The sequence below is a fragment of the Phasianus colchicus genome, chromosome Z, assembly GCF_987193195.1.
Source record: "Phasianus colchicus chromosome Z, bPhaCol1.hap1.1, whole genome shotgun sequence".
NCBI classification, from domain to species: domain Eukaryota; kingdom Metazoa; phylum Chordata; class Aves; order Galliformes; family Phasianidae; genus Phasianus; species Phasianus colchicus.
In genome coordinates this window covers 73,005,363-73,149,541 of record NC_143476.1, presented here as the reverse complement: position 1 = coordinate 73,149,541, position 144,179 = coordinate 73,005,363, and the positions used below count along the sequence as shown (strand labels likewise).

At 39.6% G+C, this 144,179-nt stretch overlaps 2 protein-coding genes across 10 annotated transcripts; both read right to left on the bottom strand.

Moving 5' to 3' along the window:
* Positions 1-64,601: 64,601 nt before the first annotated feature.
* On the bottom strand, positions 64,602-98,956 carry DEPDC1B (DEP domain containing 1B). Of its 4 annotated transcripts, XR_016461760.1 has the most exons (14): positions 98,840-98,956; positions 98,056-98,321; positions 90,558-90,693; positions 88,564-88,691; positions 87,706-87,836; positions 85,841-85,888; positions 85,307-85,447; positions 82,647-82,813; positions 80,995-81,171; positions 80,207-80,392; positions 79,586-79,898; positions 75,645-75,761; positions 66,994-67,119; positions 64,602-64,781 (listed from the first exon to the last, which is right to left on the bottom strand). XR_016461760.1 is itself a non-coding variant. In XM_031605458.2 (11 exons), the coding sequence occupies exons 1-11, from the start codon at positions 98,885-98,887 to the stop codon at positions 79,737-79,739; spliced, it is 1,590 nt and encodes a 529-aa protein (XP_031461318.2). In that variant the 5' UTR covers positions 98,888-98,956; the 3' UTR covers positions 77,381-79,736. The 4 variants fall into 4 exon arrangements, 1 of the variants encoding a protein (XP_031461318.2); XR_016461759.1 differs by lacking the exon at positions 66,994-67,119 and having other exon boundaries at positions 64,603-64,781; XR_016461761.1 differs by lacking the exon at positions 66,994-67,119 and having other exon boundaries at positions 64,604-64,781; positions 79,730-79,898.
* A 945-nt stretch (positions 98,957-99,901) lies between these two features.
* ELOVL7 (ELOVL fatty acid elongase 7) lies at positions 99,902-132,810 on the bottom strand. Of its 6 annotated transcripts, none has more exons than XM_031605456.2 (8): positions 132,722-132,810; positions 113,222-113,315; positions 110,566-110,756; positions 108,339-108,419; positions 107,889-107,945; positions 106,107-106,212; positions 103,377-103,513; positions 99,902-102,594 (listed from the first exon to the last, which is right to left on the bottom strand). In XM_031605456.2, exons 2-8 carry the CDS (start codon positions 113,283-113,285, stop codon positions 102,391-102,393), a joined length of 840 nt encoding a protein of 279 aa, XP_031461316.1. In that variant the 5' UTR covers positions 113,286-113,315; positions 132,722-132,810; the 3' UTR covers positions 99,902-102,390. The 6 variants fall into 6 exon arrangements, with proteins under 6 accessions (XP_031461316.1, XP_089987628.1, XP_089987629.1 ...); XM_090131502.1 differs by lacking the exon at positions 132,722-132,810 and adding an exon at positions 132,123-132,463; XM_090131503.1 differs by lacking the exon at positions 132,722-132,810 and adding an exon at positions 131,327-132,095.
* Between the last annotated feature and the right edge of the window lie 11,369 nt (positions 132,811-144,179).

Sequence of the window (144,179 nt, the reverse complement as noted above, 5' to 3'; positions counted from 1 at the left end):
TCTGCATAGGATTTCACATCCTTTTTCCCTGTCTTGTAGAAGCAGTTTGGTGGTCTCTTAGAAATGCGCAGCAGTAGCAGTTCCTTATCCTCATTTGTTGTTGTTGTTAACACAAGTAGCTACAATGCACAAATAACTATGGGTCTTCATTCAAGGGCAGTGAACAAAGGACTGAACTCCTATATAAAATACTAAGCCTTTTAATACCTGTTTCTTTGACAAAGACTTTAGAGTAGTAGATATCATTCCAAGAAGAAGCATAAAAAAGAGAACTTAGAAATTGGGTATTGAACCTGTCTTATGAGGTTAGCTATCCAAATTCTTTGTTAAAAGAATTCAAAGATCATTGAAAGACTGTGATTTAAAGTTCAGGCTTACAGAAAGAGCAAGCTTGCTTATCAGAAACTTTAGATACGCCATGCACCGTGTCTAGTAAAATCAAGTGAAAAGGATATAGGAAGGCATATGAGTAATAAGATGCACAGTTACTCTACATATATCGATTTTAAGACAGTTTTAAGTCAATTATTTAAAAAAAAAAATCATGAGGAGAAAACCAGATCTGTAGGTACTAATAACAAGGGCTCCTGACCTCAGTAGTTTTTTTTTATTATTATTTTTACAATAATGATATTGTGCAAACTATTTTAGGGCATGTGTTAAGACCATTACACTATATTCCACTGACAAGATGCCACAGGCACACTGCTATAACAGCACACATCAGCAACTGCTGATATTATACCTGTCTGGAACAGAAATTGTTTCATAAAGTGTAAAATCCAGGATCCATATTAGCCGTTTTCTTGCAAATCTTGTGAAGAAATGCATATAATAAAGCTCATAAATTTTCTCATTTAATTATATTCTAAATACTTTGGTGAAAAAGTATGAACTCATGAACTCATATGCTAGGTAATCAGCATGAGATTCAATATTTTAATAGGTGTAGCTTCACAAATGACTTTCTTTTTATTCAGGCAAAATAAAGGCCTCTTTGTTCATATTTCACACCAAACTGTAACCACATAAAGCACCTGGAAAGAGTTATTCTGCAGCCCAGGAAGAACTCCGTATAACTCGCATTTTGCTGTAGAAAGAAGAACAAAAAGATTTCTGTATACTGTTCATTTTTATTAGAAAACCCAGTGATCTCCTAAGGATAATTTCTTTCTGAAATATAATATAAAGTAAAAGTATATTCACAACATATGAAGGACTTCCTCAGAGTGCCTGCAAAGCAACAACACTTTTATCTGTAAAGGGGTGGAGATGGTTTGTTTTCACGTGTAGAAGAGGAAACATCTCCTCTTTGTTATTTTTGTTATTTGGGCATTTCTGTAATTAATCCAAAACAAAGCAGGTATTTTGAATTCAAATCAGAGGGTTAATTTGCAATGCATATTGCCATGCCTGAAGCTGGGAGGCTAAGTCAGAGAAAGCATTGTGCTTTCTTACACATTTTTGCAAGCACTGGCTTCAGACCATCATCAGATGGAGAGTACTGACTGCATTTAGTGTAGCTTTAGGCTTACAGAGACTTTTACAGTTAACAGGCAGCACCTTTGACATTGGAGAAAGGACAGAAAGCACAGATGGATAAAAAGTAATATGGGAAAAAACAATAGAAAAAAATGGTAATATTGATTATTTTTGTCCCTGGAGTTCCTAATGGATTCCATAGAAGCACCTTTTTGAATCAAATGGACTAACCCATTTTTTTGCACTGAGTCTGAAACTGAAGATATATGAGAAAGAGTGACCTATACACTTGCATCACTGAAAGTGGAGAGCAGATGTGATTTTTCCTTTCCCAGAAGCTGATAGAATCATTAACTAGATGAAACCTCATAAAACATTTCTTGTTTGTAGCAGGAGTTTTTCCACTTCAGTCATAAATTCTACACAAACTGAGGCTAAACACAGATAGCTTCAAAATACAATTTTGTTTTTCTTTAAGGAGATTAGCTTCCACTTCATTACATTCAACCAAGGATGAACAAAGTACCTTAAATGGAACCATGTTTGCTGTTTCTTTGTTCACTTATTTGTAAACCATAAAATTAAGCTATCAAATTTAACAGCACAATTAACACAGTTCTTCATTGAGCAACAGAAGGATGAAAGAGAAAGGGGGACAATGAATACTTAAGGCTGAATGTAGTTCTAGGAATGATTTGTTTCACTTTGCTAGTACTAGGCCTGCCTTATTTATTTCCAGACCAGCATATCTTGCAGCTCTCCTCTAAACCCCAGAACCCTCACAACCATTCATGTTAGACCAGAAGAGTTATATTTAAAATAATATTGATAATAATGATCACCTTTGGTGATCAACAAGCAACTAATATAGATAGTCATTTTCTCCTCACCCTTGACTTTCAGAACTAAGCTAGCAGGAGTGTGAACCATGAATGCTTTGACCCAAGGTAGAAAAGGAGAAGAAAAGCAATCACCTGGCAAGTAGTCCAGGAGCCATCCATAAGCATGTATTTCTCCTGCAAATGTCTAGAATTGTGAAAATGTAAGGTGGCTACCCCAGCTGATCTTGTGCTAAATGCCTTGATAACCAATGTTTTTTTTCCTTTAACTTGTACGTGCAAATTGCCTCAGCTTGATTATCAGCATTTTAGTTTGCTTTTCCTCTTCTTTTAAAAAGAGTTGTGCTGGGCTTTGTTATTTCCTGCTATTTTGCCCTGTTATCATCCTGACGTTCCAAAGCAAAATGGAAATATGTGCAGGAATAAGTTTTTTTCATAAAAAAGAGCGAGTACTTAAAAATTACCTCTAAATTCAGCACACACAAAAAAAGACCTTCCATGCTAATATAGTAATTTTGATAGCAATATTGTCTAGCTATTTACATGCACATAATGGAATAACAGACTCCACTGTCAGTAAATTCAGTGCAACATAGACATTATGGCTAAGAATCCAACGTCAAGAGGAAGAACCTGTTACATTAGGAAAGTTTACTTATTTGTTAAACTTCTTAATTCAGTTGCACTGAAGTTGCATCCATTAAGTTCCATTAAGTTGAGGAGCTAAAGATCATGTGTCTGGGCTCTCCCTAGACTGCCTTAGTGTCACGCTTTCAAAATCCAATAGACACCAGCATCATAGAAACTCAAATATTTAAAGAAATCTGAGCTGAGACTTTGGAGGATTAAAAAAGTTCATTTCCTCTGGCAGTTTATAAGCTTTTGTTTTCTGTTAAAGAAAATGCACATGCTTTCCATACACATGTGATTTGTTTTATGCATTCCTCATGCACATACCTTTCAGCATGAGCTGATAATGAAATCTATTGCTATGAAGTGTGTAATGAAAGTATAATTTTAAATCATCCATCCGATTAAATAATTTTAATAAAATATCCAGAGATTAATAAATCTTTCTCATCTAATGTGTTTAGAAGGATTTGCACCTAAAAGTGACAGACTGGCTTGTTCGCCTGAGGCCAATTGTATGAAGTACATCAAGACTGAGTGCTTGGTCCTGAACTTTGTCACAACCCCTGGCGATGCTACAGGCTTGGGCAGAGTGGCTGGAAAGATGCATGGAAGAAAAAGATAAAGGAGATAAAGGGGTGTTGGTCAATCTTCAGCTGAACATAAGCCACCAGTGTGCCCAGGAAGCCAAGAAGGTCAGCGGCAACCTGGCCTGTATCAGAAATAGTATTGCCAGCAGGAGCAGAGAGGTGATTGTTCCTCTGTACTCCTTACTGGTGAGACAACACCTCAACTATAGTGTTCAGTTTTGGGTCCCTTACAACAGGAAAAACATTGAGGCCTTGGAGCATGTCCAGAGAAGAGCAATGAAGCTGCGAGGGGACTGGAGCACAAGTCTTATGAGGATTGGCTAAGGGAGCTGGGATTGGTTAGTCTGTAGTTAGTCTGCAGAGGAGAAGTCTCATGGAGACCTTGCTGCACTCTACAACTACCTAAAGGGAGGTTGCAGTGAGGTGGGAGTCAGCCTTTTCTCCCAGATGATTAGCAATGGGATGAGAGGGAATGGCCTCAAGTTGCACCAGGGGAGATTCAGGTTGGATGTTAGGAAAAAATTTTCTCCGAGGTGCTGGAATGAACTGCCCAGGGAGTTGATTGAGTCATAGTCCCTGGAGATGTTCAAGAAATGTTTAGATGTTGTACATGGTTTAGAGGGAAAATATTGATAGTAGTTGGACTAGATGATCCTTCTCAGAGGTCTTTTCTACTTTTGGTGATTCTATGATTCTATGATTCTACATCTGTACCATGGAAGACGCCATACTAATTTACCATCAGAATTGCCTTGCAGAAGTCAAAACATAGTTATCACAAGCACTTTAGAAAAAACGCAGGGAAAACCAAGCTGTGAACTCTGTCCCAGGGAGTCTGTTCTAGTGCCTGATCACCCTTTAGTGAGGAAGCTTATCCTGATATCCAACCTGAAACTGCTCTTGCACAACTTCATGCCTTTCCCTCTGGTTCTGTCACTGGTCACCAGGGAGAGGATATCAGAACCTGCACATCTACTACCCTGTGTGAGGAAGCTATATTTTTAATGTTATATCTCATTCATATCAACATTTCTATATTAGTGAAATGCAATATTTTTACATGCAACTTACCTCAGAAAAGGTTGATGTAAGGAAGTTGGTGCAATACTGAATGCTAACAGTATGATATACATAATTTTGCTGCCTGTTACCAAAGCCTGCAAATTTCTACAAGATGTAGGGAACAGCTCCTAATGGCTACCATAAGGATGGATAAAATAGATTAAAAAAGAAAACCTGGAATACATGAAACCATTTTTGTTCTGAGTTGCCTGTAACAGGAGGTTGTAGAAGGAGGAGAGAATAAGATTTCCTTGAAAGGGTAAAAACAGGCTGACGTCTTCATATGCAGGAAATAGAAAAAGAACCAAGAAAAATGGAGAGTGAAAAGAGGAGATTTCATATACTGAAATTGTCAAAGAATTCTGTGATTTTTAGATATTCAGCACACCAAAGGAGAATTAAAAATTTGAAAGGATTCTGACTCAAAGTTCAAAGAACATATAAACATAGAAAACAATTATTTACAAGGAATAGCATGTATGTTACTGCTCAACCAGTCTAACACTAAAATCTAAAAAGTCAAAAATGAATCACTATTCTTTGGTGCTAAGTCTCAATCTGATTAACAGTCTTGAAAATCATTCACAAGCATACCCACAGCAGGACTACCTACTCTAATAAGAGTATCTTTTAGGAATAGCATTGGGCTCACCATCACTGAGAAAGCAACCACTGTTGATTCAATAGCCCTAGGGCCAGTCTGACAATCAAAGGGATTTTAAAAACTCAAGCATGCATCACCTGGTCCCAGTGAATGAACCACTGGGAGAGTTTGATCAGAGCAGCAAGAAAGCACATGCTGATTTGTACGTGGTGCAACTGACAGCACATGGACAAAACCACTGCAATTAAAATATGCCATTCATATGAAGATCATTCACCTCATCTGTAAGGAAGTGCTGATGTTCAGTAACATGTATTTCTCTACCAGCTGTACAATTATGACCAACGTACAAGTACCTCCTTTGTTAGAGCGGAGAGAGGCTGATCCAGGGTAGATCAAAGAGATATGAGGAGGGAGGTGGTTGCGTCACCATTCCTGAATGTGTTTAAAAACTGTTTGGATGTGGTGCACAGGGACATGATTTAGCAGAGGGTTGTTAGAGTTAGGGTAGTTTGGTTAGGTTGTTGGACTCAATGATCTTGAAGGTCTTTTCCAACCTAAGCAATTCTATGATTCTATGATCCCTTTTCATTGTGGCCTTTAAAGGTCTCTTCCAACTCAAACCATGATTCTATAATATTTAATTCAAAACATGGCAGGGGATTGGAACATGATGATCCTTGAGGTCCTTTCCAACCCCAGCCATTCTATGATTCTATGATTCCATGACTGCATGATTCTATGATTCTCCATATCATTGTTGCGGTGAATATGTAGAAACAGCAGAGTACAAAATCTGTGATCCTTTTGCTGCAACTCACTAACCCTGCACAAGGCACTGAAAGGATCAACTAATCTTTAAAACAAACTTTGGAAATAGAAGGAGTTTTTTTTGTTTCACTTTGTATTTTTCAAACAACTTAGGAAAAAAAAATGTCAACAGTGTCAATTCTACTCATTATCTTAGGAAAAAAATGATTCCATTTTTTAAAAAAGAACTTGTGGAGTGCAAGGAAATCATGCAAATTTTTCATTGACAAATTAGACTAATCTGATGGGAAGGTCTGAAAAATTCAATATCATTTGTCACGCTAATATTAGACTTGTACTGGAAACTGTGACATTTTTTCTGGGAAAAACAAACACAAACAAACAAACACCAACTGTTTTAAAGTTTTCCAAACTGATAAAAGACTTCCCTATACCTGAAATCTCCATGTAATGTCTAGGAAAGAATAGAATCTATTTGTCATACAGTCTGAGAACAAGCATTCACTAGGCTGTGATCTGCACTAGTTTTTGTGTCAGATGTAAAAGCAGATGACCTTCAGTCATAAAGAAATAGCTGTGAAGATCACACACATAAACATGAATCTGCTTAAATAACCCGGATCTCTGCTAATGCTGTTATAGGTTACCAAGGTCTTACCACGTGCTATTCCTTCACAAAAATTGTGTTAAACTTAGACCTTACTGCAATAAAGCCTCTATCTAGGGCAGAAAGTCTCAAAATAGGTAACTGAAAGCTTTCAAACTGCTTTATTATTACCCACCCACCATGTTAAATTACTAAAAAGGAAAAAAGAAAGATATAATACTCAGCAACATCCTAGACAGTCTCCATACTTTTACATAACACAAGATGAATCTTGCTTTGTGAATAACTGTTGTCATGGCAGCATTGTCATGGTCCAAAAGGGAAATAAATCCTCCTAACAATTTCTGACAAACCAGCCTCGCAAAGAACAAAATGACTTCAATCCTGCTCAAGGATTATTGATTTATTATTTGGAACTCAGCATTGGTTATTCAAAAATCACTACCATTTTTTTTTTTTTTTTTTTTTTCCACGTGTATTTCCAAGAGCCAGATGGGGTATAGCTAAGGATTTTCCTTAGAGGTGGCTTTGTTTCAGAACATGCAATTTCTGCAAAACTGGACTTTCTATCCTCACTCAGGATAAAAATTAACTTTTTTTAAAAAATCTGAAAATGTGTAAATGTGTGATTCTGGTTGATTTTAATGGAACCAGCCCATGCCCTGGTCACATCTGTAGTCTTGAAAAAGATGGGCCTGACAAAGAGTAGAGCCAGAACCCTGAACCTCAGGTGAGTGAAATTCACGGAGTTTAAGGAACCATTGGATTAAATCTCCTGGGAAACTGTCCTTAGGGACAGAGGAACTGAACAGAGATGGCAGCTCTTTAAGGGCACCTTTCTAAGAGCCCAAGAGCTCTCCATCCCCCATAATAAGAAATCAAGCAGAAGCGTCAGGAAAGCTGAGCAAGGACTTGCATTTCAAACTGAAGAAGGAAGTGTACAGGCAGTGGAAGTAAGGATGAATGTTCTGGGAAGAATATAGCGATGCAGAGATGGGATCAGGAAAGTCAAAGCACAGATGGAACTAAACTTGGTGAGGGATGTAAAAAATAACAAAAAGAGATTCTATAGATACACTGATGAGAAAAAAAAATATGCGAAAAAAAGTGTATTCCCTCTGAGAAATTAGAAAGGAACTGTAGGAACTGTATCCAGCAGATATGGAGAAGGATGAGGCACTCAGTAAATTCTTTATTTTAGCCTTAATTGGAAGTTAGGCTTCCCATGACTCCCATTTCCTCCTCTAGGTGGGGACTGGGAGAACAAAGTCTCTCCACTGTAAGAGCATAGCAAGTCAGACCACCTCAGGAGGCTGAATATGTACAAGTCTATGGAGTCAGAAAGCATTCCATGGTCCTGAGGGAACTGGCTGATGTAGTTGCCAAGCCAGTCTCCATCATATTTCAAAAGTCAAGTGAATGACTCAATGACTTGGAAAAAGGGGAAACATCACTCCTATTTTCAAGAAAGGGAGAAAGGAAACTACAGGCCGGTGAGCCTCACACCTGTTCATGGGAAGATCATGGAGCAGATCCTTCTAGAAGCTATGCTAACACACATGTATGATGAGGAGGTGATCCAACACAGCCAGGATGGCTTCACCAAGGGTAGACTGTATCTGACCAATCTGGTGGCCTTCTACAATGGAGTGATGGCTCTGGTGGGCAGAGGAAGCTTAAGTGATGTCATCTACCTGAATACGTGCAAGGCCTTTGATGTGGTTCCACACCACATCCTTATCTCTAAATTGGAAAGATACGGATTTGAAGGCTGGACTATTTGGTGGATAAAGAGTGATTGGATAGTTGCAGACAAAGAGTGAAGGTCAAAAGACTCATGTCCAGGTGGACGCAGGCAACAAGTAATGTTCCCCAGGGGTCTGTACTGGGACTGGTGTTCTTTAACATCTTTATCTATGACATACACAGTGGGATGAGTGTATCCTCAGCAGGTTTGCTGGTGATGCCAAGTTGAGTAGTGCAGCTGACACCATAGAAGGGAAGGATGTGATCCAAATGGACTTGGACAAGCTTGGAAAGTGGGCTTATGAGAAACTAATGAGTTTAAAAAGGCAAAGTGCAGGTGTTGCACTTGGGTCAGGACAATCCCAGATATGTACAGACTGGGAGAAGAACTCACTCAGAGCAGCCCTATGGGGAATACACAAGGGTCCTATGGACAAAAAGCTGGATATGAGTCAGCAGCAAATACTTGCAGCCCAGAAGGCCAGCAGTATGGACTGGATCAAATGATGGATGGCCAGCAGGGTGAGGGAGGTAATTTTCTCCCTCTACTCTGCCCTCTGGAATCTCCACCTATTGTATTGTACCCAGGCATGGGGCCCCTGTCACAAGAAAGCTGTTGGAACAGGGTCAGAATGAGTGCCATGAAGATCATCAAGGGCTAGAACATCTATCCTATGAAGACAGGCTGAGAAAGCTGGACTTATTCAGCTTGGAGAAGAGAAGGCTCAGGGGAGACCTCATTGCAGCCTTTCAGTACTTATAAACAAGAGCTTATAAGGAGGAAGGAGACCGACTTTTTACATGGTCTTATAGTAACAGGACAAGGGGGAATGGCTTTAAACTAAAATTGAGGATATCTGGGTAAAATTTAGGAAAAAATTCTTTACTCAGAGAGTGGTGAGGCACTGACACAGTCTGCCCAGAGAAGCTGTGGATGTCCCATCCCTGGAGGAGTTCAAGGCAAGGTTGGATGGGGCACTGGGCAGTCTGAGCCGGTGGGTGGCAGCCCTGGCCAGAGCAAAGGTTTGGAAATAGATGAACTTTGAGATCCCTTGCAACTTAAGACATTGTATGTTTCTCTGATTTTGAACAAATGGAAAAACAGTTGTCTTTAAAACTGTTCAATATTAAATTAAATATCTTATTCACTGTCTGCAGAAGATGTGCTTGCAGTGAAAGAAGTGGATAAGACAAAACTCAAATCAAGCTATTTTTCACATGAATATGTGACCTGCATAATTCCTAATCACATGGAAACCACATCTCTTTCAGGAAATCCCATGCCTGTCATTGCTACACAGGCATATCCTGGCCTGCACTTGCAGCTAGGAGAAGGAAGCACAATCTATACATGCTCTATGACTACATTCTTCTCAAACTCAACCAAAGCTGAGACGGGATGCAGAGAAAGATCGGCCTTTGACCTTTGCTGCTACAGGTATTTCAATGAGATCTGGTATCTGAACTGCTTACCGAAGTAGCACTTAATCTTGCTGGAGAAGCCTATTTGTCATGATGAGAGCTTCTCTGATAAATGGTATCTTCTGTGATGGAACAAAATATTATTTGATAGTAACATGCTGTGTTGAGGGATGCTCATCTTAAGACAGAGGTCAAGTAAAGATGCAATTTAATAACTAGAAACCAGACAATAACTCAAACAACCAGGAAAATTTGGTTTGACACAGAATTGCCCCAATATCTGAATTGTTCTATGCTGAAAAAAGTATTGCCAAATAATAAACATGTTGAATATTGAAATCTCTGTAAAGAGAAAAGCCTTCATTTTCCCTGATGCCTTTTCAATTTAAATTACTGTGATGATGTTTCATTCATATTAAAAACCACAGACTATCCAAAATTATATATTTCTTTTTCTACAAGTACAAAAAGTCTCACTGCTACAGAGGTTGATTAAAACTTCTAAAAAGTTATATTCTGATTACACTAAACTTAAAACTGAATTAAGTAGCAGCAACCAAATATCAATTTATGCTTGAAAACAAATCCAACTGTTTTTTTTTCTACCCAATCCATTGCTTAACTAAAACATAGGCAACTTTTATTCACTGTAGTGTTAATAATGTTTGTAACATTCAAATAATGTTTAATAGCTTCATGCAAATTGTTTGGCTGGTATTCTGGTTAAGACTAAAGAAACTATTTCATACCTTCAGATACAGATTCCTGTGGCCTTCTGTTTCTATGTTAGTTCAAGACACGGTCTGCCACATCTCCTCCTCCGTTAGACTTGATCACTCTTAGGCTCTGGGCACTGCTAGTCCAAAGCTGAAATTTAGCCTCAGCAACTGTTTGATATGCTCAATTCAGTTAACAGAACAGCTGATCTGCAAGAGTAACTCAGAAATAAAAACTTAAGTGATATTTTAGGCTTCTGTTCATTAACACTGGAAAGGGCAGTTTCTCACAGTTTAGCTAGAAGACTCTTAGCTCTTTGCAGAGCATGTGCCCTGCTGATGTCAGATATGACTCAGCCATATCCCTGTTTTAAACAATTCCCTGTTGTGTTCAGACAGAGTTGCAAATGGAGGAGGTAACTTCCTTCTTCCTTGCCCAACCCAAGCACAGCAACCAAACATCCTCCTCCTGAAGCCTTATAGTCTAGAAAAGAACACATCCAAACACTTTTGCCTTCTGACTTTGTCATCAGCTCTCTAGAGCATACAAACACCCATGTCAGACTCTTCAAAACCTTAGAAACACTTGTTCCACCCTTCAGATATAGATCTGGTAGGTATGGTAAAGAAGACAATTTAAAGAGAAATTCTTTTGAGGGACTTCACAGCTTTCTCATCAGTCATCCATGGTGGATTTTTGTCACAGAATTACAGAATGGTTAGGATTGGGATGCTCCATCCTCTTTGCACCCTCCTTTCAGGTATTTATGGACATGAGTGAGATTTCCCCAAGCCTCCTCTTCTCATAGGCCTCAAAGACTCACCACTCTCAGCCACTCCTCATAGAAGAGATGTTCCAGTATTTACCATCTTAGTGGCCCTGCACTGCACTCTCTCCAGGTTTCTTTTGAGATGGGAGGCCCAGAACTGCCCATAGTATTCCAGGTGTGGCTTTACAAATGTGGAGTAGAACATTTTCTATTTTTTTATCAATAATCTGAGTCAGAGAATCACATGGGCAAAGGAGAAAGCAAATAGCTGTTAAATATGTTTGACATTTGGTGCAGGGAAAGGATAGCAGAGACAGGAGCCATCTTTGATGCAGAATAAGCAAAAAAAAAAAAAGAATTTCCTACAGCAGAGTGAGCGTCATGGGAAAAAGAGTCAGATGCCTAGTGAGCAAGCAAAAGCTCACTAGGAGATGAGATTAAGCAAACAGGAAAGGGTCTGTTATGGGTAAGAGGAGTTGGACATGAAAATCATCTGCTAATATTTTCCAGAAGTTTCTAGTCTACTTTCCTGTATGGAAGTTTATTTTCCAAAAGTTTAATGTACGGATGATCATGGAAATTCACTCTAACAGAATTTTGTATAAACTTCATCCCTCAGAAGACCTGAAGCTAGCTTGTGAGCTACAACTTCCATTATTTTCCAAGTACTTTCTGAGCTGTAATACATTGAAATGCATCATTTTATACTGAGGTAGACATCTTCAGTCCCATGCAACAGACTCCACATCTCCCAAGGAGTTTCTGAAAAGGCTAGCAGCAGTGATGTGGCACAAGTTATTGGAAACTAAGGAAGACTGGGCAGAGATTAGCAAGGTATCTGAAGGATTTCACTGCAGCAGAGTAATCCCAGGAGAGAAAAAGAGAGCACAGAAAACAGCACAGTAAAAAAAAAACAAAACAAAACAAAACAAAACAAAAAACACCTGACCTTGATAAAAGACTAAATGCATAAATGTATTCAAAAAATGGGAAAGAATCAGCAGGAAGAGGAAGAATACTAAGCTGATCAATCTGCACAAGCACAACTAAAGGGGCAGTTCTTTCAATTGGTTTCCAGTCTCTGTAACAAAGTTTAACTCTCAGCACATTAAAATATGATACCCTTAGCAGCCTAGACAATGCATCAGCCTGACACAAAACATCCCTGTGTTTGTTTTTATCTGTGTCATATTTTGGTAATTCAGACTCTGGGGTACTGCTCCTGATTGCCACCAAATTGTCGTCTGAAAAGGTTACTGAACTGTACCCTGAATATAACAGTAGCAGCATCTATACTTCACTGCATATTGTGAAGCTTAATGAGTGTTCTTAATGAGCTTTCAAAGATCATCAAAACAAAGTAAGTACCTCATCAGCCCATAGGAAAAGTGAAATTAAAATGAGGAATCAGTATGTGTGGGGGTGACTGTTCATATGCATTAATTTCATCTGCCATTTCTCTGCATGTTTCTTTCAATTCTGTAATGAAGTAATTTCAAAGTAGACATTTAAGGTTACATTTGCAGCTACATTCTAAAACTACCAATTTAAAGTTCTAAAGAGCCACATCCTTGATTTCCAAATTAAATTAAATATGAGAAATATTTATAGATACATTTATTACTTCTACCATTACCCTATGGCAAATTGAATCATATACTAGAGATATCCAGCTGATCAAAAGAATAAGAATTAATCATTCAGAAACAGAGAGACCTGCATGCCTCACATTCCAGCCAGCAACACAATAGTGAGATCATTATACTTCTAGATTTCTGTGACCTCTTAACATCATGACAGGCCTACCAAAAAACATCCGGTCTGAAACACCTTCCCATTCCTCCTTTTTTTTCTCCCTGAATCTTTAAATATCTACTACCAGTTCCATTTTTACAATTTTTTCCCCACATTTCTTGCTGCATATTGCCATGAAGAGCCTTCAAAATCAAGAAGCACAGTAATTCTCCAGTCTGGTTGCTGTCATACCTGTTTCTTTGTTACTGTAGAATGTGCTTTAAATCCTCAGCTCAGACAGTGAATTTCAGTACAAACTTCACTTCTGGGCAATTCATTTATGAATTAACTCCACCCTTTTGTCTTCTGCTTGGAGCTAAGCCTTTTTTCTTGCTTTGACACCAGGCTGTACAGACATTTCTGGGTTGTATTCTGCACTTTGTCAAAATGTCATAAAATCCCTGACAATCTTGTTTCTCAACATCTGGTTTTATCAGCAGCAGTACAGAAAATTAGTTGATTATTCACTGGGCCTGTGGTTATCTTCATCTTTCCTTGACAGATGCTCGGCTGCTTTGTGCAGAGGACACCCCACCCAGGGTCACTGTAGGTCAGCCCTGACTGGATGAAACTGTTGAAAGTACATTATACAGTTTCATCAAAATCTGAACCTGAAGAAAAAAAAAAAAAGTTTTATTCTCAGCACTGAAAAACAGGCATCCAAACCTGAATTCAAGGACAGCTGAAAACATCTGTCATCTAGAGGTATAAGAAGTATGAACTGCAAGTGGGCATTTCTCCAAGTGGTAGCTAAAGACAGTTAAATAAATCTCAATGGGATATTTCATCAAGGAAAAATGGCTCCATGGAAACATTAATTTCAAATTAAGTTTGCTTCAAAAAGGCACTTGTGGAAATAGAAAACATTTTGATGTAGCTGAAGAATTTTTTTCATCATTTTAAAACAAGGAACCATTCAATCTACCAAAATAATGTTTCAGTTTTAGAGAAGACAGAATTAGCATCAAAACAAAAACAAAACATCTCATGCCAACTGAAATGAGTTTCCAAAGTTTGTATGACTGAGAACACTGAAATGTATTGTTTTCAATAGATTCTGGAATTAATAATGATATTTTTTGAACTGTAGGATTGCAAATATAAGGCAACATCCGATCCAGCTGAAGTTCTTATTGTACCAAGGTGCTCTGCTTATGGAAGCTGCAAGTATTATGCCCTTACCTGTGAACATCCTTTACACCAAGCATTAGGGATCTCCCCTTGCTCTCTACAGAATGCAAAAGAAGCAAGCATCTAATGTTGAATTCACAGACAATAGCAGAAATGAGAAAGAAGGTTTCTAAATACCATTACTTACCCACAATCATTCCCAAAGAAACTCTGACATCACCATAGGTCTGAATGAAAAAGGCAACATGATCCTTTCCTAGAACACCAAATCAACCATCTATGACTAGTAATGACTTCATATAATTATTTTCATAAATTTCTCCATTTTCTTAAGATTGCATTTGTCCAGAAACTTTCTAGAACTTTGGAGACAAGGATGAAAGGTTATGCACAGCTACACAAAATAAGGAAACGAGTGAAGACTCAGCACACAAATGGTTCTGGCCTTAAGTATAACATAGGTCTAATCTCAATGAAACCAGTTCTGCCCTATTTTGATATTACGAAGAAGGTTTGCAGATGACACTAAAATGAGAGGTGCTTTTGGCTCTCTGAAGGGATCTAGATAGACTGGAGAACTGGGCAATCAGCAGCAGCAAGAAGCTCTTTCTGGGTACACAAACATAGATGGGAGCTGAGCAGGACCTGGAATTGCTGGTGCCAGCTGCTCAGCATGAGCCAGCAGTGTGCCCTGGCAATCAAGGTGCAAACTGCATCTTGGGGTGCACTAACAGAGCACAGCCAGACAAGTAAAAGAGGGGATTCTTATGCTGCACTAAGCATTAGTGTACCCTCACCTTCTGGGCTCCACAATACAAAAAGAAAGTTGATGTCCTTGACCAGAGCAGGCAGTGCAGCTGGTATCAGGGCTGGAAGGCATGTCCTGTGAGGAGAGGCTGAGGGAACACAGGTGGCCCAGTCTGGAGGAGTGGAGATTGAGAGGCAACCTCACTGCTCCCTGCAGCTCCCTGAGGAGGGGAAGAAGAGGGAGGTGCCAGGCTCTGCTGCTCAGAGCCAAGGGCAGTACAGGAACAGCACAGAGCTGACAAGGGAGGGTCAGGGCACTGAAGAATATTTCTTCACTGTGAGAGTAGTCAAAAACAGGACCAGGCTTCCTAATGAAGTGATTGATGCCCCATGCCTGTCAGTGTTCAAAAGGCATTTGGACAGTGCCCTCGTAACATGCTGTTGGTTTTGGTTGGTCCTGAAGTGGTCAGGCAGTTGGACTGGGTGATCTTTGAAGGCCCTTCCAAATGAACTGTTCTATTCTATGCTACCCTGTTGTACTCTATGCTATGCTATCCTATGCTATGCTATGCTATGCTATAATATAGTGCAGAGATACTATTAGTAGTAACTAGGAGCTTTGACTACCAACAGAGGTGAAAGAGGCGGCACACAGGAAGGATTCAAAGGAGCAGTGAGGACAAGACTTAGGAGAAGTAATTTGCAAAAAAGTATGGAGCCAAATCCCCAGGGACACTCAAGTATACAGAGGAGGGAGACCAGAAATAAATTATTCAATGTGCTGCCTAGATCTTGTAGTGGAACTGAGCTTATGTACACTGTGTTCCACAGCAATATTTCAAACATGCTTTGTACGAATTACAGCAGCTCAAAGTAAAGCCATGTTGTACTTCTACACCAATAGCTATGTATCCCCCATATTTTATAAAAAAAAAGCAAACTTACTTTATATCAGGATAAACTACATGCCACTTGCTTCCTATAGCTTGTCCTTTAAGGGATAAAGAGAATATCCACTGAGAGGCAGGGAAAGAATGGATGTGCTCAAATCACTGACAATTTGGAAGATGCTCCATGTTTAAGGCCAAGCACATCACAGACTCTTATGTATCCCATAGAATCACAGAATGGCTTTTGAAGGATACTCAAAGACCATCTAGTTCCAATCCTCCTACTGTGGGCAGGGCTGCCACCTACCAGATCAGACAACCCAAGTTGGCCTTGAATGCCTGCAGGGATATGGAGCACTCACAGCTTCTCTGGGCAGCCTGTGTCAGTGCCTCACCACTCTCCAACATCTAATCTAAATCTCCCCTCTCTCTGTTTAAAGCCATTCCCCCTTGCCCTATCACTATCAGACCATGTAAAAAGTTGATTTCCATTCTCTTTATAAGCTCCTGTTTATAAATACTGGTAGGCCACAGTAAGGTTCCCCCAAGCCTTTTCTCCTAGCTGAACAAGCCCTGTTTCCTCAATCTTTCTTCATAGGAGAGATGATGCTCCAGCCCTCTGATCATCTCTGTGGCTCTTCTGAACCTGCTAAAACAGCTCCATGTCTCTCTTGTGTTGCGGGGCCCAGAATTCCCTATGAAGCCCTGTGGCACATTCAGAGCTTCCGAGCCCTTTTCTCTGAATGCTACTTCACAACCAGAGCAGGTAGACAGTTACTTCTTTTCTAAGTCAGACTGCAGGAATGCAGGGCATGTGGATACAAATCAGTCTGTGCTAACTTGTCTTGAGCCAGTAGCTCTGAAAACATGTAAAAGCACTTGTTTGGAGGACAGTGTCTATGCTAGTAAAGTCCAGTTGATATATGCAGACACATGCATACTGGTGTGCTACAGTGAGTCACAGGAACTGGATGTATGATAAGCTTATGTATGGCTGGCCTAGAATATGTTAACCCTATGACAATGCTTTGAGGAACTACAACTTGTTTTCCATGTCCATCTGCCTGCTCTCATTGAAAATGAAGATGATGGCCCTTCTTGTCTGCTCTGAAGTAGGATATGAGCTGATATTTTTCCACAGAAAAGAAACAGACACTAGAAAATTAGCTCATAGAATAGAGGGCTGCAGGTCAGGGTACTGAAAACTGAAATGTGGGAATACAGCAGTGCGAATGCCACACTCCCAGAGCTGCACGCTGAGGCAGGAGGAAGGAGATGAACAGCTGCTTTGCTTTAAGATATGTATTTTTATCATTTGTCAAACTTCACAGCTTCTTGCTACTCAGTGGATGCTGTGGGGGTGGATGGAAGAACATCGTGACCATCTTCATGAATCTCATAACCTTTCAGACAGATGGGTAACGATGTTCTGAGAAAGGGGCTGCAGCTCTGCCTGAACTCTGCCTAACACGGCAAGAACTAATCAGCTCTTGAAGAGGGGTCAGACAATACAGACCCAGCCCAAATTCACCCAGGGATTGTTTTATTACTTTGGTGCAAAGCTTTGGAAACTAATTTAAATAGAAACTGCAGTTCTGCATGGAGAAAGACAGGAAAAAGTAGCCTTTTCTTCAAGCTCTGTGGAAAGACAAATACAGTGTGTGCACAGCTTCCACTGCCGGCAGTTCTTTACTATGGCTATCTTAGAGTAAGAGAATACAGGATTTAAAAACCAGAAATGTCCCCAAAACACCACCAAACTGAAGCAGAAGCTTTCATGATTTCATTTGTACACACGTTCATGAGCCATGCCACTTCCCATTAATCAGTTCAAATAAAAAAGAAAAAGCCTGTTTTCACCAATCACCATTGGGTGATGCTGTATTGATATCAAAGCTATTTACAACTGTATTTGTAAATGTGACTACTGAATACATTATCTTCTGAAAAGATTCTGTTTAAAGCAAAAACTGAATTTGTCCAGTTTCTTCTATAGAGATTGTGAGAAAGTTTTTATTGAAAATATTGTTTCTATGCAGTGTGTGCATGTGCATACTATCAGTTTTCATGGGGATTTTTGGTTGTTTTTTTTTTAATGAGTGAACAAGTTTCCTTTTTCAAATCTTGCTCCAACTAAACAAGTTTCTCAGGGCATTTCCTTTTATGTACAGCTTCTAAATAAAGCAGTCTTCTATCCCGTATCTCCCTTGATTCTTATCAGATTCCTGTAAATGCCACATACAATCTGCACTCCAGACAGAAAATTAGAAAATCCCTGCCTGTGTTGTATTTTAAGTTTTAAACCTTAAAACTGTTCTTTGGAGAATTGGTAGAGCAACATAATATCAGAGTGACAAAGTATCTGAAATCTTTTTATAATCCATTTTACAGTGAAGAAAGGACTTTGTTGATCCAAACAGTGATGACAGACATGAGAGAAAAATTGGCTAGCATCTAAGGTTAGAAATGCAGATTTCTACTCTACATTTCTACTTTGCATTTTATTTTTTATGATTTTCTGTGCATATCTAGTTTGTATCACATACTTACCCCTTTATCACCATATTTCAATAAAACTAATTTCCTTTACCCCGCATTAACCTTTGGGTGTTGACATATTACATTTCCACTAGAGTAGAAGAGAACTTTTTAGCTGCTCTACCAGTTGCAGGCCCAAATATATTTGGGAATAAAGGGAAGACCAATACTAGTTGGAGGTCAGTAGCAGTCTTGGGCAGAGCAACCATGAAAGGGTAGAGTTCTCAATTCTTGGTGAAGAAAAGAAGAAGTCAGCAAAACTGCTACCTTGGACTTTTTGAGGGCAGACTTTGAGCTATTCAAGGCACTGGTAGGGAAAATCCCTTGGGAGTCTGTCCTGAAGGGTAAAGTGGTCCAGGAAGACTGAATTGTCCTCAAGAAAGAAGCATAGGAACAGGTTGTCCCCGTATATATGTCCCCCTGTATGACCTGGAAGGGAGGAAGTCTGGCATGGATGAACTGGGAACTTTTGCTCAGACTCCAGGAGAAAAAGTGTCCACCTCCTGTGGAAGAAGGGATAAGCATTTTGAGGAGAGTACAAACAAGTTGCTAGGACATGCAGTGAAAAATATTAGAAAGATAAAAGCTCAGCTTGAACTCAACCTGGCCACTGTAGGAAAGGACAACAAAAAAAAATTTTATACTAATATATTAACAGTAAGAGAAGGGCTAAGAAGGTACTCTCCTTTGCTAGAGGTCACTTTCCACAATCTATTGGTGGTCATGGTCAATTGGAGAGGTCCCAGAGGATTGGAGGCTTGCCAGTATTACTCCCATCTACAAGAAGGGTCAGAAAAAAGAGAACTGTAAGTCTGTCAGCCTGACCTTGGTGTCAGGGAAGGTTATGGAGCAGATCATCTTGAGGGAGATCACACAGCATGTGCAGGACAGCCAAGGGACCAGGCCTAGCCAGCACGGGTTCATGAAAGGCAGGTCCTGCTCAACCAATCTGTTCTCCTTCTGTGATTGAGTGACCCACCTGCTGGATGAGGGAAAGGCTGTTGACATAGTCTACCTAGTCTTTAGCAAAGTCTTTGCCACTGTTTCATACAGTATTCTCCTGGAGAAGCTGGCAGCCTGCAGCTTGGAGATACACACTCTTTGCTGGGTAAAGAATTGGCTGGAAGGCTGGGCCCAGGGAGTAGTGGTGAGTGGAACTAAATCCAGCTGGCAGTTGGTCATGAGTGGTGTTCCCCAAGTTTTGGTACTGGGGCCTGTCCTGCTCAATATCTTTATTGATGATCTGGATGAAGGCATTAAGTGCCCCTCAGTAAGTTTGCAGATAACACCAAGTTGGCAGGAGGTGTTGATCTGCCTGGGGGTAGAAAGGGATCTGGAGGGTCTGAACAGGCTGGATAGCTGGGCTGAGGCCAATGGGATGAAGTTCAAGAAGACCATGTGCTAGATCCTGCACTTTGGCCACACTAAAGGCTTGGAGCAGAGTGACTGGAAGACTGTGTAGGAAAACAGACCTGAGGATATTGGTCAATGCTTATGGCTGAACATAAGCCACCAGTGTGCCCAGGAAGCCATGAAAGTCAGTGGCAACTGGCTTGTATCAGAAATAGTATTGCCAGCAGAAGCAGAGAGGTAGTTGTCCCTCTGTACTCAGAACTGATGAGACCAAGTATTGTGTTCAGTTTCGGGTCCATTACAACAAAAAAGACATTGAGGCTCTGGAGCATGTCCACAGAAGGGCAGTGAAACTCCAAGGGGACTGGAGTGCAATTCTTATGAGGATTGGTTAAGGAAGCTGAAATTGTTTAGTCTGCAGAAGAGGCTCAGGAAGAGGTTGTGGTGAGGTGGGAGTTGGCCTCCTCTCCCAGATAACTAGCAATAGGAAGAGAGGGAATGGCCTCAAGTTGCACCAGGGGAGATTCAGGTTGGATGTTAGGAAAAAATTTTCTCCGAAAGGGGAAAATTCAGGCACTGGAATAAGTTGCCCAGGGAGGTTATGAGTCACCATCCCTGAGGGGTTTTCAAGGTAGCTGTGCTGTTAAGGAACACGATTTAGATTGATTGTAGGTGGGCAGTTGGACTGGCTGATCTTAGAGGTCTTTTCCAAACTTAATGATTCTGTGATTCTGTATTCCTAGTGTGGAAGAAGAGAGAGAAACCAGGCTGAAGTCATGGAGTGCAACTGCTTTTCACAAGAACTCATCTCAGATGTCTGGGTTGCTTTAGGAGAGATTTAGATTGGATACCAGGAAGAATTTCTTCACAGGAAGGCTGGTTAGGTATTGTAGCATGCTGCCCAGGGGAGTGGAGGAATTGGAGAACCATGAATATGGGACTTTGGAAGACAGTGGTCTTGGTAGAGTCTGGCAGTGGTTGGACTTGATGGTCTTAAAAACCTTTTCTATTCCTTGATTTACGACCTTATGAATACAGGCTGTGCAGAGAGTGTTATGAGAGTAGCCCTGACAAGAAGATTTTGGGGTTCTGCACCTCCCCTTCTAAGACAAAGAGAGCTGGGTTGTTCTGTTTGGAGAAGTGTCCAGGGAGACACTGTAGCAATCTTCCAGTACCTAAAAGAGGCCTACAGGAAAGATGGGCACAGACTCTTTATCAGGGAGTGTAGAGTGAGATTGAGGGGTTAAACAAAAAGAGGGTAGTTTTCAATTAGGTATTACAAAGAAATTACTCACTAAGAGGGTGTTGAAGTACAGGAACAAACTGCTCAGAGAAGCTACAGAGGCCCCATCCCTGGAGATGTTAAAAGCCAGGTTGGATGAGTGTAGCAAAGATGTCTACCCTTGGCAGAAGAGTTGGCTCCAGATGATCTTTATGCCCATTCCAACCCAAACTATTCTTTTATTCTATGATAAGTTATGAAGTGAATGAAATGTTTTGCTAGACAACCTCAAGAAGCTTAAAATATACAATAAGTTATTAGTCCTCTTCAGAGTAATCTTGTTAAACCAGGAAAATAATTTAACCGTTATGCACTTCAGTTTGGCTGGTTAACCTAGGACTAAAATGCCTGTATAGACAGGACATTCAGGATTAGTTGCCTGCAAGTTACAAGGCAATGTTAAATGAAAATAATCTTATGAATAAAGAGTCTGCTGATCATATAATAAATTTAGATCTGTTCCACTTCAAGAGATCTCATTTTTTTTTTCTTTAATTTTTTTTTTAAATATTATTTTTCCTCATGATTTTGTTTTTAGTTTTCTACTGACAACAGAAGGTTGTGCTTTGAAGACCTGTTCTATCCATTTATGAGATTGGTCATTCTTGGTTACAAACAGAATGAAAATATTCTTTGAGAAATAGCAATTTTAAGTTACTGTGATGCAAGGCATAAGATTAAAAATGATTTTGCCACCTATATGTTAGAAATTGTTTTGTTATTAATCTTAGTACCCAATTTACATAGAGTAAATGAATGTGAAAGCACACAAAACAAAATAAATATTTTTAATAATTCCTCTATAAATTTTCAGGTTTCTCTGAACCATTTTTATTCATCCTGTTATAACAAGATGTCAGTGAGCAATATCATTTAAGGCAGACACACTTGAATATGCATTATTAATAAATTTCTGACTTTTTTTCCTGTGAAAGACACAAAAAAACCTTGAATTGTTAGGAAGAGGAAGAAGATAAATATCTTCAATTTAAGTGTATCTTTCCTGTCTACCTTCTTGTGTATCCTTTCATAACACACAGACATTATGTCTGTTCTGGTAAAAAATCATTTAAAATGTAGCTATATACCTAATTTTGTAAATAGGTAAGTAATGGGATTTTCAGAAAAAATATTAAGATAAATTCAAAACAGAATTTTTAATTTTCAGAATATCTCAAAGTATCTCAAAAATAGCCTAAGATTTTCTTATGCTGCTGCCCGTGCTTAGGTCTTTGTGATCTTTCAGTACTTAGCTAAAGCCAAGTTTAGAAAATGTCCCCAGTTGCAAAAATAAACCAACACAAAACACTAGTGAGTACAAACCCTTCTCCCTGAACTGTTTAATATACCAGGCTCTCTTGTTTAACCCTACATGGCTACATCTTGGCAGACGTCCTTACACATAATAAAATTTCCTGGATGAAGTGAAGTTAAACTCAGAAATGTTAACTCAGAGAAGACAGACCGTACACAGAAACACACATTCCTACTGCTCAAAGCTCTTCATCCTCATTTTTGGTCAACAAAATCCACAGCTATGTTTCAGTGCAAACAACATCCCTTTTTTTGAAGTGTTGAAACTGGCAGCTGAATAGCTTCCATTAGCTTATGAGTCATCTTTGATTTCTAGCTTGCAATTAGTTTGAGACTATTTTTGTTTTCACTCGCTGCTTCCTCTAATTTTCTCATACTGATTTGGTCAAAGAAGGGGAAAAAAAAAAAAGACACCTAAGCAAACAAATAAAAGCTGTTTTACATAATGAGTATATTTAAAGGAGTCATTACTTCTCAGCCTCATAATGCCCCACCTCTTTAAAGGAGCACACCCAGCCATGCTCCTTAAAGTCTGAATTGTATTTGCAGCACCTTTTCTGTATTCCCGAAAGTCACTTTCTTGCACACAGATTGTTTTCTGAAATTTTCCCCCATGTTGTTAAGTTCTCCTTACAAGCTAGAATCCCTAAGAATTTGTGCCTAACAATTTTTTTTACTTTCTACTATGAGGTTACAGCATTGGTTGATAAGAGAAAAGCAACTGATGTCAACTGCATAGGCTTGTGCAGAGCATTTGATGCTGTCCCACGCTACATCCTTGTCTCTAGATGGGAGAGACATGGATAGGGCAGATGGAACTCTTGGTGGATGAGAAATAGGCCAGATTTACATTAAAGAGGCTTAATATCCAGATCAATGGGTCAGTGTCTAGGTGGAGACCAGCGATGAGTGCCTTTTCCAGACGTCAGTTCTAGGACCAGTGTTATTTAACATTTTTGTCAGCTACATGAACAATGGGATCGAGCGCACCCTGAACAAATTTGCTAATGACATCAAACTGTCTGGTGTGGTCAGTATGTTGAAGGGAAGGGATGCCATCCACAGGGACCCTGACAGATTTAAGAGTTGTGCTTGTGCTAATCTCACACAGATCAACAAGTGAAAAGTGGAAGGTCCTACACAGGTATCAGGGCAATCCCAGAGACAAATTCAGTGTAGGTGTAGAATGGTAGGAGAGCAGTCCTGAGGAGAAGGACTTGGAGATCTTAGTTGATGAGAAGCACAACAAAGTGAGTAATATCCACTTGCAGTCCAGAAACCCAACTATATCCTGGGCTGCATCAAAAGAAGTCAGACCAATACGGCCAGGGAGGTGATTGATCCCCCTCTGCTCTCATGCCACCTGGAGTACTGCTTTCAGCTCTAGACACTCAGCATAAGGACATGAAGCTGCTAGAAAGAGTCCAGAGGAGGACCAGAAGGATGATCAGAGGGCTGGAGCACCTCCGTATGAGGACAGACTGAGGGAGTTGGAGTTGTGCAGCTTGGGGAAGTGAAGGTAAACCTTATAGCAGCCTTTCAGTACTTAAAAGGGGCCTACAGGAATGCTGGAAAGGGATTCTGTCAGGAAGTGTAATGAGTAAACAAGCAACAATAGTTTTAAACTAAAGGGGGATAGATTAAAATTAGATATTAGTTAGAAATTCTTTACTATAAGGATTGTGAGACAGGCTGAGAGATTGTTAATTCCCCAGTCTTGAAAGTGATCAAGGCCAGGTTGGATGGGGCTTTGGGCAACTTGATCTAGTGGAAAGAGTTCCTGCTCATGGCAAAAGGTTGGAAATAGATGCTCTTTAAGGTTCCTTCCAACCCAAACCAATCTATGAGTCATCCTATGATTTTTATGATTCTTGAAGATTTCAACTTCACAGATGCTCTCATCTCTAATCAGCTTTAATGTACTGTACTGGATATTCTACACCACTCAATTTACACTCAGCTCTAACTGACATGTCTCTGTAGAACTATCCTGTAGTTCTCACCTCTGACTATTTACCACAAATATTACTGTGCAGTCTTTAGAGAGAGCATTAAAAGAAGCACAAATGCACATGCCTATACCATTTACAATGTACACAAAACACAGTCGCTCTGAATGTACTTGCAGCAATCCCATTCTCTTCACAGAGTAAGAGTATTCCTCTCCTTCCTGGACTTACTGTTATATGAGTTCCACTTTACAGAAGCCTGAAAACCACATTCAGTTCTCAGTGAAAAGAATAGTCATCTCTTTATAATCACATTTCCATCGGACACTGCCAATTGCTTTTTATCCTTTCAGTACAGAATTTCCAAACGCTGCCTAGCACATGGCCATCACTAAAAGGCTGTTCTTCATTTTAATGAGCTGTCCTCACCACAGAATGTATTTATTTCATTTTCCATCTTACAACACTTCACCCTCTGGTATCATATTTTACACTTCACGTAGCTTTCACCCCACTTTTCAGCCTGTGGTATAAGAGCTGCCTGCAAGGCTAAGTCACAGAATCACACAGAATCACAGGGTGTTAAGGCTGGAAGGAGCTTCAAGAAGTCATCTCTGCAACCCCCTGCTCAAGCAGTTACACCAAGAGCAAGTTGCCCAGGACCACGTTCAGGTGGCTTTTGAAGATTTCCAAGGAAGAAGACTCCACAAAAGCATTGGGTAACGTATTCTAATGCTCTGTCACTTCACAGTAAAGTGCTTCCCAATGTTTAGGGACAGTCTTCTCTGCTCCAGTTTGTTCCTGTTATCTCTTTCCTAGCACTGGCCACCACTGAAAATAACATTGTTCCATCCTGTTTGCACTCTCCTTTCAGATATCTATAGACATTGATAAGATTCCCCTGGCACCCTCTTGTCCAGGCTGAACAGTTCCAGCTCTCTTGGGCTGTCATAGGAAAGGTGCTCCTGTCCCTTCATCACCTTGGTGTCCCTCCATTGGACTCCTTCCAGTATGTCATCTCTCCTGTTCTGGATGGCCCAATATTGGATATTGCTTCAGGTATTGCCCCAGAATTGCTGAGCAGAGGCGAAGGATCACATCTCTTGACCTGCTGGTGATACTTCGCCTAATGCAGTCAAGAATACCATTAGCGTTCTTAGCAGTTACGACATATTGCTGACTGCTGTTCATTTTAGTGTCTACCAGGATTCCAACATCCTTTTCTGCAGAGCTGCTTTCCATCTGAGTGGCCCTCAACATGTATTGATGCCTCCCTGGGTACAGTACTCTGAGCTTCTTGTTTAACTTCATACAGTTCTAGTCATTCCACCTCTCCAGCCTGTCAAGTTCTCACTGGAAGGCCATGCAATCTGTTGGTATGGTGGCCATTCCCTGCAATTTCTTGTTATCTGTGAATTTACTGAGGGTGCACTCAATCCTATTATTCAGATTATCAGTGAAGATGTTAAATAAGACAATACCAGTTCCTGGAATACTCTGCTCATTACTGACCTCCAACTACCTAGACTTTGCACAATATCCTCTAGGTTCAGCCATTTGGCTAATTTTTGTTTCACCCTACTGTCTGCTCATCCATCCCATATATGGATCTTATGTAAGATAGTGTCAAGGGCCTTCCTGAAGTCAAAGAAGACAATATTCATTGGTTCCTCTCATCCTTCAGGCTGGTCACTACATGATAGAAGCTCATCTGGTTGGTCAGACATTATTTTCCTTTGATGAATCCATGCCAACCACTACTTCCTTCTCCTTTATGTGTCTATTTGAAAATGCAGGCATTTCCTTGCAAGTCTGCCCAAGCTGGAGGTGACCCTGCACAAGCCTCATATTGTTGATTTTGTAATATTTCCCTGTCACGCCACTCCACGCCCCTTGTTCAGCAGCCTTCTGGATCACTCCTTCACAGGGAATCTGGTGCTGCTGAATTTCTTGCAAAAAATCAGGAAATTCACCAAGGAATTCCGGGCATGTTGCATGAAAGAAGGAGTTAGGGGAACAGCAACAATCAAAACACAAGTCTAAATATTTAGACAGTCCTTGTAAGGATGAAGAAATTAGGGATAATTGTGGGAAGCAAATTCTTTGAGTGCTTTTTCTTCTCCTTAGTGCATTTTAAGTAGAAGGCGGCAGTAGAAAAAAAAAGTAATTAGTCCTGAGAACACTTGAGTGACTTCAGAATTTTCTTCATACTAAGTGAAGAATTCATGCATAGATGATGAAATGCTCAGAGTTCGAAGACTGCTATAGCACTTTGATTAGCATAATTACATCAGTCACTGTGTTCACCAGGCCCCTGCAGTGGGCCGTGGGGTTAGGAAGTGAGCCCACGGCTCAGTGGTTGGTTCCTTACTCCTACAGAATGAGTTTTAGGAAGTAACCACGTCTGATCTTGCCAACCCCATCCCTTTGGATTTCCCTTGCAGGATGGAGGGAGTGGGCACAACAGCCCCAGTAGGTCCCTGCCCTGCTTCTACCCTGGGCAGCCTTAATAGAGTAGTTGGCAACCCTGTCCATGGCAGGGTTTTGGCACTGGATGATCGTTAAGATCCCCTCCAACGTAAGCTGTCCTATGTGTGATCTTTGAGGTCCCTTCTGACCCAACCATTCTGTGACCTGCATGACCTACAGCCCTATACCTGACACCAAAATCTACTGTTGGACAATTTTAAGGTCAAGTTCTCTAGAGTAGCTACTATTCTTAATGAGACATTCATTAAATACTATGAGCTTTCTTCAGAATTATCTCACTTTTGCTGCATTTCATTAACAACAAGCGACCTCAGAAACCGGAATGTCCTGCTCAAGTAGGTTTCTCCCAAACCATAGACTCCTATAATTTTCAGAACTATCTCTCTAACTGAAAAGGTTGATTTTTTTCTACTTCTCTCTTTTACCCAAATCATCATAGTGACAGAGCATCTCAGATGAACACTGGACAAAAACTCTGCTTGATTTTAAGCAGATAAGAATAAAATGGAGGTGGGAATATGGGAAAAAAAAAAAAAAAGATGGTGAACATTGTGAGCTATAGCTAAAAATCTAAATGATGTACTTATATTTACACAATGAAATATGGTGAAGTATTTAAAGGAAGATCCTGTAAACAAACTTTATATGAATTTCTCCATGAGGCCTGTTATAGTAAGGAAAATGCTCCAATAATTTTCAGTTCTGTTTGACGCTAACTTCATTTCTACAAGTGCTTCCACTGCTAAATAAATACCAGCTGAGAAAGTTTCACACTTCAAGAAAACTCACAATATGTTCTCAAAGCTGCATAGGAGCACAATATTACATTCTTCTTTACTACATTCAGTAGGTTATGACACTATACAAGACTTGAATAAAAACAGCTGGTAGTCTATTTCTGGCTTCCAAAGATGGATACTTTCCTGAAAATTAGATTGTGAAGAATGGAAGGGATGATGAAAGAAGAATAGTAATTTATATTTCCAATTACAATTACAGACAAAAAACAAAAAACAAACAAAAAAAAAATCAATACTATAACCTTAGTCACATTCTTCAGACCATTTATTTAATTATTAGAATTCATTCATTTTCAAAATCTTATTAGTTGATGAGGGCAAATTTGGATTTATCTTCTTGTACTAACTGTTTGCAGTTTCAAAAAATCCAAATATGTATTTAAGAAAAAAGAGGTTTAAGAAAACCTTTGTTATATAACTTCAGAAAAACCTAACGGAGCTCTTGGGGAGAGTTCAGCAAAGGAAAAACAGATGATGGAGTGTATCTCTTCATCATAGCAGAAAGTCTAACAGCCACCAAAAAAGGTTAATTGTAGTGATTCTGAGAGAAGAGTAAGTGGGCACAATGAAACACTAGAGACAAAGGTTCTCTCTGAACACTGGGAACTAATTATTGTATAGATGATCAAGCAGTGGAACAACTGAGTGCTCCTCAGTAAATCTGCAGACATCAATTTGGGAAGAAGTGTTGATCTGCAGGGGGATCTGAATAGGCTGCACTGATGGGCTGCACCCGGCTGTACGGCATTCAACAAGCTAAAAGCCAGACACTGCTCCTTAGTTGTAACAGCCTCATGCAATGGTGCAAGCTTGGGGAAGATCAGTTTGAAAGTTGCTGAGCAGAAAAAGACCTACTGGTGCTGGTCAAAATCCATCTGAACACAAGCCAGCCATGTGCCAAGTGGACCAAGAAGGCCAGTGGTCTCCTGGCCCGCATTAGTAATCATGTGGCCAGCAGGGCTTGGGAAGTGGTTGTATTACTGCCCAGTGATACAAAACACACTTCAAGTGCTGTAGCCAGTTTCAGGACCCTTGCTTCAAGTAGAGTATGGAGGTTCTGGAACTCCTTCAGAAAAGAGCAACAAAACTGTTGAAGGGACTGAAAAACAAGAACTACGAATGACAGCTGAGGGAACTGGAGTTGTCTGGTCTGGTGAAAAGGAGGGGAGGCCTCAGAGCTCTCTACAACTTCTTTAAAGGAAGCTGCAAAGAGGTAAGCATCAATCTCTTTTCTCTGTTAATGAGTGATAGGATGTGAGGAAATGGCCTCAGTTAACTCTAGGGGAGATTTAGATTGGGTATGGAGAATAATTTCTTCACAGAAAGGCTTTTCAGGCATTGCAACAGGCTGCACAGGGAAGGGGTGGGTTTGCCAACTCTGGTGGCATTGGAGACATAGATGTGATGTTTAGGCACTCATTTTAGAGGTCGACTTGGTAGTGTTATGTGGAAAGCTGGATTTGATCTAAAGGGAATTCTCCATCCTCATGAAGGCAACAAATGGAGTGTCTCTCCTATGAGGGAAGGCTGAGAGCTGGGACTCTTCAGGAGGAAGGAGGCTTGGGGGATCTCATCAAGGTGTACAAATATGAAGGGAGGGTGCAAAGCAGATGGAGCCAGGCTTTTCAGTGGTGACCAGTGACAGAAGAAGCAATGGGCACAACGGAACATAGCAGAGAGAGGTTCATGCTAACACCAGAAAACACTTCTTCACTATGCAGGAGTCTAAAGAACAAAACAACTTGCCAACGAATGCATTCTCACAAGCAACAAGGGGTAAGTCCTTCCCTGGCAGTCCTCAGTGTTCTGGACACTCTTTTACCGACATCACCAGTATTCTCCACTTGCACTGCAGGATTACAGTGCTCAGGACCAACGTGAGTCCTGACAAGTCTGAGGCCAAGCAACAAGGCCATTACAAGATAGAAAAAGTCCTGCAAAGCAGCAGCCTTCTCCCTTCAGACCCGCTGTACTTGCTGTGTGGAATTTGGGAGCACCCCTGTGACATCACAGAGAAGCACCAATACCTGTTCTACAGCAGTTGTATTTGGTGCAGGGCTCCCTCCTTTGAGCTTAGATGTGTGGCTGTCCAGGCTCCAACTGCTTTCTGGGCTTCCCTTGGCATTCTCCTCTTGACCTGCACAGAGTCAGAGCAGATGCCAGCTACCAGAACCATGTGTTTGGCTCACATCCTCACAGCCTCACCCCCTCACTGCAGGGAGGGTGCAGAACAGATATCCTCACTGCCACTACACCCTGTATCCATGGCCTAGCAACAATTTCTCTGCACAGTGGACAAGCGGAGCGTGGAGCATCAACTGAGAGGTGAGGGCTGATGCAACTCCAGGGCTGAGCAACACCGTCTCTCAGCAGGCTGCAGGGCAGTGCCCTGACAACCCTGAATGGAGACCCATCATAAAATTGTAGAGTGGTTTTGGTAGGAAAGAACCTTTAACATCACATACTTCCAACCCCCCTCTATAGGCAGGGACACCTCTCTCTAGACCAGGTTGCTCAAAGCCCCATTCAGCCTTGCTTTCAGTGCTTCCAGGGAGGGAGCATTCACAATCTCACTGTGCAACCTGTTCCAGTGTTTCAGCATCCTCACAGTAAAAAATTTCTTCCTGACATCCAGTCTAAATCTACCCTCTTCTAGTCTAAAACCATTTCCCCTCATCCTATCACTACATGTTTTTATAAAAAATCTCTCCCCAGCTTTCCTGTTAGCCCCCTTCAGGTACTGGAAGACTGCAGTGAGGTGTCCTCAGAGCCTTCTCCCAGGCTGAAAAGCCTCAGCTCTCTCAGCCTGTCCTCATAGGGGAGGTGCTCCAGCCCTCTGATCATCTTTGTGGCCCTCCTCTGGACCTTATCCAACAACTCTATGTTCTTCTTGTGTTGGAGGCCCCAGAACTGGACGCAGAACTCCAGGTGGGGTCTTACAAGAGCAGAGTTGAATTGCGGAATCACCTCCCTTGGCCTGCTGGTCACACTTTGCTTGATGCAATCCAGGCCTTCTGGGCTGAAAGTACACATTGTTGGCTCACGTTGAATCTTTCATCAGCTGACACTCCCAAATCCTTCTCCTCAGGGCTACTCTCAAGCCATTCTCCACCCATTCTGTATCTATGCTCCAGCCCAGGTGCAGGATCATGCACTTGGCCTTGCTGAACTTTATGCCTACTGGATAGCATCCCTTCCCTTTAGCGTGTCAGCTGCATCACTCAGCTTGGTGTCATGTGCAAACTTGCTGAGGGTGCACTAGTTCCCACTGTCCATGTCGCCTACAAAGATGTTAAATAACACTAGTCCCTGAGGAGCACCACTCGTCACTGGTGTCCACTTGGACATTGAGCCATTGACCACAACACTCTGAGTGTGACCATCCAGCCAATTCCTTATCCAGTGAGTGGTCCATCTATCAAATCCAACCTGGCAACCAGAATATCTTGTGGGACACTGTCAAATGCTTTGAGCAAGTCCAGGTAGGTGACATTAGTTGCTGTTCCTTCAGCCACTGACACTGTAACTCCATCATAAAAGGACACCAGGTTTGTGACTTGCCTTTGGTGAAGCCATGTTGGTTACCACCAATCACCTTGTCTTTATTTTCCATTTCCTTCAGTAGGGACTTCAAGAGGATCTGCTCCACGATCTTGCCAGGTACAGAGGTGAGAATGACTGGCCTATGGACTTTCAGTTTCATGGATTTTTTTTTTTCCCTCTTCTTGAAAAATGGGGGGGGTTGTGTTTTCCCTTTTCCAAACAGGGAACTTCACCAGATGGATAATGACTTGGTAACTTCATCTGTGAATTCTCTCAGAACCCATGGATGGATCTGGTCTGGTCCCATGGACTTGTCCCCCTTCAAGTTCTTTAGGTGGTCTCAAACCTCATCTTCACTTACAGTAGGCAGATCTACCTTCTCCAAGTTCTTTCCATTGCTTTCTACAACTTGGGCGGTATGGGTCGAGCCCTTACCAGTGAAGACTGAGGCAAAGAAGTCATTGATCACCTCAGGTTTCTCTGTATCCCTCGTGACCGGGTCTCCAGTTTCCTTCTGGAGAGGGCCCACTGACTTCTTTTTATCACTGATATATCTGTAGAATTTCTTCATGTTCTTCATAATGTCCCTACCTAGATTTAATTCTGCTGGAGTTTTAGCTTTTGTAACTGTCAACGATTTAAGGAATGTTGTGGAATACCAAAAACCACAAAAATCGCAAAACCATGACAGTAACTTTGATCCCTGTCTGCCTTGACAGCTTCTTTGTAGTCCTCTCAGATAATCTGTTCCTGATTCCACTCCCTATAGACTTTCTTTTCAAGCTTAAGTCCAGGAGCTCCTAGTTGATCCATGGAGGTCTCCTGGTATTCTTGCCTGCCTTCCTTCTTCTCAGGATGCACTGCTTCTGGGCTTGGAGGAGATGGTCCTTGAATACTGACCAGCTTTTTTGGGCCCCTCTCCCCTCCAGGGCTTTTTCCCACATCACCTTGCCAAGCATTTCCCTAGAGAGTTCAAAGTCTGTTCTCTTGAAGTCCAGAGTAGCAAGCTTGCTGTATATCCTCTTCGACACACTAAAGATTTTGAACTCCACCATTTTGTGGTAAGTACAGCCAAGGCTGCCCTTTAGCTTCACATTAGTCACCAGCTCCTCCTCAGTGAGGACAAGATCAAGCTTAGCACCTTTTCTTGTGGGTTCCTATACTACTTGGAAGAGGAAGCTATCATCAACGCATTCCAGGAACCTCTTTGATTTCTGGTGCAGTTCAGTGTTGTCCCTCCAATGGATATATGGATGAAGTTTCCATGAGAGTCATGTTTTGTGAATGTGAAGCTGTCTCTTTATATGCCTTTAGAGGCATCATTCACATGGTCTTCCTGTACAGGTGGCCTGTGGCATACCGTCACTACAATGTCTCCTTCCCCCCCCTTCCCTTTCACCCTAACTCATAAGCTCTTTATCAGTTCCTTGTCTATCCTCAGGTGGTGCTCCATGGACTCTAGGTGGTCACTGATGTAGAGGACAGTACCCCCCTCCCCTGAACATGAGCCAGCAGTGTGCCCGGGTGGCCAAGAAGGCCAATGGCATCCCAGCTTGCGTCAGAAACAGTGCTACCAGCAGGAAGAGGGAAGTGATTGTCCCCCTGTACTCAGCTCTGGTGAGGTCACACCTCGAGTACTGTGTCCAGTTTTGGGCCCCTCACTACAAGAAAGACATTGAGGCCCTGGAGCATGTTCATAGAAGGGCAACAAAGCTGGTGAGGGGTCTGGAGCACAGGCCTTATGAGGAGCGACTGAAGGAGCTGGGATTGTTCAGTCTGGAGAAGAGGAGGTTCAGGGGAGACTTTATTGCTCTCTACAACTACCTGAAGAGAGGTTGTAGTGAGCAGGGGTCGGCCTCTTCTTTCATGTAACTGGTGATAGGAATAGAGGGAATGGCTTCAAGCTGCGCCAGGGGAGATGCTAGATGTTAGGAAATACTACTTTTCTGAAAGAGTGGTCAGGCAGTGCAATGGGCTGCACAGGGGAGTGATGGAGTCACTGACCTGGAGATGTTCAAGGAATGTTTGGACGTTGTGTTGAGGGACATGGTTTAGTGAGAACTGTTGGTGATGGGTGGATGGTTGGACTGAATGATCTTGAGTCTTTTCCAGCTTTGGTGATTCTGTGATTCTATGATTCTCCCCTGCCTGTCTTTCCTAAAGACTTTATACCATGTGGGAGTCATCCCACCACATTTCATGATGCCAATGACATCATAGCCCCATAGGCATGCACATGCCTGCAGTTCCTCCTGCTTGTTTCCCAGCTCCGCACACTGGCATACAGGCACTTGAGTAGAGCTCCCATTGAAGCTGATTTACCAATTAGAGTTCCCTTACCCTGTACCTTAGGTGCCGTCTTACTGGCCTGTGATCCAGCTCCAGGCCCAGGGCATCCATTACCACTGTCAGCAAAGTGCAATGATTTGAGGATCCCCACCCCAGCAATTCTAGTTTAAAGCCATCCTGATAAAATTTGGAAAGCTTGCTGCCAAAGATGGTCTTGCCTTGTCTGACAGATTAACCCTGTCATACCCCAGAAAACCAGATTTCTCAGAATTAATTTCATGATGTAAATTAGCCAAAGCCCTGTTCACAACAACACTACTCCCTTAACCATTTACTGGTTTTCTTAATTCTGCCAGTCCTTTCCTTCCCTATTACCCTAACCTGGAGGATTGATAAGAAGACTACCCGTGCTCCCAAGTTCTTCACTGCTGCTCCCAGCTCCTTGTAGTCCCTCTTGATATTCTTCAGATTGCTAACAGTTGTGTCACTGGTGCTTATGGGAAACAGCAGCAGAGTGCAGTAGTCTGTGAGATGTACAAGGTCTGGCAGCCTCTCTGTCAGGTCCTTGATGTGGGCCCCCAGAAAGCAGACCTAGCAGACCTCTCTAGATTGCAGGTAAGGGCAACAAATGGATGCTTATGTACCCCTCAGAAGATAATCACCCACTGCTATCACCCATCGCTTTTTCTTAGGTTCACTAGTTGTTATGCAGCGGGGAGAAGGTTTGGCTGCCTTATCCAGTTCAGATAACATACCTGTTATTGTTTCTTTTTCCTTCTCAGCCGTGAGAGAAGAGAGAGCTGTGAAGTAATTCTGCAAAGGCACCTCAGTCTTTGAGGCTTTTTCCTCTTGTTAGTCTTTCTTGTGGCAATTTGCCATTTCTCATCACTGTTCCTCTCCAAATGGATAAGCCAGTGGGGCAGTTTGGGGCTGTTTGGCCCCAGTGCAGGCTGTACATGTATGTGTCTGACTCCTCTGCCTCCCTGATAGCACACAGACTTTTGACTGTCTCCTGCACATCAGTGAACTATTGCAGCAGGTCCTCCAGCTAGGCACATCTTACACAGGAAAGAAGTTTGCCACTCTACTCTTTTCCAAGAGCTTGCCACTCTACTCTACTCTTTTCTACAACTTCCCATAGACCATGGTCTGCACAGATGCTTCTTCCATTAGAAATTATGTCTGAGTGGAGGCAGTTGTCATGACCAGGATAGGTGGTGCGTACCCCCTGCCAGGGCTGTAGCCTAGGTCATCTAGTCTAGCTATTGATGCATCACCTCCATGCCCACATACCACATGCCATGTGTCCGCATTTCTTGAACACCTCCAGAGATGGTGACTCCACCACTTCTCTGGGCAGCCTCTTCCAATACCTCACCATTTTTGTCTCCTTCTGAGACAAAATTTTTCCTAATATCAAACCTAACTGGATGTTCTTCTCTTGGAAACCCAGCATTATGTAGCCACATCCACATTTTAGACTTGGAAATGCTCAGCAGGTTAAGGACTATGATAAATGACAAATAAGTCTTAAAGAATCAGCCTGAGCCTGTGGGCAGCATCTGCATGGGCCCTGTTGTCCCACTGCTCTGGCTGCTTGATGGAGCATTTGATCTAGCTTACCCCAAGAACTAGTATCTTTTCTAACAACCAAATACACCCTTATACTTGCTTCAGCCAATCTTGACCACCAGTCATTACGACTGTTTTATCAAGGTGGACATCAGCCATTTTAGCACAAAGGAGATCCTTTTATCATGGTGGCACTCCATGGAGCTCTCTGAGATTCTCTGACAGAGAGAAAAGGGAGCTGTCTGAGCCCCCTGCTTTCTTCCTCATCCAGCTTCACCCACTTTCAGATGTTCCCCAAGAAAGCCTATGGGGAATCTCACACATTTCCATGAACAGTGTTTCCTCATAACATTTGCCCATCACCAAATGCTCTTGCCTTGTAGTCCACAAGGACTCACCCACCTCTGGAGACAGTGACCTGTGCAGCCTGCAAGGCTCTCTCCACTTTCTTTCTGCACCTGATCCTCTTAGGTCTGCAGAAAAAGCCCCTGTGGTCCTGGGAGACAGCAAGTGGAACATGAACTAGCAATGTGAGCCTGTGGCAAAGAAGGCTGCATTAGGATGCTGAGACAGGGGATTCTTCTCTTCTGCTCAATGCTGGGGATGCCAGGTCTGGAGGAGTACTGTGTCCAGTAAAAGGTCTTGCTCTGTGCTGAAGAGATGGAGGTATTACACAAAGCCTGGACAAAAACAGAGGCTAGCACAATGAAGCCCTCTTAATTCAAGGGGGAATGTACATGCATTGATCATACAGAGTCAGATGGGATCCGAAAAAGGGTACTGGGGTAGCTGCCAGAAGTGCTTACCTTGGCACTTTAAATCATTTACCAACAATCTTGGCCTAGAAAGGAAGACTCAGTAGACTGGAGATTAGCAAATATGATGCTTGTATATAAGGGCAGAAAGCAGGATCTGGGGATCTGTCATCTGTCAGTCTGACCCTGCTGCCAGGGAAGGTCACAGAGCAGGTCATCTTCAGTGTCATCACATGATCAGTGCAGGAGATCGAGGTCACCATACTTGGTCAGGTCTTTTCCATCTTATATGATTCTGTAGCACAGGAAATATCTGCAGAGGGATCTGGGTAGACTGCATCCACTGCAGCTGTTTTATTAATTGGGATGTCAACCCACTAAGCACAAAATACATCCTGTGTTTTATCATGATGGCACTCCACAGAGCCAACACATACTTTGTAGGTAGAGTTGTGAGCTCATGTTTAAGAAACATGTCAAAATCTTCTGACAAAACTCAGCTCAGACACAGTCAATGCCAAGTATTTACAGATTTATCTTAGCCTTTAAAAGAGAGTACCTGATGATGTGAAATATTCCTGCAGGATAGTAACTTGTCACTGTCACTTGAGTTCTTCTCATGTCCAAGACACTGAAGAAGACTATTTCGCTCAGCAAAATCTGTCACTTGACTTCCTATTTCAGCAGTTTTTAAAAACTTGCAACTTTTAATGAAATCACATAAACAATATTCTAATATATGTACTTTATCTACTGTATTTAAAAAGATTTGTTTTACACATTCCTTCCTTTAGTGCAGTAATATCTAGACAAAGGGCATATAGAGATTAATTTGAAAGTTACAAATGCCAGCAGCTGTGCAATATACAAACATTCAATAAAGGAAGAACAACAAAAGTAAAGAACAAAGCAGGGTAGGCAGTACTCCACCATAGGTAAATATCCAAGTATTTACCACTACATTCTTCTCAATATGGCAATGTGTATTTTTACTATAGAAATACATACAAAGATCTGCAGAGCTTTTATCTTTCAGTCAACAAAGAGTGAGCCTGTTCATTCTAGAGATGCATACGAATGAAAATAACCTTTATTCTGCAAACTGTTTGGGGATAAACTCAGATACATGTTGTTTTTCTTTCCTGTTTGCCCCAGCTTTTGCTGGCTAGAGTCAAGACATCCTTGTTATTTATTGTAAATTATTATATTTTGTAGACATAGTGCTGTCTCAGGTCTCTGTGTTTGTTATAACTGAGTAAGTCCAGAGGCAATCCTTTTTTCTTTTTTTTTCTTTTTTTCCCCCCAAACTTATTTATAAAAGAATTTTCAAACTTTATCATAACTCACAGCCATAAAATTTTTGTCCCTATTTCGTCTAAGGAACTCAAGTTGTTTTTAGGGAAAAATCATCCTAAAAGTATCTTCCCATCAAGAAGATACTTTCCCTACCAAATACATGACAATAGGTACTTTCCTAAAAGCTTATGTTGGAAAGATATTCTTTTAATAGAAAAATATAGAAATAAACTTAAAATAAGCATTCAGAAACATTATTGGAGATATCCAACAGGGCATGGGCCTGAGCCATCTGCTCGCCTGACCCTGCTTGATGTGGCTGTTGATCTCCAAAGGTCCTTTTCAAACTCAACCTGCAATTTAATATACTATAATTAAAATGAAATAGAAGATTGTTAATAAAATTTTTTTTTTCCTGATTTTATGTTGCATGTACAACTATATAGTGTCACAAGTATTTGTCAGATGCTCAACAAAATAGGTATTCTCTTAAGCAATTGAAAGAACTCTGTGCACTTTAAAATACTTTTAGACAGCTCTGACACACATTTCAATATAAAGATTCATTCCTGACTTCACCCTGGAGAGGAGAGACTGGATCTAGGGAGATACTTTTGTAAATCTGTCTTATTTAAACCAAACTATTCTATTATCTCTCACCATTCACATGGTATGGTGAAGCAGGAAATAGGAAGTATTACCTAGGAGTTCTCTTTCTGTTTATTTTTTAACAAATACAAAATTAATGGCACTTAGAACATTTACGCAACTGCCTTAAGAAATTTGGTGTGAGAAATTAATGCCCTAATCCTGAATTTAAAACTTCCATTTCCACTTAAAAGCTTTTGGAAAGCTTTGAAAAATGCTTTCCAATGCACACTGGAATTGGGAGAACCATGTTTTTATTTGAACTAGATTAAAAGGAAAAAAAAAAAAAAGAGTGCTCTAAAATAGCTTTATATTAAGGGCAAAATATTGCTCTTTGTACAGAATCTGCCCTGTACATATCAGCAACATATTTCCCAAGAAACGGAATTAAAACCAGATGACTACGTAGCAGAGGGGAATGCTAAGCCCGATTTGGAAAGAATCCTTTAGAAATTCAGGGTCCAGATGGTCAGCTGTAGCTCAAGCCAAGCTAATGCTTGTACTCAGCTGTGATTTGTCAGACTACAGCAAACACCTGTGCTTGCTTAGGGGCAACTGTGTAAACCAACTCCCATCTACAAGAGAAAGTAAAGCAACAAATACTGCCAAAGAGGCCATCATTTAATCATCGTGAAACTGGCTGCCATAAAGCCTAGTCCCATCACACCTTTGACGCCATGAGCTTCCCTTCCCAAAGCTTTCTGAAATGTACCATACGTGTCTTATCACCCTTAATGAAACATAGGAAAGGCTCACAGAATAAGGGCTGATAACAACCCTCAGGCTACACAACCCTTAGATAAAATTCCTCTACTGCTCTTCTCATATGAATCCATTTTCAGTTGCTGATAAATTTTGCCAAACTTAATTTGTTTGCAGTGTCATTTTTCTAAACACAGGCATGTCCAGCCTGTGGGCCACATGCGGCCCAGCCCATCCTGTGGCCGCCGCCCACACCGTGCTATCATGGCAGTGACTCTACTTCGCTGAGTGGCTGGCCTCAGCCTGTGGTGTGCACGTATCTCCCACGGAACCTAATATCAGTGTGTGATCAGCACAGTCCGAGCTGAAATCAGGGCGTGCCAGCTCAAGTTAAGGGGAAAGTGTAGATCTGCTGGAAGGCAGAAAGGCACTACAGAGGGACATGGATAGACTGGATTGACTGGCCAAGGTAAACTATGAGTTTCATAGGGCCAAGTGTTGGATCCTGTATTTTGGTCACAACAACCCTGGGCAACCCTACAGACTTGGGGAGGAATTGCTGGCAAGCTGCCTGACGAAAAGGGACCTTGGTGTACTAATGGACAGTCAGCTGAATATGAGCCAGCAGTGTGCCCAGGTGGCCAAGAAGGCCAATGGCATCCTGGCTTGCTTGTATCAGGAATGGTGTGATGAGCAGGACTAGGGAAGTAATCCTGCCCTTGGCACTGGTGAAGCCCCACCTCAAGTAGCATGTTTGGTTTTGGGCACCTCAGTACAGAAAGGACATTGAGGTGCTGGAGTAGGTCCAAAGAAGGGCAACAAGGCTTGTGAAGGTCTGGGAGAATATGCCTACAAGGAGAGACTGGAGTTGTTTAGTTTAGGGAAGGAACTGGGGCTGTTTAGTATAGGGAATAGGAGGCTGAGGGGAGACCTTATTGCTTTCTTCCAGTGCCTGAAAGGGATTGTAGTGAGAGCGATGACAGGTGATAGGATGAAGGGAAACGGCCTCAAGTTGTGCCAGGGGAGGTTTAGGTTAGATATCAGGAAGAAATTCTTTACAGAAAGGGTTGTTAAGCACTGGAATAGGCTCCTCAGGGAGGTGGTTGAGTCACCATCCCTGGATGTGTTTAAAAACTGTTTGGATGTGGTGCTCAGGGACATGATTTAGTAGAGGGTTGTTAGGGTAGTATGGTTAGGTTGTGATTAGACTTGATGATCTTTAAGGTCCTTTCCAATCTGAGCAATTCTATGGTTTCTATGATTTCTCTTTCTATGTTATGGCAGATTATTTCGTGCATTTTGATACAGTGGCTAAACACAGTTGTGTGAACAGTGAAAAATATGCAGCTGTGCTTTCTGTTTTGATTAGGGAATTTGAGAACAAGTTTCAAGATTGCTGAAAAAATCACCAATTTTTTTGTATATTTGCAGCTCCATTTTCAATACATTACATGCGAATTTTCAAAAGGAATGTGTAAAGTTGGAATCAGATATTCAACTCAAATGTCTGATTACATCTCTTTACCAGACTTCTATAAGCTTGTCTTACCAGAGAGAAATAACGCTTACTTCACAGTCATGCCTCACTCATGTTATCACATTTTGGCAGTACATACATTTGTGGACAAGTAGTTTCAAGGACAAAGCTAAATGTAAAATTTCATCAAAAATCTCTGACAGACATCTTGAGAGCTCACTGAGAACTGCAACTACTGCCATCAAAGTAGGATGATGCATTAGTTTCACAAAAACAAAGTCAAATATCCTACTACTTTTAAGTTTTTGTTGCTCTCTTTTTTTATGTCTTAATAAATATATATTAAAAAAAAAAAAAGCTTTCTTTCCTATATACATAAATTAAGTTATATATTTTATATGTGGCCCAAGACGATTTCTCTTCACTCAGTATGGCCGTGACATGCCAAGAGGTTGGACACCCATGCCTTAACAGACTGTTACTTCAAAATGAGTTTTTGGGGCACAGATTAGCTACAGAGTTCAGCGAATCTGCAGAATGCAATGAAAGGAAAAGTTGGATAAATTAAAAAGACCAGATACGTACTTTCAGTTAGCCCTGTAAATATTTGCAAATAATAGAACATCTGGGCGAAAGGAAAAAAACAATGCATTATTTGACATGTGCACAAGAGGTGCCAGGTCTGGCAGCTAAGTTTTCAGACTTAGACTAACTGATCAATCTTCTATCTTATTTCAGCCTGTGCAGACATGACATCTATGCTGTGCAGGAGCATGCCAAGACTGAGAAGGATATGCAGTATATCTACAACCAGAAAATTATAGTGGACTGACATCCCAAATACAGAGCAGGTGTGGGTATTTTTAACCAGTAAGACTCTCCTTTTCAAGACTGATCATGATTTTGAGTCATGGCAAGTACTGAAACACAGGAAGCTATGTCAATACATCAGGGAGTCAAAGTGCCTGGAAAGAAGAGATAAAGACTGACGTGGAGAAGTGACGGGAAGGATGGGATAACAGAGAAAAGTAGAAATTGAAATCAATATGGCTAATGAGAAGAGAGAAAAGTCCATGATAGACTGACAAAAGGAAATACGGGAGAAATTGTCAAAGGTGAGGATTAGGTTGAAGTACAGGAAGAGGAGAGACGTGGACACGCAGAGGCAGATGTAATCAGTAGATTAAAATCCTCTAAAAAAAAAAGAAATTAAACCCATGATGTTGCAGAGCAGGCAGAAAATGTATCTGAAACTGCTGCCCAAGACTGTTCCTTTTCCTTTATAGAGTGATCTACAGTGTAGTAACTGGCAGCAGTAGCCCTAAAGTCTTCCTGCAGCTGTATGTTTTCTGTGATCTGCATTTTGGTTTCAGAGATCCAAACTGAAATCAGGTACTAGGTGCACAGCATATAAAACATCATTGTTTCTTGACTTTTGGAATTGAATATGGTGTCAAGCCTACCCATGGCTTTGTTTAAATCTAGGGCTTTTAGAATAATTACGTTTAAAATGCTGTTTCACTGAGAGATTCATATTATAAATGCTTTTACCATTGTGCTTTTAAAATAGGTTATTTGCAACCTATGGTCTTATATAAGCTATTTCACTGACTTTTGTAAATAAAAAAGTAACTGAATTCCAAAATTACTATTTGACAGCTGATGATTTACGTATTTGAATGATAAGAAAATTAATTTAAGTAGCAACTAGGGGGAAAAAAAGGAATAATAATAAAGCCAATATATTATGATAAGTTGTCATTCTATCACAATGGTATGATTTGCTTCTCAATTCAACTGTCTTAATTCAGCCATTAGTGAATAACTAACGATCACAGAGTATAACACACTAAAATATTTGGTGTATGTGTCAGTAAAACTGCACTCAAAGCAGCGCTTCTAAGTTTTGATTGTAGTTCCAGAGCCAGAATTATTCCACCTAGTCACATGTATATATACTGTACATGCAATGTATATAATATACTTGTATTGTACATTTTGTTAGCCAGAAACAATTTTCTGTTCACAGAATGTCTGTTCATGGATTAACTCCCTGAAGCAACATCAGTATGTTACTTCAGATTTCCTAAGGAACTATTGATCCAAATTTTGGACTTTTGACTTTATATGAGTATCAGCTGCTTCCCTGAAGCAACACGATAAGATATTTCCTCCCAGAAAGGTTGAAACTCGATTCAGATTAAAGTATGTGTGTATTGGATAGACTGATGTCAGACACTGTGGGGTGTGAAGAAAATCAATAAAAACATAAGCAAATAGTGTGCTTAAAAAAATTGTTGCCTGTTAAGCTGCCAATTAATTAACCTGATGAACAGTAAAACTAGCAAGCTTTAATATAAAAATAATGAAAGCAACAAAATAGGGGAAAAGTTACATTTTTCAAACCTTGCACTCACTTTAAAATGCATTTTTAACAGAACACTGCAAGGTGTTTTATTATTGCCTAATTTCAAGCACATACTTCCACTGAAATTAATTAATTTCTTGTGCACTTCAAAATATTCTGTGCCTTTTCTTTGAGCTGTCTTTATATACCATAAACATAAACACCTCAGTGTGCCTAGATAAAGGTTCCCATGGAAAAGCCTCCGTTGAGGTTTTTTTAAGCAGTTCTCAAGTCTTTTGGTACAAAACTCCCAGATAGCAATACAACTGAAGCAGGAAAGGGAAGATAGTCCATGTACGCTAAGGGTCACTTAGTGATGGACCACATCCAAAACTATAGATACAAAGCCCACAGCAGGTGCTGCAGGCAGTACACATCCCATGAGAAGTAAAGCACAGTCCCTATGCCAGAAGGAAGAATTCCTCATACCCAAAAGGTGTTCTGTGGGGAACTGCCCTTCATTAGGCAAACAGCGCGCAGTAGGTTGGAGAGAACCTGCCTCCCTGAGCAAGCAGAGAGTCGATCAGAAAGCTGGTCTGTGGGAGAAGGCTAAGAAGTTGCCCCCCAAAAATACTGCTCTATAAGGTGAAAAGCAGATGTGGTGGACAGATTTGTACTTCTGAAAGCTAAACAAAACTTGGCTGTGATGCAAGCTTGAACTGTGGACCCCTGATCTTCCACAGAAACTGCAAATACATTTGCAGGAACAGTATTGTCAGCAAGCATGATGGCCAGGGACAACAGAAATGGAGGCACTCCTCAGGGGTCATTCCCAGCAGGAAGATCCAACAAGGGTTCACCAGGTTTGTCTCCCTTCACTCTGGCTTCATACCCTCAAATACCGCTGCTGTAGCTCCTGCCAGACTCCAGAGCACAATGGACACAACATATTTCATACTATGGAAATTTCACCTTCAGAAGATTTTCTGCAAGAAAACGTAATTTCAACATCATCTCACGTGCTCTCTTCAAGATATGCAGAGGGAAAAGTATGTATGTGTATATATGAATAAATAATAATATATATGAATAACATATGTATACATTTTCCCCCTACTAAAAGCCTGAATAATAAGGCCATAGCTGGGTAAGATGGGTGCCTCAAGTCCAGAGTGCACTTCATTCCTGCTTTGTTAAGAATTCTGACGCAGCAGCCTTGCAAACAGCTACCATTTCAGATAATACATAAATAAATAGATACATAAATCAATCCCAGTAACACCACCAACTTTGCTTGCTATCAGAAAAACACATTTATAACTGCTAGCAGCCACCTTGCAGTGAATTTTGATACAAAAAGTCTTGAAGAACGAGATATTAGGGAGAATAAACTTCAAAGGATATAAGGGTGTTTTTTTTCCAGAACAGACCATCTTAATGCTTACACAACACACATGGTAAATTGCTTAATATCTCTGAAGGTGACAACTGTGATGAGCCATGAAAACCTTCTGAGGATGAAAAGCTTCAAATGAAGAGAGGAATTTTAAAGTAATGCTCCACATAGCTGAGACAGATCAAGACTATCTGAGACCAGAGATTATATTAAAAACCTTAGTATCTTAGCCAGCACTGGAAAGTATTTGTAATGATTTTATCACACGTTAATAACAGGGTTGGAAGGTGATATTTTGCTCTTAAGCTGCAATAAAACTTATTAAGAGATAAAGTTGGTAGCTGAAGCTAGAGGAAAATAATATCCAAAATAAGCAGTTTTTTTCCATTAAAAAGCATCATGTACGTGTAGCATTTCAGAAAGAAGGTATTGCAACATCTCCAGAAAAACCAAGACTTAAAGCCATAAAGCACTGCCTTCAAGTCTCAGTACAACTGCTAAATGCATTATTAAGTGAGGAAGACATTTCCCAGCTTTTCAATTAATGGATTCTGAAAGGATTGTTGCAATTGTTGCATACATTTTTCCAGGCTCTTATCCTCACACCAGCAACTACACCAAAAACTGTTGCTAAAAGTCCTACAGAAAAATGCCTTTCCCCTCCATTTCTGATATTGCTATTTTTTCCCCATTACACTGCAACCTGGAATAGAAGGCCCTATAGACCCATTACAGTGATAAAGCTATTTTCTAGTGCTACCTTTATGTGGATTTTAAATGTTCTCTGCCATTATTCTTCTTGCACAGAAATATTACTAGAAGACTGCCATTTGATCAGTCTGTATTGCACTTTTTGGGAAATGCCAATGTTATCACTCTCTTCCTGTGGGTTATCCTACATAACAGTATTCCCACCACTCAGCACAAGATCAGGCAATTGAATGTGAATGTTTTCATAAAAACCTTTCGTGTTAGTTCTGTGAGAAGGCTTCAGGAAATGGCTGTAATGACTGAGGTTTATGTTCTTGAACTCTGTTTTGCAATCAGGAGACTGTTCAGAGCAACACGTTTTGTAAAGAGAGAATTGCATTTAGAATCCACAGTGTTGATTAGCAGAACATCAGGTTGATGATCCAATACCTTTTCATTTTAATTAAATGCACAGCTTATCAATAGCTGATCTTTTCACATCTCACTTAATTGTTTTACTGTATACACACATGCTGTTCTATATCTATTATATGGGAATCTATCATAAAACAGCTCAGTAATTAACAAATACCCCTCTCTTCATAATTAAATGTCTTCATAGAAAACATCAATATGGTGATAACAGAGCCAAATAAAAGATTTTATGTCCCTCAAGTTCAAACATAACATGCAGATAGAAATTTCATATACCAAAAGTCTGGAAGAAGGCCAGGCTTTTTAATGGTCAAAGATAGGTGGATGTAAAAACACATTTGTGCCAGACGCTGCAAATGCCTGGGACATCACAGACCTTGCCATCTGTTTAAGTGGATGAGCCACAGATGTTCAGGCCTTCATGTGAGTTGAGTCCAGAAACTGTATAGAGCGTTCAGACTCTGAAAAGTGGAAGATTAAAAATCCAGCCTTTGATTTAATTTAAGAGTGGTTACACATCTAATTTGGATTTTATAGCTTTTCTCTGCGTGATGATTATTTATACACATAAGAGTCTCCTTGCCAGAGCAGTTTTATGTCCACGTATGTATCATAGACAAAAGAAAATAGAAAAAGCATTTTCATACAAATTTATTTTCTCTTCTGTATTACTTTACTCATGAGACAGGTAAGAAGAGGCAGAAGGATAGAAATTAACACAGACTCATTGCCTGTAAATTAATGAATCTTCAACCCTTCCCACTGATATCCAAACCTCAAACAGCTTAAGGATCAAATCACTTGATAGTAAGACAAAAAATAGAAAAACTACATTTAAACTTCGCTAAGTATTTATTTCAGACACCAATACTAAAAACATTATGGTGCAGATTGAATGAAATCTTACATCTAAAATTTAAAAACAGCACATAAAATTAGCAAAAAAATAAGAATGTAAGCTGTGCATGTGTATTTTTATGTACATACACCATACACCAACTTTGTTTTGAGGGTATATCATTATAAATAATGCACGCAAAAATCCATTTATTTTTATGCTATAGAAATAATGATGCTAGGGAGATTGATATTAAGTGAAGGCCTATATTTTCAAAATTCTAAGACAGAATAAGCAAATGGGAAGTACAACTATCATGATAAACTTCTTGAGTCACAGACTGAAAGTCTTGAATAGTAAGAGCTACTGCTTTCCTATCTCCTCTTGTCTAACATACCTACATACAGTGGATAATTGCAATTAAAAAACAAACAAACAAACAAACAAACAAAACAGTAGAAGAGTACAAAGCTTCAGGCAAAGGTAAAAGCTTCTTTCAGGCTCTGCCAGCTCAGTTTACACAGCAAAATGTTTAGCAACTCTGCAGGTCCTACAGCATCTCCATCTGGAGCCTTTTCTGTCAGAGGCCATGAAGTCATCTTACTTTTTATCTTCCACTTCAGATTTTAACTTTCCCTCTGGCAACTTCCAAACACACATCAAGCAGAAAGAATACAGATAATACTAATACACACATTGCTATTTCTCTCCTTTTATCATCTTTCCAAACCTATTACTGAACTGGAATGATTTTAGATTTGACTCTGGCAGGGTCCATACTGTATACTTGCAGCCTTCACTGAGAATCTCTCATCATGAAAATTCAAGAACATTTTTGGTCTGCATTAGCTTAGCAGCATTGGAGATGACATTATACGTAGGATATGATGCATCAAGAAAGCTAACGGAGTGTGTGTGTGCTTTAACTCAAATCCCAGGCTAATACAGACCTGAGCTTTGCTGGCTCCCTGAGTCACTGAGGCAGGTAAAGCCTCTCAGCAGACTTTTTAATACAGGAGACAGTATCGTTTCTAATACAGAGAACAGCAGGTTCCAGTGAGACCCTGAAGGAACAGTGAGTTCTCTGCACAGCAGCCAGCAGCTCTGCTAGTTGAGGAGAGAATGTGTTGCTGCCTGAAAAGCAAAACACATCTGTATTCTCCTTTGTGCAGCATCATTTACTTTCACTCAGGTACATACAAACAGATTATAACTCCTTCACATGTACAAAAGGAAACCAAGGCAATCCTATCCTTGAGACTGTGAATACGTTCAAACAACCTGCACTGTTTTTGCTGGAGCCTTTTCCTTAATATATACAAACATAAATGCTCACCTGATATGAATGACAACACGTACAACTTTGAAGTGAGTATCAGTACACTCACTCTACTATATTTTTCAGAAAGTCAGTGTAGCAACAACATTACACAAGGATGCCAAAGCTGCCTCATTAATAATGCTACCTGAAGATTTTTCTTCTCCCCTCAGGGCTAAGCTGTGTCACACACTTTGTTTAAAAGTATAAAACAGTATTTTCAAGATGCTTTGAAGATACTCATTTGAACAGATAATTTTAGCTTCAACATTCCCACTTCTTTACTTTTGTTTCCTCCTAATGCCAAATAAGATTGGAACTTCGTTTTTTTTTCCCCTGTAGACTTTCTTGTCCTCTCCTCTCTCTATAAACTCAACAGCTTTGAATGTGATGAGTGCTCTGCCAGAACACATATATCACAGATATATCTATGTTGTCTTAAGAGGATATAATGTGTTATTGTTCTGATGTGGTTACATTCTTTTTCCAAGGCTGTTTTAACTCCTAACGATCAGCAAGGAAGAAAGGAGCACTTTGCCCATTTAAAAGAAAAAAAATACATTTTATTTCTCTTCAGCTATTTGTTTTCAAACTCTGGAAAAATTTTACATTGCACAGAGTTAACTTAGGAATGTAAATTGATCACTGATTAAAAAAAAAAAAAAAGAGAAGTAAAAATTCAGTTCGCTTTAGGCAAAGTTCACATATTCTGTGTGTGTAAACTCTGAATTTCTTGTTATTAGCTCTTTATGCTTTGTATGAAAGATTGTAACATAAAAGCAGAGCAAGCCAACCATATTGGTACATTCTTCCATGAAGCCAAAGCATTCTGAATTTGTAAAACCAAGGAGCACAAGAAAAAAATCCAGGATAAGCAGTGATGTTCTGTAAGTTACTTGCTGTTATAATTCAAGTAATTACATTGTGAGAGTAGTGGAAGACTCTTGCAGTTCCTTTATGTATGTTGACCTGTGCTTAATCCCCAGCGCTGCCATGAGTTAGTGGAAGAAGCAAGGGCCCGTGCTAACTGCCCTGCTAAGCAGTTCTCACACTGCTATGTGATTTTGTAGGATCACTTTTCTCAGTTGTCTGCATAAAGAGCAGTGCCAAAGATGGGCACGTTTCTTCCGAAAAAAAAAAATGTCTGTTTTCAATTTTGGGATGAAGGCTTCTTCCCAGGGCTGACATCTGGCACACTGAAGCGCAAATGGAAAAAAAAATGCTTTACTGGCTCCAAATGGTTTACAATTAACTGCCATCAGGAGGCCGTAACACAGACACAAAGCAGGATTCTAGTGCTGGACTGAGCAGACAGTTCTGAAAATTCATAAGCTAAATGTTTACAGAAGACTTTTCTAAAGCACATTGGAGTTTTTACATAAATTGTCTTTCTGGAATGGACACCTCAATAGCACAGCACCACAGCTGTAAACTTCAGTTTAAAGGGGATTTTAGTTCTTCTCATAAGCTCTTCCAAATTACATATGAAAGCGTTTCTTCATCTTTACCTTGCATTCAGTCAGGAGGGCTTGGGGTAGTGATTATATACAAGCTATAACATGAGCTTTTTTTCCTTGACTTTATACAGAAAAGTATCTGTCATGTTCTAAACAAGAATGCAAATGTGAAACTCTATTAAGCAACTGGGAAAAACTTTGAAGAGTTCTGAAAAACACAGCTGTCTGGACTTCCTAGAGTGGACATAAAACACTGGAATGCTTAGTTAACAAAGCAGGGGACTAAGTTTCCGTTGAGAATAGCATGTGTAGTCTAGCAGGCACTGAATTCAGAATTAGGAAAACATATATACATGAAGCAGTACAACACTCAGTGTATGCAAATTCTCCCCTGGTCCTGAAAAAAGACTTGATTACCCTTCTCACAACATATCCATGCTGCCTCTATGATCGAGCCCTAAACTCCAGTGCCCCACTTCTTTTTCTTTTTCTTTGTATGTCAAATACAATGGCATGGATCAGATATATCCCAGGATTTCATTCCTCCTTGAGCTGCTGACCTGCCATGACTTGCCCAAGGTTATGTTTAAACTGTGTGTACTTCCATCCTGTGCCTACCATCCTGTTTGGTTTATAATCTCGTAAGGGCAGGGACTGCCTTTTACTACTTGTTTGAACAGCATCCAGCACAAAAGGGCTTTGATCCAGCCTGTAGGCACTGCTTGCAGTACGTTAGATTCCAAATCTTACCTAGAGAATTCTGTATCAGTAAAGGTCTGGTACTGAAACAGTGCATGTACTCTGCTTCATGTACTCAATTTTCCACACCACTCGTCTTGACATCGCAGCATGCATGTTGCTTTAAAAAACTCTCTTAAAAAATTAATGTTTTTTTTCCATAAGTTAGTGTATCTCATTTTTGTTGACCTCGTATAACATAGCCATATTCAGACTTAAATAACATGGCTAGGTTAAATAAATAACATTCATTTAAGGAAGTGGCAAGTCTCTTGACAGTTCAGCCCACAGCACCACCTTGTCCAAGTTTTGCATATGTCATAGAAAAACAACGCTAAAACAAACTTTTCACGTCTTATGATGTCTTATTTCAGAATTATTCATAGAAAGAGCAGATTTTCCTATCATCCATCAGCTCACTAATTGCATACCTTCCCTGTTAAATGAATTTCACTGTAGTTGAGGTTTTGTAGTACGTATGTAAGTAGTGTAGCTATTTACTATACCTGACCATTAAGGTAAAGCTGACAGAAGTTATCACAAATATTACCTGCATGAGCAAAACACTTTTTGTTCAACTTCATAAAATGATTCAGAGGAATTGGTTTATTTTGTTGAGCCAATCCAATGCAAGTACTTTCAGTGGTATCACTACAGAATTGACTTTCATTCTGTGGTCTGATGGATTCTAAGCATTGCTATGCAAGATGTGCAAACAGCAAAACTGCATTTGCTGCAGGACAGTGTAACTGACCTTTTGAAGAAATACACACATGCATCTTCCTTACAAACAGCTCAATAAGTATAACGATACTAATACAAAAGAAATTGTTTTGCCATACACATAAACTCAAGAGTTAACTCTTCTATTTGTTTTAGAATTTGAAAATGTAACCAAACACTATGTGAAATTAGAATTTTACAGTAGGGGATTGCCAATACTGCATTCTTATTTTTCTGTTAGAGAATAGCAAGGTTTGCTTACAAAAAAGACTTTACAGAAGTTTTGTAAAAGCATCTTACACCCCTGGAAGCTATCATATTCACTGAGTAGAGCAAGTCAGCTCTCTGAAGAACTTTTGCTGTTTTAAAGTTATTTACTCACATAAATCCATCTGAAAAGTTACTGAAAATCTTCAAGAAGGAAAGCTAATAGAAAATAGTGAAGGCTGCAGTCCTGCTAGCAGAAAGTATGCAGTTCTTAGCAGAACCCAAGCTATTTACCCACAAATGCTAGCTTTATTGCACCACACAATGAAATGATGTTTCCAGTGGAAAAAACAAGCAGCATGGAAAGTCCTTTAGGTGAACTAATGCATTTATAGCAATGGGTATGACCTTGCAGCATTTACGAGAGAGGTGTAGAGCTCTAGATTGGTAGCTTTCTAATTTCTGATTTCAATCTACCGCTCTATTGTTTTAAACCCCAGTCGCACAGGAAACCAACCAGGGAGTCACTGTGATAACTCCATCAGATTAAACTGCAGATCCTGAACAGCATTTCCCACTGGTTTCTAATTCACTGTGAGGAGATTTTGTTTTTAAATGTGTAAACTCTAATATGCTGGCATTCAGCTTGCTACAAAAACAGCCCGTACAGCTTAAGAAAAGCACAACAGCACTGCATGAAAAAAGGGGGTTAATTAGGCGATACAGTTGTTTAAAATACCAGATGTTAACACCACTGTTTTACTGTTTGTTTTGTTTCTGTTTCGCTGTTTTGTTTTTTATCTCTGCTCTTATGTAGAGAAGATGGGGGGATGGGGGCTTAGGAGGGAAGTGTTTGTTCTTTATAATAGAGTACACCGCGAATTTTGTGCATTCCTTCAATAGCTCAACCACAATTGCTAGTATACAATGTACAAACAGTACAAAAGCATAAAACACACCATATGCCTTGATTAGGCATGAGTAAGCTGTAATGCAGCATCACTATATTTTACTATAGAAGCACAAATACTATGAGGAACAAACACAGCCCGTTTCAGAAATGAATGAACCCCAACTCCAGTGACCACATGCAACATGATGTTAACCCTAGCAAGAGAAAAGCTACAAAGATAACTGTACATGAGCTGATACAGCACAGAAGTGCAAATGTTAGTTGCTAATGAACTACATTCTAAACACAAGCATTCTTGTTTACAGTATATAATTAACAAAGTTGAAAAAGTCAAAATTACTCACAGAGTCCTGAAGATGCAATAGCAAACTATCTAAGACAGGAAATTCCAGGGCAATATTATAAAACAAGTAGGAATAAACATGCATGAAGTCAGGAACTGACAGGCCTCTGGATTACTGCAACTGTAGGAATCATGCTCATGCATGCTGGCTATAATTTATGAAACGGAGCCCAGGAAACAACCAATCGGTTAGCTCCTCCTAACAAGTCCAACTGGCTACGAAAAGCTGGAAGTGCGGCACAGAACAATGAAGAGGAGCTATCCCACATATTAATCTGCTTATCTGGGATTGCTTTCTGTGTGGAGAAGGAAACATGAAACAAGGAGGAAAAAGGAATGTCACAGCTCCGCAGTTGAAATAAACAGGATAAATTTCAGTCCACAGGCAAATCTTCCGTTGTATTCAGACGCCTAGTATTATATTCAAATATTCTGCTATCAGATAAACATTTCAGAAGAGAATTGTCCTCCTTAGGAGGTGATTTTTTCAGTCCTTTTTTTTTTTTTTTTACAGACTATTGGCAGAAACATACGTAAGCTGGATTTATATTTCCCATACAGTTGTTCGGGTGCTCTCCTGCTCTTAATTTAAACGTAATGTTACTGCTAAATGTGAAAAGCCTTTCCGTAAAATCTGATTAGAGTAAGATTATTTTTTTTCTCTGACCACAGGTGGGTGTTCAGTGCATTAATGAGCAGCCCTTACCAAAAAGCCATCTGTATGGTCCTATTTCAAAGTAATGCAGGGTTTCAGATTTAAAGTACCATCATTTTCCAATAAGATAAAGAAAGGAACAAGAACGTGTCTTCAAAAATAATTAAATAAAGAAACACTTTAATGAGTGTTTCTAGGACAGAACAGGATTTACATATTGAAGCATATGAAACCAAATTTGGCCTTCTTGGGAAATTCCATGGTTTTGAAATGTAGGTTTGACCAGTTTGAAGCAAACACACACATGACGTTTTCTACTAAATAACTTCTTTCAAGTGTTTGAAATTGAAATAAAAATTTTTATTCTTAATTCCAATTCTATAGAAGTTATAAAATAAAATTTGTAGTTTTACTTAAGAAAAAATACATAAGGATCTGACAAGATGAGAATCAGATTTTGACTTTGCAGAATAATCTTCCTCTACATGAGTCCACTGTATTCTCCAAGTTGATGAATTTCTATTTACTCTTAATGAAGCATGAGACATTTTTTAACACAAGGAAAACCTACAGTTACTGAAAAGAGCGGTCAGACTGTTTATGCAGAAATCTTAGTAACACTGAATGAAAACAAAAGCATGCTGGGGTGAGTTAGCATGAATTCTGAAAGAATAGAAGTCACGTATGTTTGTTGGTTTTGTTGTTTGTTTGTTTGTTTTTTTTTTTTTGCACAGTTATTCTTATAATTTCTTCCTTTTTCTCCTTCCTCTTGAAATCCATGCCTTACAACAATCTCAGAAATTTGGAAAAGCATCTTTTATAAAATTCACTCTACTCTTTGCAGCCATGACACCCACATTTGACAGCTTCTACTGGTATTTTGCTGCTTTAGGTATTTACTCAGAAAACAGTTAGTAGCCGAGATGACCATCTGGACCACCTTGTCCTGCTGGGCGTCATTACTCGAATTAGAGAAACTGAAGCCTTTAATCTCAAGAATAAGGTCTTTTTGCATAACTAAGCAGTCTCCACCCCAGGTCTCCCGTCTATCACTACATATAATAATCATGAGCCATTACAGCATTATATCCCTTTAAACTGCTCTTGATGAAAAATTACTGTACCAAATTCTTGATGAAAAATTACTGTACCAAATTCCAACAAGGTGAAATTTAGCAATTAACTAATGAAGCAAACATTCAAAGTGATATTCTGTTATCTAGTTTCAATTAATGAGAACAAATTTCACAGATTTCTGAGTAATAGTTGAAAAGAAAAGCCTTCTGCAAAGATTCAATTCCAGAGAGACTCTGGAGCACCCGCCTCCAAAGAAGAGCATATGGAGCAAGTGGAAAAGGTAGTTTACATAAAAATACATTTTAAAGCAGGGGTAATATTAATCAACTGAACTAAGAAAATTGACAATATTACTCTGACAGGATAGGTAGAAAATCATCAGTTGTTCATACCCACTAGTAAACTTGTCTCCAGCCTGAATTTGCAATGGCTTCTCAGACTTTCAACTTGAGATAACCACTTTTGCAAGTCACATCTCCAATTTAAAACAAAAACCAATGGCAACAACAAAACACACAAAAAAGAAACCAACCAACCAAACGAACAAAAAACAGCTATAAATTTCAATTTCACCTTTCTGGTGCGACAACAAGAGCAAAATAAAGCAATTACAGGCTGGTTTCTTTCCACAGCTACTGAGGAACAGCTTCCACCAAAGAACAACATATCTTAATCAAAGGGATAGGTGAATATATTTATATGCATATATGCATGCTAAACATTTGCATACTAATTCAAACGGAGTCTACTTTTCCAGTACATACCCTACGTATAGGTTTTGCAGTTCTCCTACAGCAGCCTCTGAGTTTGTGGTAGGATCTGAAGGTAGAAAGAGCAATGCTTTCCCCACCTCCCTGCCAAAAGCATCCCTCTTAAACCTTTTGATTCTTCTTATGGCTCTCGAAAATTCAAAATCAAAGGCACTATCTCTAATTCTCTCAGTGAAGAAATCAAAAGCACATTCTCACGTATACCTCCAGAGAGTGACATCTTTGGCTTCCCTTCTCAAGGTCAAAAAAGACATTAATTCCATCCGTTTCCACCAGTGCAGGAGACGTACAGCCTGACATCCGCACTTGATGTTTTGAAAAGAAAATCTACTGCAGTACTAAAATAAATTGGCACTGATCCCTTATTTACTGTAAACTCTGAATAGTATCCCATTGCTAGTTTATTGGAGTTACATTTGTAACCAAATAATTTACTGAAATGAAATCCACGTTAAAGAAAAACTTCTTCTGAATAACTGGAATGTCAGAGCTAAGGCAGTAAAGTTAATCCTTCAGTATACTTAAGATATCATATCCATGGCATTTCATTTTTTCCTATCTTGTTAAATTATTCACCTCCATAATGGGAGCTTTCTGTGCGTAATTCTTTCTCTCTGTCAGAACTCCCTGATTAATTGGGCTTCTGGGCCTGCTATACAGACATCAGTGTCACATCTGCTCAGAAAGTCAGCAGCCTTAACAGTAATGCATGCCTCTGCCAGCTTTTGTGAGGTTTTCTATGTTGCTTTTTGGGGGGGATTGGGAGCGGGGGAAGACAGTTAATGGTTCACCCACAAACCGTTTATTTTTATCAACACTCAAAATTCTTCTGTTAGTTGAAAACCTTATAGGTGCTACTGCTTACAGCTTAGAAGGAAAGCATATCAAACAGAAGCTTCCACACTTATCTGCCTGGAGGTTATTCTTTCTGGCAGACTGAAGGTAATCTTATTTCCATACGTGGAGTTGTCTAGGCACAGTAGACTTCGAACATTAAACTGACTGGAAAAGTCAGGCACACCTAGGTATGAGTGAGGCAGCTTGGCACTGGCAGCTGGCTCTATAGGGAAGTGCTAACGGAGTCAGCATCTCTCCTCCGCTAAGTCAGAACCTGTGAAAAAAAGGCTACTCATGTCAGTGGCAATTGGGTTGTCCAGAATGCATTCCAAAATATTTCAATTTTCTGAGCATGCTTTCAACCCCAGTGTGGATCGTGCTGCTTATCTCTTAGGTTTCACGTTTCTTTACTCCTGCAGTTGCAAGTGTGTTTTAGATGACCAGATATACACAAAGTGAAACATTCACAGTATTTACTTGGTCCTGCAGAAACTATTTGTGCTTAGCTTTACTAGGATTACTTGCAATCCATGAAGTTCATACAGAAGTAATGGTTATTATTTCTCTGTATGGACTAGCTATATAAACATGAAGTATACATAAAGAGTAAATATAAAATCATCCCTTGCCATTCAAACTTATAAAATACATTGAAAGAAATACATATTGCTATTTCACCCAGTTCTAATAATGGCAAGGAAACACACTAGGACAGAATTGGAAATTGAAATTCTGAACAATGAAGGCAGAGAATTACAGCCAGTTTACAAAACAAATTCTGTTTATGCATCTGATTAATCAGCAGGTATAATCCACTAGAGAATGTTTCATAAAGAATAATGTTTCTCTGATAATATCAGGGAAAGAGGAGCTTCAGTGACTTGCGATATAAACAAACATACAATAGTTTAATAAACAAGAGTTGTTCACGTCTCCAGATGCTCATTTTACTTCATACAGTAGCAATGCCAACAAATACTAGACCATAAAAGATAATTGTACTCTATATGGTAGTTTTGTGAGGAAATCTTTTGAACAGCACACAATAAACATGGAAAATATGCAAAGAATGGAACATATGATCCGTGAATACACTTCCTACGTCAGAAGCAGAAGGACTTCATCCAACATGTAATGGTGATGATTTAGTAAAACATTATGTAAAAGAATTTGAATCTCATGCTTACGGTAAACAAAAGTAACCTCTAGTTGAGGTTACACTGTGTAGCTACAAAAACAAGCAGAAGAAACAGAATACACAGAGCAGATATTTTTGAAAAAATTCCTGTGTACACATGATCACTTAGTATCCCAAGGAATCATTTGTATTAGCAGTTCAGACAAACGTGGACAAACTTGATCAGTACTGAATTCACTATTAAATGCACAGTGAACTGGCAGCTTCAGTACAGAAGTAATACAAGCAGTTTTCTTAGTTTATCAGCTATCCCTAGGGGCAGAATAGTGCTGAATATCTGTATTGCTTGCAGACCTTAGTACAAGGGCTGCTCCAAAACTACTGCCTCCTATTTTGTTACATTGGCCCACAGTGTCAGAGGGGGATGTTGGTTGCATGGCCACAGAAGCTGAACATTGCTGCAAGTTTTCCATTACTTTTTGTTGCCATGTAAGAGGTGGCAGTAGAAGGGCAGTCTGACAGAACAGCATGTGGAAGCGTGTATGAAGTAAAGCTGTGTCACTAAACTTCTCCATGAGGAGAAAATTGCAGCACTTCAACAGTGGCAACAGTGATGTGAATGGCTGTGGATGGCTGTGCACAGCTGCCACACCACAAAATGAAGAATGTGACCCTCCATTAATTGGCAGATTACGACCAGAGAATTGTAAATGGAGCTGAATATCAGTTTCAGTGCACTGGAAAAAATGATGCAACTTTGGAATATCACACAATTTGCATTAGGTGGGTCACACCAGTGTTCACACAGCAACAGAGAGAACACTCTAGGCAAGTTGGTCAGAACCTGTTGAACCAATACTAGGCTGAAGGTGACAGTTTCCTGGATGATATCATTACTGTAGTTGAGATGTGTTGTCATCACTATTAGCCGGAGTCAAAACAGGAATGGTAACATGTGGATTTCTTATTGAAGAAAAAGCTCAAGATGCAGCCTTCAGTGGGTAAAGTGGTGTGCACATTCTAATAGGATGGGAAAGAGGTGATCCTTCTGGATTTCCTGGAATCTGAACAAACCATCAACCTTGACCACTACATTGTGACACTGGCTGAGCTGAAGGCTGCAACTTGCAGAGTCAGGCCAGAGGAGATGACAACCTTTCTCTTGCAAAGTGATAACACCTGACCCTGTACCAGCTGAAAACCACAGAGCACATTCCAAGTCTTGTCTGCACTGATCTACCTTACCCACTGCACAGTCCAGATTTAGTGCCTTCTGACCTCTATCTGTCAGGCTGTTGAAAGATAAACTGCGTGGGCAACACTTTTCTAGCAACGATGCCATCATAGTAGCTGTGAAACAGTATGTCACCTTCACTGGTGCAGATTATTAGAAGTGTGGGCTATTGTTCATCTCTGGCAAAAATGTGTAGCTAGTGGTGGTGACTATGTTGAAAAATAGTGTTTTGTAGCTGAGACTTTGCTTTATCAAGTGGTGTTATTGTGCTCTTTGTATTTATTGTATTTTCCATGGAAATAAATAGGAGACATTACTTTCAGAGCAACCTTTGTATGTAAGCTTGCACCATTATGCTGTATAACATGGAATTGCTTGTATTGTGCTGATGATGGAGATGCTTCAAGACACCAACAAACTTCTAAAGCAATTTGATGTTTAGTTAATATTATTTTTTTCAACAGTTAGCGTATCTTTTTTTTTTTTCTTAATAGAACTCTTGCATCTGATCAGACTAAAAATTAATTCAGCCTAGTATCCCAAATTTGAGATATTTGATGCTCAGTGGAAAACACACCCACAACCACCACAAAAACAAAGGGGATAAAAAGATGAAAGGGTGAGGCTTTCTTATTACCTTTTCTCTACTTATAATGTCCAAACTTTGTCATAGATCTGAGATTCCTTTTGTATACGAAGAAAGGAAATCTCACTCATTAATAAATGTGGAAGTATAGAATTGCTCTTTCTTTCCCACATGCCAAGGGATACACAATATTGAGCAGCTTTCCCAAGATCACTGACAATGGAATGGAATCCATTTCTTCTATGTCTCACTCCAGTTAAAGCCACAAGACATCCATTTCCACCATTATTACTGCAGTGAGTTGCAGCTTACAAACTACCTGTGAGGCCGTGAAGTTATTTAAACTGCTGCAGTATGACTGAGCATCCTACATCTGTACTATCAACTTAACGCTAAGTTGCATTGCTTAGTTCCCAGACTAGTAATGAGGAAGAACTGTTAAATCTCACTGGTCCTCTAGAAAGAAGAGTCACGTTCAGACTAAGGAATGGCTGAAGCCAGGGGAAATCAGTCCACCCACACTGGCTGGTCCATGAAAAGAGAAATGCACTATAATTATTCCAGAAACAATGCAAGATAGTAGCAGTTTCAATAGAAAAAGATATATACACAGGAAGCTTGATCCAAGGGAGAGGACCATAGGTGACAAACTTATCAAAAATGGTTTTACTTGTACATCTTCTCTCTCCCAGAGGAGTAAGACACACAGGCGAATAGTGGAAAGAGAGACTCCTTGATCTGGACAAGAGGTTTTCATAAGGGCTCCTTTTCTCCATAGGAACTACCGGCGTCTGGTCAGGAATAATGAGATCTTAAGAAATCAAATCTTTAAAACATTGACAAGCCTGATGCTTAAACACATGCCAGGTAAACTAAAAAGAAGCCCAGAAGTTTGGCAGCTAGCAAACTCAATGCATTCAAAACCCAATCAATAAATCTTTCCCTAAAGCTGGGTAAGTGTTATAAAGGTTTCAGTTTTCTTCCTAGAAAAACCTGATAGTATTAATAAAAACAAACAAACAAAACAAAACAAAAACCCTCAAGCATTAGAGACTTTTAAATTGCTAGCTCTATAGTTGCACACAGAATTGATGCATTCAGTCACAGCAGTAAGGATATTTAGAGTTCTTTGAGAATAGATAGCAAATGTGTTAGAAACTAGCTAAAAACCAGGCATTTCCAACTTAAAGAGTACTAGATTTCAGAAAAACTGTAATATTTTGCAGAGGATATGTGGAGCAGGCTTCCCCAGAGGGAGGAGATGGTGATACAGGTGTATATTGAGGGGGAAAAAAAAAAAAAAAGAAAGAAAAAAAGGAAAAAAAAAGAATACGAATTATATCTTCCACTCTAGACTTTAGGTGTCATGGGGGGAAACTGATACTCGTTGGCCTACAGAACAGACTAACCACAACATAATGGTTACCATTTAAATACATTACTGACAAACCCACGATCTTGATGTGGATCACTGTAGCCAAGCACTGGTCCACAGTGAGTGAGAATGAGTGTTGAAGACTTGGATCCTCCCATTACCTCTCCATCCTGATTTGGGAACATCAGGCCCTTCTTTCATTGCTCTCATTTAGGAAAAATAGAAACGTTCTAAGTATTTATTGGAACTTGGTTTCCTATAAATAGAATCAGGTACAAAACAGAGTGAGAAAGAATAAACAAACATGTTTCCTACCTAGTGCAATTCCCAGAGGTTCTGTGAGTCAAGAGATCCAAGCAGAGTGATATTAACAGCAGAAAAAATAAAAGCACTTTGTGAGACCCCTTCCAAGTCACTGGGAAAGGGAGAAACACAAGGCTGCTGGAAGAAAATAAAAGTTAAAACAGAGGAAAAGGAGAAAGGGGGGGGGGAGTGGGAACCAGAGCCTACACTTTACCTTTTTTGGGGAGCCCTATATGTTTAATGGTAGTGATGGATCTGTGTGGGGCTGGACTCCTGCCACGATCCTTCCTCTCACCCCCTCTGGCAGTCTCAGATGTTCTTAGCAAAGCAGCAGCTGTCACTCTGGCAGCAGCAGTGTGAGCCCAGCTGAGTTCATATGTGCAGCTATTTTAGCACATTGCCATTTTCTTTCTTCTCAGAAAAAAAAATTTTGCAATTTAATACTTTGGATAGCTCAGCTAGACCTCGGAAGGATTTCACCCAGTAAAGAGAAAAAAAAAAAAAGAAAGAAAGAAAGAAAGAAAGAAAAACCAGCCCTGAACAAGACAGTTCTTTCAGCTCTGTTATTCTTTTTCTCAGACAACTTTTGCGAACAAAGGCACAAGAGATTTTAAGAGGAAGACTCTTCTTTCTGGTGGAAATGTTAAGCAACCAAGTTAGAACAGAGCTGGTCACATTTCTGATTGCAAAATGCCAACTGAAATAGTTTTATGAACACGAAATAGTTTTTCAAGAACTATCAGTACCGTTCAGTGTCATCTGTAGACCATAATCAACTTCTATAAAGCTGAAACAGCGAAAACTGTGCTGGATCTTCCTCTCACCCTCTATTCCCTTTTTCTTTGCTCATACCAGCAATAGCCTGGAAGATGAACTATTGTCTGAGTTACATTTCTGTCCAATTCTCCCTTTTTTAATGTCATGGTCTATTGCAACTAATAGTACAGTAGGCACTGCACCTTCTAGACATGGGTTGTTCACAGCTTTTCCTGTTCAAAGGTTTTCAAATCTTGATGGAATACAAGCTTGAACATTTAATGTATTCTTTCCTCTGCTCCAAACAGGGATCGTACCTTTCTGTCTTCATGAGTCAGAAAAAAGTCAAAAACATCCTTATGATGCACTGTAAAATCACCAGCAATGGGCAATCACATGGTTAAGAATGGCCACACAAATCTAAGCATCACAAAATCTAGGACCCTCTCTCACACTGACAAGCAGAGGATGAAAATCAAAGAGCAAATGCATAAAAAATGCCTCTCCAGAATGCACTTGCAAATTTCAGTGAGCTGCATATTGGCAACAAACTCTGACAAATTTGGCACCTTTTTTTATAGCAACACCCAGCTAATTATTTTCTTCTGTTAATTTCTCCAGTCACTTTTTCAAACTATATAAGCCTTCAGTACTGATAGGAACCTGCTAGAAAGAAATCCACAGCTCAGCTATATAGCCTGTAAAAAAAACACATCCTTATTTCCAAACTTGAAACCACCCCGAGGTTCATTTGAAATTTTTTTTTAACCAGAAAATACAACAGATAATTGTTCCCCATTCTTTTCTCTCACTGCAATCAAGACATTAATTTTACCATTCATCACCTTTTCTCCAGGCTTTAGATTCCTGATCTATTTAATCATTGCTCATGTGGAAGCCCTTCCAGTATTCTCCATATGGATACAGCACCATTCTCTACACTGGCATAAAAATGTTATCTTGATAATAAGTTGCTATATATCCTATAGTGTCAGCAAGCGTCCAACCTCTCAGATAACTGTGACTTCTTATACTTGGACTTACTCTGTGCAGAACTGGAAGTGTTCCTTGCCCTGGCCAGTCTCTTTTTCCATCTCACTGCAGAGGCAGGCATCCTCATGTTCCTTCTAAAGTACTGTAATAATGGGAAAACCTCTTGTTGCATTTTATAACTAAAATTTTTTTATCTGCAGTAGAAGACCAAAAATACGAAACATGGATGCAGGGGCTTTTCCAATTCAACTGATAATCACTTCCAGTAATTTCTTTCATTCTGTTTGTTTGGGGTTTTTTTTGAAGCTTACATTTGTTAAGTCATTTAAAAACTACATCATGTTGTCAATATTATTGCTGAATCTGATCTTTTAATAGTTACTGGTTTCCAGTATTTTTATTATTTTTTCCTATTAGCTGAAGTTGTTCTTGCAGGCAAGGCAATGGGCATAATAGTTATCTTCCTTGTGCTATCTGTTTCTCAACAAATCATGTGCACAGTTTTGTTTGTAAATGTTATTGAAGTTATCAAAGGTTATTAGCTCCTGGCTCCAGTATTCTTCATTTTGAGAGATATTGCACTTGCTAAATTCCTGAAAAACTGTTATATTCTCTGAGATTTACTTACCTCATCATTGGAAATGGAATTTGGTCATGCAATTTGAGACACAGAATAATGACTAGTTTTGTTTTACTGTCACATGCAAGGAGAACTTGACCTTTGCTTTGAAGCACATGTTGAGTGGGAGAAATCATTCTTCAGGGCACCTGTATAATCAGGCCCTTAATTAAACCTAAAGCTTTAGCAGGAAGGGAATCTATTGTCCAAATCTAGTGCTAAACATTTAACCCCATTTTGCATCCATGTGCATGATAAGCTCTTCAGCAGCAGGCATTAAATGAAGTGGTTTGACTTTTACAGGGTGGGATGAATGAAAAAATGACTAGTTTAGACTCTGGAATGTAAAGAGTAAACAGGTTCAGATGATGGAAACTAAGATAACTTATGAAAACACCAAAAATTCACACATATTCATTTAAAAAAGTGGTGATTTTTAAGGTGATTTTTAAGGTGATTTTTAAGAACAAGTTGTTGTTTAAATAATTTTTTGCTCTTTAAGAAGGCATAACCAGCTGACATTTTTTAGATGGCATCTGTCCATTGCAAGTTCTCTCTTGCGGGTAACATGCTTAAATTGTTTTTGTTCCTCAAGAAAATTACGACACACTTGCAATTGGTACTATTTCCTCATGCACATCTTTTAGCTTCCTGCAATAGAAGTGCTTGAGAAATTCCTTTGAGATTGCTTTTCATTAAGCTGTGCCAGGTCTGTGAAGCAGATCAAAGTGATCAAAAATACTGGAACACTAGTACAAGACAAAAGTAGACATTTTAATTTAATCATGTCATGTTTGCCTGCTGTATTGTTACAGCTGGAGAAAATTAAAAATATAAATATATTCATATATAATGATACCAATATATGTATTTTTTAACTCATTTCATAATGGGACAGTCCTCTCAACATGATTCATATCTAAAGAACTGCAGACGATGAAACCAAAAAATACTGTACTGGAAAAGTATAATGGCCTGATTTCTAGGCAGAAAATACATTTCGGAGTCAAATCAAGCATCTAAGATTTAAAAACAGCTCCACAGAGCCCTGCATATGTCATTTACATATAATTATTTAGTCAGTGAATGTGGAGAAGCGATCAACTAAAATCAGACCTAGTGTGAAGCTGCAAAGTAAGTTAAAGTGGTCTTTAAGTGATGTAAAGTTTCTGGAGAACTATATAAAGCAACAAAGGGTGAAGATTATGCACATGAGCTGAAAAACAGCCCTAGGGTCTTGCTACAAAAGACTGGTTCCTATTCTTTCTTCCTAAGAGAGACACCACTGTGCTACAACCACACAGACATAGAAATATTAAAAGTCATTGTAATTTCTATCTTAATATGAGCAGAAATATTCATACTGTTTTACTAATGTTATCATGTTCTACTAAAACATCAATTTCAGTAATCACCAAAGTGATAAAACATCTTTCTGTGGCTTGTTTACATCATAACAAGAGAAAACAGAAGAGCATTACAATAGTTTTCTTAAAAATAAATGAGTACAGTATGTAGAATGGCACCCAACTACCCCTAGGCAGTACCTCAAGCATTTCAGCTACAATATCTACAGTATCTCTGTGACTACATAAAAAAGTAAGAGTTCTTCCTAGCCTGACTACTCAAAATAAATACTTAAATTAAATGCAGAATTCATAATATTTTTCACTCAGTATCTACAATGATTAAAGCTACCGAAATTCAGAGCATGAGTTCAAAAGCCCAAGCAGTATTTTCTTCCTGTTTTCAGGCATTCATATTTTTGGATCTACAAATCAAACAAGTTCAAATCACTCCTGAGGAATGCTTTGGATTTTTGTCATCTGGTAATCATTTATTCATCTATCTTTCTTTCTTTCCATTAACCTGCATACATTAGTACAGATATAGCACACCGCTTGCAAACAGCTAGATGATCATTTAGGTTGACTAGAAGCATTGGGTTGCATAGAGTCTGTAGTCTTTTAGTTACACCACTAACAAACAGTTTTTAGATTCTGGGGAGGGCTGGAGTGGAAAAATGTAAGAGAAGAATTAGATTATGGAAGTTCAGTATCACTAAGAAAAATTGCAGGTTCTAGAATTTTAAGCAGATTGACATGTCACGTAGATTTGTTTGAATAGCCAAAAAGTGACAAATAGATAGCCTTAACAACCAGTTTCTATCCTCTGAGCTAACAGGAACAAAGCCATATGTTTAACATAAAAAATATTACGGGTGGTTAAGAAACAGTATCCCATGAAAGAAAATTAATTCCTTGGTCTGTGTTTCTAAGAAAGCTGCATTTCCACAGCGCCAAAGTGTATAAATGCTACTGAAACATTGCAAGCCAGATTAAGTTTTGCTTGTTTGTTTTAAATAAACTGTCACACACACACACACACACACAAAAAGAGGATTCAAGTAACATGATGAATTTCATGTTAGAGTTAAAATGGTTCACAGTTCACTCAGGCTCACGCTGTCCATGCAGTACGTTACAAGCCAGAGGTGAGGACCTGCAAAACAGCCACAGAGATGTCCCAGCTTATTTTCCCTGCAAGGAAAGTTAGCAAAATCACCTCATCCCAGTGGAGAACAGTATGTTACTATGCCAGCTGCATTCACATGTTCAAACTGTCATGAACCAAAAAAATCTCATGGTCACACCTGTATATAGTAAAAAGCTAACATTGTGAGAACTTAATGAAGTAATTGGCAAGAACTGTGTAAGCTGTCAAGTGTCAGAAAGAATGTTTAGTTGCTTTTGGAAAAGAACAGATAAGAACTGAAAACACTGGTGACATTATGTTTACTCATCTCCTCGATTCTGTTCACCGCATATCCAAAAGGATACAGCATAGATAGGAAATGGGAAAGGACGACTAAAGTGTTCAAAAGTATTGAAAAACATGTCTATAAAAAGTGATATAAAGAAATAATAACAGCTCTTCTTAGAAAATGAAAGGCATAGTTTCTGTCTCAAAAAAAAAAAAAAAAAAAAAAAAAAAACCAAAAAAACACAACCAAACACAAACCCAGGCTCTGTGGACATGCATTGAAACTATGCAGCAATAGTATGCCAGAAATTGTTTTGATATTTATTATTAGGTATCTGAATATATTTAAGTACTTACAGTCAAATAAATGTCAATGAAAATATCTTCTGTCCAATGGAAAAATTTACACTGCTCCCCATTCCTCATATTGAGTAAGAAGGCCCATCGATTCAGTTGATTATCTAGGTGAGAAAAAAGATCCGTTTTAATATATACACTTCAATATAGCGAAACAGACGGATAGTCTATTTGAAAATACTTTTCATATTTGGTACTTAGCATTGGATTTCTCATTGGCGTAACCTATTCTCTTTAAAAAAAAACAAAAAACAAAAAAACAAATGCACACAAGAACAGCAGTATTTAATCTGCTTCTGGGCATTTACTTGAAATGAATACTGTAACCTTTTTAGGTGTTGCAATGGAACAGCAGTAATTCTTTTCCTCTTAAGAAAAAAAAACATTGTTCAAGTTACTTGACAAAAAAGAAAAAAAAAAAAAAAAGGCTGGACAGTCTGTATTTTAGCAAACTGACCTTTAAAATGTATTTGTTTGACTATCATGCAGTTTTTAAGAAGTATGGATCTGGCACTAGTCACGTTCTTGCATAATTCCTGTTTTCATAATACAAATGATGGAGTTCAAAGAGCTATTAAGGAGGAAAAAAACAATAAAGAATATAAAAAAAAAAAAAGAAAGAAAGAAAGAAAGAAACCCTTACAAAGTAGCTTTTGTCAATAGCTGAACCATATCCTTCCAGTTACAGAGTTTCCTGCATCTCACCTTAATGCCAGCAAACATCAGCACAAAGGAGTCCTTCATTCTCCCAGGCTAACAATGAGCTAGCACCACTGCTCTGGTCCTGCTATGTTTTTGCCCTCAAATGGATTTAATAGCTCAAACTTGTCTTGCCTTACAAATCCACTGTGAGAGTATGCATTGGATAGAGATTCTGGGAAATTAGTGATAAATGATTAATCCTGTAGGTGGTCGAATTAAAGAGCTTCTTACTCCTTTTCATAACTAAAAACACATTCTCTGAAAATGATTATCCATATACTTTGTAAACTTCTAAACGCTTACATCAAGTATACTTATCTATGTATTGATTACTGCAGAGTCTAATGAGTCTAATATGAAATATCTCTCATACTGGATCTTTGAACACTAATGATCCATGCAAAATGCTACAGGATAGTTCTGTATAGAAATCATTACATAAAGTAAAACGAAACATTTCTTACTTTAAATAAAGAGACTTGTCAACCACCTCCTGAGTAAGATGAGTTTCAGGATTGAAGACTGTAAGTTTGCAGACTTTACAAATACTATTCTATGCTGATTTTAAGATTCTGACTGAAAATGTAAGGCCTCTGCAAATTATTCTTATATTCTACTAGTATAATAAATAAGTGGCTCCTAATTTCTACTTCAGCTTTATGTGAATTCATTTTCTAATTGCTTTTGTTAGCTGTGTTTTATCGAATGAGGTTTCTACTAATAACATTTCTCTCTTCATACTGACAGAGCAAGCTCTTAAATCCATCTTAATGTTATGCAGATCTTTTGTTAGGGAAACCAGTTCTAACTGTAGCAGTAAATTAAAAGATGCTTCCAATAGGAAGTTATGACAATTAAGTGTAAGAAATTGAAATTTCACATAATACCAGAAAAAAAAACTAGTTTTGATTTTTCTGTTCAAAGAACTCTTAGAGATTTTGGACAAGGTACTGAGGTTGAAGTCATAGAATCTGAAACTCCCTAAATATGTGAGATCTTTACAATGACAATTTGTTGGGCTTTGTAAGGCTGCTTGCCAAAAAAAGAGTTAAACAAGGCAACAGTTAGGAAACAGCTATCATGAAATACATTTGCTGTCTTTACAGGAAAACAGGAAGGATGAAATAATTCAGAAGTTGCAGTCAGAAGAGTAAAGATGTTCTTGGCTTTTAAGATTGGGGAGGCAAAGTATTCATGGCTGGCAAATGAATGGTAGACTTGTGAGGCAAGTCATGTGGCATACAAAGGTTGAAACTGAATAGCTGCAGTGGATATAGGCTGTGATGCCTAAATATTCGGCTTCAATAAGTTTAGACCTTACTGAATTTGAGGTTCTGGTACAACTCAAAGAGATGTTTTGGAAAATAGAAACTGGAAATATGTCCTTGTGCTTTTCAAGAGGTGTGGTTAATTGGCAATCTCGTCACATACTGGAGTGTTGGCAGCCCTGAAAAGGTGATTGCAGCATGTAGCACTGTGCCAATCTCGTAAGATTCATGGCAACTGCTCCAAGCAAAGGAAAACTAATTTCTCAGTGGAAATCCGAAGGATGATTAACATGAGGCTTTTCAAGCCTTACTAGTAATATGCATAAGATAAAAACATTGTTCTTACTTTCTGGAGTAATACCTCTAAAGAACTTCCTGCAGCATAACAACAGCTTGCAGTGCAGCAAAACAGTAGTTGTCTTAGCCCTATCTCCAGGATCTCTAGATGCAGCATAGAACAGCATCTTCAAAGCTATTGTAATAGAAAAAGACATAATAAAAGGGAATTCCAAACATATTCCAGCTGCATCAAAGAGACTAGAACTGAACTAGATATTACAAGCCCTATGATTCTCCTTCAGAGCTCAGATGGTGAAATTGACTCACTGATAGAAGAAGTATCATGGTCTGAGAGGGAAAGAGTAGGTACAGAAGGGCATGCTTAAGAAAAAAAAAGAAAGTACAGCACTAACAGATTACACTAGCATTAAAGTAGCATGCTTTAGAAAAATGACAAGTGCTGAAGTATATGTACAGAAAATGTGCAATTTATTATACATTTGCAGATTGTTCTAGCGATACTTTTTCCATAAAATAAGAATAATAATAATAAACCTGTTACAATTTAGTTCAAAATCCTATCTGTAATATAACATCATCCTCATGTTCTCTGCAAAGGAATGCCAGTTAAAGATGGGATTCATTTATATATATATATATATATATATAAAAGTTAATTAATTAACTTTTTCCATTTGTAATCATCAGTTACAATTAGAGGTCTCAACACCTTAAAGGTTTTTGAATTACAATGCACTTGATTGGATATCAGGAAAGTGCTTTGTGCTATCTGCATTGCTGGAGTATCTGGTCTGCATATTTTTGAACCTCTATGCAAAAACAACAAAATAAGCCAATCAGCATTCTCCCCGTAGACATCAATAGGCAAATATGAGCAGATATATAAATGATGAAGAAGATTCTAATTTAACATGCTTGTTGGTACTAACCACAGATATAAACAAAAAGTAAATTCACTAAACACTAAGATTCACTAAATAAATAAGATCACATTAACATCTGTTAAGTTTTTGAGGCAAACTAAAGAGAGATCAGTACTACTAGAGAGTTTATCTACTAGAGAGTTTATCAGGGACTGAGATAAGAGTATCTTTGCCCACGGAGGCAAAGATTACAGGTGTAGAATTTCACCGACTTGTCTCTGTCTTGAAACCCATAGCAGGTTAACCACAACATAAACTACAGCACATTACTGTGAAGCATGCATCTATGTGGAAAAAATGTTGTCTGGAACACACAGCAAAGGAAAAACTAACACATTCTTGATGTGCCATTCTTGTGCCACTGGTGAGATCAAAACAAGTCTGCAATAGTAGATATACACCTCTCATTCTAAGAGAGGATACACATTCAGCTTTGTCTTTGCTCCTAAAGCTGCTTAGCGGTATTTCTATTTCTTGCTTCCAGTGAACCTGAAAGGAGTTTTCTGAATGCAAAAACACCATGGTTTTGTTACTGCTCATTGCAAATTAACAGTCTTCTAAAAAGCTGTCTGAAAGATCCTCTCCTGACTCCTGAGCACACACAAGCTTTCAACATTTCTTCTTAGAGAGCTGTTGAACATTTTTCCTCCCATGGGTTTATATTTCATTTTAATGAAGACAGAAACTTGTTCTCAATGGAAAACAACTCAGACAACTAGAAGTCTTCAACCTGGTCTATGGAAAGTACAAAAGAGGAGTTTTTTCTTTTCCCTGGTAAAGCTCTGTCTACCAAAAGGCAACCATTTCAAGTCTCTAAGTCTTCTCTTAATTTAATTTTCCAAAGAGAGTATCAGATTAAGCATAGACTCATTACTGAATTCTTTTGGTTAACCTTTTCTGCATTACTTTAATTTCTGTTGTTCATTTTTTTTATGTATAAATCTGAATGGCACCATATTAATGCATGCATTCATGGATACAGTAGGCATCTTGACAGACAGAGAAGGTTCCACCTCATTCCAATAACATCACTGCACGGATTTTGTCCCTTTGCCTCATCCTGTATTTGTTCTACACTCTACAGTTCAACTTTTCTTGTTTTGCCAGACTCGCATACTGCTCCTGTGTAGTGTTTCAGGCTAACAGTAATAAAGTCATGCTATTTTTGTACATAATTACACATACAGTCATGACTGTTATTGGAGAACAGGTTTCCCAAGAGCTAGACTCATAGGGTTCAGATGGAAAATCTGGTCCTTATTTTGATAACGGAGCACATCTAAATGATATTTGATAGATCATTATCAGAAAAAAATGCTCAAAAAGATGATACTGTGAGCATGCTAGGACAAAGATGAAAGATACAGGAGTCTGAAGGCTGTGACATTATCTTGCTTAATGTTTTCATTGCCATAGAAAATTAACTGAATCTTGTATTAATAGTGGCTGATCTTCCCTGAATAAAGGTAGTTATATATATTGAAAAGCCTTTGCCACTGAAAGCAAAAACTTTGGAGGACAAGTATATAAATAAAACCACCTTTCATAAAATGGGATTATTCACAGCATATAATTTCTTCTCCATCTGAAGCATGTGGATGGCACTGATTCTCAAGTTTGTTCAATACATATCTGAAGACAGACTCTACTTTGTGCTAAGTTTTTAGAATGGTGTTAATGGGGTAGCTTAAACACGCTTCTACCTAGCCATCAAGACAACTTTCCTGTGCAGACAGAGGTTTGGCCATTGTCTCTTGATAAGCCCATGACATGCTGCAGTATCATTATCAAAATAACATACCCCACAAGCATTAGGCTATTCATTTATTCAGCCTGGATGGCAGTGCACTTTACTTTCTAAATAAAAATGAAGTATGACAAAAATTCGTCAGTAATACACCAGAGTAAATGCTAACGAGATACACATGTCATTTCCTTATCAATTTAATGTCTATAAAGGGCAAGAAAATTCAAGTTCTTACCATGTCAATGTCTTCTTGGAGTTATTTATCCTTATGCTCTCAGGGTAATTTGTCTCTGTCTTTGACCTGCAGTTTGATTTATCATTCAAAAACTTTTCAGACCAATGTCTCTTCTGTCTTTTTGACTATTTAATGCCTCCCATTTGAACAGTGAGAGAATATATTTTTTCTCTCTTTTTTTTTTTTAATTACTTTCTAAACCTCCCTTGATTGTTATTTCTTGGCTGCGTTCTTCTCTTGTTATTCTGCATCAAGTTGTTTCCCCATACTTATCCTGGAGAAAATATGTGTTTGTCAAAACCCCTTTTTCACAGATAAATTTTGATAATCAGAAAAGAAAAACTAGCTTATGTGACTGCAGTTCAAGCTTATCATTTTCCGTGGGCATATTTTTTAAGGTTATCACCCAGCACAGTACTATTTGATAGAAGCTTTTCTTCATTATTTATCTTCTATTCTTTAAACACGTTTACAGCTTTACTAACTTTGACATAATTTAAGTATGCAAGTAAATGCATCAAAATGACGCACTACCCAATACTCTGTAGAACTGTATTCAGCTTTATGTGTTCCTCAAAAACTTCTGATCAGGTGTTCCTTAAAACCTCATTTCCCCCCTAATATAAGACTGTTCCAAAAGTAATGCTTCCTATTCTATTATGGTCTACAGTATCAGAGATGGTGGTTGAATCTTTCCGCCAATATTCTGTTACATTTTATTCTGTGTGATAGACAGTAGCATAAGGGCAGTCTGACAAAATGAGATCTGACATGGAAGTGTGAATGAAGCAAAGGTGAATTCCTCCACGTGGAAAAAATTGCACCAGCTGGCATTCACTGATGTTTGCTGAACACTGATGGATGTGAGCACAGTGAGGCAGTGGACAATGCGTTTCAGCACTGGTGACAGCAACACGAAAGACAAAACAAATTCCAAGCAGACAGTTAGATTTTTTACAAGTGGAGCATGCAGACTGCTGTTCATTGCAAGTGAAAATGCTTAGCTAATAGTGGTATCTATGTTGAAAAATAGGAAAAATCCTCTGCTACAAAACGCTATCAAACAGTGTTATTGTCCTCTTTGTATCTGTTGTAATTTCCACGGAAGTAAAAAAGAGGCATTTCTTTCAGTGATCTATGTATATTCCAAACATCTAGGATGAGAACAGTCACAGCTTTGAGCTATGCTGGCACTAATAAAACTTCTAAGATAGAGCACAAGAGCAAAGACTTCTGAGTAGGTCAGAAATCAGTACACAATGGCTCCTGGTAGGCTTTTAAGATACACTGCAAGCTCCTTCTTCATTGTTATCATTCATGTTTCCACACTGAATTAAATTTAGCATGTCAAAGAATGTCGTAGTCTTGCCTATATTCAACTTCATAAGCTTCAGAAAGAAATACCTGGCTGTTTTGTTTTTTTTTATTATGAAGTTCACCTACACTTTTGTTACAACAATGGAGCAAGGCAGGTATCTGCTGAAAATAATTTATTCCAGCTCAAATGGCAGGAGATAGCTAGTTCCCTGAAAGTAGTAATAAAAGCGATCAAGTTGGTATTTATCCTTTATTTGGCTGAAGTTACATATAACAACTTCTATCTTACAGAATAATAAGCCTACAAAACTGTCTTAATGACTCCATTTTTGAATTCAAATTTCAGATCTGAAGCAACAATTGCTTTCACCAACAGGAATCTGAGAAATTATTGAGAAAACCTGGTTAATAATACAAAAAAAGATTGCTATATTTGGTATTGAATCTGGTCTGATACTGAAAGGTTGACTTCCAACCAAATCTTGAGGTAGAAAAAAAAAATGTAATACTTTGTGACAATATTACAGAATTGATGTTATGACTAAAAATGTTTTATTCCAATCAGGATATAAATGTCCAAACATGTTTTCCTAATGGAAGACAGGTAATAAGAGTGTTTCAGTCCTGCAGTGTTTTTCAAAACAAAATTTTTAGAAGTTGAATGAAATAAAGCTTTCTAGATAGGAAAAGAGAACCTCTTCAGAAGTTATAAACCACATTTATTCTTGTCTTTTCTTGCAAATTTAGCTCTGAAGGCTACAGAACTTTCTCATCTTCTTGTCTCTATTTCCTGTCTACAGGAAGCTACTACAACAATCAGAACTTATTAAAAAGAAAAAAAATATATATATATGGTTTTAGATGCCTTGTGGGATGAACAAATATCTTCTTTAGAATAGACAACTAGTTATTTCATATCACTTAATATTTTGCAAAAAATTTGTGTTCAAAGACAAGACCAATGATATATTCAGAATAGCTCAGGAAATCAGACAGTAAAACAGGGTGCCCAGCTCAAATCTTGACTCCCTTCTTTGAAAGGAAGTCGAGCTATGATAATTTGAGGCTTTTTGACTCTTAAGCATAAAAAACCTTCTTACTTGTCTGTTCTGCAGGCCTTAATTAAAGTAAATCACATGGCTGTTTCCCAAATGAGCCTATTCAAAGATTCCAGAGGAATTTAACCCTTCATCTAGTTCATTCTATATACCTAGTTGTTTTTGGTTTTTTTGTAGATAAAAAATAAAAACTCAGAGCTTTTATAATATTTCAAATGCACATTAGTTCTATATCAGTATTCATCCAGTCAGAGCAGTCTGAATATTTACTGTCTCTCACTTAAGTGCACATAGTATAGCTTTTTCCATAAAGATTTATACAATTCTGCATTTCCCAAAGCTACATAAGCCTCTCTTCACCCTTATTTGGGAAAAAGAGAAAATAAATCTTTACAGAATTGGTTGCACTGTTTTTTGGTTTTTGTATCTGTATTTTCTATCTGCTTCATAATCCACCATCCTTAGATTGAAACGACCAAAATGGCTTGTTTATTCCTGTTTAACCCGATGTTTAGAATTTCAAGGGTAGTACATACTGGGTAAAAAAAAAATTAGATCAATTGAAGACATATGAAAAGCTTTGTATACATCCCAGAAAAAACCAAGCAGAGCTGTATACTTATATTTGACCAAATTACTATTCTGAAATAAGTTTATGCATGAGATAAGCTGACAGATGCAGATGTCTAATATTTGAAGAGGGTAACTGAGTACCTGTGTGAGATCTTGAAAAGCAAGCTTCTCTGTCAAAATCAGATCAGGCCTTTCTGTGCTGTCCTTCCAAATGCAGGAGTGGTGCAGTGCACAGTGCAAACATCCCAGTGATTTCTCACTTAAGATAGTCTACATTCTGTTTATTAATTTCAGCGCACACTGACCCAAGCTGATTCAATTCAGAGCACATGTTTTTGCACCTACTTTTTTTTTCAGTGCTTAAGAAAGACTTAATAAATTGAGTAGAAGAGTTGTTTACAAATCTGGATTTTCTGCCTAACAAAGTGTCTGGCAAAAGCTGATGCACTGGGGTCAAAATTGGTTTTCAAATGAAAGATTCTTAAGACAGTAGAGTCAAGAAGTACTCGAGAGCTGGAAAGCACCATATAATGGTAGTTACTCATGCACATTAACTATATATTTCCATTAGGTTAGAGCCTAATTACATAAGCATATACTACCCAAGGCATCCAATACTGTTTTCATTTCCATGGAACGAGTGGACAGGAACAACAACAGCATCACACATCGTTGCTCATAAACAATAAATAGGGTTCTTCACATTAAGATCTTGGCTTTTCTATTCTCGAGCAAATACTAAACATTAGGTTGTCCTCAGTGACATGTTCAAAAAGGGCTGCAACATTTCCGTAAGAGCGTACTAATAAAATGTTTTGATTTCAGGTAAACTTCCATTTTAACAAGTTCTTGTTTTATCTGTCTAACTGCATATTTTTATAAGATTATGCTCTCTGGCTGCCAGTTTTTTTGGATGGTTTGTAATCATCTTTTGCAAAAGGTAAACTTAATAGCTGCTGTTGCTCCAAGCTGATTTTGCCTCCCTGAAGGCAAATATAAATAAATAAATAAATAAAAAATCTCAGAATATTGTTCTCATCTCAGTGTTTTTGATGTTTAAAAAAAAACCTTCACAGTATCTGTAGTCTCCTGTTTCACAGATGAAAAAAAAAACAAAGTAACAGTAAGGGAGTGCAACGACTGTGAAGTTTAGAATCACAAAAGCACAGAATCACAGAAACACTAAGGCTGGAAAAGACCTACAGGATCACTCAGTCCAACCATCCACCCATCACCAACAGTTCTCTCTAAACCATGTCCCTCAACACAACGTCCAAACATTCCTTGAACACCTCCAGGGTCGGTGACTCCACCACCCCCCTGGGCAGCCCATTGCACTGCCTGACCACTCTTTCAGAAAAGTAGTATTTCCTAGCATCCAGCCTGAATCTCCCCTGGTGCAGCTTGAAACCATTCCCTCTAGTCCTGTCACAAGTTACATGAGAGAAGAGGCTGACCCCCATCTCATTATAACTCCCTTCAGTCATTATAGAGAGCAATAAGGTCTCCCTGAGCCTCCTCTTCTCCAGACTGAACAATCCCAGCTCTTTCACCTGCTCCTTATAAGAACTGTGCTCCAGAAAACTGGCTGAATGAAAAAGGCAGTATCTTTATCTCAGTTTCAGGTGTCATGCTTCAGTCATTAACACAATTGCAGAAGACTCAGCAGAAGCTTTGACAGTGTTATTACTGCATATTTACATCTACTGTCTAAGTGGATAGAACTACTAGGGAGCCGGTTCATTTTACTCAGAAAATTGTGTTCAAACAAGGCAAAAATTTTACAATACAATAAATGATCCTTGTACATAGAGAGGTATTTAGGAAGTCACACCTAACTACGACACGATATTATCCAACTCTAACTAGCAGAAATACATTTATAAAATAAAATTTCAAGGGCTTTGAAAAGAAGAACTTTACTCCTTTTCTTTGATCATGTGCCTTGAAAAATGTCACAAGGCTGACCTCTGCTGGGTCATAAATTACCAAGCATCTAAAGGGCAGTAACTCTACATAGTAGTTACCAAACACGAGAAAAGGAAAAAAAAAATCAGAGGATTCCAAAATACTTTGCATATATGCCAGCATCAAAAGGCCATTTACTTCACACAGTTTCTCAGAACAATAAAGCTAATATTCTGAATGTCATTGTAGTAGATAAGAAACTGATAAACTCATCATCTCACCACTGTATGAATGCAAAATTAGTTTCAGAATAGAACAACTGCTTTTGGTGAGATCAAATTTATAAACTATGCACATCAGATTTGAAATCACATAGCATATCTTAGTTATGCATAAGGCCAGACCCTCATGCAAATAAGCACTTAAGGCACTTAAGTTAGACAAGAAAACAAAGGATAAATTTGCAAGCATGTAAATATATTACATTATGCCTTTTATTCACCTTCAGAGTCTGTCTAGAAGTGCCAAGGTCAGTCCACCCTCTCTTCAGCAGGCGAGCTCAGGAAACACTGCTTCTCTCACAGTCATTGTTAAAGTTTTAGAGAACCTTGCAGTGATTTCAAACCATAATCATAGAAAAAAACATTTACAAGAACTAGCTATAGACAACTTTATGCTAGTGCTAAGACAAGAGAAATTTTCAGTTGTTTTGGATGTTTTGAGCTGTTTTTCATAGGTGTGACCTTGATCAATTCAGCACCACATAATTCCAGGCTGAAAAATACAAGACTAAGACATATGTTTTAGAATACTTTCGTAGATAATAAAGCAACTACTCTATTACTAGAATTCATACCAGCCATCAGATCATATTTCTATGGATCCTATCCTCTCTCTAATTTCCAGGCAGAAAACCTGCAGAACGTAGAGACATACCTCACCCACCCTGACCAGTGTTAGGTAGAACATAGCTGATTTTCATTATCCCCAGATGCAGCTGTGCCATCACAACATTGGAGGTGATCCCACTTTGCCTATATTCATCAGTTTTGTCTGGAAAAAAAAAATAAAGTTAAAGATACTGTTTTCTTCAGTTGCATTAAATAAAATTTAAAAACCCACAGAGAAATGACAAGCAACTCACATCACCTACTGGATATCAAATCACTTAGTGAAGCCAATAAGTATGAACAGATAGGCAACTTTTGTTAAAATCCAGAGCGTGCAGACTGAGGGGATTTTGTCCAGTCTCCTATATGTTAAGTCATCATGCTGCTTCTTTGCTCACTCTGCTCTGAGCTCAATGACCTTGGTTTCAGCAAATATCCAAATATCCACCAGAAAAAGACACTTCCGAAGACATCAAGAAAAGATAAAATTCACTACATTCCCATCATTCAGTACCCTCAATGACATTAAAAAACCCCTCTATATTTAAACTTATCCAGCTCAACTTTCCAAACTACAGCGTAATACATCCATCTCAGCTCACGTCATTATTGCTTACCAAAATGTGTACTTCTTTATGTAAATGTACTTCCACGAGCTAATCAAGTGACTTCCTGTTCTTGTTTCTCATAAATGAAAAGACTGAAGTAATGCAAACTCTGAGTTTAAGGAAAGTAATTTTGAATTCTCATTTTCTATCATCTATAGTTTTATAAAAATCTGCAAATCCTGCAATGTTTCAGTATCAGTAACTCAGTACTGAGCAGAGGTCACACAAGAGATGAGTCAGCTGATTTTACGTAATCACCTCCAATTTAGACCTTAAAGAATCACATTAGCCCTCTGCCTCAGCATATTGGGAAGCCTTGCTCACTGTAGGAGGAAACTCATAGAACTGTAGTTTTTCAGAGCACAATCTTTCCTCCTCTCTTTTCTTTTTCAAATGACCTACATTCCCTGCTCTTTGATGCAAGTTTAGATGTGACCATGTATGAATTCATTTTTAATCTGCACTTCCTTTTTGATGTCTTTTTTTTTTTTTTTTAACATTCCTTTTCACATTCTCAGTGAAAATGTTGACAGGAAAATGCAGTACGGATTTTCTGAAAAAAATCCATAAAGTGCATCTCCATCAGTTACAATGCCCTTGTACTTAAATTTATGCATAACCATTACTGGCTAACGTCTGTATTCTGCCAGAAGCCACTAAAAGTAATGCCATAAAAAGCCTAATATAGCCACAATTTTCAACCATATATGTGACTCTATCAGTACTTCCAAGGAATCCATAATAAAACAAATATAAGCTAAGTATATTATCAGTTTACCTAAACACACCATACAGCTATCTCACCCCCACAGCAAAACTTTCAGGATTAAAAACTAAAACACACTTGAAATACAATTGTAATCTTCAACACTAACAAAACTATATTCACCATACAACAAGTGTACTTTCAATGAGAAATTAAAAACAACATACTGAATAATAATTAGCTATATTATTCTGCATCAAATTTTTCCCACTAAAATTTTGCTTCAAGTTTTCCACTCTTCTGCAAGGGTTTGCTATTAGTCATATGTTATTACCTATTTGGTCTTAGCATACACATACACAGAAAACAAAATTGCAGAAACTTCTACTGAAAGTTTCTGATTCTTTTCCAAAAATCCAAAAGCTACAAATAATGGCATTGCAATAGAAACTTTAGTACTAAGGAGTTAAATTTAGAGTATGATGTTGAGAGATAGCTCCTATTTACATATGAGCTTGAAGGTAGATACTTAAGATACTGCTCATCTACCTCTATTGAATTTTCCACCTGCTGTGTTTAAAAAGAATGTCAGCTAAGTCTTAATTTAGCTAACCTCTTCAGTAACAACTACTTGCATAAGCAGAAGAATCCCACAGTTCACAGGAAAGCCCAATTGATACAAGGTTGTTCAGTCCTGGCAATATCAAGACATTACATGGCTTTCATAGAAAAGTTAAATTCCTAAGAAACTTAATAAGAAAACTGAGGTTTCTATTGATTATATGTTAGGAATACCGAAACATTTTTATTCTTTACCAAGACCACAGACTTCTTTGTAATATTATTCTAGCAATCTTCTTTTTCCAGCCTCCATTCAGAAAGGTTACCATATTTGCTTTGTTAGTTAGTTCAGTTATGAGACAAGGAAAAGCTGTAATAGCAACTATAGTTAAATATTCTCTATTTCCAAGATAATTTTTGTCAGTCTTCAAGATTAGACAACAGTTAAAATTCAGTCTTGCAAAACTATGATTTCTGCTGCAGTTCTCTTTTTAAGTCCCCCTGAGGTTTTAGAGAATTTTTTGTGACAACATTTTTTGGCAGGCGTGGGAATTGTCAACAAATGGATTTGCTTGGTTTGTTTTTATTGCAGACAAAAAAGAATTATTTGAAACACGACTGTAATTGACCCACAGAAACACTATGTCTTCAATTGCTACTACTAGAAACTAATGAGCAAACACAAAGTGCTGTTTAAAATTGGCTATATGAACAGTAGAAACAGATCAGTGAGGAAACAATTCCATGTGACACTAGAAGGCTCATATATAAGTAGTGATATTATTTTCAGTGCCTAATAGATAGAATTCTACCTCTCCCGTGCAGTTAAGAACTGATGCCAGAGATGAATTCGGGTGGGTTTCCTCATTCCTATGAAAAACACTAGCCTTATTAGCTCTTACACTTTATGGATTACTGCTATAACCAAATGTTTATATTATGATTAGTCAGTCTGAATGTACATAAGAATATGCAGAATACTATGACAAACATGAGAAGATACATCATTGCCAGAGACCCAGTAAAAAAGTTAAGTGGCCTCTGACTACTTCTAATATTAATTTTAATGTGTTCTTAATATTTGAAAAGTGTACCTTTAGCACCACATTTACTTAAGCAATGATTACTGATAAGAAGTGCAAGGGTGAAGACAGACCATGAAAACATGTACTGTTCTTAAAAAGCACAATACCCGAGAAACATTCCATTCTATTAAACCAACAGTCTCACATCTTCAAGCTTATTGACATGTTAGGGGGTTAGAAAGTAAATGCTGCAGATTAGTCAGCATGTTGTTCATTAGAATTTCAGACAAACTGGTTGAGATACCTGCTGCCTTCCCTTCCTGCATAGACTTCGACATTCAGTGACATATGAAAAACTGTTCTTTAAAACTCTGATGGATAACCTAAAACTACCACCAGAACCATACCAGTAAATGTCTGCAAACAGTGTTTTAATAGATCAAAATTGTTGCCAGAATCAGGTTATACTCCCAGTCAAGTTACATGTACAATAGTTTTCATAATGGAAAACAAACAAAATCATTAAAGGTACTCAATACTTCAAAATCAAGTAAATATTTGCATTTCCAGAAGAAATACAAAGATCTAAATTTTCCTGATAAAATGAGTTCTAGAGAACAGCCATCCAAATTTGTACAGCACTATTTCATAACAGCTTTTGGAAAAGGCTTTTAAAGTTTATACTAAAAAAAGAAATGGCTCTTCAACAACAGTTGACTCTAGATGTAATGCATCGTAAGAATCAAAATTAAGAATGAGTTTTTACAGTTTTATGAAATAAATTTTATATAAGAACAACAGAGCAAACAACAGAAAAACAAAATCCAGTGTTACATACTTATTTGTTTACTTACAGATTAAGAATTTCTCAAGCTACGCATGAACAAATGGCCTAGTTTATACAACAAGAAAAAAATTCTCTTGATTAACTAACAATACATTGCACACAAGTTTTGACCTTGAAATGATGGTCAAACTACAGCAAGCGTGCCTTATCCCCAATGCAAGTTAATCATCTTGTTTTTAAGAACTACAAAATAGACATCAAAAAAAATCATGATTTACAAAAATACTGATACTGGCTCACATTTCTATGTCCTCAACACTTCTCTATTGATGTTCTCTACAGTCTCCAGTATTTTTTCTGAGCAAATTACATGCTGCTCAGACTCCTTTTGTGTAAGATCCATTGAAAATTTGCTTTGACTCAGTTTGCTGATGTATTACATACAAACTCTTTACATCCGAAAGCTTCTGGTTCTCTGAAATGGTTGAAATGGCTTTCTTAAAGCCCACATCAGAAGTGGTGGCTTCTGTTTTGATTTTTCTGGAAATAGCACTGCTTCAGTTTCAGGAGTAGGAAATCGTACTCTATACACTTCAGGGTAAGATTTCTGAAACTAGAAAAATAAATCAATTTAAATAAAAAATTCACTCATATTTGGCATTTTAAAATATGAATTGTCATATCCACAAATGGAGAAAGAAAATTCCTCCAAAACACTCTCTATATCTCTGTATAGAAAATTAATTGATGTTTTCCAGTATGGTTTATTCACTACAGCACCTCTGTTCTAAATGATTAAAAGTTATAAATGCCCAAAATTATCTACTGTTTTAAGAATCATTATTATCTTAGAGGACCATAAATGTAAAAATCCATAAAGCTTTTCAAAATTAAATGAATACCAGAGAAATTTTTACTTACTTGTTTGAGCTTCTTCTTCTTGTCTTTCACAGATATTTCTTTATTCGTTGCAATTTCTTCTAGTAAAGCTGCCAGCGGTTCCTGAGAGCCAGTTGCCCTTTGGTATTCAAATTCATCTGTGCTGATTTGATGGCAAAACGATGGAGCAGGAAAAGTCGCATCGGTGTCAGCTCCAGCATATTTTATCTGGAGAAAGAATGTAAAAAAAGTTGTTCTCTGCAACAAGTTTGGGAAAAAAAAACCAAAAACCTCACCAAGCTGACTACTGTATCATTACAGTCATTAAATTTTACTCAAAGTCATTCAACAGAAAAAGAGAAGACCACAAATTCTACCTCCTACCTCTTGCACAAATAGAGTGAGTTCCAGTAAGTCAAGAAGCATGAAACAAAGAAGCCTGTGTAATTCTTGGAAAAAGAAATGGCTAAGTACTTCAGTGGAAATCAATAAATGTTGAACTAAACATGAAAAATATGATATTGGAAAAAGGAAAAAAAGTTATGATAAAGTTGAGTACATATGGATGCCTTCAAAATATTGTGATCCCATTCCTCGAGAAGACGGTGTGACCAAGATGGAAAAATGTTTGTACCTAAGACGTCCAAGATCTGTTTAGTTTCATTTAACTATATAGTTATGATAGAGTATCAGTAGCCAAAATAAATTAGCTCTTAATATGCTAGCAGAGACAGACCAAAGTCTAAGATACATCAAACTCAAGAGCAAAAAGCATGATTTTGCTATTGAGGCAGAGTGACACAAGGTATTTTTTCCCACTAGACACCTACTTGAACTCTTTGGACATGCACAACATGTTCCTCTATAGAAGATTTTAAGGAGGATGGAACACTTAATATCTCCTGATGATTGTCCATGAGAAAAGATACTAGCTTAGCAGCAAGCAGTTCATCCAAGTCCATTTCATCCTTCGAGCAGAGAATACAACGGGAAAATGCTTGAACCATCTGAGGAAAAAAAAAGTTTATTTTTCTATTTATAGAGAAAAAATAGTCTGTATTAAAATCTTTCCTAAAAGATCTCTTAACAACAAAATACTCACCATACTTCCAACGCATCATTTAAAAAAAAAAAAAAGGAAGAGCATTGTGTACTGCACTGACACTGAAAGGACCAAAGGTGGCTCTTGCCTCAAACAATCTAATGCTGACCTAAGGCATAGAATGGCTGCACTTCATTTTACTCTCAGTACCTCCACAAATAAGCATTTCACTTGGCCTTTCCAGTCAAATAGGGCATAAATATTTCAGAGTTTTTAAAAACAACACAGCAATTGAATAGAAGTGAAGTGGCAGAAGGAAAACTTAATGCCATTACTTTCTAATCCTTCAAATAAAATTTCAGGTGCAGCTCACTACATGTAACACTTGAATATGAGACAACAAGCTTTCCAGCTGTGTACTAGTCACTATTAACATTTCTAGCACAGAAAACAAACAAGGTTTTCTGCTTTGTGATGTAGATAACACCACTGAAATAAAACATAATACAAATACTTGGATTGTATAGGATTTACTTCAAAAAAATAACATTTACCTTATAATTATGTTATTTTTGTAAAAAATATCATTTACAGTTAATTAATTATAAGTATTAGTCAATAATTCAATTATTTTAATAAAATATCATTCATAGTTAATTAAAATCTTCATTGTTATGGAACAAATTTAGATGTAGACATCCTAGGATTTTTATAGAATGGCTGAGCTTTCCAATGCTCTAGTCCTTGCAGAGAACTTGAATGTTAACAAAAAGAAATATTCAGTTGGAATAGCTAAATTTTGCCTAAAAAAAAACAATACAAATATGACTGTGATAACATTCATATTTGTCAACATGTCATTGAAATTTGTGATAAATATATAAATAGCCCTACAAAAATGACATTAGCATAAACTAGGGGTTTGTCAAAATATGAATAAAAATGACATGTAGTGAAGAATGTTTCTGTAGTTAAGTGAAGAACAAAAATGAATACTGGAATCATTTGGCACAATTTGCTCTTTTCACTGCTAAAACTGGTAAACAAAGAATTCAGACATATATTTTTAATTTTAATTGAAACAGACAATCTGTTTCTCTTACACTTTTTGCAGTGATGAAGAACAAAGACCTCATCTTCTATTATTCTTATTCTTTCATTATTATCCACTTGGTAGTCAGTCTATTTAAGTCTGTGTAGAAAACAAATCAGTGATGATTTAATTTTAAGATGGGGGAAACCTTCAAGTCCTGAGCAAGTTCTGCATTTGCTCACAAGTTCAAAAGCAACTTGTTCAAATTCAGATGTTTTTGCATAGTTGGAATAGAAAAACTATTCATCACGTAGGCAAGCCTTATTTTACATATGCTCTCCAGTAAGAATCTTATCTGTGCTACCCCAAAAGCCTTGTAAGATCTTCTGCATTATTACTATACATACCAAGACTCTGGTCCTCACTGATTCAGAAAGAGGTGGCAAATCCTTGTTAAAGCTAATTCTTGCCATCATTCTCACCAACAGCTGCAGTTTTCTCCGATTTTCTGGTGGCAGCAGGAGACAAGATATTTGAAGAGCTTCTATAGCCTCACTGTGTTTTTGCAGCAGACCTGGTTTATCATTAAAAAAAAAAAAAAGTAACATAGAAACATTTCTCAATGTCTATTTCCACAGGTATTTTCTAAACATCTTAAGAATCCATCTCCCCAGACTCCTTTTCTGGGAAGGAAGAGTATTCTTCCCACGTTATCTGTCCTGATGTTCTGTATGTTTTCTTTTTGTGTTTGAGTTTGGCCAGCAGTTCCTTGTTCATTCATACAGGTCTCCTGATATTTTTGTCACTTTCTCTGTGCTGGGATACATTGCTCCTGATCTTGGAGGCAATCTATGAATTGGCATTCTTGAGCCCCTCTTCCCTCTAGGACTTTATCCCAGTCTGATAAGAAGATTATTGTAGATGCTAAAGTCTGCTCTCCTGGGGTTCACAGTTTGTTGTGAACCTTTGTGATTCCACTCCACCACTCCAAGGCAACTGCAGCTAAGACTTCGTTGGACCTTCACATTCCCTACAGGCCCCATCTTGTTGGTGAATTACATAGTACATCTCCTCACTGGCTTTTCTATCCTTTGGAGAAGGAAGTAGGTCCAAAGAAGGGCAACAAGGCTTGTGAAGGGCTTGGAGAATAAGCCCTACAAGGAGCAACTGAAGGAACTGGGGCTGTTCAGTCTGAGGATAAGGAGACTGGGGGGAGCTCTCCTCCAATATCTGAAAGGTGCTTACAGTGCCTTACACTGTCTCTTCTCACTGGTGACAGGAAGAGGGGAAATGGCCTCAAGTTGTGCCAGGATAAGCTTAGGTTGGATATCAGGAAGCACTTCTTTACAGAAAGGGTTGTTAAGTGCTGAAATAGGCTCCCCAGGGAAGTGGTTGAGTCACCACCCCTGGATATGTTTAAAAACTGTTCAGACATGGTGCTCAGGGGCATGATTTAGCAGTGGGCTGTTAGGGTAATACGGTTAGGTTGTGATTGGACTTGATGATCTTTCAGGTCTTTTCCAACCTAAGCACCTGAGATTCTATGATTTGTTTCAGGAATCTTCAAGAGTGTTGTCCCTCCAGTAGATATCATAGTGCTTAAAGGCCCCCCAGGACCAGGCCTTGTGAAAGTGAAACTTCTATCTCAGTAGAAGGCCTCATCCACATATTTTTCCTATTTACAGCCTACAGCAGATCACCATCATAATGTCATCTGTCCTTGCCCTCCTTTTATCCATAAATTCTGTCTATTCCTCATCTACTCTCAGGCAGAGCTCCACACACTTCAGCTGGTCACTGAGTAGTGACTTCACTTCACCTAAATGTCATTTTTAAAGAACTTGTGTCCATCCCATCATGCCTCTGTGGTACCAATAAGATCATAGACCAACAGACATACACAATTAATTCCTCATTTATTTCCCACATTATTTGCATATGCATAGAGTTAGGTCCCTTATTTGCTTTCCTACTACCAGTAGGAACCATTTTTTGTGTACAAAAAGGAGAGTGAGACATCACAACAGGGAGATGAATTGCCTTCTTGAACTTCTTTTTCCAGGTAAATAGGGAAACTAATAATTGAATCATAAAGTAAAACAGCATGGAAAAAACACCTGGGAATACTCTAGTCCAACCACTCTTATCCTTACATAAGAAACTGAAGGTACCTAAATCAAATATCCCAAGACATCCCATTACAACCACATGCAACTTCTTTGATATTTAAATGCCTGTAAATTGTGTCCAGAGTAGGCTGACAATTTCAAACATATACTGCTGGTATTTTTAAGTAAATTGGCAAAATATGAAGATTGAAAACAAAGTAGTTCTTAAAATCCTATACTTTCATTACTTGTTGTATATCTTTATTTTTGTTTTTAAGAATAAATTATATATGGAATATATTTTTTTTGTGAAGTAAGTGACTTCACACTTATTTGAAAGAGTGGACAATTTCTTTTCACTTGTGCATAACTGTTGATAAGAATTCCTCATTGTCATTTTTACTGTGAAATGAAACTCAGTCCTGAAACATACTGAATACAATAGAATAACAAAAAAAGCAGTAGGAAGGATTTTAAAGATATTGTCAGGAACATTTGTTGCCTCAGAAAAAAATTCCAAAATGGAACTATATTCAATTTGAAGATAGTGAACTAGATACGAACAAAGTACAAAAATACTAAATTCCTAAAAAATGTCAGTAACTGATAGATCCCTTTACTAGCTGAAGAATTGTTATATAACCTTAGCAGTTATTGAATGTAATTGTTCTGAAATCTTTTTTCAGTTCCAAAGATTATGCAATGCATATGAAAATGCAATGTTGTGCCTTTTGGCAAAGAGGGTCAAAAAACAGCATGCTACAAAGTATGTTTACTTTTAAACCCAGAATTTTTTTCCTATTTTTTCTAATTTTTCATATTTTTTATCTCTCTATGGGCTATCTATTTCTACATGGTAGTTAATTTGTTTTTGTCAACACTTAAAAAGCCATAGCAAAAAATTAAACTTTCTTTTAAGCACTGGGAATACATTTCTTGTTACATCCCAGACCACTTACCTAACACACTAACAAAAACATCAAAAAAATTAAATGTAAGAAGTGGTTCTTTCATCTGGCCAAAGTAGTCCACTATTGTTTTGAAGACATCTCTTTCAAATCCTGAATATGTAGGTTGCTTCAAATCTGAGCAGATGGGCCCTATTAAAAAAAAGAAGAAAAAAAGTTAATTTGCAGCTCATCAACTTCATCACTGTTTGCTATTCCAGCCACTACAAGTGCAAATTCACGCAGGAAAGAAACTTATATACACTATTAAAAATAGTTCATTTATATTTCCAACAGATCTAGTGGAAACAAACATAATTGCGAGAAAAATAGAAATACTTTAACCTTAAGATACTTCAGTGAAGTAAACTGCACTGACAGGAGAACATATGCTGACTGACTGGTCTTTTTCAACATTGTTTTCAAGGCCATTATCAGGAAAAATATTGACTATGAATATCACTGATATTTGGTGAAGCTGTGAATCATCATGAAGATGATTTTTTTCTTAAGTGATATTTTAGGTTTAATTCCAAGTTTACTTACAATTTGCTAGGCATTTCATTGCTGACAATATCCAGTGAGGTAGGTCCTCTGCACAAGGGAAAAATAAAAAAAAAAATGAAAATAGTAACTCAGGTGTTCGTTTTTTGTTGTTTTTTTTTTTCCTACTACAAATTCTAAGATCATAGTGAACTCAAAATTCTTAATGAAGTTCCTCTTATAAAGTAGACTGAAAGAAAAAAACAGATTACTACTTAATATACAGACAAATAACTTTGGTCAGATTACAAACATAGTATATTCGATGCTTCAATATCAACCAGTTACAACTACAACTCTTAATAAGGAAAACTGTATCATATAGTAAATCCTTAATCTGCCTTGTAAAATTTAACCAAACTTATTCAAATTTTTGTGAGGGACTAGTGAATGTGTAAAGTGGTTATTTTATACTATAGATGATGAAAAGCATTCATATGTTCAGTTTCGTCATTTCTGAAAAGAGGAAAGAAATGTCCTGAAGTCTCCAGTCAACTGTCTGGAGAACTAACACATACATGCTTTAGAAGTGGTTACTTTCATAAACCAAATCAGGTTCCTACCTGATCTCTCACTTCTCTACAGATCTTATGGAAAACATGGTTACAATATTAAGTAATCCCTCATATCATATTTCATATTTCCCTAGTGAGGAAAAGCAGTTTTACATGGTGCTTCTTTCAAAATATACTGACTAAAAACACCGAAATTAGAAGTTTTAAGCCTCTCTGTATATATTCTCATCATTTCTTCTTTTTTTTTTTTTATTTATTTTTTTTACATGTTGCTCTCCTGCAGACACTCCAGGCACAGGTAGACTGACAAAGGCAGCTTCAAAAAATACATCCCTACAATTTTAACTGAAAAATGTCAGTTCCTTCACCTTCGTTCAGTATTGCTGTGATGGTTTCGCACTAGTAAGTAGGCTAAGCTTCACCACATAGTTCTCATTCCCTCTCAGTCTCCCAAGGGAAGAAAATACGATGAAAAAAAATTGCAAGTTGAGATGGGGCAGATCACTCGCCAATCACTGATCACTCTCACAGGCAAAACTGACTCAACATAAGGGAAATTAATATTGTCTACTGATAATAACAAACTTAAGCATGAAACTGAAAGCAAGCTACAAACAGTACCCCCCCACACACAGGTTACATTTCTCCAATAACTGCTTCAGTGTGAGTCAGTACCACAGGATCCACCCTTCAGGAGTTAAATGTTCAAATATGAGTCCTCCACGGGTGGCAGCTACAGCACAGGTCCTACTCCAGCAAAGAACTCCATGAACTGCAGCATCTTTCAGGACACATCTACTGCTGCACCATAGACTCCTCAGAATGCTCTGGGTCTGGAGTACCTCCTTGTCTCTGCCCTCTTCTTACACTGGGCTTGGTGTCTGTAGGATTGTTTCTCCCATTTCTCTTCTCACTTCCTCTCTCCCACCTGCTGTTGTGCAGCATTTTTTCCCCTTTCCTAAATATGATCTCACAGCATGACTCACTGGATCAGCTTTGGCTATCACTGGGTCTTTTTTGGAGCCAGGTGGTACTGGCTCTGAGCTGACATGGGGCAGCTGCTAGGCTCTTCTTACAGCATCCTCCTTGCTGCCAAAGCTTTCCCATATAAACCTAATACAAGTACTAAAGCAGGGATATTAAAATGTGTGTATGGAAAAAGAATACTGATTCTTGCTGTTGGGGTGCACAACACCAATAGCACATTAAAAAAACTAGAGTTTTTATGGAATGTGGTTATAAAAGTGTGAAGTTGCTATGTATTTATATAAATCAGAGTTAATATTGTTTTTCTTTTTTAAAAATAATAAACTACAACGTAAGAAGTTAAACAAGAACTTCTAAAATACTCACTTGATTTGTCTTCTAAAGTGACAATGCCTTGCTTATTGACATTGTATGCATTTTGGACAATATGCTTTGAATTCACAAGCTTCGTATCTATCACTTCATCCAGGCAATCCAAACCCAAGACTTTTTGTAGTCTGCAAAAATACATAAAAGCACAATAAATACATAATCTAATTTGCAATGAAATATATAGCATTAGGACAGATACAGTTCTGAAAGAGACCGTTTACATTTATTATTTAAGTCACAAGCATGCAAAGGAGGAGTAGAGCAGACTGACACTATTCTCTGATCACACAGTTTCCTATGCTACATTGCACTAGATCAAGTTTATTACATAGAGATAGTATGCCAGGCCTAGATGAAAAGATATCATAATGTAAAATTATCTAAAGCATATTTTTGCAGGGCAAAAAAATGTTCTAAAATAAGGTATTTAGTTTTGCATAGGATATTCCTTATGAAAAATGCAAGGAATTTCTCAAAGACTTCCAGACATAGCTATTTCTTTGCTTATATTAAGTTTGTACTTTTCATTAAAAGGCCTAATGGTGTCTTACTTCTATATGAGTTATTCAATTTCATAACAGGAGAAGAGAAAGATTCAGAGAAAAATGTAATTAAACAAAACAAAGCCCACACAATAAAAGGATTTAAATAGTATAAGAGAAAAAAGTCAAAAAGTACTGAAGTTTTCTCGTGAACTTGATCTGCTGATTTTGCAGGATAGTTAGTATTGACACTATGGCAACAACGAAAGGCGAGTGGACGAAGCTAGGAACACTGCTAGGGAAGACAGACAAGATTGTTGACTGCTATACAGTTTTACTCTCAGTTTAGATTACTAACATGCATACTCACCGTGACAAAGTCATTGATTTCCATATCTCTTCTATATTTTCTTGTGTTAACTCTCTGCGAAAAACAAGCTTGCATGCTGGTACTTCCCCTATAGCTATACTGTGACGCTTATACCACATTTCAGAATTCTAAAATCAGAAGAAAGAAAAAGCAGCACAGCTCATTAGCCAGTGATTTTTCAAATACTTAACAGCGTAACACAAATATGTCACATGCAATAATTTTAAGATGTTTTAAAATCTAGCAAAATCTCCAAGATGCAAGCATTTTGAGCCCAAAACCAGTTCAAATTGACTACCATACTAAGACTAAACACTTGTTTATAGAAAAATTATTGGAAAATTTGTAGATGAGATAAAAACTTTTTTTTTGTTCTTGTTCATTGTATGTTGATCAATTAAATAGTAAACTTTTTAGCAAGTTCAAAACAGCAATAAAATGAAAGCACACGGTTACAGATAAAGACATCCACCATATCTAATCTATTGTTATAAAAGAGAAGTAAAGAGAATACAAGTTCATGTGACTATTATCCTTTACTCAGTTTTAACATTCCAGTTTGGTGCTTGAAAATTTTCATCAGTGTGCTGATGTGTGCACATACAATGCAGGCTGTGTTCACAGTGTACTCTAAAACAAAATTCTGGATCATTCCTAGTTACTATGCAATGATCACATTAACAGCATTCCTTGTGATCACAGCTATACCATAAAATGCACTCCAGGAATGCACCTAATCACTCCAACGCTAACAGTCACTTCATGACACTAGACTGGAGATAGTTTGAAATCTAAAGAAATCCTCTGCAATTAATATCTGGCTTTCCACATCAGTATTTCACTACCTACATCCATGCCTGTCAATTCACATGTAGTCAATAAGTGCTCTATTTGATGCTGCAGCAATTTAAGTTTTGGTTAAACCACCTTAAGTTACCTGTCCACTCCACCCTTCAATAGAATCTACAACTTTTTTTTTTTTTTTTTTTTAAGGCAACTAGTCTAAAGCACTATTTTTTTTACTTGCCTTCTGTACTATCTTTTCTTTCCTCCTTATAAATCGTTTACCTACTATTACAGTTCTAAGGACCATGTCTCCCCACAGAACTTGCTGCACATGAAAAGAACATTTGATTTGCATGTAAATAACTGCATTACAAATGTGGAATAGCTATTTGCTCAGAACCTCTTAATATTCAGCAGAACAGTAGGAACTGCTTTTCCAAACAGACTATCATTCACCAAGAAATCCAAGACAAAAGTCCTGCACTGAAAAGCATTAATAAAAAGGCTAAAATTGTAAAAGAAGTCCCAACAGTATATAAAAAGGATGAGACCACAATTTAAACAGAAAGAAAAATTTAGAACAAAGAAAACTCAAAAGGCCTAGGCTTTTACAGTATAAAATTGGAGACAAGTGACAGAATTTCTTTTAAAAATAAAAGTAATATTTTTTCCCAACTTTGTAAAAGCTGGATCAATCCAAGTGAGCACAGAGCAGGATGATTCTCCAAGATCACCAAGAATAGCAACAAAGGAGGACAGCTTCTCCTTCACCACAATGTACTCCTTGTAGAAAAGGAAATGGAATCACCAGCAACTTTACAGTACATAGCAAGGTAGTATATTATGCATGTTCTGCAACATGAAGAAGCAGAATAGAAGTTATGTTATAAGCAAAAGTAAAGGAACTATTTTGTCTTATGTGATAAGAAATGCATCACTTGAAATAGAGTACACTGAGATGCAAATATATTGGCAAATGCACCCATGCTGAACTTAGAATGCTAAGTACATTACAATCTGTAACAGAAAGAATACTCAAAGCCAAAATCTTCAGCAAATCATTACGAACAACTTTGCTCCACACAATTAAAAGTATTTTACATTTAATTCTCTAACCAATTTGTAATTTGTGGCACAATGAAGAATTCCTGATTGAATTTTGCTTTCCAAATGTGTATAGGTCTGGAGAAATTAACTGGGTATCTTACCATCATGATTGATTTCACAGGAATGCGTTCTTCGGAAGTGCCAGCCTTTGGATCATTCCAATCTGGAAATTTAATGACTTCCTTTCCAAATGAAGGTTTCTTTGGATATGGCTTCAGTGGTGAGGAAGGAGGAAATCTATAATAGGAGAACACTTTTAAAGCTTCTGAACTTCACACTATTCCATATTTACCAAAGGAAAACTATGCAAGTAAGCTTTCACATGCACATACAGCAAAAACCTTGGACATTCACAGAGCACCTTAGTTGCCTGAAGATAGGTGTTAAGTAAAAGGTTAAACATTCTAAGATGAGTCATTTGGCCTTTATCTGCTGTTCCAGAATAGCTTAAGCCCTCCGTATATCCTATGATGTAACTGAAAGCCTTGGATGGATGTCCTTGATACTCTGGTGTATCTCAAATAACACCACCTGACTATTCTTTAGAAGGTGGATTTCTGCTGAAAAAGCTGTAGGTAGGTTTTTCTCCCATGTGTTCAACTGCTAGCATGCATCTCCTAAAGCAAGGATAGTGACTGCATAAAGTTCTGTCCACATTACCATATTCTTCTTGCCGACATGTTTTCTATGCGAAGATCATATCTTGCAATTTGGAGTCTTTTCCAGCTGGTTGCTGGAAAAGGTTTTCACCTTTTAATGCATTTCAAGAAGGGCCTTGAAGAAATTGGCAGAAATAAGCTAGACCTTATAGGTACTGGTAAACAAAGAATCCTCACCTAGCTGGGAGCGTATATAAAGAAATTAATGACAGCACATTAGAAATAAATCTTGATGTTTGATGATAATCTTCCATCAATCTTGCTCAGATGATGGAGATTTTTCTCATTTATACCCATACTCCCAAGTTCTATATGCTAAGATTTCTGATGCTCCAATTGCTTTTACCTCCCTCATCCCCTTAATCAGCATGTGAAGGACAGTTACAACAACAAGAACTTGTGCACGACTAGATATCACACAGTCATATCCTACCAGAAAGCTTCTCATGCTCAAGATTTCTCAAGTTCTTTAAAATTTTAGTTCACCTTTTCAATCCCAACATCTAATTAGCTTTCACATTAATTTTATTTTCTAGTTTTATTGGGTTAATCTTTTTTTTTTTTTTTTTTTTTTTCCAATATTCTCAGTAGTTTCCTAGTTCCCTTCCAGCTCATCCTAACATCTAAATGTGTCACTTAATTTCCTCAACCAGGAAAGAAGCTCTTGATACCAGAAAAAGTAGATGCATTCCCCTCTTTTCAAATAACATGTCATGATTTTATGACCTTTTCTCAATCAGCATATCAGCTAGATCTAGAGAAACTCCATGACATAGCATTACAGCAAGAGTCAGGTAGTCAAGCTTTTGGATGGACAGTGAAAATCTCTGGTTTGTATACAAAAGTAATCCAAGAGTTAGACTGAAACTGAGAAGCATTCCAAAGATGATATGTCAAGATTTACGCTGCTTTCTACAAATAGCACTAGTTTTAGCAGTTTAGACAAGCAGGTAGCAAAGATACCTTTTTGTGTCAATTAACTTTGAATTAATGGTGTAACAATTGTCACAGATGAATTCCCAGACATCTGAAAGCAACAAGAAGGCTGAAGGCAAACACTTGAAAGGATTTAAGTAGTTATCGTGCAAGAAGACAGCAAGGCCAGCTGTCCAGCTGAAGTAAATGCCTCTACACCGATACATGCAGCTTGGGAAACAAACAGGAGATAGAAGCCACCAGTGGCTTCTGGAAAACCAGTTGCCATCAACTACAGAAACCTGGTGGGATGATTCCCATGACTGGAGTGTGGCTATTGACATCTACGTTTTGTTCAGGAAGGACAGGTAAGGAAGGAAGAGAGGAGGCAATTCCCTCTACATCAAGGAATAAATAGTGTGTGAAGAGTTGCCCCTGAAAAACAGCCATGAGCAAGTTAAAAGCCTACAGGTGAGAGACAGAGGCAACAAAAGAAGCCTTGTGGTTGACATCTACTGCAGGACACTTGATCAAGCAGAGCCTGTTGATGAAGCCTTCTTTCTCCAGCTACAGGGGACACCATAATGTCAGGCTCTCATCCTGCTGAGGGACTTCAGCTAACCTTACATCTGCTGGAAAAGTAGCACAGCAAGTTGCAGGCACTTCGAGGTTCCTGGATTGCATTAAGGGTGACTTCCTGAGTCCCACCGAGAGGATGCAATACTGGACCTGTTTTTCACCAACACGATTGGAGTCTGCCTGGGCTGCAGTGATAATACAATGGTGAAGTTCACACACTCTTGAGAGATACTGGATAGGCAGAGAGTAAAATCAGGAAGCTTAATATTAGGAAAGCCAAAATCCAGCTCTTCAGGGAGTTAAGATAACAAAACTGCAACGGAAATAGCTCTCCATGACAAGAGAGTGGAACAGAGATGACAGGTATTTAAGGAAGCTTTCCTTAGTGCTCAACAGCTCTTCATCCCCATATGAAGGAAGTTAGGGAAAAGGAAGACATGAGACAGTCATGGCTGAACTAGGGAACCTGTTCATCAAATTAGAGAGTAAGAAGAAAATGCACAGGCAGTGAAAGCAGGGACAGGTAACCTGAGAGGAGTATAGAGATACTGCTAGGCTGAGTAGGGATGGGATTAGGAAGGCCAAAGCCCAACCTGGGCTGGATTTGGCAAAGGGTGTAAAGAAGAATGATTTCTGCAGGTATATCAACCAGAAAAGTACAGTGAGCAACAAAGGTAGGCTGGTAAAAACAGATAAGGAAAAGACAGATAACATCTTTGTCTCAGCCTTCACTAGCTGGTGCTCTACACACAGCCCTCAAGTAGGTGGCTCAGAAGATGGAAATTGGCTGAGCAGTGCCCATTCTGCTGTAAGCAGAAATCAGATTTGTGATCGTCTGAGAAACCTCAACATCCATAAGTTTACGGGTTCCAGTGAGATGCATTGCAGAGTCCTGGGGGAATTGGTTGACATAGTCAAACCACTCTCAGTGGTATCTGAAAAGTCACAGTACTCAGATGAAGTCCCTGGTGACCGGAGAAAAGGCAATGTCACACCCACTTTTAAGAAGAGTAGAAAGGATGACCCAGGGAGCTATTGACGTTTTTGCCATACCTCAGTGCTCAGTAAGATCATGGAGCAGATGCTCTTGCAGGCTATGCTAAGACATACGGAAGAGAGAAAGGTGATATAGAATAACCAGCATGTCTTCACCAAATGCAGATTCTGCCTTATTCAAGTTTGTCACTTTTTACAACGGCATAACTTTCTCAGTGGACAAGGGAAGAGCTACTGATGTCATATATCTGGACTTCAGCAAGACCCTTAATACAGTACCCCATAGTATCTTTCTCTTCAAAGTGGAAAGATATGGATTTGATGGATGGACTGTTCTACAGATGAGGAGCTGATCGCAAGACCATACCCAGAGAGTAGGTAGTAGTCAGTGGCTCAGTGTCCAGGTGGAAATCAGTGATAAGCAATGACTCTTAGGCACCTGTACTGGGACCACAACTCTTACACAACTTCATCAACAGCAGGATTAAGTGAAACCTCAGCAAGTTTGGGGACAACACAGAGTTGCATCTTGCAGTTGACATGCCTGAGGAAACATAGAACGAATCATAGAATGGCCTTGGTTGAAAAGAACCTCAAAGATCATTGAGTTTCAACCCCCCTGCTATGTGCAAAGTCAACAACCACCAGACCAGGCTGTCCAGAGCCACATCCAGCCTGGCCTTGAATGCCTCCAGGGATGGGGCATCCACAGCCTCCTTGGGCAACCTGTTCCAGTGTGTCACCCTCTGAGTGAAAAACTTCCTGCTAATATCTAAGCTAAACCTCCCCTGTCTCAGTTTGAGACCATAATGGAATGGGGAGCTATTCAGAGACCTAGATAGACTAAAGCAGTAGATCCAGGTGAACTTCACAAGGTCCAACAAAGCCAAGTGCAAGGTCTTGCACCTGGGTCATGGCAATTTCCACTAGTACAAACTGAGGGACAAAAGGGTGCAGCACATCCTTGCCAAAAATGTCTTGGAGGTTTTGGTGGATGTTAAGATGGACATGTGCTCTCGAAGTCTAGGAAGCCAATCGTATTCCAGGCTGCATCAAAAGAAGTGTGACCAGCAGGGCAAGGGAGGTGCTCCTGTCCCTCTGCTCTGCACTGGTGAGGCCTCACCTGGAGTACTGCATCCAGATGTAGAGACCTCAGTACAGAAGAGACCTGTTGGAGCACATTCAGAGGAGGACCACAAAAATAATCCAAAAGATGAATCACCTCTTCTACAAGGACAGGCTGAGTGAGCTGGAGCTGTTCAGCTTGGAGAAGAAAAGGCTGCAAGGTGACCTGATCGCAGACTTTCAGCATCTAGGGCTTTAAGAAGAAAGGAGATTCTTCAGCAGGGTCTGTTGTGATGGGACAAGGGGAAAATGATTTCACACTAAAAAAGGGATATTTAGACTGAATATAAGGAAGAAGAGGTTTTTTTGTTGTTACTGGTGGTTTTTTGTTTGTTTGTATTTTAGATAAGAGTAGTATGGCACTGGAACAGATTGCACAGAGAGATGATAGAAGCCTCATTCCTGGCAAAAAGCAAGGTCAGGTTCAACCAGGCTCTGAGCAACCTGATCTGTAGGTGTACCTGTTCATTTGCAGGGAGCTGGACTAGATGACCCTTTAAGGGTCCCTTCCAATTCAAAAGGTCCTATGATTCTATAGTGCACACATCCTTTTAATACAATTGCTCAGATTCCAAGAAGCATAATGCCTGAAAGCTTCCAAAACTGGAACATATCATTTATTGTTTTAGACTACATTGAGCCATTAGGTCAGGACTCAGTCATCACTCTTTTGCAGAAAGCATACTATTTAACACATTCACAATTAATAATTTTCCTAACACTTTCAGGCAAAACAATATTTGACAGCACATCTTATATGCTCTATAGGAGTACTTCAGTTATACAAAAATTATGGTAATACCTAACCACCTTGGTTTCTAGTGACAACTCTGCATCATAGTATATAGTTACAGTTACAGTCCATTAACATGGAAATCTGCAGGCAAAATATGAAATCTGGACTTGCAAGTATTATCAATGGAAGTAAAAGCTACTTGCATTTCAATTTATATTAGGATTATAAGACATGTATTTAAAAAGTTAACTTTAGTGAAGTCCACCAGAGGGAGCTGCCAGGACATTAAATATGTGAGCAAAGGCAGGCCAGAAAACTAATATTTAACCCTATACATATGGAAAAAAAGGAAATAACAAATATTACAGTTCTGTGCTACCATTTCTACACCAAAAGTTGCTTTTATGCAAGCATTCCACAGTTCTTCAAAAGTTCTTCAAAATCACCTTGCACCCTCCCCTCTCATATTTTCCTGTTTCTTCAAAATTCCTCTCTTTCCTCTGCATTGCTCCTGGAATACATAAATGAAATTATCTCTAAAACCAAATACATAGCCTTTCTATCCCAATCATTAACATAACCCCTAGAAACATCAAGCTAGGAGTATGATTATGATCTGATTATTAATCATCTTCTGTCACTCTCAGCATATTTTTATGCCAGCATCTTCTGATAGTCTTCCCAACAGAAGGTGATTTTCAGTTGTATAAACCAGGTCATACCACATCATTCCATTATACTTGACTTTAAACTGGAGCCAAAGGTTAAGATGCAAGAGCCCCTCAGCTTGTTGAATCATTGGGTAGTTCATGGGGGAAGATATCAGTATCTGCTCCCTCCTCCCAACCCACACAGCAGCCAAAAGCAGATGGCCAGAAAAGAGTTTAAGTACAGGACAACACATTAAAATTCTTAGAATTCTTTCCAAGGCATTCCCAGCTTATAGACTGCACAAGCCATATTTTGTATGCAGATATTTAGCAAGAGACTTTCTTGGGTGAAGTCTTCAAAATATCTTCCTTTTACAAGACCCTGGGTCCTTAGAATTTGACTCTAAAGTTTCAGAATTTAACATTTCCTTGTTTAATGATAACATGAAATCCCCCCAACAAGGCTAAATTTGGAGAACACATTCAATTTTTATTCCTCCAAATTTATTTAAAGTTTCTCCTACAAAGGTTGATTAAAATTGATTCAAATATTTAACTTACTTGGCTAGAAGTTATAACACTCAGGTATAGGCTTTTTGTTTTGTGTTTTTTTTTTTTCTTCAGAATATTAACCAAGAACTTGCAGCCACTAATTGAAAGATGCCATGCAGCAGTAAAGAAATTCGAGTCAATATTAATGTTAACTGAATTGATTACAAATCCAATTGATTTTAAATCATCTGCACAAGTTTGTTAAATGTGGTTATTTTATGAGAAAAATATCTCAGCCATATTCTGTTTATAACAACAGAGAAAAAATTACATCATACATAACTTTTACTGTTATAGTATTCTAAGTTAATAGAGAAAATGAGCAGTAGTGAAAAGCAGCATTTAGAGCATAGACGTATGGATAAGAGAGTGGGAAAAAAAAGCTAACACATCAGTTTAGAGACTACGAAAGACTACACAGAAAAATAAAGAAAACTAACTTCACACCAAGTGGAAATTCAACATTACACTTGCAATGATTTCTTAATATTTTCCATGGAAAAATAAAAATAAGAAAAAAATGCTTTATGAGAAAGACTCATCAGTAGAAATGTAACATTACTGCTTCCATTTCTTCAATGGAAGATTCATCACAATGTACATTACAAATTCATGCTAAAGATAATGTTTACTTTTACATTATTAAACAGGACAATATAAGAATGTAAGAATTTGGAACTCACAACTTCTTGATACCCAAACCTTAACTGATGCCACAAGAAGTGAAAGAACCCCTCTAAAGATGCTAAGCTTTTGACTCAAATAGATTAGTTTATCTCTGTTAACGAAGTACAAGTTAAAGGTTAAACAAGGATAAACAAACAATTGTCGTTGATGTAAATAAGAATTTCTTTCTTTCAGGAGACTTTCTTAACTAGAGAATATATCCATCGATGATCCAAGGCGTAAAGAAAAGCATTGTTGCAGATGATACTTAAATTCAAATGGCCCCTCTTCTCTGAGAGAGTGGAAACATCATCCAAGGCAGATGGGGGTGGGGTTCGGGAAGGAGAATTGGAGCTGGATGCTCAGTATCATACCCACTTTCATCAGCACTTTTCAATACACTTTCAGCTACTGACAAGCCTGAGGTCTATCAACAGGATAATGAGTCTGCCACCTTGTAAAATCTACAAAAGACTCTGTATTTATAGCATGAAATCACGTAAAAAGTTCCTATAAAAACATATTGAAAAAAAATAGAAATCAAGTGTTAAGTCCTGTCACTTGACACCACTAGGAGAAAGTACCTTTAACAGAAAGGAAAACAGACACCCTGATACCACTGCAACAGCATTTTTCAGAAATATCTCTAGGAGCAATACATAAAAGCTATTAATGCTTTCATAAAACCTATATTTTCCACAGTTACGATACATAGCTTTACCTATACAAATGGCCATCATCTTGAAAGTCCTCTTTGCCCCATCTTCCTTTAATATCTTCAATAACATGATTTTTCAGGAACTTTTTAAGCAGCTTAACCGTTTGACTGCGGGTCACCTCTGGGCCAAAGTTTTGGTTAGAGCCAAGTAGTTCGTGCAAACAGTCCACTGCCTCTGAGGCTTTGAAGCAACGCTCATAGCTTTTGAAGCGGCACCGATGCTTTCGTAGAGGCATTCCAGCACGGAAAAGTTCGATTATCTCATTCCACTAGGAAGGAGACACAAATCAAACCGTTAGGGAGTTCTTCCACAGAAAACGCTTTAGTTACACAGAACACAGATTTGGTTAGATTTCGTTCAGCTGGGCAACAAGCACACTGAAACCCGAACTTTCATTTAAACTCTGGAGATGTGAGAACGGACACACGAGCACGGCAGCCAGGACACCCGCAGCCCTCTGCTCCTGACGGCTCGGCGGCTCCAGGGGGAAGTTGGCTGTTAGTGAGGCGGAGGACCGGACCACGGCTGCCTTCCGCGGAGCCGATCGCCCCGCACGGACTCACCTCAGGTAACGCCGGCGCCTGGATGGCGCGCACCTGAGCGCCTCAGGTCCCGGCCGCCGGGGAAGGCCGCCCGGACGGGCCCGGGGCCGTAGCGCTCGGCCTTCAAAGGCTCAGCTCTACGGAACCGCCCTAGGGGAGAAGCTCCCCCCGGGACTAAGTAAGGGAGCGCAGGGCCCCAAGCGGGAGAGTTGGGACCAGCCCGGCCCAGCGGGCGCTCACTCACCAGCCGGGTGGCGCGGTAAGGCCCGGGCCCGACGAGCCCCGGCTCCATGGACGCGGCCAGGCCTCCCCGTCTCCACGGAAACCGGCAGCCGCACGCGCTGCGCCCGCCGACCGTTTGAATCAGAGCCCGCGAGGCGTCGCCTTCGCCCATTGGGCGCCAATCGCAGCACGTGACGGGCTCGTCGACATTTTTGATTGGTGGAGAGAACACTTGTCCTGCCCCCGGCATTACGCTCTTGGAACGGGGAGTGTCGCTGCCTTCTCTCCTCCCAACAGTCCGGGCGGAGGGGCGGGCGGAGGGAGGTGAGGTATCGTCGGGTGGAGCTCGGCTCGACTCTGTTGCGCCCGCTGTCAGCCCGCCCTTTTGCCGGTACGGGCAGCGCGGGAAGCTCCCTCCCTCGGCTCTAACGGCTGAGCTAGCCCAGAGAGAGTGAAGAATGGCGGTCGTTGGGCTGTGCAACGCAACGCCTGCTTCCCGTTGCGCACAGCGGAGGGACACTTGGGCCTCCCAGAAGATAGATGGCTAAAATATTAAGACGACCGTGAAGTACTCGTTGCCTGTGCTTCCTGCTAGGGCAGAGCAGTGAATGGTTTAGGAGAGGGACCGAGGTTTGAGGCTGGAAAACAAACACCAGCAAAGAAGGTGGATTGACAGCTGCCTGTGCAAAGAATGGTGAGTCACCACGGTGACTTCACGAATTCACAGAAAACGAATAATGATAAAATACAGACTCAGTTCCTCAGCAGTAAGTAGTGGCGTTTGTGTCTCTCCTGTCATAAGCCTAGGGGACACGCAGTCTCAACCCTCATCACCATCGCATGTTCACTGTTCATGAAATGGTTCCAGTAGCGCTCAGGTCTGACATACAGTTGTTAGGTAGGAAAAAAGTGTAACTGCCCGCGTACTGACTGTATGATTCTCACAGGCAACAACCCAGGATGGGATTAATAACATTAATGTTGTTAGATAGGGTAGTTTGGTTAGGTCATGGTTGGACTTGATGATCTTTAAGGTCTCTTCCAACCTGAGTGATTCCATGGTTTTGGAATGAAGCACTTGTTCAGTATGCAGCCCCTGATTGCAGGAACACACGGGAACAAAAACAGTCTGCAAGTAATTATGTATCTGGACTCCAAAGTGGCCCTTGCAGACAGCCCATGGACTGATCAGCATCTCCTGCTTAATTAAACCTTGATCCCCAGCAACTGGCTGCAGAGGCAGTTGGCTGCTGCACAACTGCTAGACTTGGGAGATTTTCCTGTCTCTTTAAAGGAGTCTATTGATGCTTAGTTTTGACCATGCATTATCACAGCTTCAGTGTGTGGAAAAAAAAATAAAATCAGATATTGGTTCTAAGTTGCAGACCAACAAAATAGTGCACAGTCCCTCACGCTCAGCCGTAGGCCACATTCCACCTAAACTGTGATCGTGTGCACCATCTCTTCTGGTAAAACTTCCAACTGGCTCTGATCCCTGCATGTTTATGCATTTGTACGACTGGGGTGGGAACAATAACAGCAAAGTGGACAGCCAAAACTATGAGTTCCTCAAGAACTGGAGTTACCTACAAAACTACAGAGAACTCTTTCTTCATCAGCACTTATTTAACACATTATTATACAATACGAGGTCCCAGCTGTGAGGAGATAACCCCCTACTTTGGAAGCCAAGGGCACACATACAGTCTGGCATGGTTTGAGATTTGGTGTCAGTGATGGCATTTCCCCACTCAGCACTTCGGCTGGTATGAATCTGTGCAGAATCTCCCTCCATGCTCTGCCAGGGAAATCGAACTCAGCACTAAGGATTTGAGGATTAAGCACCTAAATCAAGATCATGATATATATCACACACTACCCAAATCCTAATCTAACTGCAATCTGCCATGAGAGTTGATAGCTGCAAGGAATAAGTCATGAAAAGGTAAAATATAAATTATTTTTATTTGTTTTATAAAGAAGATTCATATGCAATTTTGTAAGAAATTATTCGCAACATATGTCCAAGATAAAGTTTAAACTCTTTTCGCATTAACAGTACATCAATGTTGCTATCCCCATAAAAGTATCTAGGTTACAAAACTTATTTTCTTGGAATTGTACAACAGGGAGGCAATTAAAATTTGCACCAATGTTTTGTGTATTTGAAAATTCCACAGATCAGATAAAGCACAAAGCAAAAAAAAAAAAATCACAAGCTTATTTTTTGTTAGCAGTGATCATAATAGAAAACAGTACATTTAAAGGTAACATTAATTTAAACACCTTTACCTCCTCATTTACAGGTCTGTTGCATGAGCCATTTCCTTAATGAACTCATATACTATAAATGCAACTTGAATACAAATAGCAGTGTCCTTTAATTTCTGTGTATATGTGGCCCTAACAACCTGCCTACCCATGGAAAACACCATACCAGTTAATCCCGTATCTGGATGGAACCACCTCTACCTACCCTACCCTCAGGAATTCAGAAAATGGCTCACATCTGTTTTCCTAGTCTGAGGGAACAGAGACAAGGTAACCGGTCCTATTAATACAGAGACATTAACCTTGAGATGTTAAGCATAAACAATAACAACAAAAAATAGTGATAAAACTCCATACAGGGAGGTATTTTTATAGGTAATAAGAATGGAAGAAAATACAGCATATTACAATCATGGTAGCTGACATTCAGGTTTCAATCAAAATCAGTTTCTTTAAAACTTATGTGAGGACTAAGATTTTTATTACTTGATTACAGGATTTCCTCCTCCCTACAGTGTAGCCTACCTATATCAAAATATATTCCTAGACACAATGACTAATAAGAATACAATAATACTATGGTGAATAAATCAGTAGTTTGTTTTGATCATTACACTGCAAGACTGTTTAGATAATCCCCGTATTAGTAGTTTTCCTACATCTTGAATAATGTTTAAATGAGTAAAAGTTTCCTACATGAAATGAATTCTCAGTAAAAGAATGTATATCTAAAATTCTCTATTCAAATTAAGTGCCATATTTTAACATATTAACTTACATTCCTTTCTTTAAAGTAATATAATTTGTAAGCACATTTCTTTTTATGTATTAGCTATACTCATAATATGCTTTAGGTTTAAGGATGATATTTACTGATTTCTTTTAATAAAATGCAGCTGTCTCAACAATTTGTAACCACAAAAGTGATGTAATTTTTCCCTTAATGTTCAAAGTACTTTGTACTTGTCATACACATTTTAATTTTTTCATCAAATACATTTATTTTCCTGCATCTTCCAGATAGATGTCATCTATCTATTCATTTCTTGCAGGGAAGACTCCTTACTCCTTTTTTTTTTTTTTTTTTAAATCAAATCCACACTGTGCTCTTCTATTTCCCAAATTCTGAAACCCAAATAACTTATAGTAAAAATACTAGGTCTGCTTTGGAAGAAAACATACAAAATATACACGGTGTAGTGTGTGCACCCAATTATCTTGATTGTCAAGTAGTGCAAGTTTTAACTTTGACATACACATTTTTTTTTTATTTTTTTTTTCCCCCGTAGTCAAGAGTTTTTTTCACTGATCTTTGTTGATGCCATTTCTTGTCATCTTTGGTAGTCTCTGTCCCTTCGTGTAGGCGTGGTACCAGAAGTGGAGAAACAAGACTAAAAACATAGAGCCATATAGCCAAATAATAAACATGAAAATTGGATACTGGTATGGACAATCATCCATGATATAGATTTGTCCTATATGGGCTGTAATCATAATAAACTGAACCTGGGAAAAAAAAAAGATAAAGAAAATCAATACTTGAGTTTAAAAGACTAACTTTCTACTGACATTTAAGAAGATTTAGCGTAACTTACACCCATAAAACGCTGGGGGCTTTTTCAGATACTGAGATGTAGCATTAGATGCTCCCCAATTGTTACTGCATTGAGATTAAAGACAGAAGTGCCAGGGCAATAGGACAATCTACTCAGCACTGAGAAACCTGTACTATAGAAAAAGGAGTACACACTGGTCAACTCAGAAGAAACAAGTAATTTGACACTGACCAGTAACAAATGGGACATTCCTCTGGAAAAACTAGCCAGTTGAACAGAAAACACATTAGGATTTGAACATTCGTTTTCTTATAGCTCTGCCCGCATATTATCATGTGACACAAAGGGCTGCAGATCCCAAAAAAGAATGGAGGACTAAAAGAAAATTTCCACATGACCGCCAAGTTAATAATCCACAGGTAATACTGCCAAGACAAAAGGCCTCTAAATAACTTATAAATATTCAAGCTAAATCATTCCCAGTTACACAGATCTGTTTGCAAGCAGTAATTGCTTAGCCAGAAGTTAAATTAATTTTGAATTAACTCAATTTTGAAAATTCAGCCACTAGCCGCATACTATGTATATACTATATATATATATAGACTATATATAGCCACATACTATAACTGTATGATATTTACAAGAATATAAAAGGCATAAATATATTGCATTCTTTCAGAAAGCTGATGCTAGTGCAGACATGTTGAAGTCAAATGGAAAACTACTCACAAGTTGAATAGTCGTCATGTACTTCTTCCACCACAAGTATTTATGATAGGCCGGCCCCAAAGAACAGATTCCATAGTAAGTGTACATGATAACGTGTACAATGCAGTTCAACAAAGCATGAAATGTTCCTAAGCCACCTGTAGAAAAACAAAATAAGGTAGTATTATTGCACTGTGCACTAAAAAGGACACCTCAGGTCTCAATAGTTTGAGTCAAAAGAAAAAAACACCACAAAGGCTACAGGAGCCTGTAGACATTGATTAACCCTCCAAGTATTCAACCAGAATAGGGCTGACACCAATTCTGAGGGATCTCATCACAAAGGTTTATCTAAGCTGTTCCAAAACAGCAATAAAACTGTGGTGACCTTAAATAAAATGAAAATCACTAATGTCTTGAAGTGAAAGATGTATGTGAAGAGCATTTGGTGTAAGTAGCGTTCCACCTGCTTTATACCTATATTTATCATGATGAACTTCACAGAGCTTTGGAGGATAAGTAATAAACCCCCAACAAATCTCCAAGGAAGAAATCATTGTTTCAGACAGAACATTTCTGGAATCATGACGTAAATGAAGGTCTCAGAAATCTGTGCTCCATCTCAAAAGCATGGATACAGTGAAAATGAAATTTAAGGCCAAGTAACAATACTCTGGGGCAAACTCATGACTGGAACTGGAAAGACAAAAACAATTCATGTAGCATGTGAGGAAATGTTTCTTTTTCCATTGGATCAACAAATGAGTTAGATAATTTGGCAGAAGGTAATTTTAAGTAATTAAATAAATTTTACAGTACAAATTAAGAAGTGGCAAGGTATTTTTAAGAGAATCGTGAACATGAGAATGTTGAGCCATCAGGAAGAAAGCAAGAGACAAAAAATGAAGAGCAGGCACTTGGTGAGAAACATTTGTATCCAAAAGTTGATCTGCCATTGAAAATCACTTAAGTTAAAAATAAGTTTTATTTTGTGATTTTAGTAGCTCTCACTACCTCCAGCTTGATAGATCATAGCTGCTCCAGCTGTGATTGCAAACTGTCTTTGAAACTAAGCTATTTGTATTTTTCAAAAATAATTTGAGTGTTCTCATAGTCCAAAAGGACATACTTTTCTTGGCCTGCACAGTGAATATGCAAAAAAAAAAATAAATAGTTAAAGCAGAGGGGAAAAAACAGCAGTACAAGAATATGGTCCAAAAAACACCACTATGGATGTATGCAGTACTTTGTTTCCTGTTTATATCACATCAAGAAAAGCTTGGTCAGTAGAGACCACAACCACATTACTTAGAAGCAAGGACAAACTGTGACAAAACTGAATACAAGATTATCATCAGCATGACTGAAATTTGTGGAAAAAAATAAATTGTTAAACAGAACAATATTTTAAAAGATAAATATAAAGATTAGCAATAGAGTAGAAATAACACAGCTCTTCATGACTGAGCAGGGGAGAAAACAGACCTTGCACAGTTTGCTGAAAGTACTGATCAAATTATCACATGGAAAACTTGAATCTGATGCAAACTCAGAAGCCTGTATCTGGTATAATGATCCAATGCCCAGATAAAAGGCAGAAAGTTAGTCACTTATAAATTGGAACTTTTCAAAGTTAAAGAGGAGAGGCTATTAGTCGCTGGGATTCTTTGCAGTTCTACAGACATACTGAGCTGTATGCTGAAAAAAACTAATCACAATTTCCTCATTAATTTAAATTCCAGTTGTTCATCAGCATTTGAAAAAAGATGTGATCAAGCTTCCTAATAACAGAAAATCAGCAAATGCAGTAAAATTGTATCCTTCCATACACAAGGAAGATCTGCACACTGGGCTTGTTCAAAAGTTTACTGGTCTGCTTCTGGGGCTTTGTTTTCACATTCATAAAACAAGAACTAATATATCAGATGTTATCAGTATAGTTCTATTCATCAGTTCGACTGTTTTTTTTCTGGGAAGAAAAGAACACATCAGAAAACATGAGTAAAGAAACATGTACGAAAAAACATATTTCTTGGTAAAAACTCCTATAAGAAAAAAACACCCCCACACTTTCCTACAGATGTACTGCTAAAGGAGTCTGTATTTCTCCATTATGCAACTACCACACTGTTCTCGTGCTTTATTTATTAGCATTGCACACTAATTTTGTAGTGTGCACAGAAACACAGAGCAGGGAAGGAGAAAAGGTAATCTGAAGAGGGTTTGATTGAAATACAAGTATAGGCTAAGTTTTTGTAATAATTAAGCTCTATACTTTTGTGAAAGCTAAAGTATTCAATGCAAGTAAGCGCCAGTTATGCGCTGCCTAACAACAGTAAAAATAAAAATGCTAGGAATGACAAGAACACAGTACTCCCCTCCAATTCAGCTCTTATGTGCCAAGGGACTAATATCTTTAAAGTAGGTGCTGAGTTCTGTTTTATACTTCTTCTCTACCACTTTTAATGTCAGTCGCACCTCTTTTTTACATAACTGTGCTCCTTGCTTAGCTCTCTCTCTTCTGCACTTTTCCCCCTCAACTAAACAAAATGATGTGAAATAAGAAAAATGAGTACTGTCCCATTTACATAGTTGTTATATAGTGATCTCAGATCAAAGATCCTGAAGGCATACAAATTTCAAAAGATTAATGTTTGCAAGAGTTTTTTAATCTATTCTTCAAATATTTGTCTCGCTTGTTTAAATTTTGCTACCAGAAGATATGTAAAAGTTAAACTGTCTCTCTGCTACCTGCAGCAAATTTGACTCCAAACCACCAGGTCCATGGCATGATGGAATGATGAAAGACATGCAGGAATGTAACTTGGTTGTTTTTCTTACGCAGCACAAAAAATATCTGAAACAGATTTTAACAAGCAGAATGTTATGGAAGATATTCAAGCTGAACATACTTACAGAAAACTGTATGTGTCAGTGCTGGTTGCTCTCTACTGTACATTTAAAAATTCTTCATTGTTGCAGTTGCAGGAGAAGGTGAGAAAGTGATGCTCTGGACATATCTGACTAATTTTCAAAAAAAATTAAACCAATATTAAAATCCACCTATGGACTTTCAGTAGCCAGAGCAAGCTTTGAAAGAAAGTGTCCAAGGCTGAGCTACCTTCTAAGTGCAGTGGACAGTGCGAGATGGACTTGCTTGGACCGAGAAGTTATCAAGAAGGATCAGATGTTTTAAGTGTCCTGAACTACAAGTACGAAAGAAAAGGTGTTTAAGACAATGAACCAAAGGACTAGAAATAGACAGAGGCAAGAGAAAACATTAAGTTAGAGAAAAAGCACTTGATTTTGAACACCAAATTAGCTACTGCTGGAAAAAGGTAACATAGGAAAGAACATACACAGGCATTTTTAATAGATATTGATGGGCCAATTTAGAAGGACAAATACTGAGATAAGTATTAAGGCACAATGGGAAGAAAAATATAAGAAGCCAGGTCATGAGAAAGGTGGTATCAGATGGCAAGAAAAGAAACAAAAAAATTAGTCTGGTGAGCCAGGAAAAATATTTGGAAACAGCTGACTTATGTGCAGCTAAGAAATCACTTTTGCAACAACAAAAAAGAAAGCTGCTGAGAAATAGGTATCCAATTGGGTGGATTCAAATAAAACAAATAGTTTAACCTTTTTTTTTTTCCCCCCACAAACCCATGGCTAATTAAAAAGTACCAACAAGATTATTAAATAGAGAACTAAGCCATTCAGGCTTTTCTAGTTTTAACATTCCTGTCACTTCTATTACCATTCTATTTGTCCCAGTCAGAAGTATCTTCAAGTGTTGTAAAATGATTGTTGGTAGATGCAAGTCAGCTAGCTAACTTTGCTTGCAAGGTATAAAACATCCAAGCTACTTGTGAGTCAGTCCCTGAATCATCACTGTTGCGCCCAACACCGTTAAGACAAAGAAATCACAGCTGACCCCAGCATCCAGAAGCTGTCTTGAGAACAAATTTGCCAGCCCTTCAGAAACAAGGCAAGGCAGACAGTCAGTAGTGGTGACCAAGGTCTGCATTCTGCTTTAACACACTGCAGCTCAGACTTTCTATTAAACAGTTTAGAGTACAGGCCTACTACTACTTTAGAGAAGGTAGGTATAGCAACTTATGCTGTATTCAGTGCTGTTGATGTAAATATTCCAGAAGTAGAAAAAATTTGAAGATGACATGCCACAAATTTCATCACCATCAATACTGTGTTTTATCCACTGTGTTGAGACAATCATTAGTGCAGCACAATAGGTTTGTGTAATCAGCTGTTTAGCAGCCAAGCTAACAGGGCTTCCTAATTTTTGAGAAGTATGTTGTCTAACTAGCATTTTCCCTGGTTGTCAAGGAATGATGAGAGTACAATGAAAGACACCACAGGTTAACACTTCCATGTAATTGCAGTAAATCCAGTAATGAGGGTTGCAGAGTTAATGAAAAAGCAATTTATGCCTTCAGCCCCAATAGCAGCGGTTCGTTTGTAGAGAAAAGAAAGCATTAATACATCATTTATTAGGCTACAAATACTTACAGTGTCTAATAATTCAATGAACTTGGAAAAGTAGTATAGCCAACAAGTTCGTACCATCTGCAAGAGTAAAAAACACTGTTAAATTATAATAATCATAAATAAAGCCAAGAAATGGCAGTAAGTGTACAAAAGGAAAACAGAAGAACAAAGAAGAAGAAAACAGTGCCCTGGTGATATATAGTTTGTTTTGTGGCTTTGTTTCAATTTTTTTTTCTTAAAAAATATTTCATCCTTAGAGAATTTTAAAACCAAAAGAAATAAGCCAACAAATGTATTGCCCATTTCCCTAACAACCAACCCCTACAGTTAACTCACATGTTCTACATTATGCAGGAAGGCATTATCCTTTAGAGCACTCCACTCTAAAGCAATGCATTTGGTTGTTTGAAAGCATTTCCAAAAATAAAGTCAGAGTAGCATAACAATGTGGCCTTGCATTTGGCTACTTACTCTTAGGGCTGTAGGTGACCTCGAGTAGTCAACAATATCACATCGGAATGAGTAGCCAGTTGCCCAACCTGACATAAGAAACTGAAGCACATAAAATTAGAAAATAGGTTTACATTGTGTCTTATGAAAAAATAATTAATGTCAGATTACTTTTGCAGTAACTAAGCAGGAGGGCAAAACAATGTTATAAACATGCTGGATCAGCAACCTTGTCAGAAACCTACCTCTGTGTAGGCTAGTTACCATTTGCTGCTGCAGATTAACAAATTTTTAATTCCAGGACCACACCTACAGACAAGAAGCTTCTTTCTACACCCATTATCTCACAACATTACTAACAGGAGGAGAAACAACATCTCAAAACATGTGCTAGCTAAGTAACTGTATAAATCAGACCACAAAAACAAGTCAACATTTTCAAAATTTTTGGAAGCCATTATCACAGCCAAAAATCTTACTACTCAAGAAAATCAGTACAACTGAGAAGTATAGCTTACTACCCTTAATGAGAAGGAACAAATCTATATCCACTACAGTTTTAGTACCCTAGTTCCTAAAATCTTGCTTAGTTAACTGCATGATTCAATTAACTTTCACTGACGTAATGGGTCAGTGTTTTTATAGTCAAGAGCAGGTGCACAAGGCAGGCCTGCATGTATCATCAGTAATTTCTCTCAATCATTTGATCATTTATCTTGGACTGCATTAGAACTCAAGACAAGACCACATTATTAATATTGCACTTGCTCAATCTCCTGCCAGCCACTGAGACTACTGCATCTTGTATCAGTTTAAAAAATACTTCCCATCATAATCCTCTTATGCCTGATAGGAGGTTCAGCTCTGTAACAGATGAATGAATTAGTCTGCAATTGCAATAAATGTGTTATCGTCCTAAAGAATCAGTTGTTTAAATAAAGCAAGATTTAGAACACCAACACAGCATAATACTTTAACACCCACAAAATGGCTTGGATCCAAAGAGGGCAAAAAAAAACAGTTTTTTGCTGAGAGTCAAAGACAATAGCAGAGATTCAATCTGTCATACTGCATCTATGCATCCTTTCATGAGATTTTAAAATACAAATCTTGACGCAGATTGAATGCTATGTTAAATTTAGTAGCAGACAATTTTATTTTATTTAAGTTTGAGGGCTTATAATCAATTATTATCAAACTACAGACATTTGATGACTTTTCAAAACAAAAAGTAAAAAGCAAACATATACATCTTGCCCCAACACTTAAAGCATTCAAAACAACAACCATTACACCAAGTAACCACTGCTGCACTGTTGTTAAAGTGCTGCTAAAAGAAATGTCAGGGAGTTCATTGTAAATAATGATGAGATCTTTGCAATTGATCTAGCAGAATCACTGCCATCTTGGCAGGATTATCTGGCACCTTTTCATGAATAATTTGACAAACCATATAACCACATAACCAGATTTTATATAAAAAGCATCAGTATTAGTTAGTAGCATAATGATGTTTCACCAGGCTTTTCTTTTTTTTAAAAAAAAAGAACCTTAAGCAGATATCTATCTTAAGGTTTAAAAAACTGGTTCTAGATTGAAGTTTCTACACAGTCTATACTATTCATTCTTAAGGACCTTTTAGTCAATCAACACTAGCTCTATACAGCACCAGGCTTTGCTTTCTTACAAGTCTAATACTTGCTTGAGCTATGAACTTTAGCAAAATCTCAATGCTCCTTCTCTGAAACATCATTCGTCTTGTTCAAAGATACTTTTTTTATGAAAAAGTTTAGAGGATGAGGAACCCAAAGTTAGATATTGTTAGCATTTGTAATTCAAAAGGCAGACCTAACTGAAGATTATTCTTTAGTAAACATATTCTACATCGCAATGAAACATTGTTGCTGACTGTGGCATAGAATAAAAACAATTACATCAGACTAAGAAAAATATAGCCAATAAAAATCAAATACGTTGCAAGGATTTTTAAATCTGTACATTATATGTATTTGCATATAAAATATTCTACTATCTTTCTAGGTATGAGTTACTCTCTTTTATCAAGTACGAGCTCAACTTATTTAGCATACTGCTTGGAGAAATATAACTAAAGCAATCAGAATAACAGTTCTGAGAATTGAAGAGCAAGAATTGTATTAATAGGTTTATTAGAAAAGTTTATTAAAATTTATTAGGGTTTTTAGAGACATGAAATATATAACTATTTGCAAATAAAAGTAATACTTACTTCATAAGTCATATACAAGGAAAGTATTACCACACTAAAGTTATAAAATGCCATTATCTGCCTGAGTTCAAAAGGTTTTTTATTTTCCATGAGTTTAGGTCCCAGTGAAGTGACAAAATAGATGTAGGTTCCAATGATAAAAGTTGTTGGAAAAGGTGAAGACATGAGTGGCCAGCCTTCCAATCTTGGATCTAGAAGAAAAAAAGAAATCAGATCTGTCTTGTACTCATAAAATCCTAAAAAGGCTACTGAAAAGTATTTAACTCTTAATGGTTCAGGTTTTACTTTCACTGATCAAGATTTAGACACCATTTGTCTCAAATCTATTCCTGCCAGATAACAAGAGTTAGCACCTGCTGGATTCCATGCTTCTTCCTGCACTGCAGAATCACATAGGTTGGAAAAGACCTTTAAAATGACCAACTCCAAACCGCAGCCTGACCTACTGAATCCCACTGCTAAATTATGTCCCGTAGTGCTAAGCCCACGCATCTCTTAAATGCCTCCATTGGTGGGGACTCCACCACTTCCCCAGGCAGGCCATTCCAGTACTTGACCACCCTCTCCATAAAGAGGTTCTTCCTGACATCCAATCTAAACCTCCCCTGATATAATTTGAGGCCATTCCCCTCTGCTCCTCTAGCCGCCTGAGGGAAGAGACCAATGCCCTCCTCACTGCAGGCTCCTTTTAGGCAGTTGTAGAGAACAATAAAGTCTCTCCTGACTAAACTTCCCAGTTCTCTCAGCAGCTCCTCATAAGTCATCAGTTCTTCATGCCACACAATGAGGAAGACACATGGAATCACGATTAATGTTCTTTTCAGCCTAAAGCTCTCCCCCATGAAAAGCCAGCATTTTCATACATTAATGTGGCTCAGAAGGCAGCAAGGAAGGCAATGCACAAGCAGATTACTGAGGCTGCATTTGCAAATGAGACTGCATTCCTCTGGAAAAGCATAAACCTTGTCTCACAAGTTCAAGGTACAGACAGGGAGTAGCTCCACTTTTCAAGATACTCAAGTGTTATAAACAGTATGTTGTGAGAGGTAATAAGCATGGGGATTTCAAAGTTAAAAACATTCCATCCCATCAGTTGGTATTCATAGCTTATGCCTAACAAGTCCTGGCATGTCACTACTTCCACAGCACCACCGAACACACAATTTCATGTTACAAGCTTCCAAACTGTAAAAATATTACAAGTTCCTCTACAGATACCACATACAGACTTCAGTTATTGCAGTCTCCTCCCACACATGCTGCCATCCCTTTTAAACTTCATCTTTATCCTACTGCACCTATTTGTGATTCATCACCAAGTCCCAGCTAAAAGAGACTTACATTTCTCCACAGAAGGACCCTGAGATATCTACTAACTCCATAAACTGCTGCTTTCGTGGTCTGCTGCTGTGTGTTGGCAGTGAAGTTATAACACTGCAATTCTTGTTAAATGTTTAATTTATGTTCAACCTATGGCACACAAGCAACATGTTACCAATGAGGCACTCTAATGCTGTTTACAGTCACGTAAGTGATACCTGTTAGTAAATTCAGGTGTTTACATAAACATAAAAAACTTGAAGAAAACAAACTATAGTACTCCTCACAGCCTGTTATGTGCCCAGTGCTGTTGCCCATCCCCAACCAGATGGGGTTGTGAACTACTGCACAGCGGATTAGAAAAAAAGAGCAAGTGCATTGCAAGAGAATCACTTGCTCTTCACAACTGATTGCTTTTTTGCATCCACCCCTCGCACTGGTACTACCAAAACATTCCCCATTTGGTTCTGAGGAAACCATAATACACTATGAGATGCCAAATACAGGCACTAGTGGGCAGAGAGATGAGAAACTCAAATTGTGACATCATGGACAGCGCAGCAGAAATGCTCTGTCACCCATCTCAATCCACTTCACCCACATGCATCATATTGATAAAACTCCCTGTTCACAGACCAGCTGTGATGCTACTGAACAAGACAGATGGTTCCTAGCTATATTTTCTAGTATAGCTTCCAGTATAAGTATTTATCAATCTTTTGCTGCTTCTCAAGTCTCCCTGAGAATCAGCTAATGCCATTTACTACATGGCTACCACAACGAGGAACACCAACACTATGTTAAAGTGTTAAAGCAAAACATGTTTAATATCCTCATATTGGGTGCACCAAGAGACTAATCTTTGAAATAAGGTTGTGAGAGTGAATTGCTCTGAGTGCTAATTTCAATATATTGTACCTTATCAGAGCTTGTATTTGGCAAAGACAAAATACACTAACACCACACACCTAGTACTATCAATAACCTACCATTGTTTGGTAGTGAAAAAGTTAGAGCTTCGCATTCAGTAGCACAGAAAAAAACTAAACTTCATATTTAAGCACCAGAAACTCCTACAGAGTAATCACTACCAGCACTTCATTAGTCTGGGGTTATACCTGTAAGTTAGCCAAGTTTTGCTTCTTCTTTTTTTTTTTTTTTAATTCAGAAACTAGTTTGTTCTTTATAGTTAAAAATGTCAGTGGCTATCCTGACAAGTCTATGAAACACGTACAGGAAGATAAAGCTACTTTAAGCTGGTATCAGCACACCTACAATATCTACACATTGAACTTCAAAATTATTGAAAGTTAAGTCTTAGATTTAAATGACTCACCGGCATCTTTGATCCATTCATCATAGAGCAGCACAGCCTTTGAGGTCAAATTGCTAAGGGCCATTTTCACCTGATTAAGATTTTATGATGTTGCCTGCAGGAAAAATGAAGCAAAACATAAATATAGATTTCTGTAATTAATAAAACAAAGCTCAATGTCTCATTATGTCAACAGCCCTCTCCAACAGCATTTTGGAAAATATTTTCAGCAAACAGAATGGAAACAAAAAAAGTTTAATGGAACACCACATGTGAAATACAGGGAGCATTATTAGCTGGCCACATCGCACTACACTTGATGCTGAATTATAGCTGAGCTGTTATGCACAACGATATGATTTCATAATCTCTGCATACTGAACAAGGTGCTTCCATGCCATAAAGCATTATCTCAAGAAACCACACTGTGGTTAACCATTACAGTGAAGGGGAAAATATAAATAAAGAGCAGCTGTTTAGTTTGTTTTTATTGCCGTCTCCTTTAAAAGTCCAATTCAGTGGTAATGTGAAGAAGTTCCTCTTCACAACATTTACTACTGACAAGTTCAATTTTCTAACTAAGGAGGGTTTCTAGACAGGTGGGAGGGAGAAGAGACTCCAGTGTCTGTACACTTGTTTTAAATACAGTAATTAGCCACATTATAATTAGCATGCAAATCACACTCTTATGAATCAACTCTTTCTATAACAGCATTATGAAGCATTATAGAACCACTGGCAACAACATTAACTCCAAGAAATTTCCAGCAAATCCAGCTTGCACACAGCACCATCCACGTATATAAAAAACACAGAACGTTTGTATGAATACTTTTGGAGTTTTTCACTCCAAAAATCAAGTACCTACCAGCTCCTAATTTAGCTCACTTCCCCCAGAGAATTTATTTTTTTAATCCCAGCACATCTGAATGGTGCCACTCCTACTCCCACTCAGTATCACTCTCAGTACCTCAGCATGATCTTCACACAATATTCATCTCTTAGTCCAGGCTACAACATACCTTGATAACCAGCTCCTTTATTCTGGCCTCCAATCTCATACTCCTCCAGTCTAAGTCAGCTGCAGCTTTTGAGAGCCAATTCTACCCCCATGATGGTGCAAATGGTGCAACATCTCCCTACTGTCTTCTCAATTGTCCTCTCATTTTCAAGGCTAGGTTGAATGGGGCCCTGGGCAGCCTGGTCTAGTAGTAAGTGTGGACATCGGTGGCCCTGCCTGCAGCAGGGAGGGGTGGAGTTTGATGATCCTTGAGGTCCCTTCCAACCCAAGCCATTCTATGATCTTGCACTGTAGCAAGCCTATAAAATATTTTCCTCCTTATCTCTAGTTCTGAAAGCATTTCCTGTTCTCTGGAATTTCATAATATTGAATCACCCCAAAGCACGCTACGCCCGTCCTTCATCACAAAACACAACTAACGAGCCTGCCTTCATTAGGGTTCGTGATCTAGCTCTTACCGACTCTCATTTTTGCTACCCATATTTTCCTGCTTGCACTTCTGCTCTGTGTCTTACACACCTGAAACCATCCTTTCTTCTTGTTCAGAAATTGTTCCCTCTGCTGGAACAGATGATTCCAGAATCATCATCATCATCTCCTGGCAAAACATCACTGCCTTTATGCTGACCATCTTCACATGCCCTATACTACATGATTTAGATGGTACCATAAAAATTCAAATTGCTAAGCAAAGCATCTTCAGTATGACTAAGGGGGTGAACTCCTTACTTCTTCATAGCTATCATGCTTAAGAAGCACTTATCATTTATACCTTCCACTTTACAGATGTTGCAAAACTATTTTTTGTGGGTATCAGAAAAGTAATAAATTGATCCAGCAAGCCTATCATCTTTCATCAAACAAGTTAAAATGAAGACGTTTCTTATCTCTAAGCAATCATCACACAATATAACATTCTACATAAGTGCAAAATTACTCCCTAATGCACAACAAAAACAGACATATACACAGCTATTAAAAAGTAGAGAATAATCTCATAATTCCCCACACAGTTGCTCACTTCACAGAAATTTAATTTTGTTATTATGTTGTACTGAACTCTTTAAGTCTCTCCACCACGTGCCCAGTGGTACAGTGTGCTGCTGAGACAGTTTTGAACATTCTTTGTAATTCAAAAACTTATTAAAATCAGAAATAGCCTGATGACCTTTAGTATGCAAGCACACAATAGCCTAATCTATTTCTACCTACATAGATTAATTTGATTGCCTTACATTACTGACAGGGCAATTATAACAGCCTAAGTGCAGTTCACACACATGGGCACTATAATCTTCAGTTCCTAGTGAATCAAATACTCCTTTATTTTCAAATTAAGATGAATTTTCCTTTTTGCCCCCTTTTACATTTAAGCAAGTAAATATTGAGGAATCTGTATAACTAAGATGAATATATCAGGAGCTAGATATCTGCACAAACCAGTTTTTTAGTCTTTTTTTTTTCTTTTTAATTAATCTTATTCTTAAATTCAGTGGTGTCTTGCTCTAGCAATCTTACATTAACTGTAATCAAGAGCATTTAGCATAACCAATAAATCACTACCCATACATTCCTGAGCAATAGCTGTACCCATAAATCCACAGCAATTATTTTTACTCCCCCACGCATACACAGTCACACTGGAGTTCAATGAGCAGACATATGCCCATACACGCTTCTAACAGAACTCAACATGGAAGAAGTCCAGGTCCATTTTTACACAATTATTGTTATGTTTTCTAAAAAAAGGAACCACAGTGTTATAAAACTGTGCTTATAAAGGTGCTGGCAAAATTAGCAAAAGCAGGAAACATCTCCTTCCTTTTCTATTGTGAATTTCAATGGCCCTCTTCTTTTTGGCAAATTATAAATAACCCTGTCATAAACTAAAGTATGGATGATAATGACTATGTAAACTCAACCCAGTTGAGTTGAAAAGCAAGGTTTTTCAGACTGTTCAACAATCAACCAAGTAACTTGGCTGAAAGGTTAACCTGCACTGGGGGAAAGTGTTGAAAATCTGTCTTTATTAATAATTATTAAATAGATTGATTACAGTAAGTTAGTCTTACAATACAGAATTCCTCCTATTTCAGTCACCTTAGAATATCGAGTCAAGAGTGTATCAGACTATATATCAAGGAATATCAAACAAGATGCCTTGTTCAACTCATTCTACCAAAACCTACAATACTTTGTTCACAGAACAGCTTAGTATTTCAGTCAAAAAATATATATACACTCACTGAATATAGATAATCACGTAACATTTCATCAGTACTTTAATGAAGAACTCATTAAACTAATAAAGAAGCTTATTGAATTCACTGCCATTCAGTCTTCCTCCTGTCAACCTGGAGATGATCTAAATGAAGCTCAGACTGGCTAGTTCTACATGCTGACCAAGACATACACTAAATGAGGAATCTACTACCTCCAAACACGCTCTCAAAAGTCCAGAAACTGTGCGGATGCTCACTCAATAGATTGCCATTCATTACCCTTTGTGGTGTTGATGGACTTTTCCTACTCCTCATGGTTGAAACCTCAAAACCTGAAAATTGCAACCTCAGCAATGCACAAGTCTTTGTTTTTATCCATTTGACGTGTCAACACCACTTCAGTTTTGTATTAAGAATCAGATAAACGTGCTGTCAGTGTTTAAACAGCAACTCTAATGCCAGCTGGCCACTGGAACTGGACTACTTCTAATCCCTTGCTTCTGCTCATGGCAGATATGCAGCAGACAAAAATGCTCTCTTTCTATACTGTTGCATAAACACTTGCCCCACTCTCCCAACCCCAGCACTCACAGCTCTTCTCCCCTAAAAACATTTCACAGGAACTGATACAACAAAGGCCCTCAGCCTTCAAAGCTTTGTTTCTGTTTACAACTGCTACTGAACTTATTCTGGAAATTTTGCAGAATTTAGCTGGCAGACAGAAGAGAAGGGTGCAGCCCTAGAGCAGCCCACCTCACTTAGCTTTGCCTCACAGATGCTAGGAAATTACTCTGTATCTGAAAGTAAGCAAAGAACAAAAAGACACAACTAGGTATTCCCAGAGCAGGAACAATGTCTGTGAGGAAGACAGTGCTGCTCATAAATCTTCTAGCTACAGGAAAGTTAAAATCAACTTTTGCGTGCAACACTACTACTTTATTTTCAAAGCATTTTACAATTCTATTTGTTTTCTCAACTAGCCACCTATTTCTCCTTTGTAATTCCACTTCTATGAGCAATTAACTACATTTACATTAGGAGGTACTTTTTGTCTTGTCACCTTACACTTCATGCATAAACACATACGTACTGGGAAATACCATAACAAGGCTTTTTGTTACTTTTCTTGCTGTTTGTTTTTAAAAAGACCCAAAAAAAACCCACATAACCACACAAAAAGATAAACAATTAGACTGTTCTTCAATAAAAAACAAACAATTTTGAAAGGCTGATTTTTCGCAATACAATCATGTCAATAGGAAGAAACCCAATGAAGCTCTGGCACAGCTTTGATTCCACTGCTGCTTTCAAAGCCTATAGAACTTATCCTCTAAACATGAAACTGGAAGTATTTAGCCTGAAGGGATAAAGACCTGGAGGCAAAGAAAACCCTTTCTTAAACACACAGATTTAGCTCTTCACGCTATGCACCCATTCGCACATTAAGCATTTATTTAGTCACAGTTCAGTCAGTTTGACAACATTTAGTTCATATACCTGTTAACATACCTGCAGAATCAGCATATCAGCTCTTTTATTTCCAATGTTCCATCTCCTGCTTATAATAACACTATAGGAAGCAACTACAGCATGCTAGCAGCAGGGCATTGTCTTTTTAAAATAGTCTAGACTGGAATAAACTTGCTCAAAATTAGTGATACTAATGGACTAACATTCAGAATACAGTTATGATGTATCAGAAGTGTTTTTGGTGTTGTTGTTGTTTTTTTTTTTTTTTAAATCCAGCAATTCAAGTTCAGTTTGGTGACTGAAAAGTTTTTAAAGAACATATATACAGTTCTCTGAAGCTCTGGAAAACAAGCACTGCAATCACTTCTATGAAACAAATGAAATCATCTGTGAAAACCTTTGTGAAGGTACTCGACTCATAGAAATAAATGAGTGCTTTTTAATATATATATATTTTAAATAGCAATGGAATTCATCCTGTGCACTGTGGTTCAAGCCAGCTGTATTAATATCATTTTTGAAGTGACCTTTAAATAAATACGCCTCATCATTATAAAGATGGGGCATAAGTGAACCAAATGATGGAACAGGCTGCATCAAAAGAGCAATACCATTTGTTGCTCTCCAGTTCCCCAAAGCTCAGCAGACAGCTGAAATAGCTGCAGCTGAATTAAGGTGTACAGTTTTGCAGCACTGATTTCAAATCTTACCATTAAGTTTACTGGAGAGGGGATACATGATAAAGTAATTTAAGCCGGCCAAGAATGTGCAAAATGCCACAGCAACCATTTCAGAATGCCTCATGATGACAAGCAGTACGCATTAAGTTGCTGGAAGCACTCAAGTTCTGCTAGTCCAAAAAAAAACTAATATTGTTTCCTCTAATGAGAATTACTGGTATGCCTCAAACATTCTTTAATTTTAAATGAGAACAACAAGCTTCTAGCATTCTTTGGCTTTAACCCACATGAGAGATATTTGCCATTCTTTACACTTATTTATTCCCCCTACAGAGTTTTTAATATTAAAATATACTTTTACTATTTAAAGGCAAATCTTGATAACATCGTTGCAGTAAAAAATTGTATTCTGCCATCTAACTTCAATCTCCTCTTTTAGTTTAAAACCATTCCTCCTTGTCCGATCTTTACAGATCCTGGCAGAGAGGGCCTTAATTTTATAGGTATCTCTCAGCAAGGCAGGAAATAAGACAGTGACGTACAAGCTTTAGTGGGGTAACTTCCACCCAAAGCAGAGGCTAGAAGCACATTTTCTAGAATGTTACCCCTCTGACACCCTCCAGCAGGTAACGATGGCAGGACCCCTCCCACCTCAGAGACCCTGCAGGAACATGAGAGAACACTGATCCACGCAGGTCTGATTTCGCAACATCTTAAGAAATGACAGTAATACTAGCTGACATATTCAGTCACAATTATGAAACTTCAATGTTTCAGAATCACTTAATATACAATTGTTAATTCTGCTCTTGAAGTTCGTGTGGTAATTAAATTGAGATTGTTATCTTTTGTATTACCTGGAGAACATCAGCTCTGCCCTTCCTATTTCCCAAGGGTGCATGGTTACGTAAACACAGTTATTTTAACTACGGTACTCCCTTATGCCACACTGCAAACAAATACAGAATAGCTATTACATTAGATTGATTACTCACCTACATTCTGCAATGAAGTTGGATATCTCCTGGCATTACAGATTTCTCTCAGAGAAGTTTCCATGACTTCCCAATCCTTTATGCCTTCCTTCAACTACATTGCTCACTTTTTGAACAGCCCATCTCACATGTAGGCTGGCTATACCTTCCTTAGCATTGAGTGGATTTTTTTTGTTGTTGTTAATATTGAGATGTATTAGTTGTCACCTTTATTAAATTTCAAGCTCTATCTCTGAAGCCTTTCCATTTAAAAACTCCTTAGAGTACATCAGCCACCTCTTGACATACATTTATGTATGTCAGTAGGCACCAGAATGGAATACAGATTTCAGAGTAAGTGTAAATCCCTTTACAAAGAATAGGGACATCTTAAAAATCAAAGAAAGAGGTTTAGAAATTTTATTAGAATACGTGCCTGTAAAATCCTACACTGGCAGAAGTCAGTAAGAGATCTAATACTTAATCTCTGTTGTTACGTTTATTGCATTATTTATATGGTATCTCTGTACTTAAAGCTTTGCTTTTTAAACTACCATCAAATCTGTCATTTACCTACACGAGCAAAGTAGCCTACAAGCAGCAGAACTAGTGAAAACACTCCATTTCAATCATGCTTCATATTGGCTTTCTGCCAGCCAAGTGGATTTCCCATCCTGATAAAATAAAGACAATTTGTATTTCCTCCCACACCCACTTAAAACTTGTTAACTGACACTGCAGGCTTCAGTCAACACTGAAGACTGGTAATGGACACAGCTCCATTTTGTGCCCAGCTTCCAGCTAGTATCACACAAGAACCCTTCTCTCTATGTACTCCCATCCAACCACCAGCAACTCCATCATGTAGTCCCACGGCATCCCTGCTGATAAGATCTAGCCCTCAGGCAACTGCAGGATAAACCACTGCAGTTCAGCAACCCACTTGGAATCTTCATCTTCTGAGAAAAGCAGCAGCTGCACCAGAGGAAGTACATGCAAGGGAAACAACAAGACACATGAATTGGAATGTCACAGGAAGGTGGGAAAGTCGGATAGCAGCCTTGTCATAGAGCTTTAAGCTGATGGTGAAATCACATACGGAGAGCACAAGATTATCATGCCTGGTCCTGCATAACCACAAACAGTCATGTGTTATATATTCAATCAAGAGAACACATCACTTCAGCAAGCCCTCAGTCTGTCCATCCCATGTACGTATTGTGAAGTGTCCCTTGTACAAGAACTAAAGCCACACAAACTGCATTGTGCTATGATCTGGTAGCAAAAGACTAGGGATAATATCAACAAGATTGTAAGCAATCCTAGGGACTAATCCCATAGAAAGGCCCATCAAGTCATAGTCCCTGCAAATGTAGCCTGGAAGGAAGGTTTTTTGCAAGTCTGAATTCAATCAACAGTTTATCTCAACGATGAGACAAACACTGGGCTGGTCCCAAAGAGGATTTCCAGTTTCACCTGGGAAACAACCACCACAAACAGCAGTATCTCTTTCCATCCCCACCCACCCCCCCTTCATTACGTTCCTAGTGTTTCAGAGAAAGGCAAAAACATAAGAGAGAAAAGCTCCTTGAGATATAAGCTGTTAACAGTGCTTCTCTGCCTTTACTCGAACACTTGCAGGTCAGCCACCCTGCCATAAGCTAGTCTCACTTGTCTCCTCACCTGCTGCTACAGGCCACTCTGCAATCAGCCTACAGGAGCTCCTCTCCCTAATTGCTAGTGCATGGCTTCTGCTCAGCTCCTACAGGTTTCATTCCAGCTGGGTGATACCAGCTCCCAAAGCCACCCACTGCTGCCAACACAGCAAGTCTTGTGACACATGTTGAGACAACTTTCACCTGGAAGTCAAAATAAGATTCACTTATGATGTAATATTTGCAGTAATGAAACCTCATTTCCATTAGCTATTGATACATCATTACCTCTATCAAAAACCTCTGGCAATGTATTCATTTAGTATTTGCAACAGATCTGATTCCAGTTAATCTTCTCTTTATCCAAAGGACTTAACAGCACCTCTTTTTTCCTCCTTCTTAATTATGTAACCAGAAAACCTTCTGCAGTGTTTTCATTTTAAGATCAGATCAGTTGGTTTAAGTCACTTTAAATAGGCTGAACAACACATCCACTGAACAACAGCCATGGGCTAGGGAGTAGTGATGCAATGTGATGTTCACCAGCACAGTGACATGCACCCTGTGCCACCCATTCTTCCTCTACAAGTGAGCATCACAACATGTAGAGCTTATACTCATCTGAACCTTTTCCCTCTACAGCAAACTCTAAGTGATCTGGAGGGGTAAAGAATGATATTTAAGCTACAAGGTTTTTGTTTGTTTGTTTTTAAGATTTTTGGTGTTTCTTTGCTTGTACAGGAAGTAATTTACTTTTAAGAAATAATTTGTAGATTAGCTCTAGGAAGGTAGGGGGAAGAGGAAGTGCTAATTAAATAAAATGAATTGAAAGGGATCAAAGACATCTGATGCCATTAAAAGCTCACATTTCAGAAGACTATGGATGAATGAAATTTATGGATGTGTCCACAATACAGCATTAAAGGCATTTAATACCCCCCCCATGCTGATGACAGAAGTAGCTCATTTTGAGTATAAACCAGAGGGTTTTTTTGAATACTTTGGTAAGATATTTTTTTGATCTTTCTACCATGCAGGCTTCTTAGGGCAAAGCATACAGAATGCAGGTAGAGCATGCCCACAACAGTTCTGAGAATAGGCAGGACACAAGTAGAACAGATTCAGTTAATATCGGATTTGTGTTCCATCAAAGATTCTCCCTACTTCTATTCCGTAATATTCGTACACAAAGTCTGCCTCGTTCTTGAACCTGCATATAGGATGGCTTAGAACTGACTCCCATTATGACTTCCACTGCTCTTACCTAAATAGCTTGCTCCAAAAGTAATACCTTCTATTTGCTTCTATGGAAACTACAATAGATACAAAGAGCACAATTACATTGTTTGATGCAGCGAGTTCTCAGCAACAAAACACTTTTTATCAACAGTCACCACCATTAGCTATGCATTTTCATCAGTGATGAGCAAAAGCCTGCATGCTGTGCTTGTAACAATCAGCACCATCTGAGGTGACACACTGTCACCACTGCTGAAATGCACCATCCACCTCTCACTCTGCTCACATCCACTGTTTGGTCTCCATCAGTGTTCAGCAAGCATCAATAAATGTCAATGGGTGCTGTTTTCTCCACGTGGCGGAGTTCAATGACACACCTTTGCTTCATACACACTTCTACGTCAGACACCATTTTGTCAGACTGTCGCTCTGTCAACAGAACGTAATGGAATATTGGCAGGAAGGTTCAAGCTCTACTACTGTATTACCAACATGCACCTCTGACATCATGGACCAACATAATGAAATAGGAGGAATTACTTTTGGAGCAGCCCTCATACCTGCCTGATTAAAGTTACTTGTGCAAATATGGAGTGGAATAAGAATGAGAGACCATCACCTTTCTTCAACTGTAAGCTGTAGCTGCAGCACAATCTCCTCATTAACAGTCAAAAGGGGAACTGTATATAAGAATCTCATATGTCTAATTAATTAAAATATAAACAGTTTGCTACCAGGAACTGGTAGACAAGAGTTCACGTCCACTCATCTGGCAGAAAAGTGACATCAATAAATTGTCATTAAATAGTCACTGCGGGGCAATCCATGGAACTTGAACAAAAAGAAATAGAGACAAGGAGCTGACTACAGTATCCAGAGAAGACCCTTAAAACAAGTAGCAACAAGACTTGTTACACAGGAAGCATCATGCTAACCTAGCTATTAACAATGGAAAATAAAAGCAGACAATTTTCAATAACATTTTTCAACCAAATAATCAACGAGAACATACCTGTAGCTATTCAACAGTGGATAACTATAAATGGAAAAATCAGACTTCAGATTTCCTCTTGTGGTAGAGAGGAAGATTGTGCTGTCTTTTAACATGAAAACTCAGCAGAACAGAATTTAATGGGGAGACAAATATGTAAATATACGTTATAAACACTTACCTTAAGAATGTAACATTCACCTTAAAAATTTACTTTAAAAAAGGTGGAATATTCATCCGTACTGAAGAAAGTATTTTCCTGCAGTCACTTCTTGCCTACAGCAAGATTACAGCAACTGACAGCTCGGGTACTGTCACCCCAGAAACCATGATGCAAGGTCATTGTCATTTTACAGATCTTTTATTACAATAGCTGCAATATTACTGGGTTCAGAATGTGAGTAAGCAGGAACACTGATAACACTGGCGTGGAGTTGTGACATCTTATTTTGTTCACCATTTAATGCAGCAATTTACAAGAGCTGAGCTGCTCCCACACCACTTGCTCATGCTGACATGGGCTTATTTCCTTCACCATTGTTTCCCACTGCCTTGCACTTGCTCAGCCTCCCCAGCCTTGGGTCCTGAGCTTATATCCTCAGCAGCAAAATAATGCATTCCTTCTACTCCAACATTGCTCGCATTGCATTAAGCAGCCATAAATTTTAAAGGCCGCTGACCCAGAACTGACACCCTCCCCATCCACCCACCATCCAGCATAACGGACACGCTGTTGCACACTGTAAACATTGGCAACTGCATCCTCCCTAGGAGGTTCTTCTAGAAGAAAACTGGGACCAGCTGTGTCTACAACATTCCGCTGTGATGCATGCTGTGCAGTGGTCAGCTCTGGGGAGAGCAACACAAGCTGCTGAACTTCGAAGGGAGATGGCAAGGGCAGCAATGAGATGAGCCATTTTAAAGGAAGCCCGTGCTCAGCACATTTTGAAACTAAACTATCAGAATGAGGAAGTCCATTGTCATTAAAAAAAAAAAAAGCTGCTGCTCACAAGTTCAATCTTGGAACATCAGGCAATGTGATGTGTCCCCTGAAGTGCTCCAGGAAGCAACTGTACAGCCACATCCTAAACCTTTTCAGTCCAGAGGTGAAGATTTATAGAGATGCAGTTAGAGGTCCCAAATCATTGAAGAACATGCAATTAAAGGTGTTCTGCTTTGTCCATATTTTAAAAACAACATTCTTCAGCATGGCAAAAGGTCACATTAATCTGTAAAAATGCACTCAGGAGTATTAGCATCAGCCCATGAGCTTATTCTATGCCATCACTTCGAGATTCAGGCCTCTTGGCCAGAACAACTAAATAAAAGCCATGAAAACAAGAGTAGAGTTCTAATTTCTCCTAACAGCCCAGCTTTTCTCCTGCATCCCAAAGAGTATCCCCACCTGGAAAAAACTGTCTTGCACTTGACCAGAATTACTGCAGAAGTGAGACAGTTTCAGAAACTGACATAAGATAGAAATGTCTTAAGAAAAAGTCTTATATTTCCCAGCCAGTTCCTCAAGGGAGGAACCACAGAAGGATGAAGATGATAAAAAGATGCCCAGACGTCAAGGAAGATAGAGAAAGTGACCCTGTAGACTCATCCACAATCAAGAAAGCACTATCAAGACTGCGCTGTACTTATACTTCAAGTCTGGGCATGAGAAGATCAAAGTTGGTATATTACAAATCCCTGTGTGATCATGTTTGAAATTTGGTTAAGTCTTTGCATTCCACCCAAGAAGCCTTGGGTGCTGCTTACAGTACAACTTGGTGAGTAGCTTTCCATGGTGCCATTCCCTTTTGAGATGACTGCACGCCTTTCAAGATGATCCAGTTTTCCAGAGGTTGGAGACATTTTGAATACAACGAAGGATGCACCTCTGCTTTAATTTAGCATTAACAGGAACTCCAAAAACACTTTTTTCCATTTGCTCTGCAGATACCCTGTGGAGGGCTATTAAGGTGTCAGGAACCCTTTGGATTCCCACAAAAGCCTGGCTGGTCAGGACTCAATCAACAGATGGAGCAGGAACACTCACAGCTGTCTACATGTATTACAGAGAGGAAACATCTGATCCAGGTGACTCAGAGCAGTGAAAGACCTATGGAAACAAAAGAAAAAGGTTGCTCCTTTTTTGCAAAGCAATATCGTGCAGGACAGCAGCCAGATGACAACCTACCCTCAAAAACTTACATGGAAATAAAATTCCCTACCAGCTAAAATATTATCTGGTTTGATTAGCAAAGAAATGTTAAACCATTTTTAAACCAGTTTTTAAATAAAAATTGATGCTTACAAGACTATCAGCACTTTGTTCTACTTCCAAGCAAAAAAACATGCAGCAGTTTGCATAACACCAAGTGCCAAGTGGAGGCCAGTGTTATGGGCAAAATATATTAATGACATGACACAGTTGTTAAGGTTGACATCTGACCCAGACTTTGTTACTTAGATCTCAATTCCTGAGCTAACCAGAATGTTAAGATATTGTCAGTATTTTGCACTTTCAGGAAGCACATATAGAGCTGTACTATGCAGGTTAGAGCTTCTTTAAATTAGCTTAACACTGAACAATACCTTTACAGAAGAACAGGATGAAACGCACGTTAGGAGACAGGCTTATCACAAGTATGTCATGAAGTACAATTCCACCTGGGAGGACTGCTAGATATTTTCCATTTTCCATCAGAAGATTTCATAACCACAGCAGTTCCCAGGCAACAGGTGACACCGAGAACCACAAGACATGGTTGCAGTTTAAAATAGATAAGCTGAGCTAGACAGTGTGGAGGATTCAACCAGTTCATATCAACAGCACTTATTTTTCCCATTTCTGTTCCTGAAAGATTGCCAAATACAAATAGCCAAATAAATATAAATAATCCCATCAACAAAATACATTAGAATAACGCAGGAGATGATAATACTTTCAGTACAGAAGGTTGGCAAGAAGCAGAGCACTCAGCCTAATGCTGATGTTCCCATTTAATAGTACGCGAGAATCACTCAGCATGCAACATCAGGAAAGGAGAAGAAAACTGGAACGTCTCCAAATCAAAGAAAGATTAAGCTTATATCTAACTGTGCATTTCAGTTACCAAAAGACGTCTGAGATGGCCTTCTTTGCATGAAGGTTTCGGTGCCCTGCAGAACAGGTCAGTATGTTTGGTTTGTTCTCTGCATGGAATGCTCAGTCACTAGAGAAAAAGTATCTCTTTTCTTACTTGTCAGCAGAGCAGAGCAATGAACAAAATTAAAGTTTTGGTGAGAGTTCTGTATTCCAGTTACTATCCAAAACTACCAGGCCACATACCACTACATGAACCTAGAGCAACACCACAACCCTCACCCTCCCAGCAGGCAGCCACTTTTCTCCCACTCTTCTGTCTCCCCTCCAGAGGATTTCACTGCTCATAATCAAACCAAGGAACCCGCTTTCACCCACACTCACTATCTTCGATACACATGATCCAGTTGCAGGTTCACCCAGATGACAACATCCACACAGTGAGATGCCTGTCCACTGACCAGACCTCTTCTCTCTGCCCTTGTCTCGACAGATGCATCAAGGTCACCTAATTCCACCATCTGTAAGAGCAGTTCCCTTTCTTTTCACAAAAGCCTGTCTAGACTCAATTATGTTTTGTCTGATGCTCTGGCACCTTGGATGAAGGCAAGTGATGACATGCAGGTACACTCTACAAGGACACAAGCAAGCACACCAAGTAGCACAATTTCCACAGATTCCGAAGTAGTTTTCTATTCAATAACTTAAAATGCAGGTCAAGTGATGCATATAAGCTGTTCAGTTCTAAAATATGGTAGCAGCCTCATTTCAGAAAGATCAAACCAGAACTGAGCATTTTCCAACCAATGTTCAGGAAACTTTCTTCTGCAACCTTCAGATAAGACCTTCTCAGAGCAACCAACCACATCGTTTTTTGGGAAGCCGTTTCAAGATAATGTGAAACTCAGCTGGCGGATTTCCTATTCCGTAACGTTTCAGACATTCATCAAAGGACTCGCTGAAGGGAGGCAATGAGAGCTCCAACAACTTATAACTTCTGCACTCCCCAACTTTCTCCCTCCCCAAAATGCCAAGGGTCATGGTTAGAACTACAACAAGATTTCTTGAACACCAGAGCTATCCACAGACTGACTTGCAGCCTTCCTTCATAGTTGTATTACTTTTTCATGGAAAAAAAAATTTTTGAGTAGACTCCTGTAATTTAAGTACAGAAGTGCTAATGAAACGATGTTGCTGGTGTCACGATAGTAAAACAAATGATGGAAGAAATTTAGCATCTGCAATAACAGCACATGGAACATGGCTCAAAAATAGTTTTTCCAAAGCTTTGATTTCAAAGCTGACATTGAACACCTCCCTCACTGCATTAGCCCTCTGGCATTTGTACACAGCTTCTTCTATACATCTTGGTCACAACAGATGAAGGTGGACAGGGCACTTCCTAAGTGCATTACAGTAATCTAATTAAGCTTGTCAGACCCATTCTGTACAGCTAAAAGTCCCAAAAGTGAACCTTCTATTTCAGTACAGAGAAGACAAGCCACAGAACTCTGACTACAGAAGCAATTAAAGAATATAATTCAATTCGGATATTTCCAACTGTACGTCTAAGCCAACAGAACAGAGATTGTAGAGTGATAATATAAATGTAAACACTGTAAAACACACTATTCAACTGAAATATATATATCTGAAATTAAGTGATTTTCACCTGTACAGGAAAAAGCAGCATTACAAGCTGCAACTATGAACAGAATATAGACTTTTTTGTTCAGTCCATCCTTATCTGTTCATAACACCATATGGCAAATACCTCAGTATTTGTTTAACAGAAGGAACAGACACACCTGACCTATAAACTCTGATATTCTCAAAGCTTCAGCCAGTATCTTTAATTAAGAAGAAAACCAAAAGCAGTTTATAAAGAGTAAAGAAAATGAAAATATTGTCTATTAAATCCTGACCAGAAAAAAGAAGCCTGCTACATTAAAACATACTGTAATTCACCGAAAAGAACTAATTTTTCCCCTATTAGATATTGTCTACTCCATCAGCAACAACAGCTCTAGACCAAGAAGTTCCTTCTTTCCACTCACCTTGCTCTCTGCTCAGCACGTATCACAAAACAGCAGCTTCAACCACTACCAACACTTTTCACTTCATTTTTCAACTGCTCAGACAAAACACAATCGAGAAAATAAAAATTAAAGAAAATTAAAACACTAATGTGAAATGTTCCCATAATGTACGTGCATACAGAGAGGCACTGAATCAGGTCACTGTGACTTTGTTTCAAATCATTTCATGATTGATGATAGAATGCAAATTATCTCCACATCAACAAAACAATCTTTGTGTTTCAGACTCCAGCAGGAGTTGTCCCCTTCTTTTGTTAGGAGACTAATAATAGAAGGAATGGAGTTATTCTTAGCAAGCCCCGTTTTTAACTCATATATTTATAAATCCAAAATACAGTCCCTGGAACAGCAGGGCTTTCCTGAAGTCCCATTCAGGAGATACGTGTAGGAAGTTACTAGCATTTTTCACTTAACAACTGTTTGTTTGCATGCATTTTTAAAGTGCACAATACAAACTTATATTCATACACATTTGGTGACAAAATGCATTACAAAGAGAAGAAAAAAGAAGTTTAAATAGAGGCTCCAGACATGGGTCCCAATGGGCAAGGCACATTATCAATACACAACATAATGCAAATTGCAAAGACTTCATGAGTCAATTACACGCACACAGGAACACAGAGGAACTCACAAAGACATAACAAGATGACCAGCAAGTTGTTTACAGAGTAAGTTCACAATTGGAAAAGCCCCTTTAATGGGACTAACATCATCTTAATCTACATCACCCTCATTACTCCTACTCCAACACAGCTCCTTACTCATGCAACCCTTTCTAGCCTCATAGAACCATACTGTGAAATACAAGGGCAGGAGGTGACAACCCACAGGAAAAGGAAAGAGCACCTTCATCCAGGAGGGCACTGGCCCACACTCAGCACCCAACTGCAGCAACAGGAGCAGCACAAAGGATAGGAGAAATACTGTGAAACTGCAACAGAAGGCGAAGGTGGGATCAGGGATCAGGTAAGGAGAGACAGCAGCCATCGCTCTGACAGCAGTGCAGCCCTGGCACAGGGGAAGAGGCAATCCAAATACCACTGCTCCTGGCAAATATGGTGACTCACTGTGCTTATTTGCTGCCACCTGAATTCAGCCTCCTTGTGACATCCGTGCTACTCTGCGACGGCACCCAGCACGCTCAGGGCTGGCAGGCTGTGCGGGGGGCAGTCACAGAGGTCAGCTGCGTGCCAGCTGATGTCAGAGTGAGGACTCAGATCCTGCCATCCTCGTACAGCACCAAGGTAACAAACCAGCCTCTGTGCACACCTGTGCTGCTCTAAATTTAGCGTTCTTCTCCCACTGTTCCATTCATTACCTTGCATATAGGTCTTCTTTACTCAACATCTTAAGTAAAGAAACATTTTGTGTAACCATCATAAGCAAATAGAGTATAAGTAGGGAGAGATACACCAAGGGAAAAAAAAAAAAATGAAAACATAACAAGCACACAGAGAGCATTTTACTACATTATGGGAGGAAAGAAAAACGCTGCTCAGCATTTCCTGTTCAATATTCAGCATTAGATGCAGAAACCAAAAGACATTAAAAAAAATACCCAAGCTGCTCTGGTTTCTATCATCAGGTTTAACTCACACTTAGTATCAGTTGAAACAATTACTGTTACTTCTGGGATTTCACTTAATATCAGAAGGACAGAGAAATTCTTAACTGCCGTATCACCTGAAACTGCACAAACTTCTGGCAAATCAAACACATGAAAACAGGATCTAGAAAAAAATCAGACTGCACTGCATGTCCCTTTAGCTTTCATTTTCTTCCCTTTAAAATGAGCTACATGAAAGAAGAGTAAAACCAGGTATACAGAATGTACTGTCAGTGTTTTTGTTCAAATATTTCAATAGGAAAATAGGAAAAGATTTAGTTTTCACCTCTAGGCTGCATTTGCTTCCTGCAGCTGCAGCACGTGGTCCATGTATTGAGGGAAGCAATGGGTCCAGCATTACCATATGGAGCTACCAACCAACTTTGAAATTGTACTTCAGGTGATTTTAACTGAGCAGGAAACTCCTAAAACTAAATCTGAGAACAAACTTCAATGCTCTTCTTTCTGATATGCTTTACTTTTTAAAAAACTTTTTTTTTTTTTTTTTTTTTTTTTTTTTTAATTGGCATAGCTTCTCTTTGAGTCTCCTAGCACTGGGCTCCCAACCACAGGTCAGCTGCCTCCTTAACATTCAGAGCTGCTTTTGGAAGCATCAACAAAAGACAGCAGAGGAAAAGGCAAGCAGGTCTGCTGGTTCTCAAACTTTGCATGGAGTTGGGCAGGGGGGAGAGAGACCGAAGTGCACCTGTGTGCATCACCCACTGTAACTCCAGGAAAGAAAACCAGGACAAAAGCAGTTGAGAGAGAAGGAGCTCCTTCTGGCACCACATGGTCTGGGAAGCAGCTTAATGCTTCCGACATCCTTCCCACCCTGCAGCAGCCGTGGGAGACCTACGTAGGTACTGCTGTGCCACAGCTCAGGCTCAGCAGCCAGCAGAGATAAGAGAAGCTTTAAATCAGGAATAAGAGCAAAAGTACAAGGTAGCGAGTTAAAAAAAAAAAAAAAAAAAAAAAAAAAAAAAAAAGAAGTTCCACAGTTTTCCGGTTTATTGCGGCAGGGAGAAACAATGCCAGGAAGGGCACGGCACAGACAGCAAAGGCAGCCGAGTCACGTCAGGATACAGAAACGTACCTGATTAGTTCTTTCGGCAGCGTACAATTAGCTGATAGATATTTCGTGATATTCAGGCAGCTCTGTAACTAGTCAAATCCTAAGCGGCGTGCATTTTCCTTGCCTAACGCCGCGGCGTCTCTCCCAGCACATTCCATGAATATCGCTTCCTGCAGCACAACCTGCCTCCCGCCGCTCCTACACACTACTTAGCAGAAAGTTGACTGACGCGCTGCAAGGAAAGCTGCGCTACTTCCCGCACCAGCGACAGAGCTGCCGACAAGGAAGACTCTCGGCCCGAGCCCGGCCCGGCTTCCCCAGCCCCGTGCTGCCGCCGTGAGACTCGCAGCCATGAGCGCTCCGCTCCCACGCGGCCCCCCACAGTCGGGCCGTGCCTGCGGCCCCGCGCTGCCCGCGGCGCTGAAACCCGCCCAAACCTCCGCACGGGGCGGCCCTCAAACAGAGCCGCGCTACGTCTGGTTGAGAAACGGGCAAGGGAGAAAGTTCCCGATCTGTTCCGACAGCGTGAGACAACTTCTCTCCATCTGCCACACACTCAAAGCGACCGGTCGGAGCCGACCTGCAGCTCCCTGCTCGCAGAGCATCCTCCAGCCCCTAACGGGGTCTCATCCCCCCGCTCGCCCAGCGCCGTTCCGCACACCGCTCGGGCCGGGCCGGCGGGCAGGAGGGAAGGGAGGCGGCGGCGCTCATAGGGCGCTCAACCCGCCCGACGGCCCCTGGCGAGACAGCGCCCGGTAGCGCTGCCTTCGAAGAACTCCACCACGTGTGCCACGCCTCTCCCCGCTGCCGCCAGCACCTGCAGACCTCCACCTCTCGGCGTCCGCGACTACTCTTCGTTCCGGGGACTGGGAAAAGGCGCTTCTGTTTGAACGTCCGCAACGCCCCGGCATTCCGCGCCCCCTCGCCGGAGGGATGCTTCCTCCGGGCGGGGCTCGTAGGGAAACGATGGGGAGCGGAGCGCGGCAAGGGGACGGGCACCGCGGAGGGCGGCGTGGTGGCAGCGGGCACCGCAGAGACGGCCGCGCGTTGAGAGGAAACGAAGATCGGAGGCCTGAAGCAGCCGGAGCGAAACGACGGGGACAGACGGGGGAGCCGCACAGCCGCGAGCTCGGGGCAGGGGTCGCGGGAGCCACCCGAGAACCGGACCCGAGAACCGGACCCGAGAACCGGACCCGAGAACCGGACCCGAGAACCGGACCCGAGAACCGGACCCGAGAACCGGACCCGAGAACCGGACCCGAGAACCGGACCCGAGAACCGGACCCGAGAACCGGACCCGAGAACCGGACCCGAGAACCGGACCCGAGAACCGGACCCGAGCCGACCCGTCCCCAGCGCGGAACCCGGGGGTCGCGCACGCACCTCCCGCCCTCCCCGCGCCCCGGCGGCACTCACGCGGCAGCGGCGCAGCCACACCTGTCCCCGCCGCGCCGGGCAATAACTGCGGGGCGCGCGCGGCCGCCCCCGACAGGGCGCGCGGATGGCCACGCCCACGGCCGGGCCACGCCCACCGGCCACGCCCCGCGCTCCCTCCCGTGGCGCGGCACTGAGTCAGCGCCCGCCGCCCCCGGGCCGGGGCGGGCAGGTTGTGCGAGCCGGGCGAGGTTAACGCTGGTGTCGCGGCGGTGTGCGAGCCTTCCCCGGAGAGCTGGTGTTTCCGAGTCAGAATGGCTGCGCGAGTCCTTTGTGCTCAGGGAGCGGCGAGACGAGACGAGAGTCGCGGAAGGCAAAACCCGGTAGATGGAGTCGTTCCTTTCATAGCAAAAAAGATAATAAAATAAAACAAAGCTAAACTGCTCGGCTTTAGCTCAGTACTTCAGGTCCCCTTCCATCCCCTTAGGATGGTGGGTACCACAGATCTCTCGCGGAAGTCGTTTTGAATGAAGATGAAGCTTCCAGTGACCCCATCTACAGATGTAAAGGACAAAATAGGGGTGATGGAAGATTCCTGGGGTGTAAGAGGATGCTCCTTTGGTCTTCCTGTCACTTCAGCCCACAGAAGGCTGCAAATGATGCTTCTGAGGTTATTAACAAGGGGGCAATAACTGGAGTCTGATACCAACGAGCAGGGAGAGGGTGTGAGGGCAAAATTGAAGAAAACATCCAAACACATTTTACAATATGCAGAAAAGGGTGTGTGGGCTGGAGATGTGAACTAAGCAGTGTGTAAGTGCAGAGGGCCTCTGTCCTGGCGTCACCAAGGAGCTCAAACACAGAGACAGAGGTGTCAAAAGGCAGCACAGAAAGTGAGTGCGAAGATGTCAAAGGAGCTGGAAAGCAGGTGGGGAGATGGAGATGGAGAAACACAGCCCCTAACAGATCCTATAGAAACTCAGATCGCTGAGTAGCTGATTAGGATGGAGATCAGCAGGGAGGAGGCCATGAGGTTGGGGTTTGCTTCATGCTGCCTTTGCGATTATGCTGAGTGAGGAAATCCTGGCACTTTTGGGAAGGCACCATAATGAGATTATTGGGTTTGGCCAAAAGGGTTATGTAGAAATCTGACAGTCCATTGAGCAATACCACTTGTGTCACTTAGGACGGGAAAATCACAAAAGAGAATTAAACAATCCCATTCCCCCCTCCACTCTTTAGTGTTCAGAAACTGGAAACTTTCTTTGATTTCTTTGTTTAAAACCTTTTTTGTAAGATATCAGCCAAGAAGAACAACACGCAGACAGTACAAATCAGCATGTCTCTGCTCAGGCAGAGCCTGGGGAGCCTCACACCTCCTAAGTCCTAACTTGTCCAAGGGATACAGCCATACAGCTCAGCAGCCACTAATATTGTGCATGTGTTGTAATATCCATGTGTTGTGTTTTCCCATGCCTGATAGGGCTGCTCTGGCTAAGACAAAATGGGGCACAGTGGAGCATAACAATAAAAGTAAGTAGGTCACCTGGAGACTTCCAAGTGCAAGGCATTTCAAGCCATTAGTGGGGAAAAAAGTATTGATGACAATTGCCAGATGCAAGCTGGCAGCTCCAGCACATCTGATGTCAGCAACAGCTGCCACTTCTTCTCCTTTCGGAGCCCCACCAAGGGAGAACACAGCCTAGCCTTCGGTGTGCTTGAGGAGCAAAGGTGATGCCAAGCATTGGGTGGATGGGACAGCAGTAATGGCCGGTGCGCAGGCAGCAGGTAAATGATTAACGCCCAGCTGTATGTAGCAGAGGCAGACAGCAGGAGGAGGCAGCTGTGCCCTGTGCAGGAGGAAGTCCAGGCATGAGGGAGTTTGGGCACACTGAAACTGTAGGAGAGGTAGTTTGCAGTAGCTCAGTTTTCCCAGCAGCCAGGTCAAGCAGCCCTTTGAGGCCCCCCTGCATTCACCATTCAGGAGTGAGGAGATGTGGATGGCACTGGTGTCCTCTGCTCTGCACCATGTGGGAAACCATGCTTGCCACCATACAGCTGGCCCACACTTTCCTAGGTTCGCTGCCTCACCAAGGCACTGCCCTGCTCTGGGTCAGGCTGTGCCTCGAAAGCCTTCAGAGGTGGACACTATCCAGGGTCATACTAGCAAGAAGGCAGCAGCAGTATGCAAGCAGAGCTGCTCCCCAGGGCACCTTCAGCTTTGGGAACCTGCTGAGGTTGCGTGCTGTAAGCAGACCAGGAGTCACTGGGTGAGCACTGGCAGCTATCTGCATACCAATCTCACAGAGCAGATGCTACCTGGCACTGCTTTCCTTAACATCACCCGTGCTGCTCAGAGCATGAGGCTCTGCTGCCACGACTAGTGCTGTGCAGCTGCAGCAAGCTCGGACCTTGCTGGGTGTGTCTGTGGTACTGGCAACAAAGGTACCCCCTTTGGTTTGCATTCTCAGGATCTTATTGCTGTTTACTGCAGAAAAAGTGTGCAATGCTGGTGGTAACGCTGCTGAAGCAGCTGATCCTCCATGGGGTACCTACACATTCACCATGGTGCATGGTGAGAGGAAGGCACTGTCCTGCATATGCACTGGACATGGAGATGTCCCTAGTCCCTTTCCGGCATGGACATCTGCTGAAGAGTTGCACAGAGTAAGTACAGAAGTTTGTGCCAACTGCAGAACTTTTGAGGTGCTGCAACAGGGATTTACCTGGTTTATAAATTCTTCCCAAATCTATTCAGATAGGTGAGTTTATAGGTAAAGTTCCCCATCTCAAGTAACAGTAATAAAATCATCAGGTCATTGCCATGGAAAGCTGTTCTGTGCAGCTGACATTGGTGCTAAGCAAGGTTGAAGAAAGTTGCTCCAAAAATAAGGCGAAAAATGGCTGGGGCAGAAGCAGAACCAGTGATCACAAGTAAGAAAAATGAGCTTAATAACATTTAATAAAGGTAGTGTCATGGTTTTATTTATATACATACACATTAAAATATGCATACATTAATATATATGCACATGCATTATAAGTATACATTTGAAATATTTGTAATGTGGATATGGTATATGTACACTTCTATACACATAAAATATATGAATATATAATGTGTGTAGACATGTCCATAACATAATATATTCACCCTTATACATACATATATAATAAACTATATCTTTAAAAACACACATACAATGATACAGACATACCTCTATTATATAAAATCTAGTTTTTCTGTGCTTCTCAAATGAAAACTTGTAGTGACACATCTTTCCAGAGTGTGTCAGTTACATGCAGGTTGATCTCCACTCAGTCCATACCAGGAAAGAGAATTAAACTATCTACAGGAAAGTGTATTACACCATTACAGTCATTAACAAAAACAAAACAAACAAACAAAACAAAACAAAAAAGCACCTTAATGAACTTAGTGGGAAAAACAGAGCCAACACACTTAGCCAGACTATCCCCAAATATCATCATGTTACATCACCTGATTTTTTCCTTTCAATCTGTCCCATCACTGAAAACAGTATGTTAAAAAAGAACCAACCTCACTGATAGCATGATTAAAATCTCCAATTTAAAAATATGCAAACATGAAAGTTTAAATGATTGCCTAGAATGGGCACCCACTGAGTGAAGACTACAAACACGTGCCATTGTGCTGCAGCCCGTGGCTTCTTACAGCTTTTCACAGCTGAGAATTTGAATTTGGATGCTGTACACAAACTGTTCTCTATACAAAATTAGTAGCTACATCTTCTATAAATCAAATTTTATTCATATGTTATTACTGACAGTGATGGCAACAAATGTTTTATTCCACAGGAGCTAACACAGAGTAAATTAAAGGAATGTCTGGGTAACCTGGAGGATATCAGGGTCTGTATTTGGTGGCAATACTGTGCCATAACTACAGCTCCAGCCCTGTGCTGGGAGACTAAACACATCAGTAAAAATAACTTTGTTTTGGAGAGCAGTGCTCCATGACTGCTGGCAGAATCTAACACATACTACAAAAACAAAAAACCAAAACCCGTCAACAAAGAGGGGAATGCTAACCTGTCTGTGCTTAATAGGCTTTGCCTGGCCAAAAATTGTGTGTGCAAGAGCATCACTTTGGAATCACAAACTCATAGAACCTTTAATGCTGGAAAAGACCACTAAGATCATCTAGTCCAACCATCCTCCCGAAATTGTCCACAAGCTACTAAACCATCTTGTATCTTGTAGCTCTTCATCCAGATACCTTTGAACACAGCAACTCCACTACCTCCCTGGGCAGTCATTCCAGTTCCTGACCACTCTCTGAGAGAAAAAGTTTTTCCTTATGTCTAATCTAAATCTCCTTTGGCACAACTTGTGGCCATTTCCTCGGGTCCTGTTTGTTGTATGAGAGAAGAGGCCAAACACCTCTCATCACAGCCTCCCTTCATGAAATCGTAGAGTGCAGTGAGGACTCTCCTGAGCCTCCTCTTCTTCAGACTAAACAATCCCAGCTCCCTCAGCTGCTCCTCACAAGACTTGTGCTCCAGCCCCCTCACCAGTTTTGTTGCCCTTCTCTGGACGTGCTCCAGGGCCTCAATGTCATTCTTGTAGTGAAAACTACTCACCACTGCTGAATATAGGGGGATGATTACCTCCCTGCTCCTGCTAGCCACACTATTTCTAATGCAGGCCAGGATGCCACTGGCCCCCTTGGCCACCTGGGCACACTGTCGGCTCATGTTCAGCTTCATCCCCAAGCCTGTAACGCTGCATGGGGTTGTTGTGGCCAAAGTGCAGGACCCGGCACTTGGCCTTGTTAAACCTCATCTCATGCACCTCAGCTCAGTGATCCAGCTTATCCAGATCCCTCTGAAGGACCTCCTTACCCTCAGGCAGATCTTCTACATCCTAACTTGGTGTCGCCTGCAAACTTACTGAGGGTACACTCAATCCCCTTATCTAGGTCATCAATAAAGATATTGAACAAGATGGGCCCCAGTACTGACCCCTGGGGGACACCACTTGTAACAGGTCACCAGCTTAGCTCCATTAACAACTACCCATTGGGTACAGCCCTCTAGCCAGTTCCTTACCCAAAGAAGGGTATACCTGTCCAGGCTATGGGCAGCCAGTTTCCCTAGGAGAATACTGTGAGAGACCATGTCAGAGGCTTTGTTGAAGTAGGTATACTACATCAACAGCCTTTCCCTCGTCTACCAGTCTGGTCACACAGTCATAGAAGGAGATGAGGTTGGTCAAGCACAACCTGCCTTTCATGAACCCATGTTGGCTGTATCTGATCCCCTGGATGCCACACACATATTGTGTGATCTCACCCAAGATGATTTGCTCCATCTTTCCCTGGTACAAATGTCACGCTGACAGGCCTGTAGTTCCTCAGATCCTCCTTACAGCCCTTCTTGTAGATGGGAGTCACATCGTGTCTACAGTTTACAGGCTGGTTCGGCCCGGTTCCGTGACTAGCGAGGCGGAGGAATCCGCAGATTCCTCTGGAAAAGGGAAACAGGGGACCCCAAAATAATTGAAAACAGTAGCAACGATCTGAGGTGAAACAAACTAATTTACTAAATATAGTATCAGCAAAATACAAAGAGAGAGTATGTGCAAAAGGTGGATAGGCCCCACCACAACTCTGAGGTGAGAAGTGCAGTCCAGTTGAGCCAATGAAGAAAAAGCAGATGGAGAAGAGCAGACGGAGAAGCGCAGGCAAAGAGGAGCAGGCGAAGAAGAGAACATCAAGTGACCTTGCCAGGAGTTACATCTCCTCGCTGACAGCAAAGCCCCCTGGGGAATGTAGTTCTTCTTCTCCTCCAGGCACCTGGAACTTGAGCATCAACAATCAAACCCCCAGTGCATTACATGATGTTATGATGTGGAATACTGATAACCAAAAATCATAAAACCATGACATTCCACCCCTTATTCTACATCACTACATCATGCTTAATATATATACAAACAAAATATAAACACACGCACATACAAACCTATGTATAAACACATGGACTTACTGACTGCACTCCCCCAGCATCAAATTCCCTTGTGGTATGCATTGAACATCCCCATTTTTCTGTATCAACCACCAAGTGGACTCAGGTCCCTGGGCAAAAACAGTTCCGCGAAGAGGTTTGCCCTTCCCAGAAGCTGGAAAGACCCAAACCACTTTTTCCCAACATGTTCTTTACATGTACTATAGGGTCCTTATTACCTTTGACAGTATGTAGGAAGCTAGCAGGCCCATCATGATTTATTGGTCCTCTGGTATTGACCAACCAGGTGGCTTCTGCCAAATGCTTCTCCCAGCGCTTAAATGTTCCGCCACCCCTTGCTTTCAACATGGTTTTTAACAACCCACTGTAGCATTCAATTTTACCAGAGGCTGGTGCATGATGGGGGATGTGATAAATCCACTCAATGCCATGATCTTTGGCCCAAGTATTTACATGAGAATTTATGAAATGAGTCCCATTATCTGACTCAATTCTTTCTGGGGTGCCATGTCACCACAGGACTTGTTTCTCAAGACCCAATATAGTGTTTCGGGCGGTAGCATGAGGAGGTACTGCATATGTTTCAAGCCACCCAGTGGTTGCCTCCACCATGGTAAGCACATAACACTTACCATTGCAAGACTATGGCAAAGTGATATAATCAACCTGCCATGCCTTCCCGTATTTATACTTTTGCCATCATCCTTCCTTCCCCCCAGAGAGGTTTCATCCTCTTGGCTTGTTTAATTGTGGCACATATGCCACAGTCATGAATAACCTGTGCAATAACATCCATAATTAAGTCCACCCCTCAGTCTCTAGCCCATTTGTAGGTTGCATCTCTTCCTTGGTGGCCCGAGGTCTCATGGGCCCACCGAGCTAGAAATAATTCACCCTTGTTCTGCCAGTCCAGGTCTATTTGAGCCACCTCAATTTTGGCAGCTTGATCTACCTCATGGTTATTTTTCTGTTCTTCAGTAGCCTAACTCTGGGGCACATGAGCATCTACATAGCGCATCTTTACAACCATATTCTTTATTCAGTCAGCAGTATCTTTCCACAGCTCAGCAGTTCAAATAGGTTTACCCCTTCTTTGCCAGTTGTTCTATTCCCACTGCTGTAACCACCCCCATAAGACATTTGCTACCATCCATGAGTCAGTGTAAAGATAAAGCATTGGCCACCTCTCCCGTTCAGCAACATCTAAGGCCAATTGAACAGCCTTTACCTCTGCAAATTGGCTTGATTCTCCTTTCCCTTCAGTGGCCTCTGCAACTCATTGTGTGGGGCTCCACACAGCAGCTTTCCATCTGCGATGCTTCCCCAAAATACGACACAATCCATCAGTGAACAGGGCATATGTCTTTTCATTTTCTGGTAGTTCACTGTATGGTGGGGCCTCTCTAGCATGTGATACCTCTTCTGCTGGTAGTGTTCCAAACTTTTTGCCTTCAGGCCAGTCCATGATCACCTCTAGGATCCCTGGACAGCTAAGGTTCCCCATCCGCGCTCGTTGCGTAATCAATGCAATCCACTTACTCCAAGTGGCATCAGTAGCATGATGGGTGGAGGGAACCTTTCTCTTGAACATCCAGTTCAGCACTGGCAGTCGAGGTGCCAGGAGGAGCTGTGTTTCAGTACCAACTACTTTGGAATCAGCCTGAACCCCCTCATACGTGGCTAAGATCTCCTTTTCAGTTGGAGTGTAGCACTCTTTGGACCCTCTGTAGGCCCGACTCCAAAATCCCAGGGTTCGGCCTCGGGTCTCCCTGAGGCTCTTTGCCACAAACTCCAAGTGGGACCTTTCTCTCCAGCAGCAGTGTAGAGGATGTTCTTTACATCCTGTTCCATCCGTACTGGCCCCAGGGCCACAGCACGGGCTATCTCTTGTTTAATCTGCTCAAAAGCCTGCTGCTGCTCAGGACCCCACACAGAATCATTCTTCTTCCGCATCACCTGATAAAGGGGGCTTACAATGAGGCTGTAGTTTGGAACATGCATTCTCCAAAAACCTACTATGCCCAGAAATGATTGTGTCTCTTTCTTATTAATGGGTGGGGACATGGCAGTGATTTTGTTGATCACATCTGCCGGGATGTGACAACGGCCATTTTGCCACTTTATACCTAGGAACTGAATTTCCTGGGCAGGTCCTTTCACTTTGCTTCGCTTAATAGCAAAACTAGCATGCAAGAAGAATATGGATTATTTGCTCTCCTTTCTCAAAAACTTCCTTTGCTGTGTTGCCCCACACAGTGATGTATATATTGTATATACATATACTGTAAATGCTCAGGAGCACCGCCCTGTTCCAGTGCAGCTTGGATCAACCCATGGCAAATGGTTGGGCTATGTTTCCACCCCTGGGGCAAACGATTCCAGGTATACTGAATGCCCTTCCAGGTGAAAGCAAACTGTGGCCTACATTCTTTGGCCAAAGGAATGGAGAAAAAGGCATTAGCAATATCAATGGCGGCATACCATTTGGCTGCTTTTGACTCCAATTCATACTGGAGTTCTTACATGTCTGGCACAGCAGCACTCAGTGGGGGTGTGACTTCATTCAGGCCACAGTAGTCCACCGTCAGCCTCCATTCTCCACTGGCTTTACGCACTGGCCATATGGGACTGTTAAAAGTGAGTGAGTCTTGCTAATCACTCCCTGATTCTCTAGTTGACGAATCAACTTATGAATGGGGAACAAGGAATCCCTGTTGGTGCGGTACTGCCGCCTATGCATCGTTTTTGTAGCAGTTGGTACCTGCTGCTCTTTCACTCGTAGCAACCCCACAACAGACGGATCTTCTGATAGGCCAGGCAAAACAGACAGCTGCTTAACACCTTCTGTGTCTACAGCAGCTATTCCAAAGGCCCATTGATACCCTTTGGGATCCTTAAAATATCCCCTTCTGAGGTAATCCATACCAAGTATACATGGAGTCCCTGGGCCAGTAACAATAGGGTGCTTTTGCCAGTCTTTACCAGTGAGGCTGATTTCAGCCTCCAACATAGTCAGCTCTTGGGAACCCCCAGTCACCTCATGAATATAAACTGATTTTGCCCCTTGGTGACTCGAGGGCATTAGAGTGCACTGTGCACCAGTGTCCACCAGGGCCTTATAATTCCGCGATTTTGATGTGCCAGGCCATCTAACTCACACAGTCCAACGTGCTCCATCATCCCTTTCCTCCCCCTGGCTGGGGGCAGGGCCCCTCTATTTGTTTCCTCTGTTGTCTGCAGCAACTGGAGCAATCACCTTTTTGGAGAAGTTCACCTTGGTGGTTGATTTGTCTTGTAATTCTTTTACCTGTGCTTGAAGTGCAGGAGTAGGTTGTTTATGCCACTTCTTCATATCTTCTCCATGGTCACATAGGTAATGCTACAAGGCAAAATGTGACGTAGTCTTACTGTTGTCACTTGATCGAGCAGGAGGACATCTTCTTTTGATAGCTGAAACATTGGATGACACTGGCTGGGAGGGAATCAAGTTGATCAGCCCCTCCAGTAGGCTGTTTTGGGAATTCCGTTCCCCATTGGATGTATCTGTTGCTACCATGGATTCATCAGCATCAGGCACGGCTGATAGTTTGTCTATTATATCTTCTCATTTGTTCTCCATTCTGTCCAGCTTTTCAGCTACTTTTGTAATGGCTGAAACACAAGCTCGCAGAGGGCTTAAATGTAACTCAAAGTCTTGAAGTTTATTAGCTAATTCATTTATAAGGGGTCTTCTTTCTCCTCTGTCATACATTGCTGCAAATGTGCTGGCGTACCTTTCTGGTGCAGTCTTTGTGAATGTACGCCACATATTTGGTGTACACCTGACTCTCTCAGGATCATGCTCTTGGTCTGGCTCGTTAGGGATGAAATCGGGGCTATGCAGTGTTTCCACCACAGCATATTCTCTTAAATAACGGATGCCTTCTTCCATGTCAGCCCATTTCTTTTTCTCAGGGATCAGATCGTCTTTGAAGGGGTATCCTTCTTTTATAGCTAACAGCATCCGCTTCCAGAGGGTAAAGGCCTAGTTCTGGCATGTACTAATGCCTCTGTCAATGGCTGAGTCCCTAGCAATGCCACCCAGTTGGCGAGCTTCTCTACTATCTAGCCACACATTGTTGGCCCCGTTGTCCCAGCATCGAAGTAACCAAGGGGCAATAGGCTCATCTGGGTGACGTGAAAAGTCTTTTCTCAGACTTCAAATTTCATTCATTTTCAGAGACTGATCAACAATGGTAACAATATCTTGCTCACCTCATACTCTTCCAGGACTTCTTGTTGCCCTCATAGGCGTTGGTGACCGTGGTCTTACTGAGGGCCCCTCCCCTGACTTAGGGGTGCTTCTCCTGGATCTCAGAGCCACTCCTCTGGACCTCTTTCCTCCTCTTTCTTCTCCTCTAACTGAGTTGAGATTCGTTTCATTTTCCGTCCTCTTACAGGGCCAACTGACATCAATTGTGGTGCCTGCTGTAGTTGATCAGGTTGATCATTTCCAATGCTCTTATCCTCCAGCTCAGCTTGAAGTCTATCTCGTTCAATTATGAGAGTATGTAGCTCAGATTGGAGGGTGTCTCGCTCAGTTTGGAGGACGTGCCATTTGGACTTAAGGGTGTCTAGTTGGGATTGAAGACTGTTGTGTTTGGATTGCAGGGAGTGTCTCTCGATTCGGAGGGCATCTCTCTCAGACTGGAGGTCTTTTCTCTTGACCAGGAGATTCTCTTGCTCTTTTTGTACTGTTTCCCTGAGACTCTCCCTTTCAGCTCTCAGACACTCTCAATTTCACAAACTCTCTCCCTCTCTGGGAGAACTGAATAAGAGCTATTGAATAAGGCCCAGTAAGCATTATCCAGGCCCCAAATCATCTGTGCCTCCTCAGATCTGCCTGAGCTGCAACATTCCTGTCTCAAATATCTGTTTAAGCTCTCAGGGTCTTTCAGGTGTTCAGGAGTAAAGTTCCATGACACCGAAGATTTCCATCTGTGTAAAGTCTCTCCCAGGCCTCCCCACACTCCCTGCCACTCAGTATTCTCTGGTTTTGGGGAGGGCTTCCTCAAAATATAATAAATACTAATACTGAGTGAAATGATGAGCAGTACATTCAGGCAGATCAACAGCGTGATCAGATGAGTATTCAAAAACTGCATAAAGGATTCAAAGGAGACTGGGAGCCTGCTTAAAAATCCCAAGTCCTGTAAAATTAGCAGCTCCCTCTGGAGTTGTATGCCACATTGTATGCAGATACCAGGTACATATTTCCATCAGTGTTTTCAATTGATTGTATATACCTATAGCACCATAGAGCAAAGTGCCAAACTTAATTAAGGCCCAGTATGTTTTGAGCATTAAAAAAGAAGAAACGGTGGCATGCAGTCCCTTGAAAGGCAGTTTTAGAAAAGAAAACTTTTTTTTTTTTTTTTTAGAGAAGCAAGATAGCAAGGCTCAAATTTTACAAATATCCTAGGATATATTGGCAGTCTTGGACTTTTTCA

What these genes read in the sequence shown, in the direction of transcription:
- ELOVL7 (XM_031605456.2), bottom strand. Translation starts at nt 113,285, where the DNA reads ATGGCCCTTAGCAATTTGACCTCAAAGGCTGTGCTGCTCTATGATGAA. An exon ending in CCTTGTATATGACTTATGAA is followed by an intron (nt 108,420 to 110,565) that starts GTAAGTATTACT and finishes TATGTGCTTCAG; the next exon opens with TTTCTTATGTCAGGTTGGGC. An exon ending in TGGAGTCAAATTTGCTGCAG is followed by an intron (nt 103,514 to 106,106) that starts GTAGCAGAGAGA and finishes GTTTTTCTACAG; the next exon opens with GTGGCTTAGGAACATTTCAT.
- DEPDC1B (XM_031605458.2), bottom strand. Translation starts at nt 98,887, where the DNA reads ATGGAGCCGGGGCTCGTCGGGCCCGGGCCTTACCGCGCCACCCGGCTG. An exon ending in GATGATGGCCATTTGTATAG is followed by an intron (nt 90,694 to 98,055) that starts GTAAAGCTATGT and finishes CTCCTATTATAG; the next exon opens with ATTTCCTCCTTCCTCACCAC. An exon ending in TGTTTTTGTTAGTGTGTTAG is followed by an intron (nt 82,814 to 85,306) that starts GTAAGTGGTCTG and finishes ATGATAAACCAG; the next exon opens with GTCTGCTGCAAAAACACAGT.